This window comes from Pyxicephalus adspersus, chromosome 5, assembly GCF_032062135.1.
Source record: "Pyxicephalus adspersus chromosome 5, UCB_Pads_2.0, whole genome shotgun sequence".
NCBI classification, from domain to species: Eukaryota; Metazoa; Chordata; class Amphibia; order Anura; family Pyxicephalidae; genus Pyxicephalus; species Pyxicephalus adspersus.
Window position 1 is genome coordinate 50,060,721 of NC_092862.1, and position 144,179 is coordinate 50,204,899.

Genomic DNA, 144,179 nt, shown 5'->3' on the forward strand with positions numbered 1-144,179 from the left:
GCATGCTAGGCACAACTTTCATTTTTAATGCTTTAAAAAAATCAGTTGCAATGATGGTTTGCATAATGATTTTCTGTATGTCATATGATGGGTAAACTAGGGATTTAAATACCACGGTTTCACAAATGGGTACCAAACCGAGTTTCAATATTCATCTGTGATGTAGCAGCCATTACAGACTTATTTTAGGAGCTGCTGGTTCTGGAAGTGTTTACCTTTTGAATCATTTTGTTGCCAGTGAAAAAGTTTTGTAGGCTGGTGACGTCCAAGGGCCCAAACCTGCATGAAACAAGTTGGCAATGGCAATTTTCATTAGAGGACAACAGAGTAGTGTTGACTTTTCCCTTTTCTGGGTGGGGGGGGCTCTGCACTCAGGTCTCTAATCAGATGTATCCACTGAATATTTCAATTTTAATATTATTTATTTTTTTGCATACAATATTATGTTTTCAGTTTCTAAAATGGATATTGTATCCTAATATCTTTTTTTTTTTTTTTCTTTTACTTTTTTTCCTCCAGGTATATATTCATTATTTGCATTTGAAAAACAGGCTTGAATGACATTGCTGGTGAAAAATCTGTCAACATAAAATGTCATATTTTAATTTCTTCCAGTGTTGTGTTTGTGAGTGTGCTGGTATATTTTTTTTACAATTTTTTTGTGCATGAAATTATTACATGCTGAAAATATTTACTTTACAGATTTATGTGCCAGCTGCGAGCGAGTGCCTGTCTGTGACGGGCTTTTTTTTTTTTTTTTTTGTAAAAAAGGACCAGAAAATATTTTTTGTATAAATATTTTAATCTTTGTATGCATACTGTTGGGAGAATATTTCCAGACATAGGATTAGACATATTTTTTAAATTAATTATTTGTGTTCTAAAGTTGCATCATATTTCTGAGACTAGGAGGACTACACTTGGCACAAATGCAACAGTTCAATTTATTTGGAGAGGAAAGATAATGCTATTATGTATCTGAATAAACACTTGAACTAAGCCCTATGTTTTAACTATTATTCTGTTTAAAATATATAACTTATATTTGTAAAAACACTTGCTAATACTATGCATGTTGATGTCATTATAGTGAGGAAGAACACTGGAAGATGTTCTTTGCCTATCTGCTTGTGCGATTGCACTAGTTATTATAACAGATGTAAAAGTAGTCATTCAAGGGCATACAGCTATTTGTGTGTTTATTATGTGAACTTTTTTTTCTCTTTATATTGAAAACATCAGTGGGCATTATGAAAATATAAATGTAAAAACCTGAATTTAGTCTATATGAAAATAAAATATTGCGCACCGTTTTTAGGCAGTGCTATACCTAGTCACAACCATACCAATGATCATCTCTTATTTGCTCATTTTGGTCTGTTAATACAACACTTTCCATGATGTATTTCTATCTGTTCATTATTTTCAAAAAAATCCCTGTTAACCCTACCAGACATCTAATGAGGTGCCTTCCCCACTATGTTATGGAGATAAGGATATGTTTTATATTCCTAACATACTTGCTGACCTAGGATAACCGTTCCTTAAGAGATACAGTGCAGTGAGTGAATCCTCTCAGCCTAGGACTTAACATGTGTGACTGACTGATTACTGAATAAAAATAAAGGAAAAAAGGCCTGTGTAAGTGAACACAACAACAACAAAAAAAACGAATGGGAAGTTAATATTACAAAACAGAGAATGCAGCAAACCAAGAAATATATACATTTTATTCAAGTTTGATAGCAGTCCATTAATTGATTTCTCATTCTGTTGGAACCACAAGCTTAAATTGGCTGCTAAAACACTGTGCAACCATCAGGTCAAGGCACCAAGGCACAATCGTAGTTTTTTTTAAAACTAAAAAAAAAAAAAAAAAAAATGTGAGTTTTTGTACTCATCTTGAAGACTAGAGGGCAGCAGATCAATTTCAAGGTAAGTCATGTCCTATTCCTACCTATAAGCAAACTATATGTCCTCTGATTGCTTTCATTGTATATTGGATACATTGGGCCTGATTTATTAAAGCTTTCTGTAGTTTGGAGAATATACATTTTCATCAGTGAACCTGGGTGATCCAGCAAACCTGGAATTGATTTCATTGTGTAACAGACCTAAGCAGGTCTAGGGCACCAGAAATGGCCTGCTCTAGGAAGAGAGATGTCTATTGTAAACATCTATGCAGAGAAGGTGCTAAAAACCATTATATCCAGGGAGTTGAACTAATCCCTATAGGTAAGATTGCATAGTATGCAGGAGACATAGGACTGCAGCTGCATAAAAAGAAACACTGCAGGTCTTAAAGGAGGGTACAATGCAAAACCTGTCTCAAAAGAGCAACTTCGTAAAGGATAGATTACTTCACATAGATGGAAAGACTCAGAGTTGGGGGAAAGTTGTTGATACTTTTTTCATGGTCAGGTATTTATAACCATTTCTTGTCAACGCTAGTCTGTAAGCTCATATAAAAGCGTAACTATCCCCAAAAGAGAAAGGTGGAAGATCCCGTAGATCGCTCAGCAATCCTAGTCGGGTCATTTCCGCCCTGACACAGACTGGACATTGAGTGCCACCATCTTCCTCTTCTTCCTACATCACCTAATTTTGCTCTGCAGAGGTGTGATATTGGGTAATGTTCCTTACCCAAAATGTAAAAAAAATTAAGAAAAATGTCACTCATTTTTATATAAAGTGGGAAATGTAATGATATGTCTACTTTAGCTGCTTTCCAGCTGTAATTCAAGTCTTTCACCAGGTAGTCCTACTGTAATCTATTAAGGCGTTAAAAAAATCAACCTACTGTCAAAACTGCAAGCAAAATCTGAGAATGTGGGAACTACTGCATCAGTGAACAAATTGGTGGCAGCCCCATCTGAAATCTCTATGAATGTTCTCTTTAGATTTATGGATAAAGGAGTTGCGTGGCAGTTAGCCTCCCAGTAACTGGTCTGGTCTGGCTGCCTGCTAGAAGCAATACATGTACATGAATAATTACTGAATTATTTTAGGATCATCATGTTTTACAGGTGCACAGTGACCTATAACTGTTTGGTGCACAGAATGTCTGGGCTGCCAGCACAGGAATGGTATATGGTGACCCTCAGAACTGGTAAATGAGACCTTTAACACTTTGAGTGCATGGGGTGCTGTGATTCTATAGCTTGATGAAAGATATTGATAGCGTGACTGCGGTTTACTGACGTTTCAGGGAACAGTGCTTTTCTGAAAGAAAGCTGGAGTTGCCATGGATACACAACAGGGACTGGCTAAATTTAGACAACCGGAAACCAAGATAAACAAGCAACATATGTACACTATCTAATGCCTAATTATATTTCTGATTACATTTACAGTATTTGTAGTACACTAGCAGCTTTGCAATAGGACGACTTTTTTATTTTATAAATTGCAAAGTTCTTCTGTCTAAAATACATATCGGCTGTTACAAAAGCATGAAAGTAAAGTATAAATAGTAAAGCAAGTGTATCCCTATATTGCTTTGTGTATGTATTGTGATGATTTAATATTTAAGAAATCCAGCTAAAAAAAAGTTACTGATAAGTTTTTATACAGGTCATCCAAAAAGAATGCAGCTTATCCTTTAACTGGCATCCTTATAAGGTAAAATGCTGGTTAAAGGAAGATCATTGGTCAAGTACTGGTCAAGCACTGGCCATTGTCTTCGTTCTTGTGTAGTTTAAAAAACAGTTCCACACCTAATGAAGTAGACTCAACTAGAACTTACTGAATTCAACATGTTTTTTGATCATCTGCCAAGCCATTAACTTGGGGGGTCTCCTTGGATGAATGCAACTTGCTTCCACAGCAAAGTATTTTTGTTCTATCTAACTTTGTTACTGCATTGTTTTATCTATCTGTCTTTATTGTTAATTAGTATAATCTTTAAATTTTACTTGCAAGTCTGTTATCTTTGTACACTTAAAATGTAACCCATAAATATTTACATAAAACTGTCACAAATTATATCTGTGACATAACACCTAAACCCTAATATTAGATAATTTTCACCTTTTTCCACTGGAATGTCAGTCCCCCTTAGTGGCAATGGATGTGTCAGCTGAAATCCTTTAAAAATAAAACATTTAATATATGTATGGAAGCAGCCATCTTGTGTGTGGCAAATTACCTTGCCAATCGAGGTCGCCCTCCTCCACAGTGTTGACCTAATTTGTTTTGTCACCCTGATCTGTGGAGCGTGTTGCCTCCCTAATTGATATTGTCACTCTCATCTGTCTTGTCGCCTTCATCCACAATGTTACCCTATTTTGTGTCACCCTCATCTGCTTTGTAACCATAATCTGCATTGTCAACCTCATCCACAATGTTATCCTAATCTGTATTGTCGCCCCCATCTGTGGAGTGCGTCGCCTCCCTAATTTACCCTTTCACCCAAATCCATGTTATTATTAAACAGGATTTATATAGCGCCAACATATTATGCAGCGCTGTACATTAAATAGAGGTTGCAAATGACAGACTAATACGGACAGTGATACAAGAGGAGAGGACTCTGCCCCAAATAGCTTTAATTTAGTAAGTGGGGGAATTTACACACAATAGGATGGGAGATATGTAGTGGTGGGAAGTAGTGATGGTTTCAAAAGGCAGAAGAAGACGGGTAGGCATGTTTGAAAAAAATGGGTTTTGAGTGCTCTTATAAATGAGCAGAAAGTAGGAGCAAGCTGAATAGGACGAGGAAAACCATTCCAGAGAGTTGGGGCAGCTCTAGAGAAGTCTTGTAACCGTGTGTGATGTGGTTATGAGTAAGTCAGTAGTAGGTCATTGGAGGAGCGGAGAGAGTGGCTGGGGGAGTACCTTTTTACCATGTCAGAAATGTAAGCGGGACAATACCTGTGGAGGGATTTGAAGGCAAAGCACAGGAGCTTGAATTTGATTCTATGGTTAAAAGGCAGCCCGTGTAGAGATCTGCAAAGAGATGGAGCAGAAGAGGAGCGGAGGGAAGGATGGATGAGTCTGGCTGCAGCATTCATAATAAATTGTAGAGGAGAGAGTCAGGTTAGTGTGCCTTGAGACTTAGCTCTGATGAGGTCATTGGCCACTTTAGTAAGGGCTGTTTCAGTGGAGTGGGCAGCTCTAAAACCAGACTGCAGAGGGTCAAGGAAAGAGTTGGCGCTCAGGTAATCGGTGAGTCTTTTGTAGACAAGGCGTTCAAGAAGTTTAGAGACATATGGGAGAAGGGAGATAGGACGGTAGTTAGAGGGTAGGGAGGGGTCCAGTGAGGGTGTTTTTAGGATAGGGATAATTATGGCATGTTTGAAAGCTGAGGGGTATTTCCCAGTAGAAGGGGAGAGATTGAATAGTTCGGTCAGGGCAGGGGCCAGGGTGGAGGAATGGGCACGGAGTAGATCAGAGGGAATTGGGTCAAGCAGACAGGTAGTAGATGGAGATGATGAGAGAAGAGAAGAGACTTCGTCCACAGTAACAGGGCTGAGGGGGGTCAGTGATGATTTACAGGTGGAAGGGGTGGGTATGGTTGGAGTGGGTCGGTGAGCAGAGACATCATGTCTGATTTTGTTTATTTTATCACTAAATTAGGTGGCAATGTCTTGGCCAGAGAAGTTAGCTGCGGGGGAGGAGGTGTGGGGTTTAGGAGGGAGTCAATTGTTGAGAAGAGGTTGTGTGGGTTGGAAGTTTGAGAGGAAATGACTGCGGAGAAATACTTTTGCTTGGTGACAGTGAGCTCTGTGTTAAAGCTTTGTAGCTTGGCTTTGTAGTCCATGAAGTCAGCGCTGAGGCCAGATTTCCTCCACTTGTGCTCAGCTGCACGAACAGTCTTTTGTAGCTGTTTGGTGTGATTGTTGTGCCAGGGGTGGGGGTAGTGGAAGGTGGCAGGGGCTACTTTATCCAATGCCAAGGAAGTAGAGTGGTTTAACAAGGTGGCAGCATCATCTGGGGAGGTGATTTTGGAGAGGGTGGGGGTTAGGGATGCAAGGCAATTTGAGAAAAGGTTGTGGTCAAGGTTACGGATATCTCTCTACCATTGTCCAGGTCTGCGATGTGGCAAGGGAGGGCAAGAGTTCGATGGTTGAAGGTGATAAGGTTGTGATCAGAAAGTGTGTCTGGCTTTGTGTGTGGGGCCATTGATGTTCTGAGTGAGTCCAAATAAGGAGGTAATGGAGAGCAGTTTGGCTGAGGAGGGAAGGTTGGGCTCATCCATTGCAACAATAAAGTTACCAAGGATGAGGTTGGGCAGGTCATGGGAAAGAATGTGTGGGAGCCAGGATGCAAAGTTATCCAAAAATTGTGATACTGGGCCAGGGGGGCGGTAGACAACAAGCAACAATGAGGGGTAAGGGGCTAAAGAGACGGACAGTGTGGACTTCAAAAGTGGTAAAAATGAGAGAGGGTGGGGTAGGAAGGACTCTGTATGTACAGTTAGGTGAGAGAAGGAGACCCACTCCACCCCCTACTTTGTTGCCAGGTCTGGGGGTATGTGTAAAGTGCAGGCCTCCATAGGAAAGAGCAGCAGCATAGGCAGAGTCAGAGGAGGAAAGCCAAGTTTCAGTGAGAGCAAGAAAGTTGAGAGACTTAGAAAGGAGAAGGTTGTGTATGGAGGTTATTTATTGCCAACAGATCAGGCATTCCATAGACTGCCAGAGCGAGGGGGTAAGGACTTATAGGTAGGGTGAATGGGGATGAGGTTAGGAGAAGGGAATGTCTTACTGAGAGTGTATAAAAGGGGGAGGCTGTGTGGGGGACCAGGGTTGGGTGTGATGTCACCAGAGAGTATCAGTAGGGAAAAAAGATGCAGGAGCACAGACAGAGAAATAAGGAGAGTGAAGGGGCAGAGAGACAATGAGTTATCAGACTGGGGAGGACAGGGAGTAGTGCCAATAAACAGAGAGCAGGGTGAATAATACATTTTTACAGATAATTGCAAACCATAGGCATACATTAAACAATGTGGCGAACTGAAGTCCATGAGAAGCAGTCCTGTAATATGGGTTCAAGTGAGGCTGGTAAACTTGCTGAGTTCCAGGAGTGGGATATGATGATTCAGTCAAAGAGCTGGTTTGATGAAATACCAGTTCAGAATGCCAGCAGCAGGGGATGTGTTGGAGTCCAGATGGATAAATCAGTCCAAAGGCAGGAGATGGAAGTGGCAGAGTAAAATAGTATGTCCAAATCTGTTCCAATTCCCGTGTCAATTCCCTGGATTAATTCCCATTGCATTTATAATTTTGGCACTTAACATTTGGGCACGTGACCAGGGTACCAAAGTGACCTTGCCTGTTGTTTAAATAGAAGTGCTTTGGGCCCTGATTATGGATGGACTGATCAGAGTATAAGGAATTTGGGATATCAGTTGAACCTGGGGAGGGGTTGGCAGGGCAATACTTATTAATGCACACTCAGCTGGAACTAAGGGATAGTGAACAAATAAATCTATAAGGAGATTAAAGTTGGTGCAATAAATTCATCTACAATGGGAGACGTACCATACACAATCAGATGAGGGTTGCAGGGGAAAACAATTACATACACAGTGCTGAGATTTGGCACAATGGGAGACGTACAATATACAATCAGTTGAGGGTTGCAGGGGGAAAAATGGGAATGGTTTAGAACCACTTTCTCTGCTCTGGTTGGTCAACAAGTTAAATCCCCTTAAACTGTGTTGTCACCTTCATCCAAGATGTTATCCTAATTTCTGTTGTCACCCCCCATCTGTGGTGCCCTGTGACCCCAAAAAAATACCTTCCATTCCGGGTGTGCAGTCTCCCTGCTGAGGAGCTGAGCTGACCCCTCCGTCCCCCCCCCTTCATCTGACAGAAGCAGACAGTGGTGATGCTGAAGAGTGAGGCATCATCACATTACAGGAAAAAGGAGTAAAAAAAATGGGCCACTAAACTTCTTGACCAGCCAGAGCAGTGAAAGTGGTTCTAAACCATTCCCATTGCTTTGATTGGTCAGCAAGTTTAGTGCTTTTTTTTCCTCTTTGATTGATGATGTCTATCTCCTATGAGCCTTTGCAGCCTCGATGCAAAGCCCAGGGGAGGGGTCAGAGCTATTTTTTTGACAGTTTAGGGGGTTTGGAAGATTTAAACAAAAGTAAAACCCGAATAGATCAGTATAACTTAGGTTTACGTCATCCATAAGCCCAAATTGAAAGTGTGGGTTTAGGTTTGCTTTAAGTCTTAGTCTACATGGGGTATTTCCCCAGTGTTTAACCTGAGCATTTAACCTCCCTAGCGGTTCATTTCTTTAAATTACATTGTTTTTAATGAAAATTTATTTTACAGTATAATATAATAGTATGAGTAAAATAAAGTTTGAAACACAAAATCATGTAAACGCAATACAATGAATACATTTAATATATTTTTATATTTGAAAACATTTTTTTTATTTTCTTAAATTAAAAAAAATACATATTATACGCATACTAATATTTATATTGTAAAATAAATGTTCTTGAAAACAATTTCCTGCTTTTACACATCCACAAACACATACACATACACAAAAATCCAATGTAATGCATTCAATACAGTTATTTTGTATTTAATGCAATACAAATAGATTTTAAATTTCCCACCCTGCCCCGCCGGCAATGTACACACGCACCGACGTCACTGGGAACTCCCTGGTGACTCATCATGTGCAGAAGCAGGAAGAAGGAAGAAGACGGAGATCGCGGTGCTGGATGGCGCGGGACGCCACCGGATCGGGTAATCGTTTACTATTTACTAACCTTCCCATAGGTTTACATACCCCGAGCGTGACTCAGGGGTTACCACTTTTAGCAACTTTTTCTACCCTCGGGGTAGTCACACTCGGGGTTACCTCTTGGGAGGTTAAAAGCCTATCTTTGAAATTTCCATGCATTCCAAAGGGCTAATCTATACCATTTGTAGGAGGCACATTTTTGAGCATTTAGGAGAACGCTCCATGCTGCATGTTAAAATTCACTGCTTGTAAACACCTTTAAACATTTCATCCCAAATCAATGGGATTCTTTAAACACCTAGAAATACTTACAAACTCCCATAAACACAATATGAGCTTATATAAGCATTTTTACGCTTACTTTTAAACACTTGTATTAACTCCAATTAAGCATGGAATGGGAGTTTCGAAGTGTTAAAAAAAAAAAAAAGAAGTCTGTAAACTAGGCATTATTTCTATAAACATATTCTGATTTTAGACTGTGTTATTTTTACAGCTAGAGGAGTGTGATTTGTATTTTTTGCTTTTATGGGAGGTTTTTTTTTAAACCATTTTTTCAATTTCTACCTTTTCCGAAGTGTTTTCAAGATGACCAGATTGTGAATGATAGTTACAAAGAAGTGATTGTGCTATATTTAAATAGGGTTTGCAGAATACTAATGCCATATCCTAGTCATGTTAATGTTCAGTTTGATATCAGGGAGTGATTACTTCTATTTGCTGTGGGCTGGACAGCTCAATACTGTTTTTGGTTTACATGAAAACTTACAGACACTGTAAACAATCTGACTGTGTAGATTGTCATCTTTTGGTGTATTGTTATGTGTTACTCTGTAGTACATCTATTAATAAAAGGTCGTGCAGGCTGCTCTGCATGCGCATGTACAAGCTCAGATATAGTTGCTGTTTCCATTGATAGTAGAATGAACAAGCACTATATGGACCGCACTATTATGTGGTGCGGGAAGGATAACCATAATGGCCCCCACTTCTTCCTCACTATTATAAAACAATAATGTTCCTCATTGCCCAAGCCAGTATTGCTGAACAACATTGGATGAAATCTAGCATAAGACAACTGCTCCCCAAGATATGATCCAAGTATAAACAATTGTCTTGGGTGACAACAAAAAGGTTTGTACAAGACTTAAATCAGACCTATCACCAGATTTTTTTTTTGTGATAGGTAGATAACACTTTTATATAAGTAAAAGGGACTTTTATCTACCATGGACTTATAATGCAGTCCATGGTAGAAAAGTGATGTTTCACAAATTTTTTACCACTGCTACTTGCTACCATATTTCAGTGTTTCAGCCTCATTGCAAAGATAGAAGAGACTAAAGAAGTGTTTCAAATTGTGATGTCTAGATTATTGGATCTGGGGCTTTTTACTGGTGCGGCAATCGGTGAGTTGGCAACAGGGGTCACGTGTGTCTACGATTAATTGATGCACATGGGTGGCTAAAAGCAAGCCTGTCTGGTTTAACCACATAGAAAATTTGTGTAGCACAAATTGCTAAAAAATGTCCATGGTAATCACTGTCCACTAAAGCCCCTACAATGGGGACAATAATGTCAAAAATGGACCATGGACCAATGGAAGAAGGTGGCCTGGTTAGATGAATCATTTTTTGCTTTTAGATCATGCAGATGGGCAGGTGGTTGTACATTGTTTATTTGTGGAAGAGATGGCAACTGGATTCATTATGGGCTGAAAGCCGGCATGTGGAGATCTGCAGCTAGCATTTTGGTGCCAAATACTACAGAAAAACCTTAATACAATGTCTGGGTGACATTGATATTACTTTGCGGAGTCAAATGCACTGATCCCAAACGTCTTGGAAGGTCTCTATTTAATTCAGGTCTGGTGAAGTTGGGGGCCAGTCAATGGCATAAATGACTTTGTCATTAAGGAACTGCCTACGCACTCTGGTCATGTGAGGCCAGGTATTGTCCTTCACCAGGAAGAACTCAAGTCCCACTGCACCAGAGTAAGGTCTGCCAGTGGGTCCTAAAGTCCTGGTACCTAACAGTAGAAAGTAACAAGTGAAGGCATGTGAATGGTGTGTAGTAAAACTATTACTTCTTTGGGGGGTTATCTTTCTGTTGCGCCTTCTGTCTACTCCTTGTCACTTTCATTTGCACCAAAGCAGCTGAAAATTATTCACATACACAAAATGAGCATTTAATGCTTGTTAATCCATTTTGTGGATTACTACAAATGAGTAAACTTGAAAACTTGATTACAGTTATTCCATTAAAATTTAACTTACATTTTCCTTCTGTTATCAATGGCTAGCATGGCATATAACTTTATTGCTTTACTTCACCATGGCAACTAGACGGACATTCTGTCTTGTAAGTCATAAAGATCAGTCCATCCTATATTCTGTGTATGAATATTTTATATTTCAATACCTACAACTGGTTATAATAAATATAACTTCAGGAAATCTGACTCCAGGTGATATTTGTCTGCTTATGAAATACAGTTAGGTCCATAAATATTTGGACATAGATAACTTTTTTCTAATTTTGCTTCTGTACATTACAAAGATTTCAGATGCAATTGAACTGCAGACTTTCAGCTTTTATTCAGAGATTTGAACAAAAAGAATGTGATGAACTAAATTAGCCTTTTTTTAATCATTTAATTTTAGGGGCTCAAAAGTAATTGGGTAAATTAAAAAGCTGAAAATAAAATGTTCACGGCAAAATCTTCCACAGGCAAGCACCCCCTCAAATCAACTCCAGGCCTTTTATCTGCTTAATTGATAATGACATAAGGAAGGAATTGCCCACACCAGCCCATGAAATAACCTTTGAGTCGATTGTCCAATTACTTTTGAGCCCCTGAAATGAAGTGACTGTGTAAAAAAAAAAGGCTTTAGTTCCTCACAATTTACACCAGAATGGGGAAAAATATCAGATGATGATTCCTTAAGAACCAGCGTTGTGGTGCAGGTAACTGAGCTGGGAGCTGCCATGATCGCTGGAACCTGAGGTAGGCCTGAGTGAGAAGGTGGACGAGGGGGAGAGAGGAAAGGAGCGAAGAAGAGAAAGGTAAAGACAGAGAGGGAGAGAAAGAGAGCAAAAGACAAAGAAACTGGGGGGGGGGGGGGGGGGGGAGATAGAACGAGTAGAAAAAAGAGGTAAAGATAGAGGTAGAGAGATATATGGAGAGTAAAAAGCAAGTGGAGGTGCCTGGTGCAGACTGCCTGCCCCTAGTAACACTACTGTTCTTTGCAGACTGTAGGCTTTGCTATCAAACCCTTCTATGGTAAACTATAGATAGCACATGCCCTCCTTGTACATACTTAGACAAGTTTGGCAAACACATTATATAAACATTTGATGCTGTAGTACTTTTCCTGTCGTGATTTCTCATTAAACAGTGGGGTTTTCTTTAATATTTTACATGCACACACATATAAGCAAAACAGGTGCAATTTGCCACAGGCACATTATCAGATGGCATTTGTTATACTATCCAGTCACCAGCAGATGGCAGCAATAATTAAAGACTTAACAATCAGGTAACAAGGAAATGCATATAATTTTATAGCTTGTGGTGTTATACATACAAAATATATAGTCTGTAGAAAAATTCAAATATCTACTATTTGTACAAAAGCCACAACAAATGTGTTACATATAACAACAGATAAAAGGTCTATGTAATGTACTACAGTTATAAGGCTTACTACATTAATATTATTATTATAATTGATATTAATAATAATATTACGCATATATGTACATATGTATACTTTTTGTGTTTTTACAACTTTAATACCTCAATAAAACTTGTGTTTACCTATTCGATGTGGTATAATGCAAACAAATTCCCAGTTATTCTTGGTGACACTTAGTTTATTATATGGTAATTGCCAGGGGCAATTGCCACTCCAAGATTACTTGTCTTATCCCCAGGCACTGTTTATTTATATAAAGCTGATTTATAACCACAACAGCCATAGAGAAGCCCAAAACATAGTTTTGAGAGCAGAGCAATTCGTTGTCAGATATACAGGGAATGACAGCCATTTACAATGAACTAGATAAGAACATGTTTCAATAACTTCACAAAACAACAATGTTTTTTTATATAGCTCTGGGGTATGACTCACGTTGATAAAAACTGTTTCTGCTATTATCTTTATCTGTGAATGTGTAACATCACTTGACATCCAAAAGCAGTCATAAATTTCAACATTTAAAAAATCTGGTATATTCACAGTGCAGTTAACTATTTACAAAGTTAACAAATTACAAAGTTTAACAACATTAGACCAGTAAAAAGTTAATTTCTACTACTTTCTAATTTGGCAGAAATTACAATATCATATCTTGAGCTATTCATTCAAGGCCATTCTTTTCTGTGTGTCTATTGGTTTACTCCTTGTTTGAAGACTTAGTCTGAGGCATATTGCAATCTCAGTGTTCTGTTAGAATGCATGAATAGGTCTTAAAAATACTAATAAACAGTAATAGAGGGGTGTCTGTAACTGAAATAATTTCATCCAGGTTTCTGGAAAGAAATAATAGCATGTTGATCACATATTTATGAAATACAAATCGTGGTTAGGGGTTTTTTAGACATACAAGCCTGTTTTTTTTTAAATTGCCCAGACTGGGGAAGATTGACTTTCTTGTAAGAACCTGGGTTATCCCTCAAACCTGGAATGAATCTATTCCAGGAAAACATTGGTTTTCTAACTATTAGCAAATTATTTTCAGGAAATTAGTTCTCCCATGATAGTCTATTTTCTCCAGTCATGAAGAACTTTAATAAATCAGGCCCTAAATTTGCAGAGCACCTCTAATTTTTTGTATATGAATATATATATTTATATATTTATATATATATTATGACACCAATGCAGGATTGCCGGATTGGAGGTGAAAGGGAGATATATTTGCCCAGGATTCCTCTTTTATGTGAGGTATATTTGCCCAAGATTCCTCTCCTGTGTGAAGTAGCAGGTGGAAGACTCTCACCTGTGAGATAATTAATGAAGCAGCACTGAGGGTGGGGATATAAATCAGAGCCAGGAGCTCAGTCAGGAGCCTAATTTCGAGAGACACAGATAGGGATCTGTGCAGGCTCAGCCTGGCTTAGAGAGACACAGCCAGGTGGACTGTGTGAGAGAGAGCTCGGTTTGGAGACACAGACAGTCGGTCTGTGAGGAGCTCTGCTGAGAGACTCAGAAAGTCGGTCTGGGTGACTGAGCTCAGTTGGTGTGAGTGAGCTCAAAGAGTGAGTAGAAGGTTGCTGCAAGTTTTGTTTGGAGCTGACGGGGAGAAGCCCTCCAGCTGATAGACAGGAAAATCTGATGTTTAGTAAGTGCCGGACAGGCAAGGTTTTTGTTTGCTATTTTTTATGCAACCTTCAATAAACCTGGCTGCAAGCCAGCTTAACACTTATACCTCAGTGTGTTATGAGTTGGATGAACCAGACAAGTGTCCTTTGACCCCAACAAAGGTGATCCTGAGCTTAACCCCTCACAATATATATATATATATATATATGACATATTTGTTGGTACCCTAAGAAGAAGCCACAATTGTCTTTAATAAAACTTGAAACTGGCAAAAATAATTGGAACTGATTAGATTGTGAGCCCCTTTGAGGGACAGTTAGTAATTTGACAATGGATTTTGTAAAGCGCTACGTAACATGTTGGTGCTATAAAAATACTGGCTAATGATAGTGAATAATAATAACCCAATATTATTTTTAGTTATCTAAAATCAGGCTTTACCTTGGAGTTTTAGTGAAACTATATTCCAAATGATAACACCAAAGAAAATCGAATGAACAATGATGGGGCTGGTAATCTAATATTTTGTTGTACACCTTTTAGAGACATTCACTGCAAAAAAGTCCAGAGGTTGCTGGGGGCTCCCTAAACGATGAGCAGTTTGTGCCTCACAGGTCACCAATAATCTTTTTGGCTATCTGTAACGGTGACACTCTTTCCACCGGCCAGCAATGTAAAAAGCATTCTTCCCCATAATCACTACACTGTGAGCGGTGGATATAGTAAATGTAACAGAAGATTCCTAAGACCTAAATATGTCCTCCAGTATTCTGTTGGTAAGATATAAGGGACAACTTTTAAAATGAGACTATAGCAACAGTTTGGGGGTTTACTGCTAACAGTAGTCCATGGCTCGAACATTCTTTTGTAAGCATGTTGATGTAGTAAAAGTATCTTCAAACTGTGTGATTGCTTTTTAGAGAATGAAAGTAATAGTTTGTTATCTGTTATGTTATAATAGAAATAAAAAAATTAAAGAATATATAGCGTCAGAGGTTTCAGAATAAGTAAATGCTTGTTTAGAGATTCCATTCAGAGAGGCAGTAGTGACATTTTGTAGCTTGCATTTTGAAAAAAAAAAAAAACTTATAGAACTAATCTATTTAAACAGCTGACAGATCCAGGATAGTGTTTTAGAAATATAGTGCATAAGCAGTTTTTACACAGTCCAATCGGTCAAGGCCAACTGGACTGTGTTTTACCTAAACATGTTCTAAATTTACTTCTGCAAATATAATCTCTCTACATTGTTCACAAATGTATGGCACTTAAGCACTTACTGACACCTTACCAATTACTCACTATATTATCAAGTGATCACAGCCACTTGGAGGGTTTGTTCCTTTCAACAGGGTTCTTTTATTAAACAGCAAAAGAGATAAGATGAGTTTACACAGCAATATTCTCAGTTGAAGAGAAGATGATTTTTCTTCCCAAGTAGTGATAGCACATCTATCACATTGTGAGCAAACCTCACTTCTATGGCCTTATTAATTCACTGGATTACCATTGTTCAATTTTGTGCTGACAGGGTCATTAGAAACCTTATATTTGAAACTTTGGTATTTGGACTATCATTTAAAACAGAGAGTAGTAAACCTTTGGTATGCATTAACTGTATGTTTCTGATTACATGAGAATGGTATCTGTCCACCTGCTATGTAATCACAAAAAATCTTATATGAATGGCCAAATGAAAAGTAACCTGAAAAAAATCTTAAGTGTCTTAGGGTAATTAGCCCTCCCCCATACTACCTAACTCAGGCCAAGAAAATCCAGCTGTAAAGGTGCGTACACTCTTCCAATTTTTATCGTTCAAAACGAACGACGAACGATCGATTGGGCAAAAATCGTTCGTAAAAAAAGTAACCAACGACGCCGACGAACGAGGAAAGTCGTTGGAAACGAACGACCGGACCGGCGGATCGGATCGGACGACGATCGGTGAACATCGTTCGTGTGTACGATCGTTCGTTGATCGTCCATGGTCTGAGCATGCGTGATGAACGAACGTTCGTTCACTTCCTGTCGTGCACATAGTTCCTCTATCGCTCAAACGATCGTATCTATTGTGTGTACAATATCTACGAACGATCGTGTCGTTATCTCTATGTGCAGGATCGGTGCTATACGATCGTTTGTAGATATCGTGCAGGATCGTTCGTCGTTCGTTTTCCAACGATAATAATTGGAAGTGTGTACGTAGCTTTACTCTACTAATACAGATTCCACCCTGTGCAGATATTTTTTTTCGGGAGCTGAACTATATCCCCCCTTTTTTTTTTTAGGTAACATGGTCCGTCGGTCCATCGGTCCGTCCGTCCGTCCTTGTCTTTTCATGTAAATATAAGGTATTGCATAAAAATAATATTTAAACTATTAGGCCAGCTGCTATGAGCCTCTTTTCATGTGGTTGCTTTTCTGCTTACCACTTGGTTATTTACCACAGTAGCTCAAGCTAAATTTTCAGCTCAAAAGAGTTTGAGTCAAAGAACCTGATTTATTAAAGCTATAAAGGCTGGAGAGGATACACTTTCATCAGTAAAGCTGGGTGATCCAGCAAACCTTGAATGGATTTTCTAAAAGTAATCTGCTATTTGTTAGCAAATGTTTTCAATCCTGGTCCAGATCCATTTCAGGTTTGTTGGATCACCTAGATTCACTGATCAATGTGTATACGCTCCAACCTTGTAGAGCTTTAATAAATCTATCTATAGATCGTATCACAGCAAAATCTTCCTACAAACTAAGCTTCAAACTAAGCATCAATTGTTACCTATTTATTTTGAACCTTGGGTATGGAGCCAGATAGCCAGAACACAGTAGAGTGTTTCCAGATGTCACTGCAAAGAAGAAGAAGAATTAAACTCTATCTTTCCTACATAAGCTACAGACTCTTGAGCTTCTTTCAGTAGAAATTGTTTTATAGTAGAAATGTAGTTGCTTTTAAGCTGGATCAGTTTTGTATTAAGGGAGAGACTTGGCACTGTGTATCTGCTGAGGGTGTCAGCTGATTTTGTCATCCCCTTTAGTTGCTTCTCAGTGCTGCTGTTCTGTCATAGCACAGTATGGCAGAAACACTGTTATTGCACAGCACAGATTTATATAGCGCCAAAATATTACGCAGCGCTGTACATTAAATAGGTTATTTTTCTATTCTTTTCACACAGTTATCCTCTCCAGGTATCCATTTCTCCTTATTTACCTTAGTGAGAGTACCATATAGAGGATTCTGTTGAGACACCCAACAGAATCTGCAGTCTTGACCCCCATATTGTTTTGAATTTTTCACATTTTACAATTATTAATTTATAACAATATACACAATATACACCACAGAACACGATCCTGAGCTTGTTCTGTAATGTTTGGCAAACACTGTCAATGCTTCCTTAAATACTCTATTTTTTCTATGAGAATAATTTTTGGAAACTGTGGTGTTGTTCACAACATAATGTCTGCAATGTACATGTGTTTCTACATTCACAGTGTAAAAACACTTTTTAATTTCAAACTAGACTTTTTCCATACCTACAGCTGTGCCTTGGCACACACTGTTAAGGTTTCCATGAATAATCCATATTTTCTATGAGAATAATTTTTGGAAACTGTGGTGTTCCTTCTCTCATAAATTCAATTAAACACCATTTTATTGAAAACAAGTTTTACAACAGCTTGATAACAGAATTGATCATTTTGAAGTGCTAATAGCTTCAGTGTACATATTCTTCACCTTGACAAAGTCATGAGCATGGAAACTGGAGCTGGTTACGGTAAGCAATGCCAAACCTCTGCTACTCTCTTTGTCATCCTTTCTAATGATTTTAAAGTTTAACATATGATGAAATCAGTGTATGTATCTGTCCCTTGTGTAATACGCCTAGGCACACAAATCACAACTCACTCTGGGGTACACTTTCAACAAACTTTAGTCCATAATCCAGGTACAGGCCGAGGTCAAACACAAAAGATCAATCCGATCAGCGAGGTACAAAAGGGTGAGGCAGAAGGCGTAGTCAGGGACAATCCAAGTCAGGGCAGGCAGAGTTTAGGCAAAGTCAATATTTGGACTGGGTTGCTGCTGGTAATAAGTCTGAGCTCATGGCAAGACACAGGGGAAGACAACAGAGGTCGAAATCATAATCAAACATAACAACGCACCCAAGCACACTGTAACACGGAGGCTATAACGTGCAAGGGTGCTAATGACAGGGTCTCAATAAATCAAATTGCCCATCTGGCATCATAGGATTGGAAGAAACAACCTCCACGCTGCCCGGGATCCCTGGGGTCGCTGCGGGCGAGGACGTTGCGGGATCGCTGGCGGGGTAAGTACCTTACATCTTGTAATTAAAGTCATACTGTAGCAGTTTTCGGAGCTAAAGAGACTCGTTTTCTGGACTGGATGTGTGTTGTGACACAATTAGTGGATTCTGTGCTTAATGTCAATTCTATTTGAGTGCTGTGGATCCAATATTTTCATGCACTTGTTCTTGAACACCACCTTTTGACTCTTACTCATTGGGTTTCAAGTTCTTCCTTCCCTCTCTTACTCCTACCATTCCAATCATCCCCTACTCTTTTAGTAAGACATTAAATTGTCTCACTATTTTCTGATTCTGTTATAATTGTTATATGCTTTTTCTTACCTTTTACTAATCCCTTTAAAAATGTTTAGATAAACAAACAAAACATTACGCCCATAAAACAGTATAAAGGTAAATAGTTAGGCCTTCTCAGTGACCTCCATAAATTTTGCTAAAATAATATTCTCAATTTCACTTATCATTAGTATTCATAGCACTAATGTTCTACCCCTTTTCTCACTCTACAAAACATGTGTTTTTGTCTCTCTATTAGAGAAATTTCCTATCACATTCTATCCTGACAGGGGATGAGGAGTAATGGCCTCAATTTGGTTGCAGATGGCAATAAAAACCTAAGAGACTCTAATTCTCTGCAGTTCCCAGAGGGCATTTCTAAAGTTTTCCACCTTGCACTAGGTGCTTAGTAAAGTGACTTTTTAAAACAAACATAATTCTATTTTTATCTAATATGGATCATCCTTGCTTCTCATTACTTCAGTCTGAGTACATTGAAACATTTTGTACTCTGAAGGTCTATTCAACAGCTCAACCTTAATATAATCTGGAGAGTACGTGTTTTATCTACGCTTTTTTTCAGCAGAGTGCTACATTTGTTTACCATTCCATCTTTTTGATAATTTCTATTACTGAACCTGTTCTTTTTGTATGACACACACTGAGCTTTCTAATGAATATATCTGAAGTGGTACTGAGAAAAGTTAAAGATAATTTTCTTTGAGTATCTATTCGTTTCTTTATATTCCTCTAAAATCCTCTTCGTTAAAAAAAATGTCAAGCAAAATGCTTTTCCTTTACTATTATATTTTTTTTTATTAAATATTTATATGAAAGGGTCTCAAAATTTGTTATGTACAAAAGAGAAAAAATATTTATTTCACAGCTTCTGTGTTATTGGCTCTAATAGGAATATAAAATGAGCTATTATTGTTTAGCAAAGTGGCAAAAACATTCCACCACATGATATTATTACAAGAAAATGCACTAATAAATTAAATGAAGCAAATAATTTACAAAAACTTACATTTTCCTACTGCTAATCTGTATGAACTAAATTGTGCAATAGTCATCTTTTCTTTCTCCACAGAATCAGTATCTTGGCTTCCCTGTAAAAGCTTCAATAACCCAGTTCACTCTTGTTAAGTATATAGGTTCCTTAAATGTGTGCTGTATCACCTAGTGGAAAAACACTTTTCTTTATATGCCATTTTATAGTCTTCCGGGGACTGACCTAATATACAAACCATGCAAGGGTAAACTAGCAAAATAGGGATATTTTTAAACAGTGAAAAGTACAAACAGCTTACAAATTAGTATCTACAAGGGAGACATTTTACCTGCTGCAGTTTAGTAGTACTTATAGGTCTATAAGTGTGCTAAGCAGCCTTCCTTTTAAATTTGAACTTTTATTGGATGAATTCAACATGAGGTCAAAATAACATTCAACAATAGTAGATTAACAACTAGGAATAAAAAGCTGTTTTACTTCCTAATTGAATAACACCCAGCATCATTCAACCACTGCCTTTGAGCTCAGTATGTTAATGACAACCCCTGGGGTAGTGGTATTGTGCATAGACAGATTTTTTTCCACAAGTGAGGACCAGGGTGGCAGCAGATACTGGGGGTTGGAATACAGTAACATACCTTAGCCAGCAGTGTGGTCTACTGCCCAATGGTGGCTGTGCTCACATTATTGGGCCTAATTTATTTAAACTTCTCCAAGGCTGAAGAGGATACACTTTCATCAGTAAAGCTAGATCACCCAGCCTTGGGGAGATTTAATAAATTAGGACCACTGTTTCCTCTGCAGGGATGCAGGAGGGGACACGGAGCATATAGAATGATAAGTGATCACTGAAGATCAGTGTGTGGGCTTTGTTTTTTAATCTTTATTATTTTTCTCAAAACACAGAAAAAAATACAATTTCACAAAGACATTTATAATGTAAATAGTACAGCATACTGATAAAAATGGTCCTAAATATACCAATTTATTACAACTGTAGCATGGTAAATGGTAACTATGCATTATTACAATAAAATAAGAAATTTCAAAGTATCAAGAAGTGTTTAACAAGAGACAGGAGGATTGTTAGCCAATAGGCGGTATATGTACCATGAGGTTTGATCAAATGATGAAACCACTTGTTTCCGGAGGTCCACAGGTAAGATAGCAATATAGGATTCCAAAACCTCAAAAAAACCCTCTACTTATGACTCCTTATCTAATTTAGCCTTTATCCAGTCCATCTGAAAGATATAGCGCAATTTCTTTAAATGAAGCCCAGCGTAGGTGGCTCATCCTGTATCCACTTATGTAAAATAGCCTTCTTGGCTACTAAGGAAATAATGGACAAGAGCCTACTACATCTCCTAGCAATCTGGGTTCCCTTTATTGTTGCCTTTCCTATAGCCAAGGAAAGCCCAAGCTGGGGATAATGGTATCTAATTTACCAGATGACGCTATAAATATATTGCAACCTCTCTCCAATTATTGTTTAATTTGTGAACAATTTCAAAACATATGGTATTAGTCTGCTTCCAGTGCTGCACACTTCAAACATCTCGGGGAGAGGCTAAGTCCCATATAATAAGCATAAAGAAGAAATATAAACCCTGTTGAAAATCTTTAATGTCGTCCCTTTGTACATAGAGGATGAAATTGCTTTTCCAGGCCCCCATCTACTCAAACCTGGGTGCTTAGTCTCATAGTCCAAAGTAATTTTATATGCCCGGTACACATCCGCTAATGCACGTCTGTTTGAATTTGGAGCAACCAACAACTTATCCAATGTGTTAACCCCGTCTCGCTCAGACAAATTCCTAATAATGGCCTATACATAAGATTGAATTTGCTGTGTGGGCTTTCTAAATCTATTTGGTGCACTATTTATCTATTTTTATTATCTCAATGACCTCAGTACCCCATTAGTCTGAAGTATAGTAAACTGGCCCTTTATTTAAAAAGTTTGAAAATCTCTCTGTTAGTTTAATCAGAATAATTTTATCTGCATAAAAGGATCTAAAAATGTCAGGTTTCCTTTATTATGCAGTAATATGGTATATGATATACCCTTGATTACCATATAAATGTAGAGAATAATTGAAATGAAACAAGATTTGGAAAAGCTGTCCTACATAGCCAATTACCTTAAGATTTTGGGAATAAAAGCAGAGGTGACATACATTAGTGGTTGGAATCATAGAATGATGACATTTTAATTAGGAATGGTATTACCATCACAGGTTAATGCATTATAATAAGGGACATTAAGTTATCGAAGCTTTTTTTGCATTTTTAAAAAAAATAGTATAGCTTCAAAAGTGTACCCAATGGTTGAGGGGTTGAAGTGAATATGGAAAGGGAACATCACTGCGGTGGCGGAAAACACACGGGTGCAATCGTAAAGTAGCAATAAGTGCGGAGACTTGAAAAATGGTCACATGTGGAAGAGATGATGAGAGCAAGGAGATGATAGGGGTCAGATGCCAGAGTTAGAGTACAGGTGGATCACAACTGCACTATGAGAAGATATGGCATTGTGGGGAGCAATTATTAATGCTTCAATAGATGAAATTTATCATTTTACCTTTGATGTCAGTCCTGTGATTCCTGAGAAAGCAGAACTTGCCAAACGTGGCGAAAAAATTGAAACTGAATCTGTATTGTTTGTATATTGGTACATTTGTGAAAAGATGAAAAGATATCTTTCATGTTTTATTGTCTGAATAATTTATGATTGTATTAAGGAAATAATGTGATAATGTGGTAATAATTAAGAAAATGCCTTACAATTCGTTAACATAAAAAGACCATAAACATAAAAAATAGATTTTTTTAAATCTGTCCTGGGGGGCCAGCTAGGAAAAATTACTGACACACCTGAGAGAACAGGTTTTTGTGAAATGGCACAGAAACTGAATGATATTGACTATCCTATGACTGATTTTGTGTCCAAAAATATATTGACAGATAATGATCCTAAATTCAAAAAAGATTATTCCTTACATATGAAACTCCAGTAAACGGCAATACTGCTTCCAACAGCTCATAGGATGTTATTGCTATATAGGAAAAAAGTCCAACTACAAGTGTTACACAAGTATTTTATTATATATTTCCTTTGTTGTGCTGGTAATCTAAACCCACACTTTGCAAGCGGGTTTAGTTCCGCTTTAAATGGTGTTGTAGATATGTCCAAAGACACAGAACAACTGCACAACACTAGATAACAGTTGCTTGTTAATTTACTACTTCTGCTTAAAAAAGCACCAAATGATAAATTAACACATCAAGATTTTTTAAATTCTGTCATAAAAAATATACAATCAAACTATGAAAGGCCATCTATTACCCCTAAAATGTACCTTTCCCTGCATATCAAAATCAACAAACACATGCGCTTTTATGCCTCAAATTCAACAATTGAATTGTGGGACACAGTGTGCCTTTTGGGCATCAAGCAACACAATCTAGTCAGTTACAACATTACCCAAGTAAGCTAGTACACTCTTTCAAAGCATTTCAGTCTCCATAACCAATTCCAACTAATAACATTTCTGATCCAATGGAATCTCATTATCCCCAACCTAACAATAGGTTCCCAGTGACTACTAGTATATATTTTATTCTTTAATCCTATTGTCAGGGTAAATAGCAATAGACATTTCGCACTCACACTTTGTTTTGGATATTTAGAATTTGATTTTTTTTCTGGCCTTGAACTTAATTGAATCAAATTTGAAAAAAACAAACAAATTAAAGATTTTAGAGCAGAATAAACTCACCTCCCCTAGTTCCTTTGCTGGAGCTGACATCTGAACCTGGTCTTTATCTGGGTTCAGGACTTTTGGCTTTCTTGATGGGCTAGGCAGGAATGTAACTCCTGTGCATGTCACCCAAGTATACCCTGATAGTACATTGAGTTGAACATGTAAAACTTAAAATACATTCCGCAAAACATTGTAAAAAAGCAGGTACGTTTGTTTTATTGCAAATAAAACAAAGCCTGCTCCTTCTGCAAAAAAGCCTTTCCTGCTTACAATTTTTGATTTTTAGGTTTAGTTCCACTTTAAAAACAACATACATCCAAAAGGACTAGCAACAATAATTTCTCAAGCATGTAATTAAATCAGATAGGTCTTGATTGAAGCAGAAAATGCATAGCAGTATTATCCTACATAAAACATTGTGACGTTTTGAAGCCACACATGAGGTTCTTTATCTAGCATGCTGCATACTTGATAAAAGTCTTAAATGTGGATTAAAAAGTCACATAGTCTAATGAAGGTTATTATGCCTTATTTTGCTTCTATGCATTTTCCGCTTCAGTCAAATCCTATATGGTTTTAACAACATGATTGGAAAGCTCTTGGTGTAGGTGACTTGTGGATGTATATAAACTCTTTTAAATAATATGAAAAAATCTTGCAAAATCACTTCTGTAAAGTGTTTTAGGAATGACAGACATCCTATTCTTCACAGATATTAATAAACAGGTACTGATATGTTTATCCTCTCTCTTTGCTTTTGAAATATATCTTGTTAATAACAAATGTTGCAAAATATGAAACAGGTCAGCACTGAAATACTAAACAAACATGTCTGTTTTTAAGTTAACTGTTTCGATAAATAGCGGAAAACGTGCTTTATTTTGTTTTTATATATTATAGGAAAAAATGGCTTATTGAATATTTTAATTCAAAGCATTCAAAAGATGTTCTTCATGCTAATAAATGCTTGAAAGTTTTGCCAATCCTTTATGCCATATTTGTATATTGTACGCTATCACAAATAAATACTAATATTCTATTCCAATGTGAGCTTTTGGTCCAGATTTCAAAATATCTCATCTAAGACATCCCAAGCCCTAGTCAGACATCAGCAAGCATAAATTTACTCACAACATTAGTTTGTTAATAATTTTCTTTCTTTCCATTTATTGAAATAGGCATTTGCCCCACCTTACAGGCACCAGTGTTCCCCAGAGATGGCGAGCGAGACGTGACCAATTCTGCCATACAATATACACATACATATAATGCACCTGCGTCTGCAATCACAATGACAGAGTCTTTGCCACTATCAGATCTCCATCAGTCTGCCTCCAGCCAAGTTTTTGCCACCATCAGCCGGTGTGCAGCCAAGTCTTTTACCCCTATCAGCCTGTATCAAGTCCTATTACTTATCTCATTTGTCCACCTTGTGCCCCCTGTCTTTCTAAACCTAGACACTATTGAGGAGGTGGTTTCCTAATAAAATAGACTTATAGCAGAAATTGAAAAATTGCTTTAGTCCATAGGGGTGCAAAGGTGTGAAAGATGAAGTGGTAAAGAATAAAAAAAAAAGTTAATTTGAAATATAGTTAATGGACCTTATGTAGTCACCAGATTTGGCTAAGCATGTCTTTGTTCAGAAAATCATTATAGCTGGTATGTGAATAAAAAATGTTATTATTGTCATGCAATAATTATATGATTTAAAAATGAACTAATTTTCAGATATCCTGGATCATTTTGGAATAGCTTCGGACGTCTTTTGAACATTCAGAATGTTTTTTGAACATTTATTTGAAGAAAGGGAAAAAACATTAAAAATAATTTGTAAGACATACAGCAAAATAGGCAAAATAATTCAGGGGAGCAAAATAAAATGCCATACCCAATATCCCAAATCAAGCACATATATTCAAGAATATAAAAAAGGAAGTTGGCCAGTGAAAAATACATTTTAAAATAAAAGTTTTCCATAGTCTACAAAAAAAGGATGCCACAGGGAAGAAAGCTCAGTCAAAGGGACCAGTGAATGCATAAAATGCTGAGCTCTGCAAACCTAGTTGGAGAACTTAAACACAAAAATGTGTCATATTCAGTACTACACTTGTCCCTCTCCCTGCCATGTAGTCATGCATCTAGACCTAGACTGAACTTCTGTGTTAAACCATATGGATAGAGTCTATAGAATCTCAATTATTGAAACAGGTGAGGGGGGGGGGGGTGATTCTACTGTACATTGTGTGTGTCAGGGAGTCCTGGGCCACTTCGTCAGAGAAAAACAGAGAAAATTAGGAAATCAGAATAATCAGAGAAATTAAGGGGCAAGGCAACCCGAATATTAGACCACAAAAAAAGTTTTAGTAACTAAGATGATGGAGGAAACAAAAAATGAAGTTGTTAGCAGACAATCAGGATCCCAACTTAAGGTACAGAAAAATTACATAACAGAATTTACCTCCTGGTAAAATGCAGTATTTCCAATTCAAACATACCTACATTGTCCCTGGTAGAAGCTGACTGTTTAGACTTCCCCTGAGAAAAGTAACTCAAATTCTAACAATAAACTGGGAGCACTACAGATAACACTGAAGTCATCAATGTGCATGAAGTAAAAACAAACGCCATTTACACAAGGAAACAAAGGCCATTTACACAAGGAAACAAGCTTATTTAAAACAGGATCTGGATAAAGTTCACTAAAATGAAATTCCTAAACAAGAACAACTGTCTGAACAGCGAGCCCATTATAGGCTCACACTAATCCAATAGGTAAAAAGATGAATAACAGGCCAATGGCAAGTATTGTGTCATCAAAGATAAATATATGTCATCTATATAATGAATGAATAATATTTACAAAGGTCATTGTTTCGTTATATTGGATCAGAATATCAGCTTAGCCGACAGATAAATAAATGAATAAACAAAATGGTCTTACCTTATTGTATAAAGTGAAGCTTTTATTGAGATTCAGTAGTCTTGTCACAGTCTTCTGATGAAGCCCTGGAATTTATTTTTTAGTAATCAGTAAACACAGAATGTGGGGATCTATTAGTTAGTTGTGATATGATACACACAGCTTGCATCTTAAAATTGAAACTAAATTTCAGCCAGTTTTTTTGCAGAAAAGGACAGGAGATGTCTGTTCTTCAATCAAACGTTCAAATCAAATGTTCGCTCATTGGTTTGCCGGGATATCTGGAACATCCCGGCATCCCCTGTCGCTGCTGGGACTGAATGAACTCCAACACAGGGAGTTCGTCAATCTGGCCTGGCCAATCAAGGTGCCCAAAAATCTAAACAAGGAAGAGAAGAAGAAGGAAGGAGAGGTGAGTATACACAGGGCTTAGTTCCACTTTAACTGCTATTATCAAATATAGCAAGAATGGGAAAACTAGAATGAGTCCCTTTGCACATTTATGTCCAAGCATTTTGTTTCTTTTTTCATTCATTTTAGTGGTGCTGCTTAATCTGTGTAAATGGATAAAAAGGCAGCATGTCATAAATATTACACAGTTTAAATACAAATAAGTGAATTGTGTTATCTGTAAAAATATATATTTTTATTTTATTTTTATTTTTCAGGCATCCTATCAGTTCAGGTGACAGACCAGATATCTGTCTACACCAGTACTTTCTATTCTGCTAAGTTAAGTACTGTGCATGCTGTAGTTGGCTAAATAAATGGCAGTAAGAACATTGGCACAGAGCTGAAAATCTATGTGCAGTACCTCAGCCATCTTGCTATGTAGAGAGAATCTAAATAACAATAAAGTGGCCCTCATGTCTTTTAAATACATCATTAAAATGTCTGATCTCATATCTGTAGTGTGATTGGGAGAGCGTTCCTGATTACTAGATGCTTTTACTTGAGTTGTTCTATTTTGTTCTGGAATAAAAATAAATTAAAATTTATTTTTCTGATTCACTTGCATATTCTTCTCACCACCAAGGTAATAGGCGCAATATTTCCACTGACCACTAATGTAACAGTCAATTATTTTTACTTACGCCCAGTATAATATGGCACTCTGACCACCAGAGTAACAGGTGGTTCTTCCTATGGACAACCAAGGTAGCAGGGCATTCTTCTCATTGACCACTAATGTAACAACCTATTCTTTACATTCACCTGGTACTCTGCCCACAAACCACCAGTGTATCAGTGCATTATTCTCACTGACAACCACCCCAAGATGGCCTTCTTGCAAAGATCAACAATTTACGATTACGCTTTTCCACTGACCACTGATGTAAGGAACTCCTTTCTATTGACCACTAAAGTAAAAAGGGCCCTTCTAACTACTGACCACAATTGTAACGGCACACTTCTACACTGACCTTCAATGTATGAAGGAATATCTCTCCTACTGACCACCCAAGTAAGAGCATACCTCTTTTATCGCCTTTAATATAAAAGGGCATTTCTCTAGCAAACCTCAAGATAAGGTCTTGCCTTTAAATACCAGTTGAAGTGGGACTACATTAACTACTAATTAAAGAGAGCATTTTTTCACTGATCAACAAGGTAAAGAGGACAATTTTCACAGTCTACATTTCTTTTCTAGACTTTGTTAATAATAATATTCATTTCAGTTTGTCATGTAGAGCACAGAAGTGGTAAAATGCTCTACTCTGGATGTCAAATATGATAGATTGCCACAATTCCTTATTATAGATACATCTTACTGATCATACTAATGTACCATGAGCTGTAGATTATTTTTAGCAGGGTTTTTTTGGGACATTATTTAAAGAGTTCCTCTTGAGTTACAAGGTTCAGAAAGACTGGTGTGTACTGATTATTTAAGGGATGACATAAAACACAGATTAATGTAAACTGGGTGATCCTAATTTAGCTCATTTGAAGTGTTTTCTGAATATCATTGATAGCTCACTTGTTGCCTGGAATTGCTCTTTAATAAACAAATGTAAACATCATTTGATCATGTATGCAAATATGATTATTGTTGCCAAATAGGCCTGCTCTTCCAAATTAAATGTTCATACAGAGCTATTTAATGATATATGTAGGCAAGCACTAATAAACCATGGTACACATAATTCCCATAATTGAGAACAATTTATTTGTAATCATGCTATTTCCTGTTTATTATTGTGATACAGTTGCCAAATAAGTTGCTCAGAATATTAAAATTCCAAATCAGGTCAAATCTGTTCGGTTCAGTCGAGAAATCCGACTGGATTTGAAAATGCCTAATCACAACTGGTATTTTTTTTTAAAATAAACTCTTTATTATTAAAAAGTAAGGAAGTTTATAACACCATAGGGTACAGGGCGCAGCCCAACCAGCATATAAACTAAATAAAGCATCTTGATGAAAACCAGTGGAAACAATGAATACGCTCTACACAGTATGATAAAAAAAATCACATGCTGAAAAACGTGCTATGTAGCAATGCGCATTTATGATATTTTCACATAAAGAAAAACAGATAGAGAACTTTATATCTTGTCTAATAATCATTTTGCAACCTCATAAATAAATAATGTTATACAAAGATAAAGAGCCTGATGTGTCCTTTATTATTCTCATTTAAAATATCTCTTAGATTGTAAGCTCTATGGCACAGGGTCCTCTCCGCTTCTGGTGTCATTGTTTGTGTATGTCTGTCATATGCAAACCATATTTAATGTACAGTACATTACTACCCATTGATTTGAAAGATCATTACTTTAGTTCAGTTGTACCTGGTGAAATCCACATGTGTTCTTCAAGATCAGTCCTTTGGATCATTTACTAGTTTTTGGAACAGGCTCTGTTGCTTACTCACTCCTCGTGTCATGGAGGAATTTGTTAACTTTGCAACTGCCATTTTAGAGTTAGCTGCTGGAATATAGTATATAGAATAGGCTTAAAATCTAACGAACAAATAATTTGCTTTTTGAGCTGCCATTAAACTTTAATTGACACCCACATTCATTTCACATTAAAAGCTTTCAGAGAGCACACAACCTACAGACTAGGAGAATATATGTTTAATAATTTAGGAATTATTTTTATTATAAAAGATACCAGCAATACCTTAAACCTAAAATTTGAGATAAAGTTTACCCTGTGGTAGACAATTTTCTCATCATTATAAAATGTTCCAAAATAGTTCTAAAAAAATTGAATAAAATAATTGAAACATGTCACAATGAACTATTTTTTGTTTCTTTATAATTAATAAATGATGTGATGGCAAGAAAAAATGCTTTTAATGCATGTTTGTACAAAGTAAAAATGTAAAACCAATAATTAAGCTCAGTATGATTCACTGCCTAATAATGAGACTTTTACCCAAAATGTCATCCCTAATGCAAAAAAAAAATTAGTCATTTATCCCAGCATATTTACTCTATGTACCTACATGTATACTGTAGAAAAAAAGCACTTTCCATTAGTCTTGTGCAATTCTAAAATAAAAAACAACGACCATAGGTAGGTAGATAAGTTTATAAAACGTATTTTCTATATATTTAGGTATGTTTAATACTTCATATCCTCATATGACTTTATAAAAGCCTGAAGTCTCTGCTAATTGCCCTGAATTGAATGCAGCTTATACATGCTAAAGAGCTTTGTTTGGCATAGTATGGCTTTAGACTCCTTGCACCTTGGGTACTGTAGTAGCTTTTATCGTTCATGACTAACTTAATAATTTGATGCCATTTATGAGGTTTTCATAATGATTACTGCATGTTCCAATGGACGATAAAATCATGAATGGCTGTGTCTATGAATATAATATGTGTTGGACCACACTGTGTGTTCCGGATTTATGCCCTTGAGGGAGCTCTGTTGTAGCACCATACAATTACATACTGTATTTAAAAAATTAAACAAGCAACAAGCAAGGTGCTGCTTTTGCAAAACTTTCCAGAGTGCACTTTTTTTGTTTCAGAACTGATATCATTACTGATATGGTTACTTTGAGAGGTCTCACGACAAGTCTTTTTTCCAATCAGGGAGCTAAAAATGGTTACATGGGACCAGCTTTTTTTTTTCTTTTTCACACTTTAAAGTCTCACAACTTTCCTGTGTTTTTTCTGTAAAGCAGTGCTATGACTAATCTGCTAAGTCCCTTTTCTTGCGGGTGCCATATATAAGTAGGTGTATTTTTGGAACGCATGATTGTTTTTGTGGCAGAGACAATCAAATTTGTAATAGAAAATATTTTTGTAAGGGTATTCCAATTTAAATTTTATTGATATCTGGAAAATGACTACTAAATGTGGGCTATGAAATCCAAACAGCCTTGGCTGAAACTGGTGAGTTTGCTTTAGCCAGTTTCAACCAAATGTATTTAGCTACCATTAATAGAAAGTGAAGGGATTTATAATACTGTGAAGATAATAATAATTGGATCACCAGACTGGATTCTTTCTTGGATACGTAAAAACATTCAGCAAGTGGCTTCCTTTGTAATCAGGCTACCTCCTGTCAACCCACTATATCTGGCTCCTCAAACCCAGTTCTGGCTAAAACTTCATATGGCAGCTGGTACAGCTTCGGAACTGTCACACTTACTTTTTCCAGCCAATCAGGAAATAGCCTCTTAATCACCTCTGGCTATTTAGCTTGCTCACACACTGCACTCTGTGTTCGTGCAACGTGTCTCCATTGTGCGGAGCCCCTAGTTTTGTGAGCTATTTTCTGTTCACCTGGTGCTTAATTCAGTGTTTCCTCTGTCCAGCTCCTGCGTTGCCCCCTTGTTGTCCAGTCTGTTGGTTCCCAGCCAACTTCCCTATGCTGTTCCAGTGTTCATGTCTGTCTGTGGATATCCCTGAGTTACCTGTGCCTCCTGTTGCTTCCAGCGTCTCCTGTGTTCCCTGTGCCCGCAGTGGCCCCTGTGTCACTGGTGTCGGTCTCCTGGATCCCTGAAAAGTGTGACCTTGCCTCTCTTGCTTCTCTCTGTCTGCCTCAACTACGGCTTTCCTCGACTATCCTTCTGCTTTGTGGTTTAGTACCAATGCTTTGCCCATCTTGGTGTGCCCAAGGACCTGGCAGTAACCAGCGGTGCAACATCCTCACCATCAGAGGCTCTGGAGAAAACCTGGTTACTGCTTAGACTCTGCGCCTTGGCCCTTCTCAGGGCTCACACCACCTTTGTGCAAGCAATAGCGCCCCCTAGTGGTCCTGTCTCTCTGTGCGTGACATGCACCTTCTCTTTGGAGGACCTTCCATAGTGCCCACACATAACAGAGAATGTCTTCACCCTTGGGTGCATTACATTTTTTACTCTTTTTTACAGCTTTCAAGATGTATCATTAAGAAACTGGCTTCTAACAACAAATTAAATGGCTGGCATATTTAAACATCTAGTTTCCAACCTTTCCGATGTTTCCTTGTAGTGTTTTTTCTTGTTTCCTAATCACTCTACTAAAAGACATTTTTCTCTCCAGCTGGAGCATAGTGACTATTTGGGGGAACACAACAACAGCAATGGTTCTCCAGGACTGCAGATATGAATTCCTCCAAGCAGAAAACTTTCCTCCTGTAATTGTCCAACAGAACCCCAACTAACAGTTTTTCTCTCTACTTCTCTCCATGCTCAAGACAACCTAGAAGTTTTTGCATACTTACAGGGTTAATTGTAACTATTATCTTTCTTTTAACCAACTTAAAAGTGTAATACTCCTTATCACCAAGCACTATAACTGATATATTAAGGTAATTGTAGATCAGTATTACCAATAATTCCCAAGAAAGGGTATTTTGGGAACCCCTAGTTATAACGTCTTTCTTTTATCTTTTTGATAAAGCCTTTCATTAATAAAGTCTAATAGTCTGCCACCAATTAGTATATTCATATTTTTTACTAATTCTTTTGATGGTTTGTTCTTGACAGGAAATGTGCTTTGAAAAAAATTGTAATTGGCATTGGTTATTCATCTGTTATTATAGCTAGAAAAATTTACATGTTAGAAAGGGTACTTTTTTCTTGGTGGTAACATAAGATTCTTCATTTGAATTAGAACAGCTGTGTAGTGCCACAAAACACCTAATTGTCTGGCTGCTGTCCTGCATTTTAATCAATACTGAAGCCTGATTACACCTATTATGCTTTTCTCTTGGATCTGTCAGTTCCAACACTGTCTTTTACTTTTTTTTCTGCCAGATCATGTCTTATAAACTTAATTTACAGTTTAAATCTTGATATTGGCATGATCACCAGGGAAAACAAGCTAGGTGTCTGTATAATCCTAAACATATAATGTACTTAAATATCTATAGCAGTACCTGGAAAAATATGATTGACAAAAAGGTAAAATAGAAAAAAAGAATATAAATGATTGCTAGCCCATACACTTTGTGAGAACTCTTGATCTAGGTAAAATAAGTATTTAGGTGAGAAATATAATTAAAAAGCATATATACAATTCTTTGCCTATACAAAATTTTAATAACATTTTTAAGTAGTCCTTTTTTGAAATGATGTTGGCTTAAAATCTGCCTTCCTTTGATTTATAACATATTTGATAATTAGAGTTTCAAGACTCTCTCTTCGAGACGTAAACCAAAATTTAATTTTTTGGTGGTCTGTGCTCTCTGCTGTCCCTGCTGCCAAGTTAGAAGTGAAGGACTTTTAGGGGGATGGTGCATTTCTATTCAACATGACTGAGTAAAATAAGGACTTATGATCTGGTCTTGGTAATAGTCACAATTTAATCAGTTGAGTAAATGTTATTTGTTGGATGTTTTAATTTAATTTGTTGGATGTTTTTAATTTATTTATTATATATAAATTTCGGTACAGTCAAATACATTTTTTATTTATACTCAGAGCTTTAAAACTTTTACATTAGTGGGTGTTTGAAATGCCACTCACTAAAGTTGGAAAGCCAGGCTTTCTACCCAAAGACACTGTGATAAACAGGATTATACCTTGTACACTAGGGTTACACTAAGGGTTCACTAAGTGGACAGACAAATGTAACAGCCTGGACTGGACTGCACTTGCATCTATCCTCACTTAAAAATGTTTGCCCTGATGCTGTTACTCTTGTAAATTGACTTGGAACCTGGCCACTTCCTGGAATTGTCAATTCCTGCCTGTGCTTGCCCCAGCTCCTTCCCCTTCCTAAGTGCTATGTATGCAGAAAGCACAAACCTACTTATAAGTAAACCACAGGATTATAGACAAAATCTGTGCACCTATAATTTAAGAAAACGCAAGTCCCTGTTTGAGCAAAGAATGCAATGTCTAAATTAGAGGTAGGCAAACTCCGGCCCCTAGTTATTTAATGTTGGATCCGGCCTATGGAATTGTTGCATTATCTCGAGTTCCATCGATATCAATGAGTTCTCACACAGTAACCCATATTGCTATGCCTAAAGAGCTCCGGAAGGTTGACCTCGAACGTCGTGTCTTCAACCCCGAATGGACTGACAAATTATTCTTCATCCAACGTGGCAACAAAGCCCTGTGTTTATTGTGCAACAACACCAACTGCACTTTCAAGCGGTCGAATCTCAGGAGGCATTTCGATGCCAAGCACCCGCACATGTACAGAGACTACACTGAGGATGAGAAGAAGACTGAGGCTGCTCGCTTGCAGTCACAGTTGGATCAACAGTTGTCCTTCTTCAAGAAGTAGGCCTCCAAAACTTCTGAGGCTGCTGAGCGTCGCACTCGTGCCTCCTATGAAGTGTCCTTGTTGATTGCTAAGAAAATGCATCCCTTCACTGATGCAGACTTTGTAATGGATTGTATACTTGCTGCTGTTGACGTCATTTGTCCCGTTTTCAAGGCAATCCCGCTGTCTGCCCGCACTGTGACTCGACGCGTGGAGGACTTGGGCTCTGATGTCCAGTCTTCGATGTCTACGAAGTTCAAAACTCTCATTATATTCTCCATCGTCTTGGACGGGAGCTGTGATATCAAAGACACTACACAGCTGGCCATCTTTGTGCGTGGCATCACGCAAGACCTGGAGGTAGTGGAGGAGTTTCTCAGCCTCATTTGGATGATTGGAATACCAATTGGCCAAGATGACCTCAATGCCCTCCTACCTTCTTTGAGTGGATTCGACCTGTCGAAGTTTGTCTCGGTAACTACTGAGGGTGCACCTGCCATGGTTGTATCCACCAAGGAACTTTCACAGCTACTCATCGACCACTGCCGCTCTTTGGGCTGTGCGTATGAGATACGCAAGGTGCACTGCATCATCCACCAGGAGTCATTGTGTGCAAAAACAGTTGCCATGAAGGACATTATGTTGTGGTGAAGTTAGTGATCGCAGTGCTTGCTCGTCCTTTCAACCACCGCATCTTCAAGCACATGTGCAAAGCTGCAGAGGCTGATTACAGTGATCTGCTTTACCACACTGAGGTTCGCTGGCTCAGTTGTGGCAACGTTCTGAAGCGCATCTTCGCCCTCCGCCACAAGATCATTGCCTTCGTCAGTGAGAGAAGCCTTAAGGGCTTTCAAAAGTTCTCTGACAAGGTTTGGCTCTGTCGGTTTGGCTTCATCACTGATATCAGCTCTCACCTTAACAAACTTAACCTGAAGTTTCAAGAACGTTACATGCTCATCACGGACGTGGAAGCCCATGTGTGGGCATTGGAAGCAAAGCTGATTCTATGGGAGAAACAGCTGTATAAGGGCAACTATGTCCATTTCGCGCACCACGCCCAGTGTGATACAGCCCTTGTTGACACTGAAGAATGCATCAGTGTGCTGTCAACCCCTGCGGAATAAACTCTCTTCGTGTTTCACTGATGTGCGTTCTCGTTCACAAAAGTTCAAGATCATCAGCACTCCTTTTGACTTTCCCCATGATGCCCCTCTGATGTGCAATTGGAGTTCACTGAGCTGCAGGCTTCGGATGTTCTCTTGTCTAAGTTTACTTCTTGCACTACTCTCATTGACTTCTACCGTCAGCTGCCACATTCTCAGTTTCCAATGTTGTTAGCCCGTGCCAAGCGTGTGATCGCAATGTTTGGCAGCACTTATTCGTGCAAGCAGTTGTTCTCCAAGATGAGGTTTTGTAAGAACGAGCTGTGCTCTCAGCTCACTGACAATCACCTTAATGACATTCTGTTGCTGAATTCCTCATCATTAGAACCTGATATTGTATCTGTCTCTAAGAACATGCATCATGTTTCCCATTGATTGTACTGTTTTTTTAAATAAAAAACCTTTCCTTGGACACCTTGTTTCTTTTGGCCTAGTGTACGTTCTTGACCTCCTGAAATCTCCTAGTATTCCAAAAAGTTAGCCAACCCCTGGTCTATACTATGAGCAGACCAAAGGAGGTATCACTGCTGCTATTATTTAGTGCTCAGCTCTGAGCCCCAGCTATCCACCTCTGAGGCTGTTCAGTGAGCTTTAAAATGTAAAAAAAAACATGATAACATGTAACATGGAAACACTACGAAGCACCAACTAAGTTACAGCTCTGACTCTGTGTCAGGCTTGTTCAACATCATAATACAAAAAAAAAAAACAGAGGGATGTAATGCACAGACAAGATTCTTTAAAATATAATTCTTTAGGGAGGTTAATAACTAGGTAAAATTATTACTATGAAAACAGGGTCTCTTTAAATAATCATTCACTGTTCACATTTAATAATAAGGAAAAATAAAATTTATGGGTCAAGCAAGGTGGTAAGTTACTGTGAATATTTCTTAGCAGTTAATAAACTTTAAGACAGAAGAGTACAATATATTATGTTGAGACTATCCTTGCCGATATTAGGAAAAAGATGATTTGAATAATTAAAAGACCTTTAGAGCATAAATGCAGATCTTCAGACAATTTACATTTTCCAGAGTCTGGATTCTGGCTCTTTCTTGTCTTCACTCATTAACATATGAAAGTTAAAATGCTTAGAGTACTCCGATGAAAATAAGGCTACTCACTTGTATTTCCTTTTCAGATATTGGATTAAGTGACTCCTAAATTCTCTGTGAGCCGTGTATAGCATAGGCATTGAGCTGGTCTTCTGAAGGAGGAAAGTATTCGCAGGGAAGCAGAGCACTGCCTCTCCTCTTATGAATAGTTCAGAGGACAGTGGCAGACACTTCTTCCAAAAATGCCTGCGTTGTGGGAGAAGTAGCACCAAATGGTGCATGTGTGGGCCAAGCACAGTTTCCAGATACTGTCCCTTTTTCGTGGTTTAGGAAAAATGCTTCTGCCACTTCATAGTCCCACAGCCTATTAAAAGGCTTTCAAAGAGGACCAGGGGGAACAGTTGGGTTGTTGAAGAATGGAGCAGTAACAACCATTTGCAGTCCTTTTTTTTATTGGCTTCAGACAATCTGTCACTGCTCAATTCATGCTCAATTCTAAATTCCATCCTTTACCCTGTTTCAGTGTTGTTGTTAGCCCTGCAGGTCGTGCCGGTGCCGCTGCTCCTAATTGCAGGCACAGGCACCGGGTCCTATCTTTCAGGTAGAGTAACCCCAGTACATGAGTTCAATGCCAGAGTTTCCTTCCTGCTGGAGACTTGCACTGGTGTTTGAGCTGGCGTGGATGTGTCTCTCTTCATCCATGAGGCAACACAGACACGCCCTCTGTTCCTACAGCCTACCACTGGAGCCCGGCTAGTATTTAAAGGCACTTCCCACTACAGGAAGTTGCCTGAGCAATCTCATGGTCTTAGCTAGTTTAACTCCAAGAGCAAAGGTGCTTCTTCTGTCTGCCTTCCTGTGTACCGGACCTTGCTTATCAAACCCTTGGACTTTGCCTGTTTGCCGCCTGACCCTGACCTTGGATTTTGTGTATGGACTTCTGTCTGATTGCCGCCTGACTTTGACCTCGGATCTTGTTCATGGACTTTGTTTAATTACTACCTCTCCTATATCTTCTTGGCCACGCAAGCCCCTAGGTGCTTGCACCGAGTACCCTGACTCCTGTGGTCAGCTGCCACTGACTCGGCGATTGCTCTGGAGTGGCACCTGGCAGCTACCCTGCGGCCCAAGCCTATCCTCACCATCAGAGGCTCTAGTGAAGACCTGGTAGGGGCCTATTTACGCCCCTCCGGAGCATACCCAGTCAGTGGCACAGTGGGTCCACACCCGCTTGCAATACAGTTCATCCCTTGTGACAGATATAGATACTGTTTTGCCTGAATCTCACCTACACACAGCTCACTTCCAACAATAACCCCTGTCTCATCAACAATATACTTAGTTTATCTCAAACTATTCCTGATGAAGCAGACCTCAGCGTCTGTGACATGCATTGAGTCTAAAAACTTTCGAGGCAAATATTTTCAAAACGAGTACATTAATTATGACACTGTTAACGTTATTATGTTTGTCATCTTGTAATGTTTCAAGAATAAAATTATGTTTTTACTTTCAAATCTGTGTTCTGAAGTTATTGCCTAAAAAGTGCCATAATGCTGGTCTTTGATAGATATTAAAAGATTGTGGCATTATGAGCAAAATGGGATTTTGGTGACAAACTGAATTGTTTTATATAAAATAGAAAAAAGCTCATTCATAACTAGTGTCGCCATCGGCCTGAACATCTGACAATTGGCTCAGTTCCAATGGAATTGGGTAAGCCTATTGTTTTAGTTTTGATCAATTTTAGTACACAATGGACAGCTGCTACGTGCTGTTTACATATCCCTTATAAAAACTGTAAACAACAAGTTGTGATCCAATTGTCAAGGTATACAGTGGTGAATGTTTTTTATTAGATGGGGGGACTTTGAACAACTTTTATTTTGATGCCCACAGAATGTTTATAGCTGGTTTTTCATTGTTTAGAAATGTACCAAATAGATATATATATCTTATTTCAGATGACCAGCCCTAGTAAGTCACAGCCATGTTTACCAGATTGCCTGTTCTCAGCCTCACTTTGTGTGGAAGGATAAATTGATTGCTACTCAAATGTAACTTTTTATTTTGGGGAATAACAAGAACAGTTACTATATACAAGTAACACAAAATGCACATCCTATTTCCTATATAGTATTTTACGGTCAGTGGATGTTTGCCTGGCTCTGACCTTATTTATATACATGATGGATGAGTTATTTTTATTTCTGTCATGTATTTTTGAATAGCTTCTGGCTTTGACATTTTTCAAGCTGTTAGAAACATGAAAGGACATCTCGCAGCTCTCCCCTCTTAGACAAAAATGCATTGAGAGTACTTAAAGTATAGAAGTAAATTTGCTGTCAATAAAGAACATATTTTTTAGCCTTCCATTACAACATTTTTGACAAATGCTGAGAATAGATTTGATTTGAAACATGACCTGGGAAGCCAGGTATTATATATATTATATTATAAATTATACAATTCAATGTGTCCTACGAAGTACACAAGCATGTTTTGAAAAAAGCTAAAGGTCTTATGAAATTAATTGACTGTTAACTTTTCTGACAACCCCTCTTCTTTTATGTTTTTCAGGCATGGGGAAAAAATAATAAAGTGAATAAACTCAATATACTGGAATATGTGGAAGACTTCTGACCTTATGTGCTTATAAATAAGAAGAGACCGTATCATTTTTAAATTTGAATACTTTACCATTGCACCATTTTACATTTTTTCTGGTATTATTTTGGATTGTTGGGGTTTTGTTTAGTTTTCAGAAAAATGCTTCTCTTTTTACTCTAACTTATCCTACATTCCATTAATCTGCAAATAAATATGAGAAATGATATTTAGATAAATCATTTCCTGTTCTAGGATACTACTCCGTTGTATCTATGAAAAAGCAATGAGGCACTCTTGGACACCAGTATTGTTTGTCTCTAATGAGGGCAGTATTAGACCAGAGGCCAGGGGACATGGGTCTTCTAGGACCATGTTCAGGCTGGTTTGGGAAAAAAAATAGTTTTCGGACTCTTTTTAAAATATCTGTTATTTGACTTAGTGCTATCTGTTAGAAAAATAAGAGTGTGAGGACCCTGACCCTAGAGGACCCCTAGCAAAGTCATTACCGAGAACTATAGACCGGTTATTTAGAACTATAGAAGGTCCTAGGGAGTTTGATAGACCACATAGAGGAGTTTCTGCTAGAAAATAATAATATAAGTAATAGTCAGCATGCATTCAAGAAAGACCAAAGTTGTCAAACAAATTTACTCTTTTTATGAGGAAGTAGGTAAACAGGTAGACACTGGAGTAGCAGTTGATATAGTGTACTTGGACTTTGCTGAGACATTTGACACAGTACCCCACAGGCGGGTAATATGCAGATTAGGGTCAATAGGTTTAGAAAAGACAATCTGTAAATGGATAAAGAACTGGCTTGAAGACCGCATCCAGAGAGTAGTGATTAATGATTTATACTCTAAATGGTCCAACGGTATTAGTGGTGTACTACAGGGTTCAGTGTTGGGACCTTCACTGTTTAACATCTTTATAAATGATAAAGAGTTTGTGATTAAAAGTAACATTTCTGTGTTTGCAGATGACACCAGACTATGTAATGGAATAAAGTCCATACATTATGTCTACAATCTATGTGAAGTACAGGTATGCACTCTCTCATACACAACATGCATGCTTCATACTGTCTAAGGCAATGGTCGCCAATCATTTCGGTCCCGCAGACCACTAAAATTACCTGGGTGTCACTCAAAGGGGGGAAACCTCCCTCATAGTGCAGTCATGTCCATAGAGTTTTATATCTAGGATATGTTTACTTTACTAGTGGTTGAACTTTCTGGACTTATGTCTTTTTTTAACTCAACCTCATGTAACTATGTAACTATGTAGTATTTATAGACAATTTAGACATAGATTGACATGAGTGACTAATGAATTAATGCTAACTCAAGCTAACAAAATAAAGCAGATGCATATTTTTTGTCCTTTAGAAATTAAAAGTTCTAAATATAAGAATACAAAATTGTTCAAACCCTAACATAATTTGTAAGTCCAAGGCCAAGTTGACCCTTCAGTGCCTACAGCAGAAACAAGTGACGGTGCTATCACAGTCATCTAACCTTAATATCATTGAACTACTTAGGGGTGATCTCAAAATGTGCAGTTCCACACAGCCCATGAATTTACAAGACCTGGAGGCTTTTTGCCAAAAAGAATAGGCAGCCTATCCACCATAAATCAAAGGCATCATCCAGCTAAAGAGGACAATAGGCAGTATTAAAAGTATGCAAGTACTAGGGGTATGCAAACTTTTAAACAGAGACCATCTCATTATTTCCCTGATTGTATGTGTTGTTTAATGGCTGTTCTGTAAAGTCTTTTACAAGGTCTTGGATCCCATTAAAAGTAAGTGAAATGTGTTTAGCCTGAACACTGGTGTCTTCTTTAAAGAATGATACAAAGATTTCAAATTCTGCTTGAGTAAGAAAATAGCAGGGATCAGACCAGGAAAGCAAGATAATTAATGTACATAGGGAAATGGCACATAGGAGGAGAAAGCACGGGGATGACCTCATCATCGTATTGCTGTTGCTTCACTTTGCACTCACCAGCTGGATGGTCTTGACAAAGATGGTTTTGATTTAATTTCATTTAAGAAAAATGAGGTCATATCTCAGCAGTGATGTCTGTCAAGTATTTCGGGATTAGAAAACTAGCTGAACAATATGACAATTTTTTTGTCAGGTGAGAGTGTAAACTTGGATGTTCATTCCTGAACCGAGAGATGAAAACAACAACCTTAATTAGTATTTCTAAAATCTCTCAATGTTTATAGCAATGTTTGTATTGGTTTTTGCAAAATATGCCTCTATGCCTCTTGGAAAGAAAGAAATAATTTATAAAGTTAGCCACATAAAATAATTTGGACTTTCTACTTTCTACTTTCTTTGCAGTCGGCACCAGGGTATGGTCTTTTGGCACCCACGGTATTCCTGAGTGTGGCTTGGTGTGAATTTTATGTACCAAAAGCAATAACCCCGAGCCACACTCGGGGTAGCATAAAAAAAAATCGTACCTGCTCCCCAGGATGCGTGAAGCGTCGGTACGCTGATGTGGCGTGGCCTGGTGGGAAATTTAAAACTAGATTACGTTGTAATCTGCTTTAAAACATGATCACAGTAATAAAGTTATAAAAAGCAAATCCAAAACTTTATCTAATAGTGTACCTTTGTTTGTACAAATGTATTTTTTTAAATTTTTTATTAAAATTATTAAAGTCATTATTTTTTTTAAATAATATTTATAATTTTTTTTCATTATAATTTATGATTTATGTTTCAAGGTTTATCATACCCGGGAGTTATTCCTAAGAATTACGGGACTAAAATATTACAACAACAAATAACAACAAATTTCCACACAAAACAATGTACCGCTTTTGACATAAAAAAACAGACATAATTAGACCGCCAGGGAGGTTAAGCAACCTGTAAAACCTTGTAAAACGATTTTCTTCTTTAAAACTCAAGGCATTGGTGTTCATAACATAGCTCTTTCCAGTGTATAACTCATGGATGCTCAATTAGCTGCAGAGGGAGAAGAGGCAGTGGTACAGCAATTTAAAATTTTAATAATTTTAAAAAAATTAACAAAAAAAGGTAAGTAAGAAAACAGGAAGACATTATCAAAAATAGTTAGGATAAACTAATGGTTAAAATGGTGTCCATTAGGGGATTTTATTCATTAAAAGGCCCGTGATTTGCACATTTGAACTATTCAAAATAAAATTTGACAATATTGTTTGATGTACTTATAAATGATGCCTGATTTGTACAGGAACAACTGTCAGCACTACTGATATACAAAGCAGGACCTGGCTGTTAAACTGACAGCAAAACCCTGCAGATTATACCAAGAGAGAAGGCAAGGTAGAAGACTTACCTGTTAAAAATATCAAGTAGTAAATCCTGGATGAATTTAAGAGTGTAGAACCGTAACATAACCTTCTCTCATAACTAATCTCTTTCTGCATCCACTAAACAGGAAAATTCATATCGTGCACGGTCAGTTACCGGTACTTTTTTTTAAGTCTATTTACATCAGTGCAGATCTTGGATGCATAGAATCTCACATTTATATAGTGTGGAATGTGGTGGCTGCAAAAAAGATGTCTGTCAATCACTTTGGTATATTATTCAGTTTTGCTTTACTTAGGCATTCAAGAGGGAGGGTGAGGGGACAAGCAGTGTGTGTGCTAAGTATAGCAACCATTTTTTGTTTTATAAAATTGTATGTTTATTGAGTTTTTTTTCCAACAAACACAACTTAAGCAACCATTTTGTTTTAGGCTCCAAACACTCTCAGGTTTGCTAGCAGAATATGATACTTTAATGCCCCAAGGGTTGGAGATCTACTTGGATATTGTCAACCAAGTAAGATCCAGCGTCTGTCTCCCCTCAAAGCTAGTTTACACCACTTTTCTAAGTAGGAAGCTGAAGGTGCTTTTCTTTTGGTTGCAGTGGATCACAGTACTTTGTTTGCTCTTTAGGGCAACTAGGGTGTATTCCTATGTAAACATCCTGAAATTAGGCTTCTAATGGGACAAAATACTTATAAATGATTGAGGTAAAAATTTGAACAGTCTGCTGACTCCTTCATACATTTGAAAATTGGCTTTAAATGCCAGTAGAATCTAGTAGGTGCAGGGTTTATGATAAAAAGAGCAATGACCTACTTGAAGGTAACCCCCTGTAAACCTAAGGGCCATTTCACATTGGCTATCCTGTTGCTTGTGAAAACTCTTTGGTGATATGATCTATTTGGAGGACACAACGATGTGCAGGGACTGCAAGTTATGGGATTTTGTATTGAAGATTTGGAATATACTGTTTTGCATTTATCAAAACTAATTAGTGGTTGTTTTTGTAGCTTGTACAATTGTGAAAAGCTTAAAGCTTTATTGAAAATATATTATAAGGTATTGTCCACAACTTCCTTGGAGAGGGATTTAGGAGCTTGGATAAGACTGTGAATAATAAATAGTATTGCAGCAGATTTGTTGCTCTTCATTTGAAATCCAGGACTGGAGTGTGTTAGAAGAATCGGGTGGCCAAGCACTCCGTCCCTCTTCCAGACCGGGATGTAGAAGTGTCTAAGAAGCACCTGTCTAGTCATACAGGGAGTCTTCCTTTCCATCTAGGGGAAATTAGAGTCTGAGGCCAGGTGGCTCAGACAGACAGGCTTCATGGGCTTGTGAGTTGGGATTAGGTTTCGGTCCTCTGGAGAAGCATGTAAGCAGGGGCCAGGAGACTCAAACTTGTGTTATTGTTCTGTTGGATCGGGATGCCACTGATCCTCCATGAGGGAAAACACTGCTTGATTATTTTTTATTCTTTTTTTGGAGGGGGCAGAATGCTCTGGAATTTGAATTGAGTCTGGAATACCTATTTGCAGTATGTTTGGAGGTAATCCCTCATAAACTATAATTTACTTATGCTTGTTTTTCATCAAACAATACCAGTGACATGTCAATATTTTAAATAATATTTTTAAATAATTATGTGAATAAGTTTAAGTGAACAAATACATACTTGAAGGCTAACCTAAAGCGCTGCAGCAAAGTCAATATATTCTTTTTAACACTTTAAAATTTAAATATAATAAATATAATATGTGCTGGTGCTAATTAGCAAAGGGCACTAGCAAAGGACATAGAAATTATGTATTGCTTAATGACAGCTTCTGTTCTTTTTATATTTACATATTTCTATTTCTTAAGACTACCTTTGTGAGATAAAAGGATATACCTTCAGGTCCTGACATGAGAAAAGAATATATAAATATTTTAGGAGATCCCAAGAAACAATGAAGTGATACTAGATGATGGGTTGTATAAAAGAACCAAAAATAATTTTAATAGTCAGTGATCTTTCTTTGCTTCATTTTTATTACAGGCGTTCTATGCTCTTGGTCAGCTTGGTTCAGGCATACAATATTTTGAAGTTAAGGCAGTTTTGTATCTAAAACTTTTGTTTCATAAAAATAGTCAAAACCCTTTTAGACTTCTAATACTGTCGGTGTCCCAGATGAGAGGACCAATCCTCCTCATGACCATGGTTTTCAGTACAGGTAGTGGTGGGAAATCCACAATTTACCTGTTACCACCAAAATAGGAAGAGAGAGGGAATCTTCCAATGAATAATATGATAGTTTACCTGACTAGACCATACCAATTGATAGCAATCTAGGACTGTTTATTGGTATTATTAAAAAGATTAACTTGTATTTATATAGTGGCATCCACAACTAACAAACTAACAACTGACATGTGACAGCCACATGTCTGAGCTAGCTAAATAGTCATGGGTGATTAAAAGGCTATTTTCTAATTGGCCAGCAGATTGAGTGCAACTGATAAATCTTGGGATCAGAGGCACGCCCAGAACAAGAACTGTCTGCATGCACAGGAGAGAGATGCCTGGAAGAGATGAGTGTGACACTAGGGTTGTCCTCTTAGTGTGAACAGCATGGTTTGTACTGAAATTGTTTTTGTTTAAAGTCAATCAGAAACACTTCTGTAAATGTGACACTTTTACACATTTATAAATCTGTTGTATTGTGATAGGCCAGGGAAACATGTTTAATACAAAAGAATGCAATGTAAATATTGGCAACATTAAAAACAATAAAACATTTAAAATGAATAAATAACTTTATATATGGAATGAAAACAATGATTTTGTGAACTCCATCACTTTTGCTTTCATGTACAAAAAACAAATAAAATTTAGCTCAAACGTTATGCGTTCCCCCATCTACAAATAATATTTCCATACTTAAAGCGGAACTAAAATAAATGCCTAAGCCTTTTGAGATTTGGGACTTGTGTTTCCCAGAAGGCTCTGCGCTCTCATTCAGTCTTTGCCGTGATGGTAAATACAGAAAGGGAGGATCTTTGCTTACTTTCAGTTACTTTCATCAATGAAGCTGGGTTATTCAGCAAACCTGGAATGGATTTCTTACATCATTTACTATTTGCTAGCAAATGTTTTGAAACCTGGACCAAATCACCCAGCTTCATTATTGAAAGTGTATCCTCTCCAGCCTTGGGGAGCTTTACTAAATAAGGTCCCATGCATCAAGGTGTCTTGAAATCTTTAAAGACCTTGCCTATTTGTGCACCATTTTTTGCCTTGCCTTTTTGTGCAAAATATGTACCCTGTAGAAAAGACTAATTTTTAGTACTGTGCATATGCACATAGCAGCTAATTCAGATGTCACAGCAAAAACAGGTTAACAAAAACAAAAAAATATTTCAGCAAAGGATATTTGTTTTCCTATCCCTTCTGCAGTAAAGGACTTGCCTGGTCACAGTTTTTTTTTTTGTTTTTATCTTTAAAAAATTAAAATATAAGAGAAGTATGTTAGTTGTGCAATTAGCACATTTGCCTTGGTACTAGTATCGCAGATTTATTTTATTTAGGATACCTCTGCATGAATTGTGTGTATGTTTTCCCTGTGTGGTGGCTCTAGGTGTTAACATTTTTCATCCCATAAATTAAATATACTTCTTGGGTAATTGGTGTGCCTTTAATCTGACCCTTGCCTGACTATTCCACTCTTTCATGGTTTGCCCATTTACAGATGAGAGTTGTGTGCTAGCTTAGCAACCTGACCCTTAAAAGAAAATAGAAAAACCCTAAACAAATGGCAAAATTGCTGCTAGAAGAACATCAAAGCACAGAAAGCATTTAAGTATAAAAAGTCTTAAAAGCAGTAGGTTCAATATCTGACAAAAACAAATCTTGAAACTGAAAGCAAATACAATAAAAAGCTGCAATAAGGCAGGTCATTTACTGCAGAAGGGTCAGTATTTTGCCAACAAACCCTGAGCTTTTTCTAACTGCTACTACTAACCTTTACATTTGCATGGTATTAAATATTAAATCACGTATTATCTATGAAAACTTTATTTTTTTAATGTGCAAACTTTTCTTTTATGTTAATATTGTTTATGTCCTGAGAAATACCAACAGGATTACATTAGTTTTAATTTTTAATTAATATTATTTATTCTAGTCACTGTGAAAAATAAATGAAAGGTAATTAACTAAATTACAGATGTGCTTGCTGTTGGTAAAAGAGAAAATATCCTCAGGATTCTATAATTTTTGCTATTTTAATAGGAACAGACTGCATATAATTAACCTGAATTAAATATACAGGTGAAGCTCCAGTTTTATTGAAGAAGAAATTAATACTCTATATGATTTAAGTAGATTGCAGATTTAGGTGACCTTTATAAATTCTCACCTCCTTCTGGTTTAAAGAAATAATAAAAGGATTGCAATGTACTTTCTCAAATTGAATTTTAAGCGGGAGAGTCTTTGTTCATTACAACCACCTCAGCAGTCTTATTGTAATAGGGACAGGAACATCTTTTTGTCTGGGAAAAACTCTTTAAAAATATATACCCAAAAGTAACATTTTTAGAGATTCCCTCAGGTTTGTAACGTTAAGATGTTGCTTAGAAATGTTTGAAATTTGTGCAGTGGGGTTATAACCCTAACAGAGGGTTTGAGAAATCATGTTTAAAAACTTAATGTTTCCATTACAAGGAATCTAAGGGTAACATTTTTACATAGTAATAAAATCTAGTTGCAGCCAAGTCTACTGTTTCCCCAGCCTTTTAATGTTTTACATTTCCATTTATCCTAATGGGCTAGTTTACACCAAAGGATTTGTGGGTGGAACATTTTTGAGTATTAAAGAAAGCTTTAAAACTACCCATAAACACTTGTATTGCTTCCACTGAAATAAATAGGGGTGTTTACAAGTTCAAGCCTTCATAAATACTTAAAAAAAAAAGTAGGCCTTTAGAGATGTTTATAAATGTTTAGAAACACTTCCATTAACCCATAATTTTCATATTTGGATTTTAAAAGCCTGTGATCTCTTCCTTCTCTCTTCCCCTGCAAGTTTCTAAGAGGCTTAGTGGACCCATATACAGTTGTAGCATGACCTTGGTGAATACGGAAGTATCCAGACTCTGATGAGATAATAAGGTTCACTGAAACTATGAAAAGTTGTTATTGCTTTAGCCTTTTACTCCAAAAATATAGGTATGAGAACACATGGACCAGTTGTATATACATATATTAATTTGGACATATGGTGCTGCATGGCGCAATATTGATATACAAAGGCTGGAACAAAACTTGGTACAATAGGAAAATCTTTGGTAAAAACATATGGTTTTATAATGAATTGCTTATTTATAAGATGATTTTATTACATTGTAATTTGTAATAAAATGCTTTTATAATGTTTGGTTGTAGAGTTTGGTTTTCTGGTGTGAAATATGTTGATCGTGTTTGTTTAAGTCCAATTTAAGGCTGTCCTACAATTGTATTTGATCAGGAATATGGATATTAAACAATACCAACACTGTCTTTACTCCATATCAACTATTTTATAGTTTATAGACACTGTTGCAAATAAAAAGAAAGGTTGTTACCAGTCCTATTATGAATATTATAAATGAATAACTTAACCAAAAACAAAAGAAACAAGAAACTGTATGGGAAATGAACTCTTTAATTAAATAAATCATTGTCACCATTTGTATTAAAGTCCTCCAACTGTACCATGAATAACATTCTTTATTCATTAGTGCAGAGTTCATTTCCATTCTGCCTATAAAGTTTAGTAAGCAGTTTCACTCTGTTAAATTGCTAAAGTTTGCTGTTTCATAGTTTTTCATTATGACAAACGTAATATTTGAGAAAACACCATAGCCTGATTTGATGCTGATATTTTGATTAGGTTCTCAGAATGACTCACTGATAAGATTTTACAAAACCCATTTGCTTGCAAAAGTGCAATCAGCACAAATGTTTCCTAATCAGCGACCTATAAATTTACAATGCTTTCGACTTTATCATAAACAATTAGGAAATGCAGAAGGCTTACATTTAATTCTCAAACTGTTTTCTAGTTTTTATACTTGTACTCATTTGATTACATATTCTTTAATTATAAATTCAGTTAGTTTAGTTATTCCTAAAGTGTTAACGCTAAAGTATGCACCTAATAAATATGATTTTTGAAGCTGTTTAATAATGTTATATTAATCTGGGCATATTTATGCTATTTACCTGCATTGCAGAGTTCAGTATAAAAAGCTGTGTATTCGAAATAGAAAGTAAAAAAAGATTATTGCAAATTATTTACTTGTACATTTCCAGTAAAAGTACATTTAATCCAGTTGTTTTTTGAAAATGTACTTAATAGTACTAATAGGCCTTGATGGATTGGTATGGTATAACTTTTCACAAATTTAACAAGCATAACATCTACTTACATTCATTTAACATTACATTTAACACATTTGAATAAGCAAACTTTAATTTTTTTATTACAAAGTTGACAACGCAAATGTACTTAAATTTGCTTACTGTTATAATGTAGTCAAAGTTTGTAAAAAAAACAAAAACATATATATATTTATATATATATTTATATATATAAGTTTTAATTGGTGCAGTATAGGGTTGGAGCCACTTTGATGCATTTACTGCTTTTTGTATCTTTGTTGGAAAGAATACTCTCACTTCAATAGTTTTTGGGAAGTTAAACTCGCTGTAGGCTATCCAAAAACAAAGAAAAAAAAGCTGGTGTTGCATTTTAAAGTTAGGCTAAATTACTATCTACTATGAATTTAACAAGTATGACTATTTGCAGTGATTTAAATATTTTGCTTGGCTTGAGTAAAAAAAAGAGTTGTTTAAACAAGGTGTTCTAAAGCAATGGTCGCCAAAAAAAAAGAAAAAATTTTGGTGGTCCACTGCTCTGGCCCGAGCCGCGGACCATTTTCCTGTATGGACACAACCATATGGGTTCTGGTATCATTACTATGAGGGAAGTTTCTTCCCCTTTAAGTGACACACGTCGCCCCGTGCATGAGTGGTCCGGATTCCATGCATTTAGTGGTCCGTAGGTCCGAAAAGGTTGGCGACCACTGTTCTAAAGTATTTTTTTCCTTGTCTGTATGATTTGGATGGCCAAATCTAATATCTTGAGCCTGGATCATAGTCAAAAAATGGATCTACCAATTTTATCTTAGATTAGAAAAAAAGACATCCAAAGTCCATCAAGTTCAACCCCTAGGGAAATAAGCATATCCCAGATATAAAACCCTATGGACTTGGTAATCCAGAGTAAGGCAAAAAAAACGTTGATCAATAACAAAACAAAACAAAAAAAACGTACAAAAACCAACAGGTGTACAAAGAAAGATTTAAAACAGAAGCATAATACTGCAGTGGATGAAAAGATAACAAGGCAGAGGAAATAAAAGATATTGCAAAAATCGACCTGTTTTCTTAGGTTATACATTTATTAGGTTATACATTTATTCTGGTCTTATGCCCTACTTCATAGAAGCCATTCTTTCTATGCCCTGCACTGATAAGTGATTACAGATGCATGCAGTCTCAAATTCATTTCTCTTTAAAAAAAATGCTCTATCTGTTATGAAAACTATTAATTTATGAAAACAATTTATGAAGCTCCAACTCTGAGAAGACAGGTGCAGCTATGAATTTTCTAAAATAGCAAATAGCAGTGCTAAACAATGAGGGTATTTTAAAGCCTTCTCAAGTAAACTAAACCATTATGATAACATTCAGAACTAAAAAATAGAATAAAAGAAGGAGAATTAATTTGGGTTTTACTACTAAAACGTTTACTTTACTTTAAGTGTTTGCTAAAACTACTAAATGGGCAACCAAGCCAAACAAAAAAAAACTACAAATATAAGTTTAGGCAAAATGGAAAGAACTTTGTATTTTTCCATACTGGACTATGTGTAACCTAGATTTAGGTATCAGAGAAAACCATTTATGTGTAGTCTTAGCATACATTGAAAGTGTGAGTAGGCTTCATAGGATACAGTAATTTAAAATCAATGTTATATATACAGACCATGTCCCCTGTACTGATCGGAGGCTCAGGGCGGTGGGGGAAGTGTCTTCTCCTTTGAGTAACACAGGCAGGGGTGTAGTGGGGCTGGCATGTACTGTGCCCCCTCTTCTTTTTTGGGGCTACACCCCTGATCTTAACATCCTAATCCTTATATAAGTTACATTGTTTGACTATAAACTTACAGCAAGTTTGTATTTTTTTCATTTATTCTTTTTCTCCCCAGATGTCCTCAACAGCCACCATTCCTACAACACATTTACAACATTTGTCACTTTAATTGTAATTGCCTTTTTGTTTGACATTTTCAAAAATCTATTTGTCACTCCTTAAATGTTGCTTTTTTTTAATGGTAGATAAATTAGTTTCACCTGTTTCTTTAAAAATGTCAACAGCAATCACAAGGTGTTCATAAAACTTAAAAAAAATATTCCTTTAATAAATGAAAAGGATGTATAGACCTTTGAACTTTTAGTAATGCCTTTTGGGGGAAAGATGGATAGAGAAGGGACCCAAGAGAGCTATTAGAGAAGGATCTGTTGTTGGAAATGCAGAAAGCAGCAGCAGGCCTTTAGTTAGGCAGCAAAGGTAAGGGCTAGGAAGAATCAACTCACTAGACATGACCAATTTTCTATTGACAGAAACTAGGTGAATAATATTGGTGTATTAGATTGGCTACAAATATATGACTTTCAGCGGCCCTACATTGATCTCTAAAAACAAAACAAAACAAAACAAACAAAAAAACCCCCCAAAAAACTAGACCTGGAAAAAAAGACCTAGATTGCTGTGGAATGCAGAAAAATCATCTAAATAAAAGTCCCCAATATAAATAGGTAAATGTTGCATGTGCTCAAAAATATTGTGCATGTTTTTGGAGAAAGCAAAAGTTTAGGTTAAGGAATATATAATTTATTTTTTTTTCACAGATATAATGGAAAAAAGGTCGAGATTGGAGATGAGATTATCATGGATAGAAACAAAGACCAAAGACACTGACCTTAAAAGGAAGCAAAGCTTTTTTCTTTTTGTAAGCCATCTTCATATTTTGCCATACCTTGGTTAATAAATGAATTAATGAATGAATGCATTTTTAAAACATAAATGCACATTTTATTACAAAAGAGTATTTGTTTGAGAAGCACAATTGTACTAGTTTTTAATGACTGAGCATGGAACTTTTGTCCTCACCCTGAAAGAAGCAAACATGGCCATTTTAGAACAGAACTAATGAGTATGTTTTTAAACTAAATCCCTTTTTACAATGATAGAACTCCTTTGAGATGCGTTACAAATACATTAGGAAGAATAAAGATGGAAAATAGATAACTTGGAGAGATAGTTTTTCTGTGTCAAGGTCAAAGATCCCTTTACAAATATGTTTGTATTTCAATATTTTTATTAAGGTTTTTCAGAACATAATAGTAACAAGAAAAGACATAAACAAGAACCAATTAAACCCAAAGTATGGTCAGTTTAAATGTTAACATACATAGAGCTTTACATGCATCACTTGTGATAGACAGAACCTGTTATCCACCCCTTCCCGGAGCAATATGTGAGACAAATAAAGTCATAAAGTAGGCTCTATTCCAGGCAAAGTCACAAGCATTATTAAATTGCAAGTGGGAAGTGCAAAATTGCTTCCCACACCTTGACCATACCGCTAAACAAATAACGGACATGTGGGGAGACACAAAAGGTAGAAGGGGAAGGGAACCAAGAAAATAGGGTAGACACAACAGGGCAGGGGGGAAGGGAAGGTAGAGGAAGTACGAGAGGAACTTAATTAAAACACCATATTCCAAGATGATTTCCCTGAGAGCAAGAACTATAAACTATTAAAGAAAATCCATGGTTCCCAGATATCCTCAAATTTGTCTAGGGAATTCTTTAGGGAGTGTGGGTGAGTCTATCATTCACCATGATCCAATTCAACTTGGATACTATGGGGTCTATGGAAATCGCGGGGGACTTCCATGCTTTAGCTAACGCAATTTCACTGGCCACTAGTATCAATCCAATCAATTTCTTGATGGGTTTCAGTAGGATTGTATCAAGTTTGCTAAACAGAGCGGCTTCCACCGAGCTACTAATCTCCTGTTGTACTATTTTTGAGATTAATTACAAATATGTTTGAACTAAAAAAATGAATTGTATTTGTATTTTGTTTTGCAGTATTTCAAAAGAGCCACTCCAGGCTGCCTAACCAGTCCTAGTTCATAGGATTGCATCTTTTGCATATATTAAAATTACACCCCTTCTAAATTTATTCATGAAGCAGTTTTATGTGAAAGCAGTAAGGAAGGTAGGAGGCAGATGAAGAAGTGGTATGTGTCTTGGGAGATGTGCTAAAGGGAATGCTGCTAATGTGTCCTGCAGTATGACAGTGCAGTTCTCCCTGTGTAACTTTGCATGTGTGCAGTTTCAGCACACATGGGTAATGAAAATGTCAGCTTTCAGACAATTTAGAATAATCAGCAGCCAATATCAATGCACCTCTTGTTAAGCTTGGTCATCAATACTGAAATAAAACTTACTAAGAGTGAGCACAGGCAGGCAGGAGAAAGAGAGGCGACAGTGGCATGGAAAAAAAGTAGGTAACAGTCTTCCTGATTGGGGGTGTCATAGGGGTTGGTCTCTTCAGTCTGCCGCTCATGTCTGTTGCAGAGTAGTCAGTATATGTTACTAGCATGGGGACAGAGGAGGGAGGTTAGGAATGGATTAAAGAAGGGTAGGAATGGAGCAGGAATGTAGGGAGATAATTGGAAAAAAGGGAAAAAGAGTTTGGAGATTTTTTTATTTCCTTAATTATTTCCCAAATGTCTACACTTCATTTATTTTGATAATGTTAAAAAATATTAATGTGTAAGTAAATGATGAATGGTCTAACCAAAACAAAAACATTTTTCCAATAACTCACCTCAAGTCACTTTTTTTATGTGTTTATTTAAAGGATGTAGCAAGAGAGCACAGTTTAATAATGTTATTTATCCTTGCATACACCTTGCATCTGCAACAAATTTATTCAGACAAGCTAAGAGGAATACGTCAACATTACAAGATGTATGCACACGTAAAGTCCCTATCATTTGAAGTCAAGTGAAGTTTGCAAGCTGCAAGGAATCATCCATGCCTCCCAAGTTGATAATAAAAGGATGACTAAAGATTTATCTTCAAAACATGAAAATATATGGATTGCCAATCAAAACCCAAGCACATCTCTTAAAGGCCCTGATTCATCAATGAAATCCGCGCTCGCTGGAAGCGCGAACGTCCGGAGTCGAGTGCGCTCGTACACTCGCCTCCTCAGTGCCAGCCGGATTCCTGCCTTAATAATAATGAGCAATAGGGGTCGCGAATCTGCCAATTAGGGCGATTAAATTTCAGCTGCGCGATTAAGGAGGATCTGTTAAGCTCAATGGTGAGATCATAGCAATTAATTAGCGCACACCTGCTCTCTGTTCTGTGCTTATCTACAGTCCTTTACAGGTCAATTAGAATCTTTAATGCTTCATTAGATTTCAGCTGCGCGATTAAGGAGGACGCAGCTGAAATCTAATCGCCTTAATTGGCAGATTTGCGACCCCTATTGCTCATTATTATCAAGGCAGGAATCCGGCTGGCAGTGAGGGGGCGAGTGTACGAGCGCACTCGACTCCGGACCGCGGGAAACCGGCTCGCTGGAAGTGCGAAAGTACGCGCGACCAGCGAGCACGGATTTCTTTGATAATTTAGGCCCAAAGTGTGAGGAATAAGGTTTTTAGGAAGCTGCACAACATTAGGGGCAATATGCTGAAACCATTAGCTAAAGTTATTCCTTCTACTAGTCCAGCAGAGGCTTTGCCTTCTCTGCCTTTCACTTCTTCACCCTTCACCAATGCTAAACAGAATAAGGGGACAACATCCTTGTAGGAGATTAAGGTGTGGAAGTAAAAAGGTAGTACTTTGTTGTAATGTTTGGTGAAAGCTACGTACACACGTCAGATAAAAGTCATTGGAAAAAAATGCAACATTTTTGGAACATTAATGTAAAATTAGTGAAATAAATAACAACTGTAAAAAAAAAAAACTATAGTGCACTACAGTCAACAAAATCAGAAAATAGTGCAATACCAATTTGTAAACTTTGGCAGCTATACATTTGTATACTGTGGGTTTTCATTGCCACATTGGCTGGAGGTTTACTTCAGGGAGAAAGGTGAGGCTGCTGGTATGGACTGGGGAAGAAAAAAATGTAGGTAGTGTGGGTTGAACTGCAGCATCAACCGTTTGTTCACCAGATTTGTGACAATTCGTTCCACCACACCTTTCTGCTCTGGCATCATTTTTCTAAGTTTTTCAGCAAGCAGCAGCAGAGTATAGCCATAGTTTGCTATATTGTTGTAAAGTTTTTTCTTCTCCAGCTCCTAGCAGGTGGAGACTCCGCCATGTTACTTGAAAAAGTCTGAAAGAAAAGAAATGTTTACAGATAATAAAGCTGTACCAGCTGGGGTGCAGTGTCACAGGCACTGAAACACTAGAGCCAGACACATCTGAACAATTGGAGAGCAGTGGTTATGGTCTCTGAGTGACCAGGAGAGGAGAAAACAAGGTAGGTATTACTAAGTGAGGGGGGGAATACATTGTGCATGCAGAAATACCCCAGCCCATGTGTCGCCAGGAAATTTACCTGTAAACTCGGTATGCTTTTTTAACCCCAACAGGTCACATGTCACAAACAAAAGAAAACCTTCTATGGAGGGCTGCCAGTCTGCTCAGCACTTTGCACAGAATTACTCAGTCGGCAAAGGCTGCTGAACGCCAGCTGACGGCCTTTAGAACAGAAGAACAGCAAGGAGGGTTGAGTCAAAATCCTTCCAAGGACTCATTGGATGGATAGTTTAATTAAATATTTATTTATATATTTATCAAAAGGATTTTTTTGTTTTTTGTTTTACTGTAAAAAACACGTTTTAAAACAGAACAGTGCTGGAGAGGGAGCCAGGAGAAGGACAGGGCGGAGACATAAAAAGTGCTGGAAAGGGAGGCAGAAAAAGAAGGGCATAGGACATCAATGGATGGAAAAAAATGAGTACACAAGAGATCCAAGTATAGAAATATATAAACAAGATATACCATATACATGTAAAATATATAACATGCCAACATAGCTACAATGACAAGCCTGTTATATGTTTATATGTATAAAATAAATACTAAGATATATTTCATATTAAAACAATATATACATATAGAGAGACATGGGGAGACAAAGACATAGACAGACAAACAGACAGATAAAAGAGGGAGACAAGATATTTAGTATATATCTTGTGTAATGAATGATGTGTGGTAATCGACATTGGTTCATCACACATGTGCAGTATGGTGCACGATCTGTAAACAACTGCGCACACACTAGATAGCAACTGATTGTCCCAGAAACAGATCTGTCCAGATGTGTGTTCGTTACAAGCATAACAACGCTTGGAATTGTAAAACAAAAAATATTTACTGAAATTATGTAAGTCTCTTTATCTTTTTTCCAGAAACAATAAACCCACATAAGAAAAACATAGCTCTTTTATTGTAAACAATGAGATAATGTAATGATTTTGCCCTGTACCTATTTTACACTTCTGCTAGTACACTTTGAATACCTAAAAATTGATTACATTTTAATCTAATATAAATATATATATATATATATATATATATATATATATATATATATATAATAAACCTGCTTTGCAATTTAGGTTAGCAATCTTTGCCAAAATTGCTGGTTATTTAAAGTTTGCTATGTACTATATATACTGTATATATACTTTTTTTATTATGACCTTACATACAATTTAAATGAGCTAGGGAGAACATTACCCTTTAGCAATCAAGCCTAAGAGCAATACATACATTACTTCTTTATTGTTGGTACTAAGTTTCACATTTAATAAAGAAATCTGAAGTTAAATAATAACTACATAGGTATTTCATTATCTAGAACTTATGATCTGCCTATATAACTCTATGATAAATAAATTGAAAAGGCAAGCCTTGAAAGGACCCTGACAGCAATCCTTAGTCTGTTACCTGTAGAAGAGGAAGAAACTGAGTACTTGACCTACAGCTCCAAATTTGTATTTGTTTTGTATAAAGTATTATTAATTATACCTATTGACATTGTTTTATCTGCCTATGTACTATTGAGGAAATTGCTTTTTTCACTTCTAGTGTCAGAGGCACAAAAATACGTTGGAAGAAATCTCCCAAAAATAAGCAGAACTCCCAATTAGATTGTCCAGAAAATATTTGTCCTTATTAGAAAATGGTCTTTGATACAGACTACAGAATATAATCCCTGAGGTTGAAGAGCAATATGAGTAAAGAAGCAATATTAGTTTTATAGTGCGCACAAACAAGAATTATTCACTCGACGAGATACAATTAGAAATCCAACGAGATACAATTAGTTGAGGGGGGGCATATGGAGGAAGTAACTGGGGTAAGGAAAATGGAAGGGGAAAGTTCCAAGGGGGTGATATACTCTGAGAGGAGGTTACTTCCCTCTCCTCTTAGATTGCATTTTTAAAGCAAAAGTATTGTATATTTCTAATAATTGAGGAATTCAATCAGCATTGAGGCTTCCAAATCATTTAGTGCAAAGCATCCCCAAACCATGACACTTCCACCCCAGGGTTTCACAGTTGGTATGAATTTTTTTCCTGGAATGCTGTAATTGGTTTACAAACATGTCCTCTGTTCTGGCCTCCAATTAAATCAATTTTAGACGTATCTGTCCAAAAAACATTATTTCAGAAGTCCTGGTTTTTGTCAACATTATGTCTGGCAAAGTTCAGTCTGGCCTTGATGTTTCTCTTAGAGAGCAAAGGTTTTCTTCTTGCACACCTCCCATGCAAGTTGTGCAGTCTCTTTCTGATTGTAGAGGCATGCACTTTCACATCAACAGTAGACATTTTAGAGTTTTTGGAGACTTCTCTTAGTATCTTGCAGTCTGCTCTTGGGGTGAACTTGCGTGCCCCTACACGACTCATAAATTGCTACAATCTTATTTCTGAAGGCCTCAGACAGCTCTTTTGATCTCACCATGGTGTTCACTCTCACCTTAACAGTCAGGAGTATACCAGACTGAATGTCTAAGGGTTTAAATAGGGCAAATCTCCTTCAAAATACTGATTAACAATGATCTAAACATGTGCACCAGATGTGATTCATGTGTGTGTGATTTGAGCCACCAGAAATTGGATTTTTGTAGAATTACATTTTACAGAAAAATTTGAAGTCTTGTTTAGTTACTTGAATCTCCCAGTATTGGTAAAATTGAGATTAAAAATCCATATGTCCAAGAAGGTTAAAAAAACACACAGGCTTTTTTAGACTGTTCGAGTTTTTTCACATGACTGTATATAGTATTCCCTTACTCCAACCTAACCTAGTTACATAGCAAAAAAAACCCATAAAAATACTGTAAAAAGAAAAACAGCATAGGTAAACTAAAAAACTTTGAGTCTGTACTGCACAGGTGATATTGTTTTGTTTACTGTTTAGTAGCATGAAGTTAGAGTCCTTTCATTGTACTGGTACCATCCTAACTTCAGTTGATGCCAAGGACTCATATGTTCATAGGCTATTTATGGAATTGTTCTATGTTACATTACACAACTCATCATATACTCATAGGGCAATTCACTGTTGATGGCTTTGCACATATCAACCATCCATAGGTTTCTCTACTTGCACTAACAATCTGAGAGTTAAGATGTCATTGTTTTCTAATTAGCATAGATATTTCATTTGAACATTTGACTTTTGCCATGTCTGCCACTGTTTTCTACAGTTTCATACCCAATTCTGACAGTAAAGAGTTTAGTGATATCTATATTCTAAATGTCAGCTTTTTAACCATATTTTAACAATTTTCATCCATCCCATGTGAAGTAGTAACAAGGTATTAATTGCATCTATTTTTAGTTATGCATCACAGACTAATTTACATCCAGCGTGACATATTCATAAGTGATATATATTAATAGTTACCATAGGAAAATGCACAGGAAATTTCCTGGCAATAACATCATTGTAAGATATGTATCATATTCATAAATTAATTCTATTTTTTATAGAGTTCCATCACTGTGTTTAATGTGGTAATTACTCATGCAGATGATGACAGCTAAAGTTATTATTCCTGTACATAACTTCATAAATTCACTTTTTTACTGCAACGTTAAATATACTTTTTTACCTAATACATGACAAATCTCAGGTGTGAAAGTTCTATCTGTATCTTAATCCACTCACTAAAATCACATCTTCACTTTTGAAAGAGCCAAGCCAATGTAATATATCTTTGTTTGCTTCCAAATGCAATGGTCCTGATTTATTAAAGCTCCCTGAGGCTGGAGAGGATACACTTTTATCAGTGAAGCTGGGTGATCCAGCAAACCTGGAGTGGATCTGGTCTAGGATTGAAAACATTTGCTGACAAATAGTAAATTGTCTTGTAAGAAATCCATTCAAGGGTTGCTGGATCACACAGCTTTATTGATTAAGTGTATCCTCTCTAGCTTTGGAGAACTTTAATAAATCAGGCCCAATATATCTATATGTATCCCCCTTTTTTATTCTATCACTTCTAATTCTATTGATACTCCATATGGAATTTATTTTAAAAAGTATACAACAATACAAATAGTCTATATAGTAACAAAAATAGTCAGAATATTATGGTGTATGGTGTCCTCAATTTTGTTTAAATTTCCAGCTTTTTCTTCTTTATTTTCTTAGTACTTTCAAATATTTCAAATAATTAAAATAATTCCCATAGCACTTCCTTGGGCAGAGTATCAGCTGCTCATGAATTTTTGGTCGCAGCTAGCAGAACAAACAATTTAAATCAAAGTCTTTATTTAGCTCATGGGAACACATAGTCTGCAGTTTAAACATTCACTGGCCTTCATTTTATCTGTTAAAAAGAAACTCACCTGGATAGCCATAACTAGTGTTAGTGTTCGAATTCGGGTCGTCCTTATATTCGACCCGAATATGGCTGTTCAATTTGGGTAGACCCGACCCGAAAAAGACGTGGTTTGAGGGCTCAAATTCATCCCTCCCACAGTGCCTCCAAAAAAAGCAGGGATCCTCTCCTCCATATTTGTGGTGGCAGGCAGCCAATTGGCTGTTTGTCACCACATGCCACACAGGCAGCCATTGGCCTATATAAGGCCAGGGTTTGCCTGCATTTACCACTCCTGACAGAGATCTGCTAGCAGACACAACCTATCTGTGCTGCTGGCAGTGTCAAAGTAAAATAAAAGTGCTGTGGTTATATAGTTAGACTGTGTCACTATTAGTCAGATAGATAGTTGGATTGTACTGTATTGCTTCAGTCCTGTAATCTACTGTACCAAATAGGTAGAGTGTTTCACTGATAGATAGTCAGTCAGTGTGTTATATACAGGCAACCAGAGCCAGGGTACCCAGACGGCATGCACACCATCACACTTGTACAGAGAGACCGTCAGACAGACGTCACATTTGAATACTGTGCTGCATATTACAAGCACCACCGCCGAAGGAAAGTGCTCCATGCAACACACACAGCGCACTTGCATTAAACCCCCCCCAGCCAAAAAAAAAAATTCTGCTTACTGTAAAAATTTACACTTAGTGAAGCATATTAGCTCCAAAGTATTTGGCAGGGTGTGAAGCCACACAAACATTTTAACTAACACCAAAGAAGAAGGGGCAGCTTTGCCAGGGGTGGCAAGGAAAGCAGTATCAATAGGTTTTTAACTGCAGAACTAAGAACAAGAAGCAAGCCGGACCTTAGACATTTTAGACCTGCTGGTGGTGGTTTGCGTCTATTATAACCGCACTTTGAACAACAGGTAGTAGAGTACATGACCCAGCCTGAGTTAAGTGATTGCACCCCCTCTTCCTCCAAGTCCCAGTCAAAGGGGTCCCAAATCATAGTCCCTGATACACCTGTTCCTCCTGCTTCTTCCTCCTTGGCTGGAAAGTCTCGTGTAGAGCAGAATGCTCATGTGTACGTAGAAGAGTCCCACCGAGGGGTTGGAGAGGCGGAGTTACAAGCATTCAATGAAGATGCTCAGTTGTTTGAGTCATTTGACTAAGAGAGTCAGTTCACAGGCTTTCCCTCCTCTTACTTTTCACCACAACACTCTAAACCAGATGAGCCACTTCAAACTGGCTCCAAAAGGCCACTGCTTCCTTTCGGCACATACAGGGAAACTGTCTCTTCTAATGATGATGATGATGATGATGTCCTTCATTCAACATGGGGGCGAACAAGGAGATCATCATAGGAAGGAAGAGGAGGAGGAGGAGGAAGAAGAGAAGAAGGAGGTTGCAGAGCGCCATCAAAGGGGGAGAGGGAGCAAGAGGGTAAACGCCAACACTGCAGTTTTCACGTATCAGTCAGGCAACTCATTGTCATCCATCGTCAGCAGCTGTCACAACAGAAGTGCTTCAACAACCCCGGACCTCCACCACAAGCACCAGCTCCAGAGCACCTTTTGGCCCAGTTCGATGTTCCCCCGTGTGGGCATTTTTTGTGATGACAACACTATGGTCATCTGCAAACTGTGTGGTCAGCAGTTGAAACAAGGGAAAAACCCAAACAAACTTAGAAAAAGTTGCATGAGCACACATTTAAAAAACGACCACCTGGTAACCTGGCAGGAACACCTGGGCAAACCACAGAGCTCTCTGCATTGACCTCCACCCCAGGCAGCAAGCTCAAGCTGCTAGATCTTCCTTCGCTGCCTTTCCTTCTTCTGCCACTAAAGTTTCCCGTGCTGCTGCCAACAATTTGAGTGGGGAATGTAGCTGAGCATTACAGCATTACAGCCGAGCTATATCAGCTCAAACGCAGATCAGCTGGTGTTTGTCGCATTGCTAGCAGTCAAGACCAGGCATCATCCTCCACACCTTCCACCCCATCGTCCAATCTTTCTGTGGTTAGCATTAGCAGCATCCAACCTTCCATCCCTCAGATGCTGGGGTGCAAGAGAAAAGGTGCACCTGACAACTGACAGTTGGTCGAGCAAACATGGACTGGGAAGATATATTTTCTACACAGCTCACTGTGCTCACTATTTTCTACGCAGCAGGGAAAAATGCAGCTGCAAGAAGGCCTGCATACCTAGCTCCGCCCACACATCACCATGCAATCTCCTTCTTGACCTCCACTTCCACCTCCTCCTTTGACTCGTCTGCCTCAACCTCTTCCTCTAGGGACACTTTGCTGTGAAGTCCCAGCACCTTCCATCCACCATCATCTGTTCCCTGCTAGCAACAACCTTCAGTTTGCTATTTCGGTGCCACGCAGTCCTGAGGTTGCGATGCCTCAGCTCCCTCAGCCACACAGGCGCAACCATTCTAAGTGCCCTGTGGGACCAGGAGACCATATGGCTCACACCGCACGGACTCCAGACCAAGGTCTTGTGTGACAACGGGGTCAATCTGGCAGTTCTGTGTTCTGGGAAACTCACACACGTACCTTGCCTGCACCATGTCATGAACCTCATAGTACAACAGTGTGGCCACCTGTTGGAATTACACCTTTTACATGCTGCAGCGGCTGAACAACAGAAAGTTGTGGTGGATTACATGGCAGAGTCTGCTCGTTTGAGTCACTTACCTACATTATCTTACTTTAGCCCTGTGTAGTGGCTGCAAAATGAGTGCGCTTTATTAGCACCTTTGGAAGAGGCGACCAGGATAATCAGCAGGGATCAGGCCTGTGTCAGTGACACCATACCCATTATATGCCTGCTGAAACAGATGATGGTGGAGCTTGGACACGACACAGAGTGGATGCTGCAGGAAGAGATGACGTTTACAACATCATCTCGGACATGTGTACCTACTAGGCATAATGTACTGCAAATCCAGGAAAGGAGGACATGGAAGAGGATGAGAAGGAGATTGCAGGCATGGGAGAAGGGAGGGAAGGGGCAGAGGAGGATATGGAGGGTACATGACATCCATCTACCCAAACACAAGGCGGCATGTTCCGTGAATGGCAAGACCAGACAGAGGAGGACGACCCTGTGCTGCTGTTCGACCCACAGGAGTCTAGGTCCAGTATTCCCTCAGCTGTGGGAACTTTGAGCCAAATGACAGCCTTCATTTGGCTCAAAGCTAAAAATCTATGCATACAGCACTGTATGCCGTCTACGCTCCGTCTCGGGGGCCCACCGCCTCCTTCTCCTGCTTTGCTGCTGCCTCCTGTCAGTACTCAAGTCACTAAAATTGTACACTACTGGGTGGCATTGATGATGCACTACACCCAGCTCTAGATGCCAGTTAGCAATGCCGTCCATGCTCCGTCTCAGGGCCCACCGCCTTCTCCTCATGCTGTTGCTGCTGCCGCCTGTCCAGTACTCCATTCAAAAACATTGTATTACACACTTCTGGGTGTCATTGACGATGCACTACACCCAGCTCTAGATGCCAGTTACCAATGCCATCCAAGCTCCGTCTCAGGGCCCACCGCCTTCTTCTCCTGCTGTTGCTGCTGCCGCCTGTCTAGTACTCCAATCACAAAAATTGTATTACACACTTCTGGGTGTCACTGACGATGCACTACACCCAGCTCTAGATGCCAGTTACCAATGCCATACACAGTCTGTCTCAGGGCCCACCGCCTCCTCCTCCTGCTTTGGCTGCTGCCGCCTGCCCAGTACTCCATTCAAAAAAATTGTATTACACACTTCTAGATGGCATTGACAATGCACTACACCCAGCTCGAGATGCCAGTTATCAATGCGGTCCCCACTCCATCTCGGGGCCCACCACCTCCTCCTCCTGCTTTTGTTCCTGCCGTCTGCCCAGTACTTCATTCACTAAATTTGTACACTTCTTGGTGTCATTGATGATGCACTACACCCAGCTCTCCATGACTCTTACCAATGCAGTCTCCCTGGCGATAGCTGACCAGAGGCCACACATTGCTACTGCTCTTGCTGACCCACGCTCTGTCTCTGGTCCTCCATCCTTTTGCCCAATATCACCGCACTACTTGTCAACAGCTTTACGGGTGTCATTACGGACACATGTCATCCAGGTCATGATGCCAGCTAGCCATTATTATTATTATTAACCAGGATTTATATAGTGTAAACACATTATGCAGCTATATAAATTAAATAGGGATGCGTAATCTGCATAATAGAGCTGTGTGACTGGCTAATTTTTGTACAGAGCTTCTCCCCCTTGGGGCCTTCTGCCTTTATCTACTGTGAGGCCTATATAATTTGTAACAGAGCTGTGTAAATTGCTCATTTTTTGACTAAAGGAGCCCCCTCAGGGCCCTCTGCCTCTACTCTGAAGCCTGTGTATGGCTTGTAACGGAGCAGTGAAACCTGGCGGCCTATTTTTGAACCTGAGGAACCCCCTCAGGGTCCTCTCTACCTCTACTTGAAGGCCTGTATAAAATCTGGCATGTTCCCTTGACCGCCCTAAAAAATAGACTTGCCAGCAACATAAAAAAGCCTTCCCGATTGTAGGCTGTAGAAGCTCTACACAGTCCTGAAAAAACCCCCCAATTTTTCCCCTTATTGTTTTTCGAATTTGACATTCAATCACCTGAACAATATTGCCCTATTCGAGTGAATAGCTGTTGAATCGAATAGTGAGATGTTCGACCAACACTAGCCATAACATTCAGTTTATTAGTATTGCACAATGCACTTTTTTTAAAAGTAGGTATGAATTTTACTTGTGAATTTTACCCTATCATAGTAAAAAGCCCTTCTAGAAGCCTTTTCAGTATTTAAAACAACTATAACTATAAACTATGAAATCTGTAAATGTAGGATATTTTCTAAATGGAACAGAAACCACTTTCATACCCCAATGGCACTAGGGATGCACTGAATTGTTTAAACGTTTTATTTTAAGGAAAGGGTAATATTTTGTGATGTTTTACCATAACCCCATTTTAAAACATCATGGATCATTTTGCAGAGACTGAATAGATTATACTTCTTAAAGAAAATATGTTCAAAGAATAAAACATTGATTCTGTTATAAAGTATATTATATGTATCTGAGAATAACATATTCTGTTTTGATTCTCATTTGGCATTTTTTTTTTCTTAACATTTTCCAAGTTCATTTATTTCTTTTTCAGCTTCTTGCTTTAGGATCTCAAACTGTTCAGCATGCTTGGTTTAAGTATGAGTTATTATTACTTAGGGATAACTGTTTATCTCTTTATACTGCTGATCATTTTATTACATTCTCCCTTAAAATAGGCATTTTTAGTCTCTGCAAATTATGCTATGGAAGAGATAACTGTATCATTGTATCTTTTAAACATTTTAGATTTATATTTTTCATTGTGATTCTAGAATATGCTTTTAACAGCCAGTGATTTTCTTTCCTGTTTCAAAAATGACTATTAAATTGAAGAGCTGACTCTCAAGAGTAAGTTCTTCAAGTTCAATGTTATTTAATAGAACTAATTCATTAACCTGTATAGATTACCTTTTAGTAAGAAATTCCACTTGGAGAGGATCTCAGAGGAATATATTATTTAGCATTCAGGGACTTTTTTTCCTTTTTAGAAATCCTTAAACATGCCTTAAAAAGCTTTTGTCATGTCATCTTTAGTTGTCTATTTTACATTAACTACTGTTTTAACTATTAAACTAAAGATCTAAAACTAACTACCAAATGAACATAGAATATCTTTTTCAGTCTAATTTCTACTAGTGATCAAAATGTAGTTACTGACCCTACCTACCTGATCTATCTATCCATCTATCTATCGATCTGTCTATCTATCTATCTACACATATTTACCTTGAATAGATAATATTTAAAGTTACAGACCTGCATATGTATTATTACAATAATTCTAGATGTCTTGGTAGCTGAGTAGTCAGAATTAGGAATTAAAAATCAAAGAATTGGTGAAGGAAGTTTTGTGTACTGCTGGTAATACTATACAGTAGAAAATACAGTAGAAAAAAACAGGCAGAAAATCATTGCTGTATCATGTAGAGAAGTAAATTTGCCTTTTTTCAAGTAAATACAAATCTAAAATAGAACCACAAATGTACTGGGTACAGCTGGCAAATACATTAGGTTCCTCCTTAATTGGCTTAAAGAAAGTATAGAAGAAGTAAAGAATGGCAACCCAGCTCACAGATAAACACAAACAGAATTAACCTGAAGAAATGTTATAGGTAAAAACTCAAAGTGCTTTTTTCTCTGGATGACAGGAACTTAAAGCTTAGTAATATACCATTTTGCAGTCAACCTGGTCAAATGTATAAAGGTCAAAGGTATCTTTCTGGTGGGCAAAGTTGGATTAGCTATATTGTGAAAATATTTTATTGCTCTTATTATGTACAACTGCAAACAGTCAAACGTTTCTTGACTGGAACTGAAGGATGGTTTAGGGATCTGAAAATGCTAAAAGTTTAGGCAATTACTGAAATGCAAAAAAATGTCTCTGCAGGAGATTGGCTGGGGTTTTCAGTGTTGCTAACTATTAATAGAAAAGCAATGAAATTGTGTGGGCCTACATAAATTTAATGACTGCAGGGACAAATCTATTTCATTCCTCAATGGTTCCACTTTTAAAAAGTTAGGAAATGCATCATAACCACAAGGCATCTTCTAACACACAAACCTACTACCAAATAGTTGTTTAAATATTATTTTTATTAATGTATACGAAGAATTTTAATTTGTGCGGGATGGCTGTTAAAACCACTGACCAATTTTTTTGCAATCATCATAATTCCTAAAAATGTTGTGGTACAGGATAGATTACAATAAAAATCTGACAAAGTTTTCCCTTACCACTCTATTCTAATATAACAACAGATCTATCTGAATTTACTCTGGATCTTCACAGAGCTCTCAAACTGTTGCTCAACATGCTAATGGAGAGGATTATACCGTATCGGTGGGAGTATTCATTCCATCTGGTCATCCAAAGGGGTGGAGGAAACCATACTTTCTGTTCTCCGGAGGATCTTCTTAAACTTCTTCAGGATCTACAGCTCCCGCCTGTTACTCTACCGGATTGGCCCTTAGCAATGCCCAAACTGAATCAAAACCCCCTTGCCACCGTGGCCACTCACCTCCAGCAAAGTCTGTAGGCACCTGTAGGCTTCCCATGGAAGAATGAATACATCTCTTGATCTACCACCTGCGCTTGTAATACAGCTGTTTTACTTTTTTTTCTCTCCCTCTCTTATTTTTGTTTTCTGGTTTTTGTTTTACTCTCTTTTACATGATGGATCTTGCAATCCTATGGTGGTCTTCTACATACAACATACAACTCACTGAACCTTATGATTCTTGAGTTGTCATAAGTATTTTAGGGGTTATCCCCTGATGGTTTCTCCTTACTCTGAAAAGTATCGTCCTGTGGAGGCAGTTTCCAGGAACTCTTTGTTTTTCCCTCCCTTTATTGGATCACTTCTGCAGTGGAATGTCATAGAGGGGTTACATTCTTGGAGAACATACTCTGAATTGGTTCCGCTCCCCTGTTTTGAGGGGATCCCTGGCTCCCTTGTTCTCCTGGCTTTTTATTTTTTCAGCTGAAAGTTATACTTCGGCAGCTGGCTCGATGGTCAAGTACAGAGACATTCCGAACTGCACCTATAGGAAGCGTAGGGCTGGGTAGCTATACTCAATTGATGTTTTGTTATTTGTTTTTTCTATTTGCTCTGTTGGTGTTTCTCCCCCTGATCTCCATGGCCAACACCAACATGGCCAATATCCATCATATGTGTCACCCGGATTTTTTCTGGGCTAGATCCGGCCTGGGGCATCAGTGGAGAGCGATACCACTTCAACCAACCCCCTTAAATGTGGGTTTAGGAAAGTTTTAGCCATGTTATGTTATCGGATGGGACCATGTTTAAAGTCCATTTTATTTCCTTCTTTTTCCTGATATATGTAGCGTAACGATAGGAAAATTTCAGTTTAAAATCTCATTAAATGCGGATGATTTGTTACTTCTTCCCATACCACAATCCCTTCTGTATTGTAGGAATTTGACAATTTCAGTCTATTTAGTAACTTCAAAGTAAACTATTCCAAATCTGAAATTCTCAATATTTCTCTGAAGACAGCTCATATCTCCTCCATTAGTTCTAACACATTGTTTAGGATTTGCAGTGATGACAATAAGTATTTGAGAATACTCATTACTTCTGATCCCCACAAACTGTTTGATTTTAATTATGCTCCCTATATAGCAAGCTCCAATCGGACCTTCAGAAGTATAATTCTTTACCTCATCCTGGTTTTGCCCATACAGGGTCTGACATCCCTAACTCCCCCCTTCTTTGTCTCTGTTTGTTTCCTCTTCCCTTTTCCCCACTGTTTTAGTATGTTTATTTCCAAAGGGTATAATGTTTTTTCAGGGTATAGGTACACCAAGAACATGCCATATAAAGTGGTTAATTGAGATGATATTGAGGTGTACAGGCAGCTATTAAGTTGAAAAGGACAGGTTCTCTCACAGATACAAATTTGCATAAGTACAGCTGTCCAATATAAGTTTAACCGTTGTACTCCTTTGGTTTGTTTTTATTACGCAAATGTATGTTTTCTGTGACTGTTTTGTTTTTTCTTGTTTTTTGATGATGTATATGTTTGAAAAACCTAATAAAACTGACTTAAACAAATAGGCAATTCTGCAAAATGTGGTACCGTTTTCTGACTTGATTCCTAATAACATGGACTGATCTGATATGCACATGTTCACTACAAGTCAGTTTAACACAGTACTTTTTACGAGTGTATTGATAATACATAAATTATGTATGAGAGAGTAGTATGGCATTTGGAATTTTATTTTTTTAGGTGTTTCCACCTAAAAAATATTTATTTGAGGCATGATATGAATATGTACAATGTTTGGTATTTGTAATATGTACATTTTTCTTCTCTTTCAACTTTTGCTGTGGGGAGGGGGTTATCTTGGTGGGTTCAGTGTTTTAGTTCTCCAAGCTCTGGGGAGGATACACAGCAGCCATAGAAAAAATGGATTTGACACAGTTGGTAGATTGTTGTCATTGTCCCTGTTACTTTTGTATCGACTCTGTTTTTATAAATCTGCCTATTAAAGCAATGAACTTCAATCTGCATATGATGCCAGTTAAATCACTCTTTTGTTAAACCTTAGTTTAACCGTAATCAGTTCTAAGTAACTTATTTGCTCACTTCTTACCTTAATTATTATTTTCCAGCAATTGTTCTTGCCCGTTTTTATTTTCATTGATGTTTCATTAACAAACCCTGCAAAATAAAAAAGTACTTTTTAATTTTTATATATTTTGCAATATTTTGTACCAGAATTTTAATTTTTAACTAGTTAATGTCGATTCACAACAATGCTGGGCAATGTTGATAACTGACCACTTGAATTTCTAGTGTCAAAACAATGGATAATAACTGAGAAATTGAACAAACATCATCATAAATAACAGTGATAATATTCTTCACATGGATTTCAGTTAAGTCTAGATACAGCCATACCATAAAATAACCTTCTTAACTGACTCAGAAAACTAAGGAAACAAGTGTTCTCAAGGGCTTGGAGTATCTAGCAATTCTATCTAGACAATACAAATGTAGGCTTTTTTTTCATCTAGGATTGTGTTGCAGTGATGCAATGAATGTTTATTTGACCCGATGATAAACAAAGATACAACAAAAAAAATAATCTATTTTTAAAGATTTTTCTATTAGTATAATAAAAGGCAAAACAAATAAAATAGCCTGCATACAAGCACATCTTTTGTTTATTATACATTGCAGATTTAAATAACAGAACATTTTAGTTTACGTTTACGTAAACTAAAACAACGTTTTAGTTTAGAAAAATATTCAGATAATGAAATATAAATGGCACTTCTGCAGATAGAAGAAACATAATGGCAGTGAAAGACATGTTCTAGACATACTGGGCTACTGTCATAAAAGTATATTCTTCGCTGATCTGTGTTGCAATCCTACCTTTCCTGCATCATATTTTATCATGGAAGTCACTACAAAACTAGTTATTATTCAATGGGACAAGTTACTAGGCAACCCAGTGTCTGGTCTAAAGAGCCTATTTTGTTAAGTATTGTTTTTATTGCATTTTTATAAAATGGCAGCAGGACATGCTCTGTATTTTAAACACGTGCCAGATATTGGGAAAATTTAAAAAAAGAGATATACTGGTTCATTTTTATTTCCAAATCAAATGGCTATTTTTTTTAACCCCAAACAATTAATTAATAAATTAGTCTATTAATAAAAAAAACAATATGTGAACATATATATGAGTTCCTGTGACTGGTTTTAACCCGTTTAGCCTTTGATTTCTAAACTTTGCTGATTACCAAGACCCACTTTGTCATATTTTGAGGTCCCTTTTTTGCAAATAATCTAGTGTCCTGACTGTTCTTAATTCTAAATCAGCTTGTTTTCAAAATATTTTCCCAGTTTCTCCAGGTAAATACTTGCATCTTCTTTAGGACCCATCAAATATGACACACCCTGTAAAAATTAGAATTTACTTTATTTTCTATTGACTTTATATTTTGCAGCCAATTGAATATTTTAAAGGGTTGTTAGATTACTACTACTCAAAAAAACAGAGAGGAGTTTGTGTAGTATTATTTAAAGAAACAGATATCTCTCAAAAGAGAGATGAAATATAGTTGATAGCCTCATTCCCATCACCAAATAGTTAAAATGACAAAGTTGTTATGGGGGTATTAATTAGCCAGACATAACATCTCTAATATTAAATCTATAACTGAACAGGTCTGTGCCTCCTTAACTATATATTACAAAATAAGTATGATCTCTTCACTTTATCGGAGTGTACCTTCCGGACATTTACACATCATAAATGTTTAGGTAAGCAAAAGATCTTAAGGATTCATTTATAGTACTGAACTATTACATCAACTTTAGTGAGCAAGTAAATGCAGGATCTTCCTCCCTTCAGTAGAGCACCATACTTTTACTTTGAAGGCTGTTTTAAACTGTTCACCTTGCAAAACAGGTTTACTCTCCCCACTTAAATCTGTGATTTGATCCACTGCATGTCCCTTGACATTGATATCCTTACTAAAGTAAGAAACTACTTTTCCATGCAGCCCCCAGTGACTTATTTTTGCAAATAGAATTAAGCATCACTTTTGCCCATACTGAACTTCTCACATCACTATTAGTTCTAGTTCAGATTTTAAGGGTCATCATGCAAACCTATGTGTTTTTGTCTGATTGATTAGTGGACATTTTCAGGGCTGGGAAGGGCTTTATTTTCTTTATTGGAAGAAACATCCCCTGCCATGTGGTTTTCTTGCCAAATCAGTCTTCAATAATCAACTATCAGTTCTATATTAAATTACTTGTGCAATCTAGTTGGTGCACTGAAAACAAATGGCTTTCATGAGGTGAAGACATGGTACTATCTAGTGTACAGAAAGAATATTTTTGGAAAGAGAACATTTTAAAGAATAGACAATTTCCTGCCCATTGTTCAGAGTATTTTTCCCCTGCCATATTTTTTATTTTGGTTACGCTGATTTTTTAGAACACATAACCAATCCTTATCAGCTTTAATTCATACAGTATAATATACAGACCTATATTAATTTGTGAAATTAAGATAGGACAGATTTTGTTTACCTTGTGTTTCTTCTGCAGGTCCGGACTCACCAATCGTTAAACTTCAGCTTCTCCTAGTTGAGGCTGTTAGCAGATATTAAAAGTAGCTCCTCATAGAAGGCAAGTTAGCTGGAGAAATTTAGTAATGATCCCAGAAGCCATTACTGAATAGAGTACAATTGCAGCCAGGCTGTGTAATGTAAGTTTTTGCTGAATACCTTTGCTCATCCGAGTCTGCTGTAAGATGTCATGGTACGAGGTATTATGACAATGGATGAAATTTACCTTGTCTTAATACATTTGCATATTAAAGAACTTTTTTTTTGCAATAGTACCTAAATGTGAAACCATCCTTTTAGGGTCTTTGTTTATCTTACTGTGTTGCAAAAACCAATACCTGGTTACTTACAGAACCATACAAGGGAAAGGTTGCCCAGAAAAAGGCTTGGCATAGAAATTAGATGGAGTCAAAGGGTCATGGTCCAGCCACCCTAATGTCAGTAAATTGGCAAGGAACGTTAAATTGTTCCTATGCATATCACACCTCTTCCTCACTAAAGTGCAGGCACCTTTCTTCTGTGCATGAGAGCAGTTCTGACCCTGGGCGTGCCTACTCTTCCAAGTTTTATCAGTTTCACCCATCCCACCTGCCAATCAGGAAATAGCCTCTTAATCATCCACGGCTATTTAGCTAGCTCGGACACAACACTCAGCGTTCGTACAATGTGTACCGACTACTGCTGAGCATTTCCTCTACAGCTTTTGTTTAATTCAGTGCTTTTCCCTATCCAGCTTCTGTGTTAACCCTTTTTTGCCCAGTATGTTGTTTTCCTGCCAGTTCCCTTGTGCTGTTCTAGTGTTCTTCTGGGTCCGTGGTTATTCCCGTGCCACCTGTGCCTCCTGTTGCTTCCAATGCCTTCTTGGTTCCCTGAGTCTGTCTGTAGTGGCCCTGTGTCAATGCTCTCTATTTCCTGGATCCCTGGTATTTGACTCCTAGCTTGTTACCTGACCTCCCTTGCTTGCTGCCTGCCTCGATTCTGGCTAATTCTTTTACCTAGTGATTTGGTACCTTGGTACATCCTGCCCACCCTTGTGTGCCCAAGGACTACAACCTGGCAGTAACCAGCAGCACAACATTGCTGCTAAGACTCTGCGCCTTGGCCCTTCTCAGGGCTCACACCCCTTTTGTGCAAGCCGTAGTGCCCCCCTAGAGGCTTTGTTTCCCCAAGCCTGACAATGTGGTGCATTGTCACGCTTGGGGAAACAAACCCTTTAAGCTAAGCTCACAATATATTTGTTAAAATTTATTATATCCGTGTGTTTAGCAGGGTGCTTATTAAAAAATGCTTAATGTGAAATGCAAGCATCATGGACCAATAATGAAAATGTTAAAAAGGTACTTATATGTTCCAATAAAACAAAATTTATTTTAGCAACAACAAATAAGAAAAAATATATAACATGTATTACAACAAACAAAGTATAATGTGTATACAAAAGACAAGCAGACCTTAATCTGGTAGATGTTATAATAGCCAAGAAGTGAATAAATGTGGTATTAACCAAACTGACTTTTCAGAGCAAATGTTCTCCTTTTTCAAGGAGGACCCTGAGGAATAAATTGGCTCTGTAAACCTGCAGACTAGTTCTAGATTTTTGGCAGGGCAACAGTAGAAACAAGAATATTTTTTTCCCTTTAATTTAGGTGCTTGACTGTTTCCCATCTCAGATATGATTATTTATTTTTATGTCTTCATCAGATATTTGTTATTTTATGCCAGTATTTTCCCTTGGGAGATAATTATCTTTTGGGTTTGGAAATATACTATTTATTTTGACTTTCACAACCCATTGTTCTAGTTCTACAGAATGCAAAGGAAAATAAATATTACCTTTCAAAGTCAAGTTCTAGCATGAGGATTTGCTAGAAAAAAATCTTTACTATGCTTTTTTTTTTAATTAGAAAAAAAATTAGCCATAAAAGATAATAAGAAGTAGACTTTAATGTATATTTCTTCAACAGCCACAAAAGTCAACAAGGACACAGTTAGCTTTGCATTTTCTGTTTTACATATATGAACTAACCATTGGATTTCATCCCATTCGTTCAAGACATTCATTCATTTTTTAGGAAAATCTTTACTTTTTAAATTTTCTGTTAAAATAATTGACCCATAATACTGTTTTCTATGAAAAAAGCCATTTAGTATTGAAACAATTTATTTATTATTATAAGATTGAGTATGCCTGATGTATTTAGATGGTATCAGTACAATGAAGATGGATGAATGCATTCTGAAAGCCAACCTCATGCATGAATATAAAATGTATCTTTACATCCAACCCTGACTAGAAACAATCACAGAGTATAAAAACACAGGCACAATTCCTGTCAAATTGTTACTGCTTTGGAGATTGAACTTGATATAATATATATTCCATGTCTGCACAGAAAGTACATACATATGAAACACAAGGTATTCAATAAATAATGATACCAACATTTTAAACAGAGATTTATTTTTTAAAATAAAGCTTAGATAACACATTTTTATTTCAAGCACGTACACCTTTATTTCTAGGCTGAATATTTACAGATCAAGCCGATATTCAATATTATGCTTTTCATTATGTGTTTCATTTCTAGCATCATTCCTTATCAATCAAAATACATTAGTATATAAGACATGTAAAGTGACCTCTAAATATTGTGAAATAAGAAATCAGTTTAGCATGCTTTATGTTACAGTACAACCTGATAACTCCAATTTACCAAACATTTGGAGTTCTAATACTGAGACAATGCCCCTGATTCATCAAGCAGAATCGGATGATCACTTGCGCATTCGTATTCGCGATCCGAAATCGTACTCGCTGGCCGCGCGTACTTTCGCGCTTCCAGCGAGCGCGGATTTTATTGATGAATCAGGGGCAATGGGTCTGATTTATTAAAGTTCTCCAAAGCTGGAGAAGATACAGTTTCATCATTTAAGTTGGGTGATCCATCAAACCTGAAATGGATATAATCCAAGATTGAAAACATTCTTTAACAAGTGGCAAATTACTTTGAAGAAATCCATTCTAGGTTTTATGGATCACCCAGCTTTACTGATGAAAGTGTATCCTCTTCGACCTTGGATAGCTGTAATAAGTCAGGCCCAATGACTATAACAATTTTACAAAACAATTCTATAACAAAACAGTTTCTCATGTGCCATCAAACGTCTACAGTGTCAATTTAACATTACTGTATTATCTTCTTTATCTAGGAAAGGCAATAGGAGGCAAAGAGCTCAAAATGGTACAAGAGTTCTGCTTCTTATGAGATGTTTAACCCAGTGACTGGAAGTGGTGAAAATTGACAACAAATTGAAGAATGTGATGAAAGTCAAAAGTGTGGCTGATGAAACAATTGAAGAAGAAACTAGACCTAAGTACATTTCAGTTTTAAGGTTATGTGTACCAGGATGTAATAAAAAAAATATCTGCTGGCTATCACCAGCAGGTCTTAAAATTTTGTAAATACAAGTAAATACAATCACAGATGAACATATTACACTGGGTCACTATTAAGACCCAGAGAACTCATACACTTTTTGAATAAATCTGCAAGATACTTTTTGAACTGTAGTTTAATATCTGATTTTTATACAAAAAACTATATAATATCCATGTAGGATCTTTGTTTTCCATATAATAATTCTCATTGTGAATGGGACCCCAATAACCTATCCAGTGGCTGTGAACACAGACTCCATGGTAGTGAACCACAATGAACATATCTTGTGAGTCAGAAAAAAACATAATTTCCATTTTTAATTTGTTGTGCTGCATTGACAGACAATTTACAATGAAAGGTTACCTTGACATATTGTGCATTAACTTACTGCAAAGGACTTGATAATGAACTCTTATGGAAAGATCTGAGACAAGTTTTCACTCAAAACCCACACAAGTAAGTGTGAAGTGTCCAGAGGTATGTTTTACATTACCACAGTACTATTTTTGGATAACAGATGCTAGAATTTAGGAATCATGCCTCAGTCTTTAACAAATCTGCTTTATAATCTATCTCCATGCTCCTGTTTGGAACAATTTAGCCCTGTGGCAAGATTTGATACATTTTCCCCAGTGTATGCGTGTGGTTTCTCCAACTTGTAATCCATAACAGCGTATGTATGGGTAAGCATGGTGGTATTTATGATGGATGGGAAGTATAATTGTTATGCTAAATAAAAACTATATGTTTTAATATAAATAAATATATAAATGAAAATAACTGTTATAAATAACAGGTAAATGTTAATGGTTATTAACTAGCAGTAGAGAGAAAATTGATTAGAGACCTGCCAGACTTAAACATAATACCTAATCAAATTTTTCACATATTGAACAACAAATTGGAAATACCTAGTTAACTAACCATTATACAATAAGGCAGACATGTGAACTTTATTAAAATGATCAATTGTTAAAAGCAATGGAGTGTTTGAACTCTTATTTTTATGGAGTTTTCTATGTGTTTTGTAGACTTTTAACACTACTTTATCAGGGAGATACACATGTATTTAAGGGTAGTGTATGCTATCATCTATTTACAAAAATCAACACATTGTAGTAAATATACATCACAATTGTATTTTTTTTTTACATCCAAAAGCAATATTAGTAATAAAAACAGCTTTAAATGTCTGGAAGTTATTATGATATAATGTAACAAAATTCTTAAAATATTATTAAGTGGTGCTTCTCCAACAGCTCTCCATCTAAATTAGTTCTTGAATTATTATCATTTATTACCAAATTTAAACCATCCTGTGGGCATCCCTGTTAGCGTGGTAGCTGAACAGTACCTCCCAAATTTCTTTCCAAATTTTTTTTTTAACTTCAACTAGGCTTCACTAAATCAATCCTCAATGCTAATGTCACCAACCATGTAAAAAGATAATAGTTCATGTTTGTTAACAAATGAAATTTAGGGTATATATAGATGTTATCTATTGTTTGTATTTACAGTATATAATGCTAGTGTATGTTATGTTGTATTTAATGTAAAGACCTAACGTATATAGTATTGTATATATTATATACTTTATAAAGTGGTTTACACAGTATATTCTGGTATATTGCCATTAGTGTATACAGTTAGGTCCATAAATATTTGGACAGAGACAACGTTTTTCTAATTTTGGTTCTGTACATTACCACAATCAATTTTAAATGAAACAACTCAGATGCAGTTGAACTGCAGACTTTCAGCTTTAATTCAGTGGGTTGAACAAAAAGATTGCATACAAATGTGAGGAACTAAAGCCTTTTTTTACACAATCACTTCATTTCAGGGGCTCAAAAGTAATTGGACAATTGACTCAAATTCTATTTCATGGGCTTGTGTGGGCAATTCCTTCGTCATGTCATTATCAATTATGCAGATAAAAGGCCTGGAGTTAATTTGATGGGGGGGTGCTTGTATGTGGAAGATTTTGCTGCGAACACACAACATGTAGTCCAAGGAGCTTTCCATGCAGGTGAAACAAGCCATCCTTAAGCTGCAAAAACAGAAAATACCCATCTGAGAAATTGCTACAATATTAGGAGTGGCAAAATCCACAGTTATACCGTGTTTCCCCGAAAATAAGACCTACCCCAAAAGTAAGACCTAGCACTATTTTGTAAACCTGCCCTAATATAAGACCTACCCCGAAAATAAGACCTAGGAGAAAAAGAAAATAAAAGCATACATACCGGTAAATTAAAATGATCATGAGTGACTTTCAACAATAAATGTGTACTGTAGTCTTCTTCATGGAAAAATAAGACATCCCCTGAAAATAAGACCTAGTGTGTTTTTGGGAGCCAAAAAAAAAAATAAGACAGTGTCTTATTTTCGGGGAAACACGGTAATAAAGTTTAGCCCTCTGAGACAGCCAGACCAAATCACCCAACTACTACTGGGGTTCTATAAGGCGGAGACTGCAATGAGACACAGAGATTCAGAAAGGAGCAAAATACATCTGCACTGGCATACTAAAGGATTTATTTTGTGCTATATGGTCAGGTAATTTGTGCAAAGTTGTTTTGGGCGCAAAAATCATATTTCCAATTTAGTTGTAAAGCCTTTTGAAATATGCATAGGTGGATCAGGGAGACTATCAGGGCATGTTCCAAGGAAAAGTAAAAACAAATACATTAAGTTTTTTCCCGTTATCCAAAGTTGAAAAATTATCAGGAAAACGTATTTACAAGCCACTTGCTGGAAAACTTATTTACAAGCCACCTGCTGACTGTTTTTACTTATTCACATCTTTTAGTGCATAAATCATCATTGTCCAGTGCCCTGATTTTTTTTCCTCAAAATTTACATTTAATTTAAATTAATATTTATCAATAATATTGCACCCTTGTTTGGACAAATTTCAGTGTTTTTGATTTGGTAACATTGGTAAATTTACATTAATTGTAGTTATATTATTTCCTTATTTTTTTTACATTTTTATTTATAATTATTTATTATATTATATTTTATGATTTGTGTTTCAAACGTTATCATACCTGGGAGTTATTCCTAAGAATTATAGGCCCACAATATTAAACAAAATTCCATGAAAAAAATTGTAACGCTTTTTGCATAGAAATGCTGACATAATTAAAACGCTAGGGGGTTAACATGGTGATTGATTAGGAGATTTTATGTATAGTATTATGATTTTAACCCCGTTACTGCAAGAGGTTGACCTCTTACTTTTGTTCCCATGCGTGGAACCCTATACATTTATGATGTGACTTACCTAGAGCTTGTTATATTTGCAAATTTTTAATCACACTATATATATCATATTGACTCAAAAAACATTTTGTGGCTCTTTTCTTGTCTTCCTTTACTAATATAGTTTTTAGGTGTCTGGGGTTTTGGCTCTCTGTTAAATTCAAAAATGGAGGAAAATCTGAGATTTCTTATGTATAGGTTTATCTTATTTTTCACTTATTCTACTTTCTTTCCATTGTGGACATACATTCTCTTATTTTTTCATTTCTTTCGACTCTAACACACTAAATATGTTCTACCAGCTATATTATATTAGCTTGTAGAGCATTGCAAGAATCTCGTTCAAAAAGGGTTCAGCATTAATTATTTAACATCTGGTCTTGACTTTTTTGAATCTTGGAAGGTAGATCCATTTTACTTTCTCAAGCTGTATGGACCTATATTCTTCAGACCTTTTTTTTGTTGGCTGCCTACTACATTACTTATGGAGGACAGTAAATACCCACAACTTTTTAGTGTCTGTGTAGTCATCACAGAGCATGTGAAAGGTGGTTTTGTAAGTGGTAACCTGCAAATTTTTTTTTCGTATTTTCATTCATTGCTCCACCGAGTATTATTCTCATTAAGGCTTTGACCATCCATCCCTGTGAGATTTCTTTCAGCTTTATTACTTTGCTATTTCCTCAGCTAAGCCATATCTATATCACACACTAGGCTTTTGTATTGGTATCATCATCAATTGAACAAGTAAGCCTCTTCACTTACAGACTAATAGAATACTTATACTTAAACCAGGAAGCCAAAAAACAACAGCCCACGATTTATAGCTAAGCTCTCCTCTCACAGCCGAACAAAAAAAAATATTTCCACAGCTCTCAGATGCATCTCTCCTAAACCATCAGTCTCTTTCTTACCCTTTTGATATTATTTGCTTCCCTTGTTACACACACAGTATGTAACACTTTATCATAAATAAGGAAAAAATTATCAAGATGGTATATGATTTTACATTTACAGGCATGTTTATGTTCTTTGTTCTAACACATTGACCTTTTTCACAATTCGCTTGTCATTGTCATACAAGAGCAATTACATTTATCTATAAATAAACCTGATTGTAAAAGAAATGCATATTTAATGTACATGCATTAACCACATACATTGTTTTAAAGTTGTAATTTTTTTAAACACATGCCCAAATCCATAATGACAGATGGGAAAAATATCTACAAATTAATGTTATTACTATTTTTCAAATCTCAATTTTCAATTGTGCCAAAAAAAAAATGTTCAGTTACTTTTTAAAGGAAAAAGACGCAGAGGTGGAAGGAAGGCGATGACAAAACCATCAATACACCTTGTATAAAAATATTGCTGTTTAGATTAACAACTTTGCTATTGCCAAAGTTTTTACTCTATATAAAAGTTTATATTAAAGGGTAGATAGCTCTTTTATAAGGTAAAAATTTTCTTTTTTTTCCCCTAAATGTTTTTTTTTAAAGAAAGGGGAAGCCCCGCTTCTGCTGTCTATACCACTGTGGCAGTAAAGACTAAATTGGAGTGCAACTGCTCCTTCTGGGCATGTGCACAAGGGGCTTTTTCAGGCCTTGAAAAAAATTGTTTTCATGCATGTGCAAGCCAGGTGTGGAAATAAATAAAGATAAGTGCTATTTTTTTATTTTTATGAATGTTCTGCTTTAAATTATAAATAAACCCAGATACAAATAAGCAATGCAACTTTTAATTAAAAAAAATGTTTTCCTTGCCTATGGATTTATTTGTACAAAAAAAAACTAGTGCAATCCAAAGTGGCAAGCTTATCTGATACATGATAAAAGAAGAATCAAATGTTAAATATAATTCAACCTCTTGATGGACTTTGGATATAAATACACTTCTAAATGAGCTATAGAAAAATGTTGCTGATCTAAATATAACACAATATGGTACTAGCAATGTTTAGATCATTTTCATGGGTGCTGAAACTACTTGGCTACAAGCACACGGCTGTAGTTGTGGTGGATTGCAACAGAATTCCTGAAAGCAACAAGTTGCTTCTGCCTGCACTGTTGCTTTTCCACACCCTAAATTCATCTGCACTCAACTACACAACAAAACAGTTTTCTAATGCCGATTTACAATATAGTAGTTAAAAAGGAGAGGCTGGAAGCAGCTAATATCAGCAGCCATCAACCATAAGTCTGTAAAGGACCTTAGCACAAAACAGTTCTATGGCTAGGTGTTGGCTAGGTTTATATCACATTTCTATCCCTGGATTTAAATATAGGATTATAATTTTATATCTGAAATAAGATTAAAAAAATATTTTACATTAAATTATTGCTAGTTGCTGCATTGTGCTGTAACACTTCTAAATCATAAGTCACATGTATATTTTGCTCTCCTAAGGAGAAAATGTATTGTACTTTTTCTGTTCTATTCACAATCTAAGCCAGTGGTGCCAAACCTTTTTTTCATCTGGGGACCGCTTTTGACATTGGGATAAAACTCGCAGGTCACAATGCAAACAAACATTAAAGATGTATGTTCAAAACTAGAATAGTGTTCATTTAAAATAAATTAAATTGAAACGTTTCTAGATACCCTAACATACGTGCACCAAATAAAAGAGATGACAAATCAAGAATCTCTGCAATGGATACTTCTAGTGAAATGCAATTCATGTATGACAGATATCCAAGGGGTACATGTTCTTACTACTACATATTCAGGTCCCTACTTCTCCCCGTTCCTGAGAAATTAGGGTTCACAGAAGGTAAGTGGCCAGACATGTGTGACAGGGTAGCACAGTATGACAGGTATACATTTTCTTATCTTGTGAGGGTGCTGCAGTTAGCCACAAGAGCCCCTCCACTTATCCTACATTTTAATATACCTACAGCTCCCCTTTCAGGAGAAATTGGGGTTCAAAGAACATAAGCAGACTTTTTTATGTGACAGGGCACCATAGTACAGTAGGAGTAATACATTTAATAGGGCAGTAGCGACAAGATTCCCCACTTATTCTACATTTCCTTTCCACTACTGGTAAAGAGAAATTGGGGTTAACAGTGTGACAGGGTAGAATAATATGACAGGTATAGTTTTTCATATCTTGTGATTGCGCCATAGTGATGAAATTTTATTAGCTATCCCGGCTAATAAGACACTAGAGAAATTACTAAAAGCTAGGAACTTGTTGAAGAGCATCTTTAGTATTAAGCCAATTTTCTACCTAAAAAGCAACAAAAAACAAAAAAATAAATGTGTATGCAATATATAATAAGCAACATATATTACAATGTAGAAATTATCAAAAAGTAGCTTGTTTTAAAGAGTACTTTTCCCAGCTATATAATTTAGAGGCTATAATTAGATAGAAGAAAGCTAATCAATGAAGGAAAGAGATAGATCATTATACAAGGGGTTCAGGAGTGCCTAAGCTTTTGTTAAAAGCATTATCAGGAACCCAATTACAGTGTGAGAATTTCAGCAGTTAGACAACTACCACAAAGTAAAGCTCCAGACACATATGGATCTGATGTGATATGTTATGAAACATCCCTGGGAAACTTAACAAGCCAGTTTCTATATACCGGTAACTCAGTGGCAGATATCATAATCTTACAAACATTCCCACACAATTTCTTTGCACCAGGATCGGCTTAAATCATTCTTCATTATACTCCCAATGGATGACATTTCAGAGGGATACAATGACAATGAAGAAGTATCCTAAATTTTCAGTGGAAAACAGGGAAAACTATATAAAATTTAAATAATACATTTTTGAAGTAGGTCATGTAAATGTTTAGTAGATAGGTACAAGACCGTCAGGTTGAAAGGATAAGCAGGACCCCTTCTATTGTTTTTATTCTTTCTCCTTCGCAACCATAGATACTCCCAACTGCTTATTATATGGATAAATCTTGTGCATGGCATGATACCATCCCTTTCTGATATATTTGCAGGAGACCTGTACTATGAAATTTCAAGTTGGGTATCATTCATGTTACTCCACAAATGCAAGGAGTGTATCAATATTTATGCACAAAAACACAGAGTTCCCCTGCAAGCATATCAGGGTAGAGGGAAAGGGAAATTTACTGGGCCTGATTTGTTAAACCTTTTCAAGACTGGAGAGAAAACACTTTCATCAGTGAAGCTTGGTGATCCAGCAAACCCAAAATGGATCTGGTCCAGGATTCAAAACATTTTGCTAGAAAATAGCAAATTACTTTGAAGAAATCCATTCCAGGTTTGCTGGATCACCCAGCTTCACTGATGAAAGTGTATTCTCTCCAGCCTTGGAGAGCTTTAATATATCAGGGCCACTGTGTTATTTTGTTTTTGTAAATGTTTACATGTCTTCCAGTTTTGTTAATTTGTGTTTTTTTACAACATCTTTGACTATTTGATGGATACGTTTCTACAAGTTAGTTTACCACAAAGGAAGAAGCCTCATGGTCAAATTTGTTAGACACACCCAGGCATGCATAATAGGAAGTTGGGCAGCAATGGTAATCCCTGTACTTCTCACATGATAAAGTCACTTTGAGGTGGTATACATGTGGTGGGTTGTCAGCCTTTTATTTTCTATTTATATCATTGTTTTGCCATTTTTTATACTTTTGTCCATTTTGTCTATCATTAAAATCACTAAAATTACTTAAGTTCCATTGTGGACTTTACAAATTCAACCCCATATATCAGCTGATAACATGTCAATTGCGCAGTTTAGGACATCCATGCATCTGGTTAGGTACACATAGTATAAGCAGTCGTACATTTTTGGGGTTTACAGGTTTCACAGTTCAGTAGTCTTTACAGCTACCTAAACAAGTCATTGAATTTGTATTTTATATTTGCCTCAATTTGTATTTTAAATTAGATAGCCTTTCCCACTACTTAATTGCTGACAATTCTAAAAAGAGATATTAGGTTGTAATGTGTGTAACCAACCTAAAGCATTGATCCCTTAACTACAGTACACAAAAGATTAATCTTCAACTGAAAGTCTCTTGGATTAAACTACAAAAGTATTCTGTCTGATTAGGAATGATTAGGAAAGTATTACCCAGCCTGTGTCTAGATTTGTTTGTCATTAAACTGTCATTGGATACTGTCTGAAATCTTTTTTAGAGTTTATATATTGATGATAGTTCTACAAAAGTTTAACAGTTATTTAAAATTCTGCTTTTTTGTCTACTACCATGTTATAACTTTGGGATTTTTTTCTGTAAAAGGTGCCATATAGTGACAACAATCTCCATGTTTTTAACAAGTCAGCTGCTTAACATTCTTGAGGTTCTATGCAGATGTTAGACGTTTTATATAAAATGTTGATTTGCAAATATTAAGGTTTAAAGGAACCATTTAAACAATATTTGATTATTAATATTTTTGTTTTCATTTTTTTTATCTTGAGGCCATAGTTCTACTTTAAAGACATTTTACCAAGCCTATAAGCATAACTTTCTTTTCCAATCTGTGGCATAGCCAAATCAATACTTGTGCAGAGTGTTGTATGTTAAAAGGATGACTAATGATATGAAATTGATGCATATGAATCAGGCAAATGGTCTGTATGAAATACATTGCACAAAGCAGGAAGATCAAATTATCACCTTATAACATGGGTACTATAAGGTATTGATAGATGCAGGCACAGATAATGAATGGATAGGAAGACCTTCCAGCCTTTCCAATAAAGAGCTTCTTTTTAGTTGTTGCTAGGCTGCAGGCAGCGTGGGAGACAGACAAAGCAAAGAACATACAAAGGAAGCTGTCTGTGGATTTACTAATAGGCTGAAGATATTATTTATGTCAATATTAAAGCCTTATTCAGGAAAGTGTCTGCACTGAAAGATTGTATTATTTACTCTGAATATGTGGCAAAATAGATTTCTTTAAAAACTATACAATTATGTTAGTTTTTATTAGGATTTTGGTACATTTTAACATAGAAAAGTTTCTGTAAAATAGAAAACAAATAACCCCCTTTTTTATTATTTTATATAAACACAATACAGATTCTGTACATAACATTCTTTTTTTCAGGTGTCCATGCCACCTCCTGCATGAAGTGGACTCTACTTATTAGTGGCAGGGGTCTGTGGCAACCCTGAAAAGTAGTGACAGCAGTGCAGTGGAACAGTGGGGACTGGCTGGTGTTGGCAGAAGACTAGCTTTTGTTCAGCTTTTTCCTGCAGATAAAATAGCTCTGTCAGATGATCTGGATTATGAATTTAGGTAAATTATTCTTGCTTCGCAAGGTAAGAAACTTAAAATCAAATGCAGGATTCCCTTCTTTTTTTCCTTAGTTTTGCCATTTAACTAACAGACTGTTGAATCAAGGGGTTCTTGTAACAAGGTGGAAGTATTTGTAGGACTACAAGCGTCAGAAATAGTTACAGAACGACATAAATAACTCAGGCACTGCTTAATTAAAAGTTAGTACTTACCTTTATTGGATGCCTACAATGGTCCAAAACAGCAACAGCTCCAGCAGTAGGATCATGCGACTTGGTTTACCCCATGGAGCGCCCATTTCCAAATCATCTAACTGGGAAGAGTCAGGCAAGGAGAAGCTGGCATTTCTTTACACGTATCCAGAAAGTGTCAGCACTCAATTCTATGATATCTGTAGTTAACAATTAAACACCAGTCTTAGCCAATCAAATTGTTAATGACCAGTGACCATTGCTAGTTCATTTTGACCAAACCTCCTTGTTACATATATTGTGAAAAAAAAATTGCAGCTGTTAGTATGAGATTATATTTTGTATATTACCAGTTGCTTTCTTTCTTTTCTGACCCATCAGAGCATAACAGCAATACCTTTCTTCTTATCAGGTCATTCCCACTCCAAACAAATGTGAGGACACAAGATATTCACAAGGGCATAGACCAGACAGTTTACACAAATCCACCTGTATATCCACAATACATATATTCAGTATTCTATGTTTTTAACTCCTAGGTGTCTCTCCAGAGGAATATTCAAAAAGCCTCACCATTCCGGCTGCTTTTATGTGTAGTGCTAAAAGAGCTCAGGACATGCAGAGCTGAGCATAATTTAATGCCCTGTATACACCCTGGATGTATATACAAAAACGTACCTGATGAATATGTATCTGGTATACTTTCAGGTATTTCATCAATAGTCTAAGCCTATACTAATAGACCCTGACAAGTTCACTTTCCTAGACTCCTATACATGCAACATCAAATTCCTAGACCTGTACCATGAAAGAAAGAAAATATGAATACTTCACAGAATATAAATGACTTAGACTGTGCACACATGCTCAATTTTTTGACAGATGAACAAATGAGTTGCTGTACACATAGTGTTGTTCTGTTCTGTGGAATGGAGAGGTGGGAGTGAGCAGCACCCCACTGTGCTTTTCTCCTTTCAATTTTATTGCCATCTTCATCGTCTGTCACCCATGAATCCACCAGGATGGATCCATGAACAACATCAGGCGACCTCTGTACACATGTCAGACTATCTCCCGGGATTAGCCCAACCCTTCGTATTGGGAAAGAATCATCTGACGTGTTTACACAGCCTTACATTTGTTTTGTAAATGTAAGTTTAATTTGTGAAAGTATTAATTTAATAGCAAAAATAATAATCAAAGGCACAAAGCATTAATAGAGATGTTGGCATGAAACTTAGTAACAGTAATGGAAAATTTTAGAAATGTGTAAATAAACAATGAGTAATATTGAAATGCATGCAAAGGCTTGGATCCAAATAGGATCAAAAATAGCTATTAACGAAGAATCTAAACAGCTTTTATTCAAAGACACTCAATTAAATGAATGTACTCAAAGGGGTCTATTTATAAAGCAGTAAATTTGACACTCACTGAAACATTCCCTGGTGGAAAATCAATTACATAGATTTTGAAGATTCCCCACCAGGTAAAGTTTCAATGAATGTTAGATTCATTGCTTCTTAAATAGACCCCAATGTTGTATAATGTTAGCAAGAGTGGTTATCTTAAATTGTAATATTTCAGACTATTTATATAAAAATATTATACTTGTTAAAATTAGATCAGTATGTATTTTGTATCTGCAATATCCACTGTATCCACTTTTTAAAACCAATATTTCAAAGAGGATAATATATCTGTTTTCCTTGGAATGACATGACCAGGGTAGCCCATAATGCACCCCGTTTTCCCCCAGCAGCCACCCAACTAATTTCCCCTTACACCCAATAAACAGTCCACACACCAAACTTTGGAACAAATTGGTTGGACTGCCATTTAAATGTACAAAATTAAATAGCAAATAAATTGTTCTTTTATTATTACAAATAACAAGTTTAAAGTGAACAACTTAAACCAATCAGATAATCATTATCTGCAATAGCCTAATATTATTGGCCCCCAGCTGCCCTATCCTTGCTTGTGTGCCGATATCATGCATACACAGATCTCTTTTACAACCCAACCATATTTCATTTTTATCATTTACTTTTTTTTTACAAATATTTTATTTAGTTAAGGTACAAAACAATCATTCACAATTTCAAAATAGAAATACATAGACGTTAACTATATATTTTCCTATGAAACGAACACGTGTCATTCAGACATATACAACAATATATCCGGTTATGCCATAGGTAACATACTTATGCTATCACTGATGTAATGCAACAGCAAAGCTTTAGGTTAGCCGGCCTCAACAAGGCCCCTGAACACATATGAAAGGGCACCCAAAATAATAATAAAAAAAAAGGGAGGGGGATTTAAAGAGAGAAAGCACTCTGCCCAGCACCCTTACCATTCATTTTTAAATCCCAGAGGACACCTTACCACAGCTGGGTCCCCCAGCACTTCCAGGAACTCAGCTACCTCCACCACTGTACCCCACATTTAACCCCAACTCTCTTCCAAGCAGTAAAAATAAAAGGCGGGTAACTTCTCCTGAATCAGCCTCAATTAACCCCTCCCCTCACCATACCCTTTTTAGTCCTACCTTACCCCTCCTACTCCCCAATTAGCCCTAAGCCCCCCTTCTACCTTTCTTTTAGCCTTACTTTTCTGGCTGTGGTCTATTCCTTTTTACTTTTTCTTTTGGACTCTCTTTTGCTTAGATTTAGTTATCAAAGTTACTATTTCTTCTGTGCTTATATTTGTGCAAAAGTTCAATGTGCTTGAATTATTTTAAGGTTAGGCTGTGACATGTCATACTATAAAGTAATGACAAGGGACTTTCTATTCCTTTTACAATGTATGGCATCCAAACTATAGCAACTAAATCACAACTGCATATAAGCCAAAGTGGACTTGGTGTTCCTGATGGATGTTTGCTTTCGTCCTGGCCAAGACTTGCTAAGTCTGAAAACCTGCAAGGCATATGTTTTAATTAAGAGAGTTTAAGTATGTAAAGTGTAATAAAAAGCAAACTGCATCCCATGGGAGGATTTCAGTTTAATACATGCAACTTGACATTTCATGATGTAAAACTGATAGTTGCAACAAACCTTTTTAGTGCATTTGGTATAAAAAAATGTATATAATAGAGAGTTTTTAATGCAAACATAATTTACTCCCTGCAGTTTCCATGGAAGATTCTCCACCAGGTATTGTTTCAATGAATGTCAGATTCATTGCTCTATAAATAGACCTCAACTTTGTGATTTTAGCAAGAGTGGTTATATTTAACTGTAATATTTCAGACTATTTAAATATTAAAAATGTAAAAAAAAATTAAAAATATTATACTTGTTAAAAAGTCTGAAACCCTGCAAGGCATATGTTTTAATTAGGAGAGTTTAAGTATGTGAAGTGTAATATTAGTAGAACTGAATCCCATAAAATGATTGCAGTTTAATACATGCAACTTGACATTTCGTGATGTAAAACTGATAGTTTCCACAAATCCTTTTTTAGTGCATTTGGTATAAAAATGCAGATAATACAGTTTTCAATGGTAACATAATTTACTCCATGCATTCTACAGAACAAATTTGCCCTGAACATGAAAAGAGTTTTTATAGGGCTGCTGCAGAAAATGATGAGCTATCCAAAAAAAACTTAAAAGGCTAAACAAAAAATGTATTTTTTAACTTTGAAAAGCTTTTACCACTTTGTTTTTAACTTGAGTTTCCAATGATACTTCAGTTTACAAATTACAGGCTTGTAAGAGGTCCACACTTCTAAAACCCCTGATCAGAAAACTCTGTTCTCTAGCACAAAAGGCTAGAAAACATTATTTTATAAACACACACTGCTTTCTATAACAGTCAAAAAGGAACTATATCTAAAATTCAAACAATGTTGACAGGCAGGTCCTTTATTGCTGCAGAGAGAGAAAATGGCCCTGATTCATCAAGCAAAATCGGAAGCTCGCTCGCGCCTTCGTATTCGCGATCTGAAATCGTAAGCCGTCGCGCAATTCAGCAACTGAATGAGTCCCCAACTCAACTTTATTTTATTTTTTTAACTATTAGAAGATCTGTTTACTGGTGTCAATCATATTGTGCACAATTCTGTACATGCTGTAACAATATAATCGTTCAAATATAATCCACCAACAGTGTCCACACGCTAGATACAATCGTTTGTACGAGGCAGGGAGGGACATGTAAAGGAGAAAGTGTACCGCAGAAACATGCCGGATAACCTGTAAAAAAAAAAAAAAAAAAAACAAGTTAAAATAAAAACACATACAAATTAAATTCATTTTAAGATTAATTTTTATTTTTTTTTAGAACTTTTATTTTTCCAAATTTTTGCAGTCGAATCCCGTTTTTTTCGGGTCGGGTATATCCGAATTCGAACAGCCATATTCGGGTCGAATATAGGGACAACCCGAATTCGAACATCAACACTACCTTCTACCCCAAAGTAGCCCATTCACAGCTGTTGTGTTCCATGTACTGCATATGACTTCCATAAAAGCTTTATATGGACTACAAAGAGTAAGCAGGGAGTGATAAGAGACACTCGTAGTTTTAAGTCTAGATGGCACAGTGCATATGTCGTGTAGTGTAGAACTTGGCTGCATGCACAAGAATTACATCATCCGAGGTGTTAGCACTGCAGGTCATGCCAGCGCCACTGCCCCTAATTGCAGACACGGGCGCCGGGTCCTATCTTTCAGGTAACCCCACTACCTGTGTTCCAGGCCTGTGTTTCCTTCATGCTGAGACTTGCTCTGGTGTTTTTGTTGGTGTGGGTGTGTCTCTCTTAATCTATGAGGTAACACATACACGCCCTCTGTTTTCTACAGCCTATGGCTGGTTTCCTGCAGGTATTTAAAGGCACCTCCTACTACAGGAAGTTGCCTGAGCAATCTCTGGCTTACCTTGTGTCACTCTCAGTGCTAAGGTGTTTTCTCTGTTTTGCCTTGCTGTGTACCAGACCTTGCTTACGTTTTTGGACCTTGCCTGTTTGCTGCCTGACCCAGACCTCGGATTACGTTTTTGGACTTTGCCTGTTTGCCGCCTGACCCTGACCTTGCATCTTTGTTTCTGGACTTCTTGGCTACGCAAGCCCCTCGGTGCTTGCACCGGGTTTCCTGACTCCTGTGGTCAGCTGCCACTGGCCTGGGGATTGCTCTGGAGTGGCACCTGGCAGCTACCCCGCAGCCCAAGCCTATCCTCACCATCAGAGGCTCTAGTGAAGACCTGGTAGCGGCTTAGTCACGCCCCTCTGGAGCATACCCAGTCAGTGGCACAGTGGGTCCACACCCGCTTGCATAACACGAGGCCATCCAATGTCCGAAAAGGAATTGTGTGGCACCGAAGGAGATGTGGGGAAGATGACAGCCTCCTAGGAAATGGTGATGACATGATCCTGGACCTATCATTACTTCATGGCACTTGCACACAGGTAAGCTTGTGCCATTATCATTAGGTATGCTTTGCTGTTTTAAGCAATCATCATTATATACATTGTCAGTGCAAATAGCAATGATATGGGTTTTTAAAAACCAATCAAACGAAAAAATTTAATTAAGCAGATGTTAGGTTTCCATTGTGAAAATGATGCACAAAGATTTTCCAATCAGATGTTAGTCATCAATGCTCTTTTCAGTTATTTGAGCTGATATAGGCTTACTCAACCATGTTTAATTTAACTGTGCTGATGTATGAACAGGAAGCCTTTTTCCTTTGCCCTATTCTCACAATGGCTGTGATTATAATTGTACACTAGGTATTTTTTGCATGCCAGGTTTACATGTCTATGCAATATGGAATACTACGGCAACCTACTCAGTTTAATAGCTTTGCCATTGGTTTTTAAAGATGCTGTCTCCACTGTATTACTAAGTATTACTATGCAGTGTCTCTTATCAGCCACTTAGAAAAAACAATCTCTGTGCACAGTCTCACATGAACAAGCTATCTTTGGAAAAAATACCTTCCTATGCAATAGCTTTTAATTATTTTGCTCCTGGGAGGCTGCTTTGGTCTCTGATTGTTTTTAAATGACCACAAGGAGGGTAGATAGCGGAAAAGTAGCAAATTGTATTTCCTTTATTTACTGATTAAATAAACTGTCAAAAAATTATGCACAATTTTTGGCTGTTTACAATATGGAGATATGCACTCAATCGGTTCACACAGTACGGCTTTTCAGCTTAACAATGGACTGTTTTCTGAAAGTCACTGCAGCACAGGAGAGTGTGATCTACTTTAAAAAGCAATGTGCATACATTTTGGGGATCAGGTGAAGCCAGTGGATAACATAAAATATGCACTTGCTTGTACTGATTTTAAAAGTAAAAGCAGATGTTGTTTTATTAAAATTGATAAAATGTATTATTTAGCTGTGGAAAATACTTAAGCCGTTGGAAAGGCTCAACAGTCTACAAAAAAAGCTTGATGCAGTGCTTTCAACATAATGGATTAGGAAATGAATCAGTTGTTCATATATTGCTTGGGGAGGGATGATGACTGTTTGCCTGCTCCTTAGAAGTTTGCACAGATTTCAATCCGGTCTCCTCTGGGTATAAACAAGAAAAAGGTATGTCCGTAAGAATGTGGTAAAAGGGGGTGGGCGGGTTACTTTAGATCACCGGAAGGAGAGAAGTAGGATACCTATATTTGATTTGAAAGCACAGGTATCCATTAATGGAAACCTAAAACAATACAAGTAGGTAGATAACTGTTATTAAGATATTTATACAATACGTTCCCTGTGTAATGGTAGACATACGTTTTTTCCCATTGGTGATTAAGCTGCAAATTAAACATGTATCATGATCACATTTGTAATTTCACATCAGGGAGTTGCTACGCAAAGTCTGTTGTGATCATCTTTTTGTCTACTATGTCTACTAATACACAAAAACCATAATCCTATTAATGATATTATTTTTTATTTATATTATCTACATATTTAAATGTTCCTGCAGCTTACAATATATGTTTAGAACTCCACAGAAATAGAAAATTAGAATTTGACAGCATAGAAGAAGCATAGTTTATAGGGCACAGAGTTTCTAAACACTGTGCCTTGCATCTGGAAAAGACCAAAAATATTTTACAGAGCAAGATCCATAAACTTTTGGCGTCAACCAGACACTGAGCTGAAGTATATTGCAAAACATGCAATACTCAGAAATCTATTTTGGGGGACAGCAAATTTGTGATATTTTTTACATTGTTTCTATTTTTGATAGTTACTGAGTCTTTAAAATTTTTAATGGACTAAAACAATAATTCTCTTTTTCAATCAGTGTCTTGGTAGTATTCTTAACCCTTTTTGGTGTTAAGAGTGTTTTTGTATAATCTTTTTATAATATTTTGGAAGTTAAATAAAGTCATATTGTCATGCTCAGGGAGACAGGGCCACTAGGGGGTGCTACAACTTGCACTGAGGTGGAGTGAGCCCTGAGAAGGGCCAAGGTGCAGAGTCTAAGTAGTAAACAGGTCTTCTCCAGAGCCTCTGATGGTGAGGATGTTGCGCCGCTGGTTACTGACAGGTTGCGGTCCTTGGGCACATCAAGGTGGGCAAAATAAAGCACGGTACCAAATCACAAAGCAGAAGGATAGTCGAGGAAGGCCAGGGTTGAGGCAAGCAGCAAGCAAGAGAGGTAAGGTCACACACCAGGGGTCAAGGATCCAGGAGACAGACACCAGTGACACAGGGGCCACTACGGGCACAGGGAACACAGGAGACACTGGAAGCAACAGGAGGCACAGGAGACACAGGAATATCCACAGACAGGAACACTGGAACAGCACAGGGAAGTTGGCCTGGAACCAACAGACTAGACAACAAGGGGTTAATGCAGGAGCCAGACAGAGGGAACACTGAATTAGCCAACAGGTATATAGGAACTAGCTCAACAGAACTAGGGGCCCGGCACCAGTGGAGACATGTTGCACGAATGCTGAGTGTTGTGTCTGAGCTAGCTAAATAGCCAGGGATGGTTAAGAGGCTTTTTCCTGATTGGCCGGCAAGTTGGACGAAGCTTATAAATCTTGGGAATGAAGGCACGCCCAGAGTCAGAACTGCCCGCATGCACAGGATAGAGAGGGGAAGAGGTAAGTGTGACACATATATTGAGAATTATTTGTTTTGGGATATGAACAAAGATAACACAGGTCAACATGTCATTTTCATCAGATATAATTTTATTTGGGCTTTGTGGTATTTTTGATGCGGATTTGAAATATGTGTTCAGTTTTTCTCTAGCACGTCTAATTTTTGTGATGCAGCTAATCATATAATGGGTGAAACTTGATATAAAGAGCCTTAACATATTACAGCATTTAACAACAGTTTTCTTTTTTTAAGGTTAGAGACTGCACTAACTGTGATTGATTTCATTTGTCATCATGCCTAGAAATTGCCTTAATGTTCCAGACAGTTTCTGTTACGTGTGTGGTTCATTCCCGATGAAAGCACAAGATCGCAAAATTACCGCAGAACTTAAAAGGTATACAAATTATATTTCAGCTGTCCACTTGGTGACAAAGAAAAATCTTGGGCTCCACATGTCATCTGTACCAGATGTTCCAACGGACTGTGTGAACGACCTAAAGCAGCAAAGCTATTAATGCACTCTTTAACAGTTTGTCACAAGAACATCTTCCATCTGAATGGCGTATTTTCATTGGTTCCTCTAAACGAAGCTTGAAAGCAGTCTTACTGCATAATGGTAATTCCAAACCAAGTTTACCGATTGCACATTCCATTAACCTAAAGAAGTCCTATGACAACATGAAGTTACTATTTGAAGCAATCCAGCATAAAACACACCAGTGGAACATCTGTGGGGATCTAAAGGTCATTGGCTTGCTAATCGGAATGCAAGGAGGATTTACAAAATATTGCTGTTTCCCATGCCTATGGGACAGCCGATCTATGGGAGACCATTATGTCAAGTGTGATTGGCTACCAAGAGTTACCTATTAGCCCGGAACAAGCAGTGTCAAGTTTCTGCCTCTGGTTGATCCGCACAAAATATTTTTGCCACCTTTCCATATCAAGTTAGGCTTGATGAAGAACCTTGTAAAGGCCATGAGTAAACCAAACTTCATGGGTTTTCAGTACCTTGTTGAGAAGTTTCCAAACGTAAGCACTGCAAAAATGAAGGATGATGCATTTGCAGGATGATGTTTTCAAACAATCTCTCTCAGCAGCTGAGCTAGAAGCTTGGGATGTATTTAAATGGCTGTGTGAAAATTTTCTGGGAAACCATAAAGTCTCCTGCATACATGGAAGGAGTTCAGAATCTGCTTGATTCATACCAGAAGCTGGGTTGTCGCATCTCCTTAAAAATACATTTCCTCCACTCACATCTAAAATTCCTCCTGGAAAATCTTGGTATGGTGAGTGACAAACAAGAAGAACGTTTTCACCAGTACATTCAGTTATTGGAGCACCACTACCAAGGTTTCTGGAATGAAAATATGATGGCTGACTACTGCTGGATGCTGTACCGCGACAATCCAGACAAAGAGTACACAAGAAAATCATACTCTTAAGCATTTCTGAAGAAACAATGGTACCTGACTGACACTGTTCAGTAGATCTATACCACAGTGTGCCTTATTTTACTTCACACTGAAGATGTAATAACATTCACTTCAATGGTGCTTACTTTTTAGTACAGAATACATGCACATACAATATTAACTATAATAGTACTCATAACTCAGGAACTGTACGTGTTGGGGAAAAACTGAAAACAGATCGAAAAAACTGCTCGAAAAACTGATGTCGAAAAGTTTGCTGTGGTTTCTGATGATTATCAAAATGATTATCAAAATTTGTAGCTTACATGTCATCAGAATATCAGAGCTCCACTTCCATGACTCACAGTAGAGAATGTGTATCTTTCATCATAGGAATTGTTGCATCCCCTCCAAAGTGTTTATGGTTATTACTATAAAGTTCAATTTTGGTTTAATCGTTCCAAAGGACTTTGTTTCAGAAGTTTTTGCCTAGATGCTGTTAAGCATATTGTAAGTGAGCTGTTTTTTGGCGTTGCCACAGTCAGACTTTTTTCTTGCAACTTGCCCATGGAGCTTATTTTTTTTTAAGTACCTCCCTTTCGTGTATCTTGAAACTGCAACACCACTTGTTTGCAGAGTAGTTTGTATTTCAGTAGTTTGTGGGTTTTTTTTTTGCATCTCAAAAAGTTTTCCTAGGGGTTGTATGTTAGGAAAAGCGTATCAAGCCAGCGTTTCTGTGCTGTGCGCCTTCCCTAGTATTCCACACAGCTTCAGATACTTTCTTGACATTCCCTGCACACACTCTGAGGCTGTGCACAGCTGAAGGGGCGTCTAGAGGCAGATTAGTTCCTAACTCAATCCTGCGCTGTCATTGGCTGCTAGGGCTTTGTAGCCTTTCTGCTCGCAGTCTCCAGCGCCTGTTGTAGTGTTTTGCTAGGCTAATCTGTGCTGGAGATTTACTGTTGATGACCTTGCCTGTTTCTGAGCCTGTGAGTTTATACTGCCTGGACCAACCTTTTGCCTGTGACCCTGACTCTGCTTTTGTTTTGCCCCTGTTTACTACGTTTGGTTGATGGATTATCTGAGTATGACCTCTTCTCTGTATTCTGGACTTGTCTCTGTTGGAATCTTGATATTGCTTTATCTGTGGGCTTCTTGTCCTTTGCCAGCCCTATATTTTAGAATGACACTATTTTAAATCTTTTTCTTACAATTCAACAATCTTTTCCCGCAGGTCTATTATACACAAGCATTCATATTCAAAGAAGTTACAGGTCTGGACACTCTCTTCTAATCACCCTTAACTAGGACGTATATGTGTCAGCTTGTGTATATATTATCATCCCAAACAATCAATCAAAACAATCTAAGTCAATATTTAGATCAGGCCATATGGGTGATTATCATTATTATTTAAAAGAGGGAACACACAGTTACAATGACACCTCGGGTAATGAGTGGCCCTGCTAACAAATTTTTCAGCTAGCTATTTTTTTCTTTTCACTGTTTAAGAGACTTGGCTAACGAATATGGACTCGGCTAACAAATGTAATCAAAAAGCAGGAATGGGGCTTTCCTGCTGCTTGTGTGCAGGCCGGAAGTTGGAGGGGGTGGTTTTCATGACTTGCAGAATAAATATTTTGCTAAGGTTGTGGGTGATCTTGGAGGGGGGGGGGGGGGTTTAGGTCTTATTTAACATCTAGTAACTCTTTTATGACCAAGACAAACTCTGCAGTTTTTTGTTTTTGCATATCAAAGCACAGCCTGATCCAGAAGTTAATGAATGTCTAGGCTCCAAAATGTGTTTGTTTTTTTGTTAATGATTATTTTTTTTCACAATGATTATTTTATACAGTATCTGACACCATGCTGCCTAATAATATGTTGACAGCTCCAATTGTGAAGCTATTCATCTCGGCCTTTGGTGAGTTTATGACCTTTTAAATTGTACTTTTTTCTATTTTTATAAAACTTGTCTTTAAATTGTGGGCAGCATCCAGAACAAATTAAATGATTTTATATGGAAACCTATGGGAGATCACGATTTGGCCAACAAAGATTCCGGCTAACAAATGTGATTCCAGAACAAATTATCTTTGTTAGACGAGGTATCACTGTATGTGATAAATTGCTTTGTCTGAGCTAAGTAAAATTTTCTGTTTTAGGTTTCAATTTAAATGTAAGTTGTCTGCATGATCAGTCATTTTGTTTCTAAACAATAGCCAATATGTACAGATTCTGAAAGTGTTCATAAACTTATGAACACAACTGTAATTTTCTTGTTCTTGCGTTGGGTCTGTGTTGGGCAATTTTGCCAAATGCTTAACTTATTGATGTGAAAAAGCATAAGTACATTACATACAAAACCCGTAAAATCTTTTTTTATAAAATCTTACCTTTGGAAAGTCACATTTATTTGAAACCAGATTCCAATGTCAATATTAAAAAGGGTATACTATCCTAACCTTCACACTAAAGGCAACTGTTTCAAATTGCAGTATTGTTAGATAACCAATATGTTTATATTCCCTGCTATGACCTTTGGATTTGTCATTCTTATAAGTTTCTTACTTTGTAAAACATGTACACCTTTTGGATTGTTTTCTTTCCTAATGACTATGTTCTTGGATGTGTATTGATGTTGTAACCCTTGAAGATTTTTCACTACTACCCTTGTTTATAGGTATGTTATGTCCTTTTTTCCGTCCCTTTTTATAGTGTTATTTTCTTGTAATATGAAAATGCAAAAATGAAAATAAATAATGTTATAAAAAAAGGGTATACTAAATGACAGAAACTTCATTTTAGTAAGGATGAGATGGTAAAATCTGTCACAGTGAATTTTGGGATGAAATTGGCTGGTTTGTTAGAAAGTACATGATGAATCTCTGGCTTGATCTATCTACACTTAAGTCTTTGTCTGTCAACTTTCTGAGTGAATTGCAAAGTCTCTGAACTTAGTAATGTCACCAAAGTTACAAGAAAAATGTTTTTCTAAGTCAAAGTATAGACAGAACATTTTTTCTAAAGCTGTCTAACAACTTAGTGGTATTTAGAGATATTTGCAAGCTCTTAAAAATAGTATTGTCAAAGCTGATAAGGAAAAGGGTGTCACAGGCAACTGTTAGCAATTATTTTTTGTAGGATTGCATACAGAAGTTTGACATTACTGTCTATTCAATGTGCATTTAAGTCTAAGGTAGCTAAATTTTTAAATGGAAATATTCTGCAAAAGTTCTATGTATATTAAAGGGGAAGTTTTAAAAAGCATGAAGTTTCCTGAATATTAAATATAGATGGAAACATTATAGACAGACTTTTGATAGTCAGTTTGTGGGTAACTTGCATCTGAATTTAGATTATTGGCACCCAGTGCCAAACAGACAGTTTTTGTGACAGACAGTTTTTGTCCCAAGTCAACACATTTATTTTTAATGTGACATTTTTTCACTTTGTTTTTTTTTAAGTTTAGGTTTAAGGATTCCTTTTCTATTATATTAATTAGCATTAGGCCCTCTCCTCCCTCTCCACTGTTTGAGGGGAAGACAGGTGTCTGGTAAAGCCAGAAGGATATGTGCTATACTCCTTGTGCACCTCCTTTTCTGGTCAGCTAGGTTCCATGGGGCCTAAAATAGGCAGCAGGGGAGGAACAGTTTTTTTTTTGTCCCCCCTTCTTTTTGTAGCCAGCTAGGTTCGATGCCTAAAAAAAAGGTCTGATTTTTATATTAGTGTGGGATTTTGCCCTTCTGTGTGGGAGTTTCATCATCCCGACCCAGCCAATTAAGATGGTCAAAGATTGTATTCAGGAAGAAAATAAAGAAGAAGTTGGTGGAGCCTTGCGATGGAACAGGAAAAGATAAATATAGTAGGCTTTATTCCCACTTTAAAATTGACTTGGTCAATTGTTTTCTGTCATCCCTTGTTCTAAGTTTTGGTTGCTCTCCTTTTTCGGACCTTAACCAAATTCTTGTCCTTTTCACTTTTATTTAGGAAAAACGTTTTTTGTGTTGCTAATAGAACTTAAGTGGAAAGACTGATAACATTGTTAAACTGGATTTTTGGAAAGCTCAACAAGTAGTTTTCTTTACTTGCAGAAAATGTGTATAACCTAATAAACTAAATATATGTAAAGACTGTTAAGTTGCAATGCATTGTGTTCTTTGGATTAGATATATCCTGATCAAAAAACATACTAACGGAGAAACACTCAATGAACACATTATAACACTAAGTCATTTAGACTTCTGGAACATGAACCTTTCCAGTTAGAAGTGTTATTGTAGTTATATTAAATACATTTCACCTGCTTTGGTGTAAATGGAAACGACAGGTGGACTGAGAGGTAATAGTCAACCAATTGCCGAGGGGGGAATGGTTTCACCACAGACCACTTGTCTAGATTTTCTAGGATGGCACATCCATAGGTGCTGTTACAAGAAAGTTTGCTGCGTGGAGAAGATGCAAGAAAACAAGCTGGACATGGTTATAGATGGGCAACAACCCTGCAGCAGATCCAACATCTGCATCTTTGTTTGAAGAGGAACAGGAGGAGCACTGCCATAGCTATACATGATGACCTCCAGCAGCCTTCTTGTGCGCATTTTAGTACCAGACACTATAAGGATGTGGAAGCCTGGGGATACTATTGTAGATGTTATGCTGCCTGCAACATCATCCAGCATGGCTGGTTTGGCAGTGTATCAGTGATGGTCTAGGGGTCATATCCTTGGACTGCTGCATAGACCTTCACATGCTAGATAGGTAATGGTACCCTGACTGGTCTTAGACACCAGGATACAATCCTTAGACCCATTTTCAGACCTTACCCTGACATACACATTTCAATTAATCTAAAAAATGAAAAATAAGTTAGTGATTACAAAAGGATAGACAACACAGCACAATGGTAAACTACTGACTGCTTTGCTCCTTTGGTATGTTATGTGACTGAAGGATTTTAATTGTCAGTGTAACCTGTATAAATTGAACACTCTCTAGCCAAATGTCTGCATCTTGTTTCCACCTGAATAAAAAGTTTGATTCTACTAGACTGATAGCTTCTATAATTCTGCAGATGTCTGTCTACTTTTTGAAATTATGCACACTTTTGTTAAAAAAACAATGCATTAAAAAAAAAATTACACAATAATTAAAATTCCTAGTCCACAAATGTTTGTGGAATTTGTAAAGTCAAAGCCATAGCTATCAAAATATTTATAGGCCCAGTGGTGGAGGAGAAAGTATAACCTTGGATTTGAGCTACAATGCAGAGGTCAGAAGAAAGTCAAAGCAGATGGTAAATCAGGAGAATTTATGTAATAAGATCAAGAGTCAAGATTTAGGGGAATCTACCAGGAATTCAGAAATCATTAGAAACAAAATGCAAGACCTTGCTGCTTTGGTTGTGTAATTCAGAGACTGAATACATCAATGAAATAAGTCAATGATCCTCTACAGACATGTTCTTTAGAATAAACCAAAACAAGTACAAATCTTTACTGTAATTATCCCTACCACTAGGGATCTAACTCCAGAAGACTTAAAACTTGAATGGTATGTATTTTAAACTCTGGCAGCTGCTCTGAGCTGTTTAAATGGACACACTCAAATGGAAGGAACGCATTTTTTCTTTGCGTGCTGGATCTTTTGCGGTTAAAAGGGGATTTATTACTATGCAGCTTGACAGCAGTTTCTATGTCAGAAGTCTATCTGTACTGAAATCTAAGAGACCCCCTGGTCTTCACCAGTAGCAACAGGTTTACTCTGCTGCAAGGAGGTCACCAGATTGCGGCCTCCAGGCTCTCCGCACCAAGGGGCGACGTATCAGATGACTATCAGGCTGGAACAAAGTGAGTCACGCCAAAGTACTTGAACAAGCCGATGTCAGGGCAGGCAGGCTAGGGAAGTTCAGCTACAAGGTCGAAGTCAGAGAAGGTAGCAAACAAGGCAAAGTCAGGTAACAAGCCAAGGTCAAGCCGAGGTCAAATCCAAAAAATCAGAACAGAGAGCTAGCTAGCAGAGAGACAGAAAATGCACTAAGGATCCAGCAACCTGAGCCTGGAACTGGATAAGTTTAAAAAGGCCTAGCAGCCAATGGCAGGACAGGATTGAACAAACTGCTCATTGGCTGCAGCACATACTCCAGAATTCAGCTGTGCGCAGCTCCAATTTCTGTGCAGTGGATGCTGAGAACAATGGAAAATTCACGACTAAAGAGAGGCAGGTGATGCTGCAGCTTACTGAGCAGATGATCTTTGGGCCAAATGGTAATCACTGCCCAGACACTATGGTTGGTTCAGTTCATTAACTTGTCTGTGTACCTTTCAGCTTAAACTTCTGAGCTTTGTAAACAACAAAACAGCTATGGAGAGCGTTAAAATGTAAGCTGCAATATTTATCATTACCTGACTAAAATTATTCTTAAATATATTTATATAATTCTGAATAAAATAAATAAATAAAATATATAAACAGTAGATTACCTTTAAATAAACCCTGTGTTACACCAACTAAGGTTACAGCATTAAATCTCACTCTGTAGAGAACCCATAATTATCGTACAATAGGAGAACCCCAATATTCCCTTAATGATACACCAGGCAAATAATTTAAAACATTTCTGATATAGCAGAGCTAGTTATAGTCTAATAACACATATGCTTTATGTATTAGAGTTTTGGAAGTGTCAGTGGTGCCTCTATTTACCAGTTAGATTCTTTTTTTTCTTTTTTAATCTGCACTTCAAAATGGCAGCCAAATTCTAACCTTTTAGTAAGACCCAAGTACCAAGCCTTTTATCACAAATTATTCAGTATGAAAGTAGGACAACATCAAATACTAAATAATTCATGTTCAATAGCTGTGCAATGAAAGTTGAAACTAGAACTTAGGGAACCAATACTCTGATTCTAAATTCACTGACGACAATTTTTCTTTCTATAGGGCTATTTTAATTCAGTCTAAAAAAATTATTCTACAATCAATCATTAGACCGTGCTCTTTTGACCGATTGTCTGTAGGCTTAGAGGTCAAATCGTTAGTTCAATCTCTAGATCTGCTGATGCAAACATTTTTTCTTGACAAAATTGCACCTGCTAAAACCTTGGGTAAAAAAAAAAAGAACAGCTTCTGTATATTAGGAAAGTTTTTCTACAATGATAACTTTTCTTTCTGTCTCTGAATTATTTTTTTTGTTCTCAGTTCATCTCACTCTGTTGAGAAAAAGGTATTGGTCTTTATATAATGTGTTCCTAAGTCTGCATCACAAAATGTAGAACATATACCATTGAGTCTAATAAAAAGTACATGCTAGCTCCACAGCACGTCATTCCTATTTGAACAGCACCAATTTTCATCTTGGGCAGCTGGTTTTAAGTAACAGTAAAAAAAAACAGTGGCAAACAGAGTATAACTATTTTCTAAAAAAAAGAAATGCAAACTGCTGTGAATATTGACCATGTGCCATAAAAAAGATATATGTAGATGTGTGCCCTTGAAAACAAAGAAAATCATGTATTGTGAAAAAAAGAGAATAAAAACACTCCCAGCATTTTCAAAATAGCTAATACACATTTTTAATGTGTACATATATCTGTTGTGCAGCCTGCCTGAGAAAACACAGCACCTTCCTAAAAAACACAAACAGTACATTTATCATTTATTAGAACAAATTCTTACCCAACCCTTCACATTTGCCCCTCTTCTACATACTATTTTTCTGTCAATTATCTTATAATCATCACAACCTTTTCTCAGACTTACCAAAATCCAGTTCTTCTAAATATTTCCTCTATAGTTTAGAATTACTTATTTAGTGTTGTGCAAAGCAAAAAAACATATACCGTATTTTTCGGACCATAAGACGCACTGGACCATAAGACGCACCAGTTTTTTAGAGAAGGGAAATGAAGAAAAAAAAGATTCTGAAACAAATAGTGTCCTAAAATATTTTATGTGCATTAAAAACCAACATCACAGTCATAAACGCTGAACAGGAGACGGGACGGGACAGCAGCTGGGAAGGATACATTTTGATACATTTGGACCATAAGACGCAGGGACTTTTTCCCCCCACTTCTGGGGGAAAAAAAGTGCGTCTTATGGTCCGAAAAATACGGTATATATATATAAAAGTGTTAAACATTAAAATCTGTCATAATATAATAAGTTTCATTATGTATTCGAGACAGTTAGGAGTCACTTTGTATACCTTAAATTGGTGAAGGTCATGAGAAAAAGAACACTAGATACGGTTTAGTTTTGTATTTTTAATTACTTCTTATTATGTTTAAAACAGGAATGTGGAAGAGAAGTTATTTTTCCTTCATAACTCGCAAGGTTTCATTTAAATAATTCATGTCTACTGTACATAAAATACATACATAAAATTACCACTTATTTTCTTCAAACTTAGTTTTGTAAAGTCTCACACAAAGCATTTGACAGTTATAAATATCTGACAAGACTCCCAGTCGTTCCTAAGATGGGTACACACCTTTCTTTATATTCAAATTACAGGCCAGTTTTTGGATGATTTGAAAAATCAATGATCTGATTTGAAAATTTGCTTTATGCTTACATGCCTTCCTAAACAAACATATATACCTTGATCAGGTGAGGGTTTATGCCATCCATGGAGGTGTTGAATAACACAGCTGGGGTCCTCTACTCCCTACACTTGATCAAGTGCATCTGATTTGGCAGTCAAGGCATATATGGATCAGACAATGGACACATAGGTCTGTAGAATATTATGTTGTGTTGGATTCCCTCTATTTATTTTCACCCATTAAGCTTCAGTCAGTGTAAATGGATATCTTTTAGACCCTTTACTATCCTAATGGTAAATGTTACAGCTATGTGCTGTTTTTTTCTCTTTTTTATATTAAGCTTGAAGCCCCTGCTGAGAGCTATTTGCTCTAATCAAGATAATAAGGACCTCCGTATGGCTGGTTCCTGACAAAAGATTGCTGCTTATGCAAAATATTTGATGTATATATTTTTTTAAAATCAAGTCATCTTTCCTAATAACCTCCTATTGGAATTTGCAATTTATTGGGCAATCTCAAATTTCAAAGGTCAATTGTTCAAATTCTGAGGCCCTAAATGTCACACTTCCAATCTTTTATGTGGGCTTCCAAGACACACAAAAATCTAGGAACATTACTGCCATGTGATCAGTCCAAAGTTTTCTTATTGGAATTTCCATGTTCCCAGCTGTGTTACAACTACGCATGCGCACTAGTCTGCGCATGCACACAGAATAATGCAAAATGTGTCAAGAAGTATTCCAGAATTTAAACCCTTTGGGGGTATTCTGTAAGGAGAGGTCATTATATACCCCCACAATTTTATTGTGTTTTATGTATTTGAAATGATGTTTGTTTTTAATGTTTATTATTATAAAAATTTTGGTATTTTTGTAATTATTATTGGTGGTATTGGCTTTAAAAGTCCTGCTTAAAATTAATGTCATTCATCACATATCTTTTCAAAACATATCTTTATCTGGTTACATTAAAAACATTGACATTAAAACTTATTAAAAATGTGCAAAAAACATGATCAAATTATTTCTGCCTGGGTTACTCAATCCTAGGGGCATACCTTGCTAATTTTTGATGCGTTTCATGGATAACTCAGCTTCTTCAGGAAAAGGGGAGGACAGAAACATCTGGTTTATGTGGCACACAAAGCCCCACCAAAACAGGTGAGGGTAGGCAAGGAAAGTAGCGTTTTTGGACTATAATTCAATCAGCAAAAACCGTTATCATGTTTATAATTGGCTTAGTATTCCTCTTTATAGTTTAGTTCCTTGGTATCTCAATTATTCATGGTAATCCTTTAGATTTTTATTTAAATATGCACCATTTTGATTGAGATTTACGGATAGTTGAATCCCAAAAACTGTTTTCCATCCACAGACTCTATCCTAATTTATGTCCTGCTGCTGTGCTCCTATACCCGCAAGTGGCGTCTCCACTTAGGGATGTGGCCATGTGTCAATAAGTAGGTTGGCCAAACTTGAATTGGTTTATTAATCGAAAACTAAAAATATGTACATACACTGCTTTATATATACTTTGGGATCTATTTTTATCATGTTGTTTTATATTGTATGTCATATTCTTTTACATGATCTAAAATAAATGCAATCCCATAATTTTTCTAATATATGAGACACATAAATTATTCAAGTATGGGGCATTCATTTTTCATACAAATACTATGCTACAATAGGAATAGAAATAGTAATTGGGAAAAATGTATACTTTTTATTTAAAGTTTTTAAATATTTGTAAAATTTTGCATAGAATAAATTACTTTGCATAGCATAAACAAAGAATGATCAATATATAAATGACTTTATTATGACTGGCAAAATTTTTTTTTATGCCAAACATATAAAATGTTAGAAATTACTGTTACACAAGATAAAATTAATTATATCATTGTGTAAATCCCTTGTGAAAAGGGTAAATATGTAAAGTACAATGGAAGTTCTGCTTGAGTACAACCAAGAGTTAACAGTTTATAAGTTTGTAAGTAACCGAATAAAAGTAATATGTTTCAGTCTTTAACTCCAGTATTTCTTAGAGACAGACAGCTATGCAAATTTGATCTTTATAGTTTGTATTAAGCTGTTAAAGCAGAACTAAACTAACAAAAACAACAAAAAAAAAACAAAACTTACCTTTACTTCTACAGATCCATTGATCCCTCTGGAGATTTTCTGGATTGGGTCCCCCTGCATCCTGAAATCCTCCTTCGTCCTTCGAATTGAAAATTGTATAATTCTAGAACAGGGGTGCCCACGCTTTTTTGGCTAATGAGCTACTTTTTAAGTGACCAAGTCAAAATGATCTACCAACAATAAAAATGCTAAACATATATTTATATATATATATATATATATATATATATATATATACCGAGTATGACACAGAAGTGACTGAAGCTAATGAGACATTGAATGGCACAAACATTGCACTACAGAACTATAGCAGACCCGAAGCAAAAATTTTGGTGTAGGGCCTCATGACAGGGGGAGTAGGGGAGACAGAGAGGTAAGGGTTAAAGAAGGAAGATTAAAAAAAAAGTGCGGGAAAATTTGAGTTGGTGATTGGTGGACAAAAGTCCTAGGGGAGATAAGACAGGACATAAAAGAGGGGCTGAGGGGATGGGGCAGCATTTACATTTTTGTGATTGATCATTTCCACCCTCCCTCCCTACTAGCATGGAGATCAAGGGGGATATTGTCATGGCAGCTGGGGAGCTGTTATTTAGGGTCCATGAAAGTTAGAGTTGGGGTAATGGAGAATTTAGGGGGGATGGGACCCAAAAAGGTATGGGTCTTGGATGGTAAGGTTTGCCTTGCATGACACTTGGTTGTTGTGAAAGCTACGTTTTGAGAGGTGGGAGATCCGCTAACTGTCCCTGAGGCGGTGTATGAGCGTCTGGGGGCCTGGCTGTGGAGTGGAGATATCTGGATAATGGAAGATAATTATGTGACTTTCATGGACTTATAGGAAGGTGTTTTTCCTGTTATACTTGAAATGGTTTTTTTGTGATGTTGCAATGGGGGGTTGTTTTATTATAACTATGTTATAAGTAAAAATATATGATGGTATATATATTGTGTTTATAAAGGGCTGCTGTGGCCAATTTTTTCCAACACAAAGTATGTTTGTTTTATTCTTAGAAGGTCAATTTGGGGTGGAGGAAAAAATTGGTGGGATTAGCAACAATGGCTTCTTATACTGTACCCTGGTCAAGTGACAGGAATACTACAGTTCACCTGTCATAGGAGAATGATGTGCTGCACAAGAAAAAGAACTCCTCACCTGTACAAAAGTATTGCCCAGCACTGCTCACCTCAGACTGCCCTCCCACCCTTTCTGCCTCCCTCTCCACTCCCCACTGTTACACAGAGCCTTCTCACACAGAAAGACATCTCCAGCATCCCTATATATGTAGCAGCCGGGCTGCTAGTAAACAGCAGGAAGGGGTAAGGCAGAGCTCTGTGACCGACTCTCGTTGCCTTTGCGATAGATTGGTAGATTGCAAATGACGTTTTGGGCACCCCTGCTCCACAGGGTGGATATTGTGTCTATTTTGTGTAAAAACATATATAAATAAATGTGTATTTGTTAAAGGAAAAGAATAGTGATTTGTGTACATATTTTGAATGCAGTACAAAGGGGTAAAAAATACATTCAGTTATTTTTTTGCTCTTTGCTCTTTTGGAAAAATTACCTGTGGACAGTTATGTCTCCATTAGATGATTCTCCTTAACTGCAAAATATAAAAGAGCCCTGGCTCAACTCAAGTGAAGCAGGCAGATACAAATAGACCCTCCTTTAAATTAGAGGTTGTTAGTTTCATATGCTAACTGATATGAGGGCAAGCCTCAAAGTTAACATCTCCAAATCCAATCTCTCTAGGGTCTCTGTGACAAAAGTGGAAGCTAAAAGCATCCTGCACAATCAGTGAGTACACACCCAAAAAGAATTCCTGTGTCATACTTCGTTCATACACCTTTCAAAAATAAAATAAAATTGAGGTTTAGATAATCAAACTAATATGTGTATGAGGAACTCACGGGATAGGGCAACAAATTACACATAGCAAAAGATCAAAGAAGCCTAAATGATTTCACATCCAACAAATAAACTTACCACCTCTAATAGATCCACATGAGATATATGCATTCACCTCCTCTTCCAGTGACTACTGAAAATGTTTGGATTTCCTGTCACTCTCTGACTTGCATATTTGTCACCATGACAAATAAAAGAATTGACCCTAGTGGGGACACTGATGATGATAATCATTTTATTGGGTTCATATCCTTCTGCACAACATTCAAAACTAAAACAAAAATTGGCTCTGCATACACTTTCGGATACCTTAAAAATAAAAGTAGGTAAATTAATCTTAATCGAAAGGTATTAACTGAATTGTTGTGATCTTGTCATGAAGGTCCTTGTTGGGGTACTTTTGAGGCACTATAGGGACAATTTTCAATCTTGCTTTTGAAAAAATCATATCTGTCCGTATGCCCATGCTACATAGACCACCTTGTTCTGCTTGGTGTTCATCAAATATGTAACCCTCCAAATAACATTTCAAATAACATTCAAGTTACTCTTACATTGAAATCCTAAATGATCCAATAGTGAATAGGTAAAGGAAGAAAAAAACATATCAACAATCTAACCAAAAAAAACTTTATGAGGGCTTGTTGAGACCTGAGCATTTTTGGGAGGTTTTACTGCTTAAAAATGCTTACAAAAAACAGTTTAAGTGGAACTAAAGTGAAAATAAAGAAAATACATTTACTTGCACAGATCTGTCCATTTCCTCTGGAGCTGTCTTCCATAAGGTCTTGCATCATCTCGGTTTCTTGCTTCGTCCCGGCACTTCCTCCGTCATCTTTGTCGGTCTTCTTCCCTCTTCTGACTATTTCACCTAATCTTGCACTGCTTGAGATCAGCATCTTTCTATTTTAATAGTTTTCAAGAAGCAGCCCAAGCCTCCTAGTGCTCTTATTCAGTCTTTACCGTGGAGTTTTTAATCCCCATTGTCTACCTTTCAATGTAGGGTAATGTTTACATTTTACTTTCTAGCAAAATGTCTAAATTGTTTATAGTTATATGATTTATAAATATATAGGATTAATAAAAAAAAGTAAAAAATTTATTAATATATGCATCTGCATTTAAAGGTAATTCTTAGCGGTTTATTACATATTTTCTTTATTTATCATGCTGATAACTAAATACATTTTTTTTTAAAGTTTTCTTCTCTTCATGAAACATTTCATATTATTAGTGTACAGTCTTTTCTCAAACCAGAAAATGCCAAAAGAAGCCCATTGTTTCTGGGGCTGTAATGATTTATCTCTTATAAGACAGCTTAGTACCAGGTATTATTCAGACCAATGGAGCTGTAAAAAACTGATTTTCTCTCTCTTCAGCTACCTTTTTACCTGTTTTAAATGTTTTCCTAAAATGCATTTTTTTTAGCATTTATTTCTAAGGCAAGCCTGTGTTTAATTTCCTGATATAAAAAGAAAATTGGTGAATGCAAACAGACTTTGGTACGTGTTTCTTGATAAAGAACTGTGACTTCTGTGCAAATGTTATGAACAGGAATATGCACAAAATTGTACTTGCAACTTAAATGTAATCATAAAAATAGGTCAAGAGCATACAATTCATAAAACATACTAAGCTACATCCCCCTGCATCTGCTAGGCATAAAAAATATCTAGAGTGTACTTTTATTTCAAAAAGCTATTAAGTAGGTCAAGGACATTCTAAAGTATTGCCTTAATAGTTTTAATAAAAAAGAAACACTTATGTGTGTGTGAAGTATTCATGCAAAACCGATAATGAAATAAAATATCTGGCTTTCATTATACCACAGCAATATGACAAATGTATTTATAACAATGAGTGATGTACTAGAGGTGTTTGGGCTGCTCATTGATTTTTTATGGATTTCACTTACCTCAGTGATTTTTTTTTTTAAGATGACTGGAGATTTACTTCTACTTACGGCCCTGGAAAAGCAACAGGAAAGAAAGAATCTATGCAATGTCATCAGGCTTTCCATGTTAAAGAATTGTGATATGAACAACTGGCTAAATTTGAAGATTTTTCTTCCTCTTGCTCTGATGGATTTCCCCTTACTTTTTCATTTGGAGACAGTAGTCACCATGATAAATAGAGAGTTGAATCTTGCAAATGGAGATACAGATCAAAATTAAAACAAACAAAGGGCCTACAAATGTATTTTTCTTTAAAAAAAAAACTTGAAAATGAATTTCTTCACATACAGCAGGCTTTTTATTTTCTATTAAAGTACAATAAACAAACCAGAAAGAAGAAACTTTGACCTTATTTCCATTGTATTATCAGTAACTGTCAGGGGGGCTCACAATCTAATGTGTCTACCATAGTCATTTGTCATTTAAACAGTGCCACTGAGCCAACAGTGCAGGCATTTAGATACATAAAATGATTTCACATTTGCAATCAGGTATCAGTATGGTTGTTTCTCTTTGATAAATAGAAAAGTAGATTAAGAAAACAAAAAAGGTGATTAAAACAGCAAGTCTTTTTCACTTGAATGATGTTGCCCTAGAAAGCCGATAAACTTTTCTTCTACTTAGTCTTTACTTTGTTGCTTTAGGAATAATTTCCCATTTTAACGTAGTATATATTGACAGGTTGTCCTAAATGTACTGCGTGTCTAATATCCACCCATGGAGTTTAAAAAATATTTAAGATTGGGAACTATAACTCATTAAAGTTAACCATGTCCTCAGCACAGGACATGGTTAACTTTAATGAGTGTTTTGGACAAAATCTGTAATACCCACCTAGCTATCAGCGCTGCATTAACTATAGAAGAGCCTCTGGGTGCCACACAATTCTACAGCCTACTGTGGAGCTGGGAGTTGTAGCAAAGGTAAGGGTACGCAGCAAAAAAGAAATTTGCATGCAGGAAAGTAGAAGAGACAGACCTTACTGCACTGTAGGCAACGTTGTCAGAAAACAAAACTTAATAGAATACCCCATTTTTATTTCTGCAGATTGTCTACTTTTATTTAGGGTGCTACATCATCCCTTTAAACAGGGTACTATTTCTATTTGTGTTATAATTTTTCATTTAAAGAATTTACAGATAATCCAGTTTCAAAATTGTATTATTTTGTAGAAGCATTCATCCATCATTTTGTTTTTGAACAGCCTTCTTGTTACTTTTTCTCAAAGGCACATTCTCTGGAGCCAAAAATATAAAGAAAAAGAAACTTGCACAAATATTCCTCATCATGCACTGGAAAACAATCAAATGAACAAAGTGTTCATTTAAGAGAACTCTATCTCATTAGAGTAATATCTATCCTTTGCTCACGCTTCACTGAATTAAGTCAAGCCTTAATAACAGAATAAGGAAAAAATAGTGTCAGCAAAGAATGTTAGAAGGCAAGCAAAACACTAAATTAATGTTCACTCTAAAAACAAAGTGCAGTGATAATTTCAAAAGTTTGTTGGCAACAGTAATAGCAATGTATTTATGTTATTATGGTTTTAATGCCTTCTCATATCCATATTCCACAGGACAGTACAGTTTTATTACAAAGACAGAAACTCCAGGTGACCTTGGCATTGGTTAATAGCTTCTATTGCTTAGATCCAGCTTTTTTCTATTACTAAAGCAGGATATAAAATTCTTCCTAATCCGATATCTTCGATAAAGTACCAATGTTTGCATAGTTTACCAAAAGCTGTGAAGGAAGTGGAAAAAGATTTACTTTTGAGATCCTTTGATCCATTGATCTGTTGATCCACAAATCCTTTGATCCATTTGGTGGTTTCGGGCTCCATTAGATCTATTCGATATTGGGCATGCGCAGAAGCAGCAGCTAGAGCCCTCTCCGCATACATATGTAATACTCTGTGCTCCCATAGGGTAGGGGCTCTATTCTTTACTTAAAGTGAGAAAAATTCTAAATCTTGAGTTGTCACTGGAACCAGAAAAGGTGAGAAATCTGAAAAAATAGACACTAGTTGTGGTGTGGAGAAAGGTGTTCTCTTACACTCAGAAGATTCTGATGAAGTCCCAGTGTCTATGCAGAAACTGTAAATAGAAGCCAAATATTTCAGAATGGCTCATAGCATTAACTGCTCTTTCTGAAGCAATCCAGATCATCCCTTTCTATAACAACAGGCCCATTTATCCTGGCTCCCATGTTATAGGTTATTTAACTTGTCGATAATATTCATGTGTTTGCATAACACACATTGTCCATACCATTCACACATCAATATCTAGGTATAGGTGTGAGTGGGCTATCCTAACTTATTAAAGAAATTGATATTTAGAGGGTCATGGGGTTATTGAAGAGATTTTGAGGGACACATTCAGGCGTTTACCAGTGAAAATATATATATTTTAAAGGCATTGAGCCTGATTTATCAAAGCTTTCCAAGGCTGGAGAAGATACAGTTTTAAAACTGAACATGGGTGATTCAACAAACTTGGAATGGATCTGGTCCAGGATTGAAACATTTGCTAACAAATAGCAAATTACTTTTAGGAAATCCATTCCATGTTTTCTGAATCACCCAGTTTCACTGGTGAAAGTGTATCTTCTCCAGCCTTGGAGAACTTTATTATTACGGCCCATTATCTGGACTCATTTATGTTCTGAGTAGTGGTAATCAGAATATTCCAATCAGAGTTGATTCTGACTTGAAGCAGAGTTATAATGACCTTGCATGGGCAGACAGTGCTTCCTGCTAATTGCTTAGTTGAAAATAATTTTTAGAAAAAGTGCTTTTGGAAAATTGCTTTTGTGAAAGTGCTTGAGAACGGTATGCTTATTAGGCACTAGAGCTGCTCAAAACCTGGAAAATCCGAGTCTGAATTCAGATTTTTTAAAAAGAGTTTTAAAATGCTTTTTGGGAATTGTTTCTTTAGTCATTTTTTCTAAGCCAGGAACCTTAGACAGCATCAGGCCAGCCTGAATCCATTTTCTGTACCATTCACCTTTAACTGTGCTTGGAAACAAGGCAAATATTTACACCATAATGGGAAAAAACTACCAGTAAATTACAAAAATTAATTGCTGTGATTTCACTTCATAAACAGTCATAAAATATAATGTGTGTTTTCTAATATTGTTACTGTTATTTTTGGTGATGATTTCCTAGCAATGATTTTTTAGCCACTTTCAGGAATCTTGGAAACATAGGGCCAATTTTAAAAATGTCATCAGTTCACCTCTAATTGTGCTCTTGGTGGTTGTAGTGGTAGCGCTAAGGGGGTTGATGGTGATAATGGTGTAATTGGTCCTTGGCATCAGGGAAATGTGGGTGAAACAGGTCACTAATACAGGATTGGCTCATTTTAAACATCAAACATTTTAACATCAATCGCTCCACACTGGTATCAGACACTGTAGTTCATTTGAGATTGACAGTTCCATCTGCCACTTTGAATACTCGCTCCAATATGACACTTGAGGGTGGACAACACAGCACCTGGATTGCATATTTGAACAATCTTGGCCACACTTTAAATTGATAATGCCATCTGCCCTATTTGATGTTATAACTTTCCACCCTCAGGCTTTCACCATAGCTGGGAATACTTGGCCATCATATCCAAGAGGCTGCAATTAGTCCTACTTATTGTGTTGCTGCTGATGCTGAGTTTGGAAGTGCTAGTTGAGAGAAAAGAGGCTAAGGACTGATGAGGTAGGGAATGGAAAGATGCCTGCTGATGAGGCAGTATTATGCACTTTACAAAATACATGTTTGTTCATATTAGCAGAGCATTACCTCCCTTTCCCTACATTTGCTGCGGGAGCAAGAATCTATGAGTGTGGATATTTCATAGTCATCTCTCTGTTATCAACAATATGCATGTCAATGTAAAAATAAGCAAGCATACAACTTGCCTTTTTTGCCAAGGTGGACTCTAAATTTGCTCCTTCTGCCCCCACCCCCATGGAATTTCATTTACTTCCTAATATTCAGCGTGCCCCCATAGATGTCTACTAGACTGATGATCTAAGTCACCCCTAGCATCATACATGATAGTTCCTTCTCCAGTACATCCTCCTGCTTGTCTTGCTCTTAATACTTTATGTAGCCTACCTCTCCTTACTGCCTGCTGCAGTGGTCGCTCCCTCCCAAAGGATTAGAGTTTTCTCCATTTTCCCCTTGCTGCATCAAACCCAGCATGGCTCTAACATGAAAATTAGCAGGATGACATCACTGAAACTGCTATTTTTCCAGCTGAAAAACTTTGTTGCCTTTTCTATAGGCTGTAACAAGTTATACATATCCCTAATAGGCTGCCACTGCCCTGGGTCAAGGAAACCCAAACTCAAAAGTGGGAACCAAAACACAAAACAAGAATAGTGAGTGAAATTTCTCATGGGCAGCGCAGCTACAACATTGCCGATTTGGGGGTAATGGGAAGAGACAGTGTTTGTCTTTGCATGGCTGAAAGCCTATGCTGTGTCTTATCTAACCCAGACTGATTAGATGAAGAATTGCAATGTAAGCTATATTGAGGAGCATGCCATAGCATGCCATATTGAGGAGCATATTGAGGAGCTGTCAATGGAGAGTAGTGCTTTTGTGAAGAGTAAAGAGAAGAAGAATCAGAAGAGTAGTGAACCACGCAGTTCATCATCCAGAACATTTATCCAATGGGCTGCTTCTGTATGTAGCTAATGCTCCAGGTATCGGTCACTGCATGGACCTGGCTAGACAGTGAAAATTTCAGGGGATTAGAGACATTAAAGGCTACATGTTCATGGAGTGTAGGGCTTGAAAAATATTGTCGGCTTGTTATGTTCCAACAGCACATGCACATTTCCTAAATTGAATAAAGGAGCTGGCTTCCGCCAAATTGTACGATAGTGACTGTACCACTAGTAGCTTGGTCAGAAGGGCATTGTGTTGGCATGCCATAAGGTGGCAGGGAGCGTAACTGTTAGGGGTCGCACCCATGACAGTTGACACAGGATTACCTGAGGTGTGGAATGTGACTCCCGCCCTTCACCAGCTCACTTCACAAGGGCTGATGGGCTAGTGATCCTAGTGGCCACCAAGCTACTTTACTGCAAGCTCACCAGGTCTCAGCCCCTGGGCTCTTCTCACCAGAAGTCACAGGGATTAAACGGCTTCAGTGTAGGAATGACTATCAAACAGGAACACAGCGAGCCTGGGTGGAGTAGTTATACAGGATAGGCCGTGAATAGGGCGAGATCATGTTACATGCACAAACAGATATATACGGCATGGTTTTGCAGATTTTACACAAGGAAAATTAGGTATATCTCTGGTAGTGGGATCGTATGAGAAAAATGAGTGTTACACAGTTTGTGTTTATGCCTAATATTTAGTTTAAAAGAAAATGATTCCCATCTAGTGAAAATGAAGAAAATGTATTGGAAATCTTAGTTTTCTGTAGTGCATTGCTCATTTAAACCTACTAAATTGATTTTAGTTTATATTTTTATGTTAGCTGAAATAATTAACATAGGTTACACACAATTACTTTTTCTGATTTATTATTTTTAGCACAGCAATTGATAAATTGCATCTGATTATGCTATAACAGCTAACCATTCTGTTTTAGGTCTGTATTATATCCTGTCCACCTCCACATGCAAGACTAGTACACCCATCTCCCTGACACTATGGCAGAAATTATAGCCTTGAGGATATTGTGAGTTTAGCCTTGAGTCTATTGAGAGTTCCATCTATGCACTAATACAGGACAACTCGTTATTACCATAATTTAAGATATACACTTTCCACAGTTTCTGCAGAAACATATGTTTTCAGAAGTTTATGAAGGGTTCACTTTAACTAGTAGGGTAGTGACAACAAAGGGACCTGTGATGTCTAGTTTTAGGATCACCATAATTTCTAATGGTGGTGCTGCACACTATGCTGTATGTTGCCAGAGAGTTTATCTTTGTTCAGCTTAACGCTTTACACCTTTGGTGCCACTTAGTCTAAGTGCAGGTAGTAAGCTGACAACCAAATGGTTATCTTCTCAGTGTCACCAGAAAAGGTGAGTAGTGTTGGTTGGATTTGTCTTTGTTTGGTTTGCTGACAGTTTATTGAATTTGCCCATTTTTAGGGTTGACTTGTAGCCCAAATCAAATCCTTTGACGTCAATAATGGATACGAATTTGGCTGATAGAACACAGAGTGAGGCTTAGCTAATTCACCCACAGCTGTCACAGTATGCTGACAAGATTCGTTAAGCCTTAATAAACAAATTTTAAATTTAAAAACAAACAAAAAATCATTGTGCTTGTTCTGCCCCACCATACCTAAACCAGACCTTTATTAGGCGTAGGACTTTCCTGGATAGAAAATGGGGCAGCAAGTATTTGTATCATCCTGCAAGTACAGGTAAAATTGTTCCCAATCATCAAGTGGTTAAGTAGTAGAACAACCTTGGATGATGCTGAGAACATGTTGAGAACATCTGAAATACTGTAACATACCACCTTCAAATGCCAGCTCTCACTAGTTTTAATTATATAGAGGGCCAGCTCAGTGGTGGTTCCAAAGTAGTGACTTGCAATGATTATGCCTGAAATAACTGCATATCCAAACATACCCTTACTGTTTGCCACCTGGGACCCCTGCAGATAGTAGCCTGTATTTTAATTTCCTTGTTGCTTACCCAAGCCATTATTACAGTAGTTACATTGCTTGGCTTACATGTCTTACACAATCACAACCTTTTTAATTGCTGTGCTGGTTATCCCCTTTTAATATTTTAGAACTGGATCTTGTTGACAGAAATATCAAATGTGGCAAAAGGTCTTTAAAAGAGGTTGAAGAAAGCACACATATGAAATTGTTTATTAATAAAATGACTGTAATAGCAGTGATTGTTATAAGTTTATTGGAGCATGCACATCTCCAACAACTCTAACACACTCTACGCCTAACACATTAGGATATACATTTTCCTGGTTTATTACCAAAAGGAGATGATTCCTAAGAAAAGGGTATTGTCTTAAGTATACCAATAAAACAATGCCAGTCACAAAACAATGCCAGGTGCCTGCTTAGTACTAATGCTAAAACTAAAAAGCATTCTTTAAAAATAAAATACAGGCAAACGCATTGTGCTTGCTTACAACTCTAAATTCTGCAATAAACTGCATTCATGCTCTGCATGTTAAAAAGTGTGAAATCAATGGACAAATGTTGCTTTATACAGTTCTGTTACAGGTCATGTATACACATTTTAGCTATTAGTTTAGTGCTGTGTAAATCTATAATGTATGTGCGCTTTAAAAAAGATATTTTATATACATAGCGGTCTTGACATACTAAAGGTTAACAAATGTTTATTTAGCAAAGTAAATGCTTAGATGAGTAAATAAAGTGAAGTTGTATTTGAATACCATATTATGTGCAAGAGGAATAAAAGGATAAAGGGTAAAGGTAAAGCATTATTGACTAAAATAAGTGAGCACTTATTATATCATAAATAAAGCAAAACAGTATATGATGCCACCCTACATCAGTCTCTGCATCACTTTGAGATAAAGGTTAAAAATGCTGAATAGTTTGCTGCAAAGCAAGTTGCTTTGTGTCTGTTAAGCATTCTGTTCTTTTTTTTCTTATCAGTACTACCTAAAACAAGCCCTGCATTGTTGCAAGGGCATAATGGGACAAAAATAAAATTGTATAAAAGTGACACATTGTACCTTTACAGGCTTACAGAAGATAGAAAGTTAGATAGAGTGATATTATTACTGTTGGGATGATTCAGTTCCACTTTTTATTTTTTACCAGAAAACCCTACCCATAATAGTAATCATAAAGTCTGACAATGCAAATTCATTGTTGTGCAAAATACTTTTAAGGTGGTTATGCAAGCCAGTGGGATGCCTATATGACAGACCTGATAACCAGTCCTACATCCTACAGAAGTCTTTAAAATTAGGATTATTTGGTGGAAAAAGATTAGAGTACGAGAGGGACTGTTTTTCCCATATGAAAATATTTTTTTCCAATGCTGGATTATCTGAAGTATGGCTGCATTTAGGGTGGGTTTAGACCTGAGTCAGGGGCAAGCAATCTTGCGGGGCAAACTTACATTGCAGCACATTCTCTATTCAGCTACCACAGAGAGACACAACAATTCATTACCACAAGGAAGCAGTAACTGCACCACAACCTCACCACCAGACTGAACATAAATTCAAAAGCATCAACACCTGTCATATATATCAGGTTGTGAGCCCCTTACTATTTAATATGTGAGTCAACTTAAGCAGCTTGCTCATTGGTGTGACAACATTGCTGATAAGTAAGAGGCAGTAAATAATGTCAGCCCTGGAAGTGCTGTGATAGCAAGATTTACAGGAAAGGAACAACAGAAAAAAATGATGACATGATGCTGAACTGAAAAATAGATTTAGGGTTTACATAAACTATAGCACTGTACATATTTATATAATTACATATTTGTGGTATAGCAGATGTGTTTTGGCTGTACTAAGCAACTGAAGCTGCTGCAGGCTTTTATTCTAGCAAAATGAGTAGGTAAAAAGAATTTGTGGGAGAGTTCTGGCAGCACACAATATAGAATACCTTACCACACTGTTTAGTGACTTTGTCACAGTGATTAAATGATCAGCAGAAGGTAGATGTGCAAGAAATATACATGGCTTTCTTGCTGACAGTATTGGTATAAATGGATCCAGAGGAGACTGACCTTCAAGTGATGGAAAGTCTATTTTGCATAGGTGAATGATAGGCTAATCCACTGTAAACTGATAGTAGAAGCTGTATGTAGGCAGTGTTAGGAATGGATAGTACTTATGATACTTTAGTAGACTAACAGATACCTAAAGTTGACCTATACCAAGCGATTGTGTAAACTGCATTGCTGTACATACTCTAAAAAATGCTAGTTGCCTGGATGTAAAAGATATAAATGGTTTCAGTTGTCTTAGCCACACACTTGACACAAGAATGGTTCTAACTGTAGAATACATTGTTCACATTGTTCTCAGTAATTTAGAAAGTATCAAAAGCAAAGTATCAGAACGCCAACAAGAAACATTTTTAGAATCAGGTAACCAATAATAGCTTACATATTCTTTCATTGTAGGTCCACTTTAGGATACCATCTCCAGGCCCACAAAGTCGAAGCTCCAGGCTGTTGAGTTATAGACAACACTTAGAAATTTGTTAATAAGTCCAACATTTGTTAGGGAAGAATGACTTTTTTTAGCTTAAAATGTAGGCAAATTACCTATCTTTGCCTTGTGAGCCTTAAAAAAATGAATATGCAAATATCTTGGGTGCTTTTTAGCCACTATTTTTTCTTTATATTAGCTTTTTAAAAACATATTGAATTATTTAGAGGATTGATCAAAGGTTTATTGCAGAATAACACTTTTTAGTAGTTAAATAATGCATTTTATTTAGGTGCATATATGCATCCAAAAAACGGGAAAGAGGAACTTGGATATTAAAGAGGAAGTCTAAAGATGGTTAATGAGATGCAGAACATTTGCAAATCACATGCAAATTGTACTGATTGACTGAGCCAATCAAGCACTTTACTTGCAGATATTGACTGGCTAAGTTTCGAATCAGTGTAATTTGCATAACATGTGCACCTCATTGATCATCTCTAAGATGGATCGTGCCTTCAAATCCAAGTTATGTGGTATACTTACCTAATACCCTGACAGATTTACATTTTGTCTTATTATCTCCTGAATAATAGAAGTGTGGTTCTTGGAAAGTGAGTTGGCAAGCATAGCGATTATCAATTATTTATCTGGATTCACTGGCCTGATGTATAGACCTCTATAAATATGTGTGTATTTACATCTGTGGTGGAGCTGCCACACTATCCAGCTATTCTGGAAAGAGGCTCACGATCTGATTTCTTACTATTACAGGGGTGTCCTTTCCTATATCTCCCTTTCAGATCTTACATCACTCCGTCACAAATACAGCAAAAACTTTGCTTTTTCATGTCTGAAATGCAGCTACGCTAGTGGTTGAAATTTGCTCATATACCATCCATTAAGGATTGGTTTAATAAAATTACCCAGATAGCAACATGGAAGAACTAATCCATGTGTCCAGAGACAGAATGTCTCATTTTTGTCACACAAAGTTTTTTGTTAAAAAAACAAATAATTGTCAAAACATTGGTTTGCCTAGACAAAATCTTAACAGAACAAAAATATATATACAATAGTAGCCAAATATATACAACAATAGTCCATATCAGACGTTAAATTGCACTTTCAATATAAATGAACAACAAACAAATAAACAACCAGTATAACCAGTCAGATAAAAATATCCATACATAAAAAAATTATAAAAATAAAAAAAACAAAGTAAACAGAGGAGGACTTAGGGAAGGTAAAGGGGAAGACAGTGATAATATTCATAAATTGTGAGAGATAGGCAGTACTTCAGTACCTCAGCATATAAAATTCCTTATAATAATTCATGCATGAGATTTTTTTTTCATTGATGAAAGGGCTCCTTCTGCGCATGCAAGGTGCAGCCAAGAGCCTTCTGGGATGCGTGACTTAGGTATCCTGGGAGGCTTTGCGCTGCCATTTTGTCTTTATCATCGATGATTTTTTTTTCAAAAAGGGGGTTGGACTTAAAAAAATAAATAAACAAAATTTTTACTGTGTCCCCCTTTATGTTAAGTAAAAATTCTGAGTTTAGGTACGCCTAAAGATAAAATGCAGAAGTGCAGTACTTACATAAATGAAATAAGGAGCAAAAACCACCATATCTAAAATAAATGCTGACTTCTTGTTGTTTTAGAGAGAGTGTATGACCTGTGGTCTGAATCACAATGTAAGTCATGATAATATCAAAAACAACAATGTTCTGTACATACAAAGTCTAGCTAGTCACAAAGCTGCATCACTTAAAATCCATATAAATGAGTACATTTTCCAGCCAAGCAGTGTACCAGCATGTTACAATTTATTAATTAAGCGGCATAATATTCAGCAAGCTTTAGACATTAAAACTGGGAAGTTGATTAGTTGCTGCAGTCCATACAATTTTTTGCAATTCATTAGGTTAGCATTTATATAGTTTTAAAGCAAATCCAAGAAAAATTAACTTTAATATATTCTAATGTATACTATCCAATATGTAAACCCTTTATATCAACATCATAGGATGTTTCCACTAGCATAGTTTCTGTTTTTAACACCAATAATAATAATAGCAATAATTTGATACCTCAAAGTAGAACATTAAGGAAGGTCAGGTGAGGTTGCAATTACCACCTTCTCACACTGATTACCTGTACCTGTGGTTGAGATGCTACAAGTACTTTCTCATCCACAGCTGCCCGTAGAGAAAGAGAGGGTTGGTGCATGCTAAAATGTTGGTCCATTAAGAACAAGGTGCAGCCACCAGGAGCTGCGCTGCCCCTATCAATTTTTTTCATTTTTAAGAAGGGGATTTGTAAACAAACCTCCATTTACCTCCATTGTAGTGTAAATCACTGCTCAATTTTTTCAGAAACTATGGATTTATTAATTCTTGATAATACAGCTTACACTGCACTTCCAATCAGTGGATTTGAAAGTAGTGGATCATGTCTACAAAACGCGTCAAGGATAGCATGTCTCTGTTTTGTGTATTGTATTAAATTATATGGTTAAAAAGTTATTTTGGAAAGAGAAATGTTGAACACATAGTGCCTAAAAGACCCAATTGTATTTTTTGAAGTATTAAAGAATCTGACTGGTCATAATTTTGGTACCACTTCAGATGCTGCAGTGCATATAGTATATATGTGTCCATATAGTATATTTGTGGTCCATAGTTCTTTTAATTGCAGTGTTAGGAGGCACCCTCTAGACTTACAATCCCAGGCAATGTCTCACCGCAGGAGGGCGCATGCAGCCTATTTTTTTCGGCGGTTGCGCTCGCAGTAGCACTGGGGTTTCAGAATCAGTGCCCTGAGGGTTGCTGCATCCCTGTAGCTGGGGTTTTTCCCTCGGCATCCTCTGCACTGAGGCTGCAAAGGTGAAGGGAATTGAGTTGTGTGCAGCTGATTAGCAGAGTGGTTTCTGTTAAACCCAGGCTGTCATTGGCTGATGGGGGTTTATAGCCTCTCTGCTCCCAGTCAGATGTGCCTGTTATAGCGTCTGCTGGGCTTCCCTGTGTTGGATTGGATTTTTGAGTATTTCTCTGTTACTGACCAGTGCCTGTTCCTGACTATCCGTTGAACTCTGCCTGGACTGACCTCTGCTTGTGACCCCAACTCTGTTTGTGCCTTTCCCTTTGTAATTTGCTGGATGGACTGATTTCCTCTGTTTTTGACCTCAGCTTGTTTTTGGATTTCCTGACACCATCCCTTGCGCACTGTCCTGGGGGCAACGGAGTGCTGGGAGACACAACCAGTCTCCCGAGGCTGAGCAGAGGCTGCTATAGGCGAAAACTGCGGCGATAGATTGGGTGATTGGTGTCTGTTGAATACTGGTATCGACCCGGGCCTTACAGGTAGTTGGTAGTTTTCGATTGTTTAAAAGTTTTGCACTATATTATGTGAAAGGAATTGTACTAAAATAGGAAGTAGTGGAGTGATATTCCTGATTTTGCATTGCAAATAAAATACATAAACCACAAAACGTATTATTAATCCTATGCAAGATACATTTGTAAACATATATTTTTGAACTTTGGTAGTTTTTTTTTCTGGAGCCCCATTTTTTAATCCTGACATATGGAAAAAGTATGTGCAGTCAACTGAAAAGGCTGCTGCAAAGAATACTGATAGCTGTTGACAGGTATAAAGTACAGGCTAGGGATGAGTGAATCTGCCAAGATACAATTTACCATAGGAGTGATAAATCTTTTAAAACATTTTTGAAACTGAAATCCTATGGAAGTCTGTGGTGGTGGTGGTGGTAAATTCTTTCCATTTACAAGGCTAATTACATAGCTAATAAAACAAATTAAAATATTGTAATTTTTTAATACCATTTATCATTTAGTAGGTTTAGGTTAAGAATTTGAGGGAAGCATTAAAGCTGTATGTGGCAAGAAAGAGTTTTTGTTTTCATGGAATATCTAGGTTTTTATGCAGCAGTAACCCAATTTCATTAATTTTTCCTTGTTTCTTCAGTGTGGAAAGTGGCAATTTATACTTTTTTTTTATTAAGCACTGACAGGCTGGCTTTGACCAGTGGATAGAAATTGGCCACTAGTTTGCAGAGCAAACAGGAATTGGTTTTATTACAAGAAGTGGGATATCACAGAGGATTCAATAGTGTAAAATTTTCCAACAGCAGGTCATTTTTATTAAGCCTAACAAGTGAATGCTTAACTTTCTGTTTCAATAAATTTTTATTCAATTCTCAATATTTGTAACAAAGAACATTTTAACTAAAGTATATAAATCATATGATGCTTGATGCTTGAAAATTTTGTCAATGTTTAGTAAAAAATATCGAGAAAAATACATAGACTGAAAAGAATGATTACATGAACCTTATGGGCGTTTCACTGATGTCTGGATTTCTGTGCCAAAAGCGGTACACTGTTTTTCATGAAATTTTTTTTTAAATTGTAGACCAGAAATTAGTAAGTAACTTACAGAAATATGTCCAAACAAGGGTCTAGTAGATATCCTAAATTAATATATAAAGTTTGAAACACACAATCATGTGTGGTAAAAAAAATTACCCTTAAAAATAAAATTAAAAAAACAAAAAAACAAAAATCAGCTTAAACAAGAATGCATAAATAAATAAAAAATACTGAGAATGCAATATTTCGGTATACTGTAAAGTACTATATTTTTCTAAAACACCTCCCTAGTGTGGTACATTTTAAAACAGAGTCCAACGTCACATCCCTATAGACAAAACCACATAAATATATTTTGTATTATTTTGTATTGGATTGGATAGACGACTTTGTATTGAATCCAATACAAAATATTTGAATTTCCCGCTATGACCCCCGTCGACGAGCCCACACACCAACGTCATCAGTAATCGCCGAGGGACGCATACGCAAACGCCGAGTGATCTAATTCTTTGAGTACTTCTATGCAAAAAAGCATTACATTTTTTGCATGGAAATTTATTTTAGATTGTAGGCTATAATTCTTAGACATAACCCACTGAAATTTGTCCAAAATTTACTACATTTAATATTAAACTTTAAAAAAAAAGATTTTTTAAAACAAAAAAAAAATCTTTGAAAAAAAAATATATATATAATGTAGGGTAACTGTACAGTAGCTTAAATAACATATATATACAATACAATTATATATATATTATATAAAGATTTCTTTGTATTTGACTCAATACAGCTTTTTTGTATTGAATCCAATACAAAATGATTTAAATTTCCTGTCCCGCCTCCCGCCCGCACCAACGCCACTGGGAAACCCTGGAGATCGTCACTGCACACGCTGGGAGAAGACAGAAGAAAGAAGACGTCTCTGGAGGAGTTGTGGGGACAAGGTAAGTGTTTTTTTTCAGTTGTAATCAGATTGTCATACAATGTTATGTGACAATCAGATTGCACTGTAACGCTTGTTTCTATTTTTGGCTACCCCGAACCTGGTTTGGGGCAAACGCTTTCAGCAAGTTTTCTTACCCCGAACCAGGCTCGGGGTAACCACTCAAGTGGTTAAGAGTTGTATTTCTTCAGATAGTTCATGCAGTTTGTTGATGCAGAATAAAGCTCTTAATTGATATTGAGATATTGTACGATTGTGAAAAGAGGGTAAATTATAGTGGAAGTCCATCTGTCTGTTGTAAATATTCTATAGTATTTAGAATTTTTTTTTAACACAATTGAAAGAGACAAAAGAAAGAGGTTTTTGGCTCAGAAGTTTTAAATCTTAATTATGTATTGATACATTTCAGTTTCATACATAATTACACAGCTTACATAGTATCAAAAAAGGTATCACCAGTCGAATTAATTAGTCACAGGACTGGAGTGTTTGGTACTAGATATTCTAACCATTAAAGTGAGGTAACCGTTTTAGTCATATATGTTCCCTGACACGTTTTGCCAGCATGGGCTTCCTCAGGGGTCTGACTGTACGGTCTATACAGAGAGTATAAACAAAGGATGGGTATAAAGCAAAATTACATATACTGTTAGTAGTGTACAGTATAAGAAAAAACACTTTAGATAATGCTGATGGTAAAAATAAACAATCCATATATGTGTGATATGCACAAAACATAGAAACATAGTACTAATGGTGGTAATGATATATTAGGTATATAATATGGATAACATATATAGATAATATAATATAATATTATAATTAGAATATTATTTACATAATATTTTAATATACAAATAAAATATAGAAAGAGAAAATAAAAAGAAGACTTTACAAAGAAGGGTGGGAAATAAGGGTAATGGGAATGGAAGGTGTGGAAAGTTTCTTTCTTACATATTATCATTCATAGTTTTGATTTAAATTGTTAATAGTGATCAATCAAAATCAGATGGTAAATAATGTGTAATCCAAGGTTCCCATATTTTACGAAATGTATCATGTTCATCCTAAAGAATAGCATAGTTATAGAGTCTTTTAAGTTGTCCATCCTCCACCATTTAAAGGTTGAATAGTTTACGCAACCTGGAGAGAATGACTTTTAAAAAAGGAGTGCTAGAGGGGTGTGGGGGAATATTATGCCTGCTGTTTTTTTGTGTTTGTCCCATAGTTGTAATATATGTTTTATTATTGGATTAGAGGTTTGATTCCGTAATATTTCTGGGATCCATAAAAGACCATTTATGGGGATGGGAGATATCTCAGCAGCTTCTATGACCACCCATAATGGTGTGTCTGTTTCAGAATGATACATTGAAAGATTAGCTAATTGGGCTGCTATGTAATCATTGTAAATGTGAGGTACAGAAAGGCCTCCATCCTTTTTCAATTGGAATAGAGTTTGATTGGAAATGCGGGGATCTACTATTCCTCCAGATAAATTGAGAATCATTCTTTGGATTATACATAAATAGTGAGTAGTGTTGGTGTTCAAATTCGGGTTGTCCCTATATTCGACCTGAAAATGGAGGTTCGAATTCAGGCAGACCTGATCCGAAAGAACACAGAATTCGACTGAATTTTTCCATTGGGAATTCGACAGAGTTTTTCTATTGGAAGTTCATCTGAGTTCAGTTTCATTGATAAGTACAGCCCGGGGAGCATGGGAACATGCGGTCACAGCTGATAGGAGGTACGCGAGTGCTTTCAATCAGCTGTGACTGCGGATGAAATCTCAATGGAGTTTTCCATTGAGAGTTCATCTATAGTTCAGTTCCCACGGTCACGGGTCTGAAAAATACAGCCCGGTGACCGTGGGAACTTTGTGGTCACAGCTGATTGGAAGAGGCACATGAGTGCTTCCAATTAGCTGTGACTGTAGATGAACTGCTGTACCGTATGTGTTCTTGTATAGAGAATCTCTAGGGCTGCAAAAGCAATCAGGGGAGCTGTCAGCTCTGCTCCCCTGATTGCTTTTGCAGTTCATTACAGAAAAAAAAACGGAATCCTCCCCTCACCTCAAAGACTTTATTGGTGTTCGAATTCTGCGTTTGATCACCCAAAATATATCCGGCTATTCGACCGAATAGCTGCCGAAACGAACACTGAGAGCTATTCGACCAACACTAGTAGTGAGGAGGGACTAATATTGGAAATACTCTAAAATGATATAACAATTTAGGTAGAAGTGTCATCCTATTTGCTGCTATATGCCCTACGCATGATATTTGGTATTTTTTCCACGTTTCCAGAAGTATTTTGGTCTGGCGTATCAAGGCGGGATATTTTGCTGCAAACAGTGTATCATAAGAAGATGTTAAATATATATACCTTGATATAGAAATTTTGAGTGTTCCCAGCGAAAAGGGAAGAATTTCTGGTTAGTTACAAGCGAATTTGGTTGTATAATATTCAATGCTGAGCATTTGTTTTGATTATTTTAAGTCCAAATATTTCTCCAAAGGTGGTTAGTATAGTTAATAGATTAGGTAGGGATACCATGGGTTTGGATGGAATCCATAGTGCATCATCTGCAAATAGGCTAATTTTATGGTGGTACCCCACATATTCCAATCCATTATTATCTGGATGTTTTTTCGTATTGATAGGGCTAGTGGTTCTATGGTTAAAGCAAACAAAAAGGGTGAAAGGGAACATCCCTGCCTAGTACCTCTGGAAATATGAAATGGAGAAGAACGGAATCCCAGGTATGAATGTAAGAAATGTGAATGCCTAACTTTCATTTTTACTATGGGAAAAGGGAGGGGTGGGTAATGATTTTGCTATCAAAAACACATTGGCACACTAGGAAATAATAGGCCTGTATTATCTACAAGTTCATATTTAGAAATATTCATAAAAAATTGAGAAATAATCCCCCTGGAGTTAGCAGAAAAGATGGCTGCAGGACATAAATGCCAGAAGATTGCTATTCAGGTTAAATATTTTCCCTGTGTGACTTTAAATAGAAATGATCAAATTAAATATATTTCTTATAGTTGAAGTGGTCTAATGGTATCATGGTTATTAGAAAGGTCAAACTCAGTCAGTATTATTGTGATGACAGGCTGAGACCTGAGGTTTAAACCAAGCTGCAGTTGTCACTCAGAAAATAATATATTCTGGAAGAATAATGTCACAAGCCCATACCACAGCTGTGTTTAGAATGTAAGCCTCACTTATATCTTCAGAATAAATAGACACATATTTTTTTCATTCCTGTCCTTTCCTTATCTGTTTATAATCAAATATTTCTGATATTTAATCTACAGAACTGTTTTTTTTTTGCATATTGAAATAGCTATACACTTACAAGCTAATTGATTGAGATTGGAAAGAACATTCAAAGTCTATTTTGCAGATGTATAGAAGTCAGTGCATCAAGATAACAGCCAAGAAACCAGTATTTTAGGAGGTCATCAAATGTTCACATTGCAGACAACTTTACAGCATTATCATCTACTAACAAGCACGGTGCCTAAATGTTTGTTTGCTTTTGATAAATAAGTAGCTACCCAAACATGGTTCTTGCTTTATGTAAGCACTAGCTTTTATCTAAGATGAAACCTTGGAAATCTATGAAGAAATATCTATGTTATAATGCAGGAAGAATGTGCTTAGGGTCTAGCTGAAGTCACAGAGATAGATATGCAGTCAGATAGGCTTTATACTAATAACTGCTTCGCTCTTTTCCTCTGCATTAGAAATGTACGGATGCCTATAATGCTGTAATGATGAGTGCAGGAAGTAACATTTCAGTTTTAGAGTGTAACTAAAGGCAAAACCTTAAAAAAAATACACAGAACAGTAAGGAGTTAGAAGCACTGTCATCCTTTTATTGCAGATTGTCTTCCTGATAAGGAGACAAAATTACTTGTTGTTAGGAATGAAGGTTTAATTTAATATATATTGCTGATTTTAAGTATAATTACATTATGAGCTCTATTTATAAAACTGATGGGGATCAATTACTGCCATTTTAACACATGGATCTGGAAGATTTGCACCACGGAATGTATGAGGGAATGTCCGGTTTCTTGTTTTATAATTAGAGCCCTTTATGAAATAAGACCTAAATTAGGAATCGACAATTCTTAGCAAATATTTTGTTTGTATGTCAGTCTGCCACTTCTGTTAAAACAACATGATGATGGAGGTTTAGAAATCAATGGATGTTTAAAGAGCTAATGCATTTTAAAAGTACTGGTATACTTTATGGTAATGAACTAAAAAACTTCCCACAATTCTTATGTGTAATGTTATCAATCTTTAAGATAATGTTCTTCTCTAGTTTTATCTTGTTCTTCATGTTTCCCAGTACTGTGCTATACAGTACAGAGGCAAAGTTTTTGAACTGTTATTATCAATATTATGTTTAATGCTCCATGGAATCTACATTTTATTGTAAATTGAAACCTTTTCTCCAAGCAAGCATGTAAAATTGCAGCTGTCATTATAATAAACTTGAATTTTCCTGAGATATGATATTTTTCTAACATTTTTTCAATTCTTAAACACTTCTCTGTTCATACATTTTAATGAACTTTAAAACCTTACTGGATGGCTTACATACATTTGACTAAAAACCCATTTATATATCCACATTTCTATTTTATATGCATTTTCTTAAGGGGTTTTGACACAATTTCATGTGTTTATGCATATTTTGAAACATGCATTTTGACCTGTGTTTTCTCCATAACCCATTCATTTGAGAACTAATAAAAGTAGGCTTGCTTGAGGCTTGTTCACACTAGTGTGTTTAGTTAATGGAAAAACATACATTATTTTATGACACAATAACACACAGCACATGCCTTCATGTGCTTGGTTGCCATTCATTCTTAATGGCACTTCAAGCATACTGCAACACACTGCCTGGGAATGCGAGGCAGCACACTGTTGGACATGTATTATTACTTTGTTTTGAAAAATATAGAATGAAACAAGTTTGTGTGCGGTGTGCTGCATTTGGAAGGTCATTCAAACGAATGGACTTCTGATCACAGCATATTGCAATGCAAAAGGCAGTGTACATGTATTTAGTAAAAGACACTGCACTGCTGTATTTAGAACAAGCCTATAAATACAGTATATTTCATAAAATAATTGCTATGTTGCATGAAGAAAGGCTTGCCATTTTGTGTTCTGTGAAAAATTTGTAAAATATGCAAACCTATGCTCAATGTGTGCTCTGCTTCTGCTGAAGTTGCAAAGAAAAAAAAGTTTGCAAGATACAAGGTGCACACTGTCATTGTACATAGGGAGAAATATGGTTAGTTCTGGATCCTCTACATATGTCAGCGTAAAAGTACATTTTTCTGACTATGAACACATGTCCATGCAAAGTGAGTTTTCTTTATTTGTAAGATTTATTAGGGTTTCTTGGCTTTACTTAATTATAATCTCAGACCATAATGAAGAAAGCCACATGCTCTCACTTGACAACAATATGTCAAATACCAAAAACATTAAAGTGATGGAAATCAGTGCCATCATGCAGCTGAGGGAAAACAGTAGCAGTGAGGCAGGTTTTATTATATGGGGCCAGATTGATTTAGCAAAGCAGCTTTGCTGCTGTTAAATATCACTGTATGAAAATACAGTCTGTCCCTAAACACTTGGGGGAATCATTGTACTTTCCAGTGATAAATGTGGTTCAGATCCATGTTAATCTATTGCAGTTGGGAGGCCAGGAATATGATTGTGATTGTAACTGAGAAGCAACCTGGTTTAGATTTAAATTTGTAAGATAAATACCTCTCTGTGTGTCAAGTCAAAGTCAGGAAAAGACTGCGAGACAAAGTAGTTCTTACATTTCAGTTTTGAATATTAATTTATCTACATAAATAGTTCCAAAATACCGTTTTCATCTTGCAAACTGGTCGGATAAATTTACTATAACTATGAATTGTACCTGCACTCCATTAAAGCTTCCCTGATCCTGGACTTTCAGCAATGATGCTGTGCTTTATATGTTCTTCAATTTTAAATTTGTTGCAAACAATATGTATTAAGTCAGAGCAAACTACTATTCAGGTAAAAAACAATTTCACAATACATACAAATGCATAAACACTTTACTTAAAAATAACTTTTAATGTGGCAAATAAATGGACAAAATCAATTAGATGAAGGACAGTAATATAGGTTTCAACAAATTAAATAAGCATTTGCCCAGGCAAATTAGCAGGTTGTGATTGAGAGTCAAAATGACAGATTGCAGAGCTGGAAGTGTATACATTTGATGAAGGTAATAAAGCGCAGAAACTTGGTGTTGGGGGGGGGGGGGGGGGGGGGGGGGGGGTAAAGGTAGCTTTGATAAAAAAGAAGACAAGGATCTTGGAAGTTGTGTATTAGGCTAGCTAACCAAGGTTTCAATAGCTTAGACTGGATAATTTCCCAAGGGATAGGGATTATAATTTGGAGCATTGGCATGATTGTGCTTAAAGTGCTACAGCTGATGGGCAATCAATCTCTCCAGCACACCAATTGGTTCCCTTCCTGCAGTCCTACATGTTGTGGCGCCAAAATAACAAAGCCAACCAAGTTAAAAAAAGAATTGTACAGCTTTATTAACACTTCATATTAGTCTTCTGAAAAATGGTTCTGAGAACAGCAACACATTCCTTAATAGTCTATGGAGCGTGATGGACAGCTATGTTGCAAAATCTTTCTAGTAAAACTAGAGGCATGTTTAGAACCTGCTCTTCTTCTTCCTTTACAGTGTTGTGCACTTAAGGTCATGGGTGATCAATATCTATAATTATCATTATAGCACATATATTAAATTACACAGAAACAGTAAATATTTATTTATAAATACATATATAGTCTATGTGTGGTATATGCCCACTACAGTTGTAGGAGCTAATCTTATTTGCTTTTATTCTAGTGTTTTTGTTTACTCTGTGGGCCTGATTTATTAAAGCTCTCAAAGGCTAGAGATGATACACTTTCATCAGAGAACCTAGGTGATCCAGAGAACCTGGAATGGATTTCTTAAAGTAATTTGCTATTTGTTTGCAAATGTTTTCAATCATGGACCAGATCCATTCCAGGGGTTCTAAAGTCTTGACCTGCCAGCCAACCATCATTGCCAATGGTATTAGTGGGTGAAAAAACTTTTGTGCTCCTTGGGCATCTAATGTGCTCATAATGGACCAAAAAACAAGGTTTATAACTACCACCTTACTCATATTAAATGCATGGTTAAATGCACTTTGAGCATCTTGACCTACACATAGGGAATTGTACACATAGGGATTTATTATCTGCCTATTAACTAATGAAGTAAAAGTAAGAAAGGCTGCATGTGTTTTAGGCAATTACGTAAGGCAATGGATGAAAAGTGAGGTCCTGTGATAAATTTGACCAATACTTCATGTCACCTGCAGAACAATATCCCTGGCAAACCCGTCATAGCATTTAAGATATGTGGTATATTCCACCCTATAGCAATATATATGTTGCTCTGAACTATTTTCTGAAGTTGTCTCTTTTACAAAATCTGATCAAGCATGGTAAAGTAATTGACCATATCCTTAAATATCCCTAAATGGCAACAAACATCACACACTTTTACAAAGTGATGTTTTTTAGATTTCTTATCTGCAGGCAGGAGCACCTGGAGGCTGACTTGCAAACCTTCCACCTACATGCTTTTTGTCCTAATGATTACCTTTGAATTTTGCCTTTGTTGATCTATTCTGGTATTTATGATATACAAGGTCTATTATATAATGAGAACAATATAATAACTCACCTTACCTCAGTTATATGACAATTCTAATGCTTGTCCCCTTCGTTATACTCTCCATTCACCAGTCAAAGGCATGGAGCAGATCCGTTTCTGTCAGTTGTTTCTGATGTTTTGTAATTCTTTGCATCCATTTACACAAAACGTGTTTCTTTAAGCACCAATTTCAATTTAGAAAAAAGTCACAAGGTGCCAGATCTGGAATATTTGGGGGATGTTCCAGCATAGTAATCTGTTTGTCGGTCAAAAGCTGTTTTACAGTCCTGTTTGAGATGGAGCCTTGTCTTCATGAAGAATGAAACTATTTCCCCACTATTCTACCCATCTTTTCCTGACTCTTTCTCCCACCTCTGTCAAAACGTCCTTATAATAATGTTGGTTCACTGTTGTAGCTTCTGGAACCCATTCTGCCAAAATTACGCCCTTCATACAAAAAAACGTGATGAGCTTGGCTTTGAATTTGGACTTGCTTTGAGGTGCTTTTTTGATTCTTGGTGATGAAGGTTTTTCCAGTGCATTCACTGTCTTACTGTTACAGGATCATAGTGGAAGATCCAGGTTTTGTCACAAGATTTGGTGTGAAATTTTACTAAACATTTTTAAGTGACATGATACTTAACTTAAACTTATCATGATTTCAGCATATGAGGGGAAATACAACTGCATTAAATAGTGGCCGACAATAAACTAAATGGCAGAGAGAAGTGTCGTTTGTCGTGTATGTTTGGACAAGTTAAAAACATGTGTGGCAAGGGCTCATAATTAGTTCTCACTGCTTTGTTTAGGAGAGGGAAACACAGTCTCATTATTTATTGAGAAAACCTCATATTATTTCTTCAATGTATTGTTATTTATTTATATATGCACTTATTTTATATATATATAATATTCTACTTTTTTACATGCACAGGTACAGTGCGACATTTCTGTAAGAACTCAAGATTGAAAAGCCTGATTCTTCTGAATTCTTGCCTATGCAAGCAGGAGAGTGGTTGGGTCAAGCAGGATTAATAATAGGCAAAGAAAAAAGGAACAAAGTCAAACTAGCTGGTTCAGGTAAGAATTATTGGCAGAGATACTGGCAGAGTAGCAGGAACTATGTCATAGCACTGAACCACTGACTAAGGAAACTATAGATAATCTTCTGGTAAGAGTTCCTGGTCAAGGTTCATGCTCCTGTACCACCAGGTTAAGTGTGGTGTTTTTTCGATAAGTAATACTTTAGTACTGAGTTGATACCACTGTATAAATAAGCAATTATGCAAATAAAGAGATTTGACTATGTAATGCATACATTGTTTTGATTTAGGTAGTGTGAAACAGATGAACATATTTTCAGAATAAACTCTTTTATCTCATCTACTGTACTAAAAGCTTTTCGGTACTAAAAGGAAATTTACTAGCAGCAGATAGAGTGCATAAGAATGTCTTGTTAAATATACTGACATCTAATTCATACTGGGTGTAATCTGATACACAGCAGAATAGTAAACAAATTTATTAATTAAAGAGAAGAATTGTGTACAACTACTATGACTTTCACTATAAAACATGTAAAATGTTAACATCAAAAAGAAAAGTATATTGTGGGGCATAAAAAAGTGGAATACATGTTTAACGCATGATTTAATCATTAGTGAATCTGAGTGATCCAGTAAACCTAGAATAGATTTCTAGCAGCTTCACTGATACAAGTGTATCCCCTTCAGCCTTGGAGAGCTGTAATAAATCAGTCCCCTGTCTCAACTTGTTCCCTGTTTTTTAACTTTTTTACATTGCATCATCCTCAAATAAAAATAATATTTGAAATACATTGAACACATCAAAGAATTATAAAAAAAATGTTCATGCTCCAATATAATGCCAGTAAATTGTTTCTACTAGGGATCAGATTTTAGATTTATAGATTGTAGATTTTATGTTGGGCAGGATTAAGCTTTTGACAGAGCTTTACACAAGATGTAGAACAAAATTATTAGCATAAAGAAAGACTCAGATCTATTTTTTCACACTATTCAGTCTATATCAGTTGCTGCTGTCCGAAGAGGAAAAATAAACTATTCTATTATTTTGGTTTAGTGGGTGATGGTGATTTTGTATTTTATTCTGTATTTTACACAATATTGCTGTATACAATTATTATATAAAAGAAGAAAAAAATAGACAAGGGACAAATAAAATGAAGTTTACAGCTAGGTTTATGTATATGGAAAATGAAAATATTGTTTAAACTGTACTGATCATTTTACTGTATAGAAGATTTTCTTGAACTAAAACTGTAAATAAGTATAAAATGAATTATATCTATGTGGTCAATAACTCATTTTCTGGACAAAATAAGTTAATGTATTCATTTTAGGAGAGAGTTTAGTTTATAGTGATACACTGGATGGTTATTAGAAAACTAATTTACATAAGAAGAATGCAAAGAGTCTTCAATTACCTTTTCCAGATCCTCAAATATGAACCCAGAAGTATATAGCTCATCGACAACTTCTAAGAACTGCTGAATATTTACAGAATTCTTATCATTCAGGATAATTGTTTTGCCTTCTCTCAGCAGGGAAAATATTTCTATTTATCTACTTTACCCCTTCATCACCAGTGTCCATGAAAGCATAAATGTCCAGACCAACATTTGCAATATGCATTGGTTAGTTTGGAGAAAAAAATGAAAATGCCCCCACAGGAATAGTTTATGGATACAAAATACAAATAAACCAAAGAAAAGTATTTATAGAAAACAGGATATTTACCCTACTTAAACAATACCAAACAGATATCTTTTTTTTTTTTTTTTAAAGCTGCAACATTTTGACCTGTAGCTGTCTGATGAAGTGGCGCTGATCATGAAACATGTCACAAACATTATATGCCACGCACCCCGGGAGGCTCTTGACTGCTGCGTAGAAAGGGGTTTTCCTTCACCAAGGGGAAAGAGATGCTAATCCCCTTTTTTTCCCCTTTACAACAGGCTACTTCACCCGATCTCACACCTGCGCAGTACCAAATCCGGTGTCGTAGCAAGAAGACTGAAGAAGAAGACATAGGATGGCAGCACCCTGAACGGAAGAAGAATTCCAGGGCAGTTCGGGATTAGATCATGGAAAAGGTGGCAGCGGGATCTGCGGGATTAAAGGTAGGTGTGCTTTTTTTGCTTTAGTTCTGCTTTAAAGTGCAACTATCATTGTGCTTTAAAAAAAAAACCTTTATAGATGAAAAGCCATCAATCCCTCCACGACCCTGTGCAGTCCCATCTTACTCCACTGCTGGACTGAACACTTGGTGCTCACATTTTCTTTAGCTTCTTCCTACATTACCCAATCTTGTACTGCACAGCGGGAGACATGATTCTGAAAAATGTAAAAAAAAAAAAGTGCATGCGTGAGATTGGCACTTTTTGTTATAGTAGAGGAAAGCCCCTTCTGCCAATGCCCGATCTTGGGCATATACATATAGAGCAGCATGTAACCTGCTGGGATATGGGGTTTCCCATTCAGTCCATACTGCGGAGCATCTCCCCTTCAATTTTTAAAACAATAAGGTTTATAAAAAAAACTTTTTTTCCTTTACATTATTAGGTTATTCACCCATTAGGGGTGATAGGTCTGCTTAAAGTTGTAAAATCAATGAGCATAGTAAAATTAAAAACTTTCTATGTATTTTTGTTGATTTTTAAGACTACTTTTATTTTGTAACCAAAAGCCACATCTGTCTGGGTCATCATTTTCCTCATTTTAGGACATAGATTAAGACAATTAAATAATTAATTTAGTATTATTATTTAACTGTTGTTGGTTTAAAGTAATAGTGTCCAATGAGGCACTGTGCCTGATGACATTTCTATCGTAAAAGAATGCTTACCACTGTCAGTTTCTGGTTATTTCTTTTTTTTGCACAGAAACAACTTTGAATCATCCAGCACCACGTTTTCTCTTTTTTTTATAATATATTTGCAACTCACATCATACACAACTCTGGTTATTTATGACAGTCTCTAATAACCCATATCTCTACACACAGCTTTAAAGAAACTCTAAGACTTAAGATAAAAAATATATTAAATAAAAACAAGATAAAAATGATCATTTATGATGCCTACCAGCACTCCAGTGAATGATATTTTTGTTTTGTGCAAAACCCCAACAGCCGGTGAATTCTTCAACATCTGACACTTCCAATAAGCTTGTGTCTCCCTATTGTGAGCTGTGTGGTTCCATCTGGTGGCCACTATGCTACTAATATAACACTGAAGATGTGAATTGAACGAATGAAAATGCCAGATGCTGAAAATTTTAACAGGTGTAGCTCTTCAAAAAAGTAAAGATTATATTCAGAGGTGGTGGGAATGGTAGATAATATTGTTCTTTTAAAGGATACTTTTTTATATATTTTTTTTTGTGATGAACAATAATTAAACTTTAATTTAATTAAGCCTTAATTAAACTATGCACTTTAATAAGTCTCTGCAAGTATAGGCAATGTAATTTCATGGAACATAAATAGTATTTGTTTTCCTAAAAAAATAGAAGGAATTCACATGAGTTCAAAAATGTAGACTGGCTGTTAAAACGTTAAATCTAATTTAAAATGTAGTGAAAGTAAAAAACTAAAACTGGAACATGAAGGGGCGTGGCTACACGATGGCGGCGTGAGGAAGTGTTTTCTGTGCTCCCGCCGCTCTCACCGCCGATTGTCAGTCAGGCAGCCTCCGCCGTTGATCCACCTCCAGTGTATTCTGCATGCCGCGAGGCAGGAAGACACCCGGTTCCAGAAGAGTGGGTAAGGGGACTGTCCTAGCCCGCTATTTCTCCCCGCAGGGCTCCATCAGTCCGCAGCACGAGGCGCCCAATATGGCGTCGGCCAGCACCTCCTCCTCCTCCATTAGTGAGAGAGCCGCAGCAAAGGCGCCTGCAGGCTCCATATATTTCCCTCCCCTGCTAATTCTGGGAGTTCTGCTCTGCATACAGAAGGTCCCCGGGACCATGCTTTCCCAGGGTCTGACATTAATGCTGCAGCACAACAGGTCCCTACTTCCCAAGCCATGCTGCAGGCACTTTTTTCTACGCTGCCCACAAAGCATGATTTGGAAACCATGCTGGCCAAATTGGAAAGTTCCATACGCGTGGACTTAGATGCAGTTAAACAAAAAGTTTCAGCAGTTGATACTAGAGTGCTGGCAGTGGAATCCTCTGCCAATGCCATGCAATCCTCTGTGACCTCCTTAGAATCAGATATGGGGCATGTTAAATCACAGCTCACCACCTTACTGCTCCACACGGATGACTTGGAAAACCGCAGCAGGAGAAACAATGTACGCTTAAGGGGGATCCCTAATGCGACGGCGAATGCTGACCTGCATGCCACTGTGACTACCATTTTCAACATGCTTCTCGACCGCCCCTTAGATACGGCCATTGAGATTGACCGGGCACACAGAGTCCGCAGTGTTCGTGACCGCAGTTCAAATCTACCCAATGATGTTCTCTGCCGAGTTCACTATTACACTTTAAAAGAGGAGAATATGAGAAAAGCTTGGCGACTAGGTCCAGTGGACTTTGACGGTGCCAGTATACAGTTATTGCCAGATGTCTCGGCGCAGACCTTGCGTATGTGTCGTGTTCTCCGCCCACTCCTGGAATTGATTCGGTCTGCGGGGGCATTCTACAGATGGGGCCACCCATTCCATATTTTGGTGACGAAGGGAGGAGAAACTTTTGCCTTACATCGCCATGCACAGCTCCCTGCTTTGTTTTCCATGCTAGGTGTGGATCCAATTGTGCTTCCTAATTGGCTGGATTTTCCCACGGAAGAAGCGGCTACTCTGATGCGGAACTGCAGGAGAGAACTTCCGCGGAGGTCTGGGCGAAATGCGCCGCAAGGAGAACGGATCGCTTTGGGCCCTACAGATAACGAACCATGACTCTCACACCAATGTGCCTGATAACTGTACGGGTATATTGTTTAGCCCTCCTGGGAACTGCTGCTGAATTTACCGTTATTGTTGATGCTGATATATGGCTCACGTTTATGACAATTTTATTGCTTCTGAACTGTTTGAGGGGGCTATTGGTCTTGATTGCTGAATTCTTTATACATGCTCGCTGTGGACTTGTTCCCTGTGATAATGTTATGCCTGTTGTGTGAATGTGCCTGCATTTGAGTTATTCTTTTTTATTATCTTAGGGCATGTGTCGCAATGTAGGAGTGTGTTGCGAAAAAAAATTTTTTTGTGCAAATATAGAATTCAGGAGCTGAGATTGGAGCTATGATGGTCAATTTGTTTACTAGTGCTATGTACTCCTCTGTGACTGCCCTAGGATTTGCTTGGAATGACCATTTCAGATTCTTGTGCAAGTGCTCTGCCATCCTCTGTGCAAGTGTATTTTTGCAATAGCTCTACTCTGAATTCTTTATACATGCTCGCTGTGGACTTGTTCCCTGTGATAATGTTATGCCTGATGCGTGAATGTACCTGCATTTGTTATTCCTTTTTATTATCTTAGGGGATGTGTCGCAATGTAGGAGTGTGTTGCGAAATTTTTTGTGCAAATATGGAATTCAGGAGCTGAGATTGGAGTTATGATGGTGAATCTGTTTACTAGTGCTATGTACTCCTCTGTGACTGCCCTAGGATTTGCTTGGATTGACCATTTCAGATTCTTGTGCAAGTGCTCTGCCATCCTCTGTGCCCATCCCAGAATGTATTTAGAGCCATGATGGGGTGCGGCTGGCCGCTCTACTGCAAGGCGCTAGTGTAAGAGTTGTTTAATATGCTCGCTATGGGGGGATGGCCATGATGGAGATTGAATGTTTTACCTGAGATGCCTTGTTCATGTTTAAAGTGTATTTTTGCAAAAGCTCTACTAACCTAGATGGTCTCCTCTATATTTCTGAATTTTTGATTTACCCGGGGAAGCAATGTTGATTTATGCCTGTACTGTTTTATATTGTTTATATCTAAGTCTGCACTTTAGGCGGATTTTAGAAAGTTAGTTCATAAACTTGTTGTGGTGGGAGCCGGTGGAGCCATGCCTCTGTCGGGTTCCACTATCCCCACTAGTTTGCTCCTCACCCACGTGGGTTGGAGCTAGGTACTGATTAGTAGTGCACTACCTGGTGGGCTTCGGTTGTTCGACCGGAGCACTTTCCACCTCCCTTTCTCTATCTATTCTCTTTTTTCTTCTCCTCCCTCCCCCCCCTTTTTTCTGTTACTTCCTTGTACCTGTTTCTCTCCCCCTCCACTCCCCCCCCTGCAGTGGAAGCTTAGACAGTTGAAAAGAATACTCTAGCGCCTACATGTCATTAAAAATTACATCTATTAATGCGAAAGGTCTTAATTCCCCGACTAAATGCTCAGTTGTGTTGAATTCCCTTAATAGTTTAAAATGTCAGGTAGCGTTCATACAGGAAATGCATTTTCGCCATGATAAGATACCTTCACTACGGAACCGTCGCTTTCAGACGGCGTATCATGCCTCATCCCCAGACTCTAAGTCTAAAGGTGTTAGTATTTTGATTGATACATCCCTCCCTTGGACGTTAGTTACTTTGAAGATGGACCCAGAGGGGAGATACCTCCTAGTTAAGGGGAGGATTCATACTAGGTTGTTTACCCTGGTTAATCTCTACCTACCTAATACTAACCAAGTGTCTTTTTTGGAGGAGTTTCTTGAGGTTGCTGATACGTTTGCAGAAGGAGTTTTAATAGTGGGAGGTGATTTTAATTTAGCACTGGACCCAGTCTGCGATGTTTCTAGGGGGGCTTCCCACCTTCCTAGTTCTGTTTTACGACGCCTGAAAAGCCTTTTGCATCTTCATCAGCTGGCAGATATATGGAGATTACAGCACCCTAGTGAGCGTGATTACACTTACTATTCTCCTGTCCACAAAACTTATTCGCGTATAGATTTTTTTCTGGTTAAACATGATACAATCCCCCAAGTCCACAGTACAGAGATAGGGAATATGACTTTCTCAGATCATGCGCCGGTTTCACTTACGTTACTGTCGGATGCTCCCTCGCCAAGAGGCGGCTCTTGGTGTTTAAATGAATCTCTACTATCCTCTGGTGATTTTGGGTCTCCATTGGAACAAGAGAAATTGACCTTCTTTGATAGGAATGAAGCGTCTGTCTCTAGCCCCCTGAATGTATGGGAAGCCCACAAATGTTATGTACGAGGTCTGTTAATTCAGCAAGGTCATAAGATTAAAAAAGAACGCCAGCAGCTGCTGAGACAGCTGCTTCAAGACCTGTACATTCTGGAGACTAGACATAAACGTGGCCACTCACCGGATATAGAGGCACAATTAGTGGAATTGAGAGGGAGAATAAACATGCAGTTCTGCTCTCAAGCAAAGTTCCAACTAGACAAATGCAGGGCATTTTTCTATGAATATAACAACAAATGTGGGAAAGCATTAGCGCGTGCCCTAAGAATTAAAAGGGCCCGTACTTTTATTCCTTGTATCAGGTCGTCTACTGGTACCCTCCTGCACCGGTCTCAGGACATAGCTGATACCTTTCGGGAATTCTACTCCAAGCTTTATAACTTGAGGGGAAACCCTGAGCCGGACTCTTTGGATGCAGTTGGAGCGAATATACAGGAATACCTAGCGGCCTCTGGTATCTCTAAGATACCGGAAGAGGCTTTGACAGCTTTGGATGCTCCTATTACTTTGGCGGAGTTACAAGCAGCTGTAACGAAAACTGGAACATGTGCACAGTTTTTTTTCACTTCTCCATAATAAAAAGGGGAGGTGTATAGATTTTTTCTTTTAACAGTTTTGATCAAAGAGAAGACAACTCCAACTAAATTAGTACAAGTCAGGATAACAAACATTGGTTTGTCCATCATGCTCTACTGACTTGTAATTTAAAACAATATTATTAACATGCATACTATCAATGTGAGCATAAAGAAGATCTTGGATTGACTTACACTGCTGACTTAATAAATGAGAAAACCTCCGTTGCAGGTCTTGTAAGAATTATTTACCAGACACATAGAGAGTTCACAACTTTCGAGAAAAGAATTACACACATTTCCAACACATTCTTAAGTTTTCTAACACCTATAAAATCATATCTAAACCATTTTATGTCACAATAAGACATGTTACTATATTAAATTTTTACACTTATCTAACCATTATGTGTAGGACACATTTGAAATTAGTAGTAACAGTCTATATAACTGAACATTATTACAGAAAAATATTTTTTAATGTCAAGACCAGCAATCTCATTTGACTTTTATTATCTGTATTCCAAGCAAATTTATCACACACTTGAGAGGTTACCTTCTTTGAAAACTGCATTAAAAATGATTAACATACTCATAGATAATAAACTTATATGCAAGTATTACCAGTTACAGGTATGGTCCAGTATGACCTAGCCTCTTCCATTCCTCATGAACTCTTGTTGGTTCTTTCATGAATAATGGACGATCTTACTCACAGATAAATAGCTTAAGTAGGTGAAAGGGTGTAGAACTAAGCATGAAATTCATAGATAAGGGTTGCTGACATCTCCAAGAATACCTATTTTTTGCAATTTTCATAGAGTTTTACATTGCCATGGCAAGTTTTTTTTTTTTATATCTTTATGTAAATGTGACCAGGTTTGTAACAGGTACTGTAGATCCCTAATAAAAATCACATCAAAGCAAAGTATTGCAAAACTGTTTTTTTAGTATGCAGGCCAAACAATATACAAAATCAACCACATACTTTTAAAGTGGCCAGACAATGGAGAATGTAACAGCTAATCTCATCAAGAGACAGATGCACAATCTAAAACAATCATAGGAATAAAATCTAGAATGATGAATGATACAAACAGATGTTTTAAATTCTTAAGCAATTTAATTTTCCAGTACATTTCAGATGTAGAGTAGATAGACCTTGTGGCCTTACCTACTCATTTAATAAAATTATTGGTAACCTAAATTGACCTACTTTAAAATTTGTTATCAAGAACATTTTCAGCAATTGCCAATCTTCAAAAATATACTAAACCAGAATACATCTAGATGTTTCCTAAACAAGGCAAATCTTTTATACACACAGAAGCCTTTTGCCACCAGGGGCTTACTCTGCATTAGAAAGCTTGATTGAGAAGTATATTGTTGATTCATTATTGTTAACATAATATTATGTCTTTTTCATAATGTGCATATTAAAGTTTCTAATCTCTAACCTACATGATATCAGTTAAAGCTTTTTTAGTAAATGTAATGCTCCAGTAAAATGTGATCCCCTGTTACTCATTATTATGCAAATAATACTCTAATAAAACCCACAAAAAAATCTTTGTTTTAGGTGCTGCTGTATGGTAAGATATTTTACAGATAATTGGAAAATATCTTGTTGCATGCATTAGGTACCACTGTATCTGAATGCCTAATTGTAGACCATCATGTTGTACAAAAATATTTGTTATAGGGATACTACTTTTGTTATTCAAAATTCTTATTTTATCTGGGCCGACACAATAGACAGACCACTCACAATGAAAGACCACAAATATATATTTATATATATATAGACGATAATAAATATGAAAATATGTACCAAACCCATTTAAGATATACTAATATTAGCTCTACAGTTATATATTCCTATAATCTGATGTATGTAAACTAATGTAAAGTATCCACAATACCAACCTTGCCAACTTGCAGTTTTACAGTGGGTAGATATAATTTGCAGTTTTAATCTCTTTGTGTGTCAAATATTTTTTAAAGCTTTTATTGCCATAAAAGTATTCTTTTTTAAATGTTTTAGTCATGTAATTTTAAGAACATTCTAATACAACTCGAAAATGCATCTGCTATTGTTAAAACATAAATTATATTTTTCTATTCTATTCTCTCTAGACTGCTGAAACAAACATGTTTTAAAGGTTTGTAATGCAAGACTATTTCAATGAATTGCTGTAATAGTTTCCATCTGTTAAGCTTTTTTCCCATTGTAGCCATCCCTGTCAAAGTGAAAAAAAGTAGTTTAATGCTTAAAGAAGCAAATGCTTGCATGCTGTTGTGTAGGGTGAAATGAGCTCTGTTAGAGCAATGTGCCAGGGAATCATTCATTCCCCAGTTTTTTTTTAAACCACATTTTCCTTTACTAGGCCAAATATATAAATATATTCTTCAATGAAAGTGTTTCCCATAACATTGGTCCTATTTATTCACTGGCCACTTTTCTTTATTATTTGCTAAAAAAAGGCGGGAAATCAATACATTTAGCCATACTATCATTGCCTGGATATGTTTTTACTTAACACCTTCAGGGTTCTTTTTAGTTAAAACAAAAAAAAAAAATAGAAACGTTAAAATTCCTTTAGGATTCTACTGCCCTAGCAACCCCAGCATATACAACCAGGGTAAACAGGAATCCACTGTGCGGCCTTACTGTGCACAGAAGAGCCAGAATAATATTCCACTGGTTGGGGTGGGGGTGCTTGAGAGAGGTTTTGGAAAGCCCCTCCTGAACCACGTATGCAGGATGCTAATGAGCACAAGGTTCCCCAGCTCTTGTTGACACATGCATCCTACCTGACTCACCAAGGGTTGATTCACCATGTGAACTGGTACATAAAGTCCCTTGGACTACTTTTCCATTTGTTAGCGTATGCAAGTTTGAAACATCAAAACAGAACTTTGGCCTTACTTTCTTTGACTTTGGGGACAGAACGTCCTGCAGGCCTTTGTAAAAAAAGAAAAGTAAAGACAATTACCCAAAGTCATGGAATCTATGTTACAAAGACTTTCTAACATCTCTATGTGGTATGTATATCCTTCCTTAGGAGAATGAGACTGGCATAAAAAAATATAATAAAACATTACATGCATGTATGTAAGTATGCCAACAAAGCCAAAAAACATGCCTGTTTATTACCATATACAATTACTTATTCATTCATTTGGGGTAACAGCAAACATCACATGTTCAGAGAAATATCCTCAAATAAGGATCCCTCACGGTTGATCACAAATGTCATCCCTATAAATACCAATGTTAAATGGGGCTCAATATACTACTGCCATTTTATTCCACGCTCGAATCACACACAGTTTGATCTCCTACATACCATGTTTGTTTGTTTGCTTCAAATAGATGTTTTAGCCTGTTCTCTACATATATTCTGGATGAGCTTTATAAGTGGACCTTTGCAGCTTCTAACAGGCATGAATATATGTGGAGGCTGATGGATGGGCTAACAGATGGTTTGTTATTGGGTTATGTCCATTTCAATAATGGGAGACTCATGGAAGGGATATAAACGGTAATATTATAATGAACCTCATTTAACATTTTTATTTAAAAGAATGACATTTGTGTATGATTGAAAATTAATGAATAAGTTATTGGGCATGGTATAAACATGATATGTTCTTTGGCAATGTTAGCATATTTACGTACATGCATGTATTGCTTTATCACATTTTATATATATCAGTCTCACTCCCCTGAGGAAGGCTGTATGAAATGTGATGAAACAACTTTGTAATACAGATTTCAATGTATAATCTGGAATATTATACTATGGTGGAATTGTGTTTAGATTTTTTTTTTTTAAATGTCTTTCTGTTTGTTAGCTTAAACGTTTTTTGTAGAATATTAAGAATTGTAGAATATTAAGTTTCACTTTTTAGATATTGGCTAATCTGTGTCTGGGAGAAAGGAGGAGAAGATGGTTTGAGTTGATCTATGCTAAGTCATCTACTGTTCAACATCTTTAGCATACTGTGGTTGTGAATAATATACAGCACAACATTTATAAAAAAAACAGTAGGTATGACTATACTTTGGCAATCTGTAAGGCCCTATTACAGGTTGTTCTGTTGCTCTGTTCTGGAGCTATAAGGAAGCCTTTCTTTATTCTGTCCATGCTCTTATTGAAAGTTATTTGTTGAAATTTTGGAAAAGATATTAAAGGTTTTTTTTTTAATAATTGACAAAATGTTGACAAAACAAGTGACACAATTAAGTATTATCAGTACTCTTTTTGCTTCACATATACATGGGTACTGTTTTTGATGATGATTTGAAACAGTGACATATTGTTTTTTAGAACATATCACCCAATTAAGCAGTAAAACTCCACATTTAAAGATACACAAACTGTGTTACTAGAAATTTAAACATAAACATACACACTTACTAATTTTTGTTGGGAATAGTGACAAGTGGCTTGGAAATTGCTTTAACATATACACTGAAAATGTTCCTGGAAGGGTCTTTGCTTACAGGATATCTGAGCTGCTGACACCACCACGTGCTTCTTGATCCTAAAGGACCTAACCAGTGCTATTTCTGTTGTTAAGGGGCTTAGTATTATGATTCACAAAAGTGCCTTTGCAGGCACTTTGTTACAGTAACAATCTTGAACAGAGAAAACATAGACATTTCTCCTATACTAGATCATACTTCTGTCCACTGTGGACAATGTTACTCCCTCTGCAGTCTGCAATGTGGTCTTTTTTCTATTCAGAATAATTTCTGAATTACCGTATTTTAAGACGCTATAAGGCGTCTTATAAGGAGGAAAATCTAGAAAAAAAAGATTCTGAAAGATTATTCCCCTTCTGATCACTCATGTGCCATTCATACCGGTATTCCCCTTCTGATCACTCTGCCTTTCAAATTCCCTTTCTGATCACTCTGTGTCATTCAAAATTCCTTTCTGATCACTCTGTCATTCAAAT

The 144,179-nt window shown here is 36.8% G+C and overlaps 1 protein-coding gene and 1 pseudogene across 2 annotated transcripts in view; one reads left to right on the top strand and one right to left on the bottom strand.

The window, feature by feature from the left end:
* RNMT (RNA guanine-7 methyltransferase) overlaps positions 1 to 1,000 on the top strand; it is a 22,975-nt gene extending 21,975 nt beyond the window's left edge. For both annotated transcript variants that reach the window (XM_072411491.1, XM_072411490.1), the window contains exon 13: positions 520 to 1,000. In XM_072411491.1, the coding sequence (XP_072267592.1) occupies positions 520 to 557 (38 nt within the window). In that variant the 3' untranslated portion in view covers positions 558 to 1,000. The remainder of the gene's footprint in view (positions 1 to 519) is intronic.
* A 35,194-nt stretch (positions 1,001 to 36,194) lies between these two features.
* On the bottom strand, positions 36,195 to 107,088 carry LOC140332057 (UPF0462 protein C4orf33 homolog pseudogene; annotated as a pseudogene).
* Between the last annotated feature and the right edge of the window lie 37,091 nt (positions 107,089 to 144,179).